This window comes from Rhyacophila brunnea, unplaced genomic scaffold (assembly GCF_057557595.1).
Source record: "Rhyacophila brunnea isolate RB1 unplaced genomic scaffold, BYU_Rbru_1.0 scaffold_13, whole genome shotgun sequence".
NCBI lineage: Eukaryota > Metazoa > Arthropoda > Insecta > Trichoptera > Rhyacophilidae > Rhyacophila > Rhyacophila brunnea.
This window is the reverse complement of record NW_028232785.1, coordinates 4,272,094-4,384,280: the sequence shown is the minus strand read 5'-3', so window position 1 is coordinate 4,384,280 and position 112,187 is coordinate 4,272,094. Positions and strand designations below refer to the sequence as shown.

Here is a 112,187-nt window from a genome sequence, read left to right as displayed (position 1 = left end):
AGCCGTCGGCAATGCAACCTTCCTCATGGAGGTAGGATGTGAGGTTGAGTCGCCCCAGAAGGGATTGGATATGTGCCTGTCTGGGGGACCAACTGCCTTTTTGTACCTGCATTAGCAGCTGATGGTGACGGAGTGCTACACACTTCTCCGGCGACAGAAACCCCCGCTTGTTGTGTGTGTCCTACGTGATGTCCAGGGACCCTCATCGTTGGCTTGGGTTCAGACAGGATCTTTTAATATTTATAAACCATCCTAAAGACTGTAGGAAGGTTATCCTGTATTCCACCTGAATCGAGACTGTTTCTCGGATTGGTTGGCTACTAAGAAGTCGTCTAGGTAAGTGAATATTCTCAGCCATTCTTTCGTAGGCGTTCGGCGACCCAATCGGTCAGGGATGCCAACATAATTGGAGCGGTTGGCAGCACGAACGGGAGTCACGTGAATCGTAGGAGCTCCCCTTAGTAGGGTAGTCGAACGAATCGACGATGTTGAGAAGCCATTGGTACCTGGAGGGACGCCTGGCTTAGATCTATTATTACTAGCCAGTCTTCTGTTTGTAAGACGGCTGGAACCTCGTAATGGTGAATTAGTTTGAATGGCCTTGGCTGTAGGAACGCATTCAAACGCTTTCGGTTGAAAACAGGGCATAGGGCCCCGTCTTCTTTCTTGATCAGAAACAGGGTAAAGAGAAAAACCAGGGGTTTGACCCGCTTCTTCTAGAACCCCTGAGTTCTTTAAGTCCTCGATCTGGAGAGTGACCGCTGCTGATTGTTGCGTTTGAAAATCTTTCCGTAAAAGTAAAGAAGGACTTACCAATGGTGGTATCCGCACAAAAGGTATGCGGGCTACGGCTATTATTTTTACCAATTGTTTTGAGGATTAGTTGCCCAATCCACTAACCCTTGCATACCCTTTCAGAAGCTGTCCCGTTGGGAAAAAATCGCATTCTGGAGGGCCGCGATGGTCCTTTTCGTCAGATGGTTAGCTGATCACGAGTGGTCGCACCGACGCAACTTGTCATTTAGACCTAACTCTACGACCGTAGGGGCCGCCAAGAATTGTTTTTTGGGCGTTGTGCCACTCCTTGCCGGTCCCCCTGCTGAAATAAGGTACGTAACGAGGATACCTCAAACATCAGCATCTTAATCGACGCTGGTACGTTGAACTTTTCCTCCTGTAGCAGTTCTGCTGCGCCGTCTGGTGTCCATTGCTTTAAGAATACCCTCCTCACGGTCATTCAGATGTTGCGCCATAATCACTGATCACTTAACGTTCACTTAACTATCACTTAACGTTCGTCCAAGATAATTATTTTGATAGTTAGAATGAACTGTCAGAAGCAACACGTAAACAAAGTAAGAAGTCAAATCCATAATGAACAAAGTGATGCCAAACTTTATACATAAAAAACAGACGCGCGGGTATGACCAGTAAATGAAAACGGAGAAATGACCAACGACAAGAAAAAGAAAAATAAATTAGTAGAATATATCCTCACGCGAAGAAGAAAGAGCAAACCCTATCTCAAGGACTTAAGGACTTCAAAGTCAAATTCGAATAATAATAATTTACTGGAAGTATTTAGTGAAAGTGTTACCCTATTAAAAATAATTTGTACAATTCCGATGACTTCAGTGGAAAGTGAGCGTTGTTTCTCAACTTTAAAGAGGGTTAAGTCATTTTTGAGAAATACCATGTCTCAAGGCAGGCTAAATGCTCTTGCGATGCTTAGTATAGAAAAACAATTGATATCGTCAATACCAGACTTTAATATTCGTGTTATTGACGTGTTTTCAAAATCCAAGGATCGGAGGATGGACTTCTTGCATAAATAGGTGAGTCTTTTTTGCACTCCCTCATATTCTTGTCACCGGCCGCCACTGTTTGCCACTGATAAATACTACCAATATGACGTTTGACAGACATTATGGTTGGTACATCTACGAAAAATATATTAGGCTATGAATATTCGCGAACGTCAATCTGTCAAATAAAAGTCGAAATACATCAGTTGCGTATCAGTTTGCTCTCTGGGTTGCAGATAGTGAGATTTGAAACTACCTACCTAAGTAGGTATACTTATTAACTATTTTGTTATTGTCTACATCGTATTATAATGCTGGCGAATGTGAGGAAACCCATGGATGCTACCATAATTTAATAAGAAAACAAAAAGCTATCATGTAGGTACCTATGCTTGTCGTGTGAAGATTTCGACGGGTGATTATTAAAGGTTGAGCCCATGATCCTCTTGTAAAAAAAACCGTATGCGAAAAATAACAGCCGGTGAGCGATAGGTAATGACATTGCGTTCCAAATCCTGAACTATTTTGACCCAAGCAGCATTTATTTTAACTCATTGTTTTCATAGGTACCTAGTCGGATTGTGCGCAATCCCACAATAGTTGAATAGTTTCCAAGAATCTAATTAAATTATTAACAGTCACCCATCGATTCCACCACGATTTTGCGAACTCAATTATCAGTTATATCCATTTTATTACTGTTTATATACCTACCAATTATTACCGTGTACCTGTGTCTACTTAACTGTCAAGATGACGTTCGAAATAAAAGTCAGAAAAAACACTCCCCGCACGATCAATGACCCATAAACAATAATATCGTCCCCTTATTGCAGAACTAGCCTAACTGATTTTTTTATGATTTTTTTTTATTTGATAGAAAAATTCCTTTTTTGATTCTCTATTTGGAGTCAGAACAGGCGTATCTGAATTATTAATATAAAAAAAAGTTATCAGCTTAGATCATTCCAAGCCTAAATTCAATCTTAAAAATATTTTGGAACTAAATTAGCCTAACTGACGTTAAGCTAGTTCTGCACGCAAAAGTACACCTACACGTTGGCAATATCGCCTCTTTCTATTGCAGTTAGGATTTATTTGTACTAGTTCGCTGTCAATGTCAACTGCCAACGTAATTACGCTGATGCTGTAATTACCGACAAGTATTGCAATTATTCTATGGACCATCTAGTGGCTCCTTCCACATCTAATTCGGTTGATGATGATGAGATAGTTAACACATTTTCTACCGAAATCAGTGGCATGACTGGAGTTCTCAATCAACACCAAATCGATTGATCCCGCTGACTCCAAATAACGAAGGAGAAATCAGTGCCACAGTGGCCCACTTACATTAGAACAACGAGGTAATTATGAGTTTTATTGTTCACTTTTACAACAAAAAATAAACACTTTCTTGACTGAAATAAGAAATGCAATTTGCTTCTATCCCGCACATTAGCTCAATGATGTATATATTTTCAGACTCTGTAATCATCGACAAGGTTTGCAATAATTTTATGGATGATCAAGAGGTTCTTTCGACATCGGATTCCTTTGATAATGATGGGAAGGTGGACCCATTTTCTACCGACAGTGGATCAGACTACGAACCACCACAGCATTCACTATCATTACACAGTGATGAAAACTCATCAAATGGTATTGGTAATATTGTAAATCGACTTCCAGCACATGTCCTAGAGGTGTATAACTCAAGTCAAGCAGGGAAAAAAAGACTAGGAAAAGGCATCGTAATGAAGCTCTGTGGCGCAGAAATGTAATAAAAAAGCAGCAAAATTCTGGAAACGAATTTATAAACTGGAAAAACAATGTAATATGTAAGCGTCAAATAAAGGAACCCTCTCCTCAAACATGCAAATTTGGTTGTTCTATAAAAATTACCCAAGAACAGAGGGTTGCGATATTACATCAGTTTTGGAATTTATGTGATATAAATCATCAACGTGAACCGCTTCGTTGAATTTAATAAAAAAAAAGAACTACAATTGATATAAGTGAAGGTCGAGAAAGAAGTCATCGTAAAATGACTGATAACTCAAATTTTCTTTCAGAAGATCTTAACAAGATTAAAATATGCCAATTGTTTTTAAACTCATTGAGCATACGTTATCAAATGGTTAAGACTGCTGCAAAGAATTCATACCACCTTAATTCAAGCACAGTTGCTGATGACAGCAGAGGGTCGCAGAGGATATTTGCGGTAAGCGACCACATGAAGCAAAACGTGAGGGATCACATTAACAGCTTTTCTACAGTAAGCAGCCATTATTGCCGAAAAAAGACCACGAAGCAGTACTTGGATGCAGCATTAAATATAACAAAGATGTTTGACCTATATAAAAAGGACTACGAAGAAAAAAGTTTGACAGTAGCCATTGCTTCAATGTGCCTACATATAGAGGCATATTTTGTAATGAATTTAATTATTCTTTACTCCGAAGAAGGACCAGTGTGACTTTTTATTGAAATATGAGCAGAGCAGTAATGAAGAAAAAGATAAATTATGAAAGCAGAATATGATACTCATCTAAAAAATAAAGAAATTACCCGAAAGTTAAAATGTCAAGGAGCAGGCAAACTTAAATAAAACGTTCCTATTGCACAACAACAAGTCTTACAAATCCCAGAGCAGAAGCCGCACAACTATAATATAAGCATAAACGAAAGTATGCCACATACAATTTTAGTATTTATGATCTAGGATCACAACAAGGTCATTGTTTTATGTGGCATGAATCAATTGGAATGAAAGGAGTGTGTGAAATTTGGAAGCTGTGTCTTTGATTTCATCAAACAACAGGTATCGGAAGGGATAAAAGAATTCATATTTTTTTCAGATAATCGTGCTGGAAAAAATTGTATCCATTTCATGTACTGTATGTACATGTTCTGTGCGGCCAATTTCTCTTGTAAAATAACACATATCTTTTCAGAAAAAGGTCACACGCAGAATGAAGTTGATTCGATTCATAGTGTTATTGAAAGGGCTGCCAAGAAAATACCAGTATATACACCGAGCTAGTGGTATTCAATAGCACGATCAGCATGTAGGAAGAGACCCTACGCCTACATTGCTTGAAATCAACAACCAAAAATTGGGATAAGGATGAACGTGGAATCAAATTTTCTTGGCAAAAGATAAAACGAATCTCAGTAATGCCAGAAAATCCACACACACTCCAAATCGAGTACAAATTTGAAGATTCGCCTGCACCAGTTAATACAGCTGAGCGTAGCCGTGGACCACTAATTCAAAAGATAACTGACTTCAAATTGATGACAGTAAGAAGTTCGGTCATACCAATAGCTAAGCTAAAACATTGTGACCTAATGTATCTTTGCCCGGAGAAAATAATCCCTGTTGACTACCATTCTTTCTATACAGGACTGATCACCTCACCACAAGAAGTGAATAGGGATGAAACAGACAGTGATTAAATTAAAAATAGTGCTTATGAGTAATAGGTTTTATTGCCTTTACATTTAGGTATATAACTTCTTGAACTTTAACTTTCATTAATAACTACAGTATATTATAAGTACCCATGTTCATTGAAGTGTTTGGTAGATTTTGTGAATAAAAAAACTATGTCGTGAGATTTAATTTTTATTTTGTAGTGCTATACAAATTTAGCCTAACTTCCTAATGCGCTTAAGGTACCATTTTTTATTGCCTTATGTTCGCGTTCAAATAACTTAACTCAATTAAGATAGTTCTGATCTGAATTATTGTAGTACAACTATATCCTAATAGTTATGCAGAACAAGCTTAACTCAAATAAGATAGTGCTGATTTCAAATACTGTAGTGCAAAAGTAGCCTATCTGCATAAAATATGTGACGGAATATACTTTTTGGTATTTTTTTTTCACATAAACAAAGCATTTAACCAATGCATTATCATATATTTAAATCAATTTTTTTATATTTACAGTTTTCAAATTAATGACGAAATAAAGTTTAAAAGTGCTCTCCTGTAAAATGTCTATTATTATCAGTTAGGCTAGTTCTGCAATAAGGGGAAGATATGTGACATCACGTTTCACGTAGACGTCACAGACAAGGAACGTTGTCACACAAAATTACCGAGGTGTTTACACTGAGCCAAAAAACTATGACATTGAAGGCTGTTATAGATCGTTTGACATATTTAATACGAAGTCATATATTTACTCTCTGTGACACAGGACGCCAACATAAGAAACGGGTTTTTCGTCATATATATGTGACCGATCGTCATAGTCTATTTGAGCCAGAAGCAATTTGTAGATTGCCTTTGGTTTCGTTATATATTATATTTACCTCACATTTGACCAGAAATCAGACGTTTTATTATTTTTTTTACTTAATAATGATTTAATTGATAGGATGCATAATACGTATTATAATATTTAGTTTACTATAAATGCATCATATCAAAATAATACATAATATAATGTGGCAATACTATTAAGTGTTATCCTTTGTCTATGGCACAAAAAATCATTGGCTAATATCACAAAAGTCAAGTAACGGGGTCAATATCGCTTATACTTCATTAGTGACTCGATAATCTTTGAAAACGAACGCTTTCAAATCGTAAAATGGACGTTAAACGTGAAGCAGGTGACTTCGAACCTGATGCAGATGAACAACATTGGTTCGATGTCTCCTTACAGGGAAATAATCTAGAGTCAAATACTTACATCAAACAAGAGTATGCTGACGATCCCTGCCACGCTGCCGAGGTTAGTTTTTCAAAGGTTATTTTATTCTCTCTGGTGGTAAACATTCTCCAGTGAATCAACAACTGATAACGCCAACTATATATTTATGTAAACAGGATTACAGTATATTTCCGAAAGAATTACTTATGTAGACATTTTGGAAATCGAATTAGGAATTTATTAATAGCCGTAGATAGAATGAAACTATTTAACACTTTCAACGATTAGGTATAATTACTGTAAATGAGACGCCAGCGATAGTTAAACCGATTTATTTAGATAAGGTAACGTTGGTACGTTCGCTTTGAATTAACATTAAGTATTCTTATTATAGGGCTAATACAATATGGTGCTTGAATTGGTCGACATGATTGAGTATGGACCAGTCTCCTCAACTTAGAGGTGTCCTTATGACATCTCCATAATTACCTATATTCATAATATTATTTTGTTTTATTTTAAATTTATTTATAATAGGTTTGAATTGGCATTGACAATTATTCAAACATTATCGTAGATTAGTATTGTTTGAAATATGCTTGTTGTCATTATATTTTAAAATACTCGTTTTTATTGTAGTTTGGCGTTAGATAACGATATACACCCCATTGGGTCTATTCTATATTTATCGACCGATAAAGTGATACATATTATCAAACTGAGGGTCACTTTGTATCAAAGTATAGCACTTATTGTAATAATTACAATACGTTGGTTGTTATTGTTGCAAACCTACCTACCCTAAGTTTGATAATATTTTTCACTTTATCTCTCTAGCGGTCGATAAGTATTGAATATACCTACATGTCCTCATTGCAGAGTGTAAGAGCTGAGACCCCTCAAGTGTGTGGTCGAGCTTCACGTGATTGTCGGTCTTCTTAAAAATATTCTTGATTTTATAACATAAAAAAAATTGTTTTTCAGAATATTGTTTCAGACCCAACAATAATATCATTGACGACAGATACTCAGCTAATTGACATCAAGACTGAGCTTATTGAAGACATTTGTGAAGATCCGCAAAGAGGTTGTTCGTATTCGGAACAAGTGAATAGGGTAAGAACCTACTTTTATTTTAATTAATACTGATCGTGTGAAGGGGTGGAATAATTATAGTGACGAAATGAACTGTAAAACATTCGAATATTTTGATATTGTTAGCTGTCACCATTAGGTACAATTTAAGTAATAAAACAATTTGCATAGGTACCTACTTAATATTTTTTAGATTTTTCTTGTCTTTTCTGCAATTAAGAGCAATACAATATCAATACCTATTAAGTATAGGTACTATTCGTAAAACATAAGTATGCTGAAATAGGTACTTTAAAAATATGTACCTACTGGGTAAAGTATTCGAATAGCATTGGAGGACTGATAAAATAAGTTGTGAGAGAGTGCTACCTACTTTAAATGCAACCATTGTCAAAAAATGCACTTTAAACAATTCAACGCCATTTGGTAAAGCGCTGAGATAACATAAAACAGCTCAAATCCAGCCGTTGTATATCCCATTGAACAACAATTCGTTCCGATTCTTCAAAGTGAATAAATGAAAGCCGATGTTTTATTAATATAAACAAAACGAACAACTTGACAATATTGAATGTTTTAGTAGGTACCTACGTAAACATTGTGTTTGCTATGGTTTTATACGGCCATGTTTCGGGCCATTCTGAATCCCATGTACACTGGATGTACCTACCCCTAAGTTGTTATCCATGCGACATTCTGTAGGGGTGAGGGGGGCGCCTTCAGCCACTTTTCACAAGACTATTTTTCACAGCCTGGGAAAATAATATTTCCACATAAAAATGAGTTTCTCTAGTAGTTTATACATTTAACTAACTAAGAAAATAGTTTAAATTTTTTAAGCTAAGTTCAACATAAAAATATATGCTGTGGAAAAAAAGAGAAACTTTCTGAAAGTGCCCCGGCTATGGGCCATTTCATTTTTCAGCTATTTCATGTTTCAGGGGGGTAGATTCGGCCACTGTAAAATTGTAAGATTAATTGAAAAAATAGATAAAATAATGTCAATCTTTATTTTAAATGATTTGTGGAATATAGAAAAATATAAAACAGGACATAATATGTATGATATTATTTTATATTAAAATTAGAAAAATCATACATAAATGTTCATGATTGCATTGTTCGTGCTGTTCCATTTGTCTGTACAGGTTGCAGCGATTTCGCAACAACGTCATTGCGATTTATAGATGCGATATCGTCTATTAATGGATATAAGAATTTGTACGAAGTTGGTCCCTTACACTCTTACAGCGTAAACATTTGATCACATAATCAGGATCCATTTTCTCAATCACATTTCCCCCAAAGTAAACACTCGTACTTCGTCAAAAATTTCATTATGAAATTATCCTCTTTTTCGATCACTTCATCGTCCAATATTCCCCTATCACATAAGAGTATATCGTCCTATTCTTCACTCGCTAGACATAATGAATCATCTGACTCAAGCATCATGTCAGAACCATAATCACTAGAGGAGGATGAATATTTAGGTCTTTTATTCTTTGAAGAAGTATTTGAAAACATGTTTCTCATGATATATTTCTTTTTCTTCCCATTCTAACCATCTGAAACAACATTAAAGTAATGTTAACACCTTTTAGGGGCAGATTCACCCATGCTGATTGTACCCCGGGTGTTATTGCTGAATGTGCCCCGGGTACTGTATTTTTTTAAGAAAAGTTGTGTATATACCAACAGCAAAAGGGTGAAGTTAAATTTATGATATAAAAGAGTTCGTTTTTAACACTTTGTTTAATGGAATAAGTAAAAAAAAATACGAAACTCAAGTACAAAACATAAATCACAATATTAGCTACAGTGAATATCTTACTTTTGAGTATGAAAAACACACTTTATTTTATTATATTTTTTCCAATGTAGAAAAAACTCCAGCGACAACCTCAGATGACAAACGGAAGTATTGTCAGTAATAATATTTTTTTTTTCCCAATTAATATACTACAGGGTTAGGAAATAACATGCATGGCTGAATGCGAGCATATGATGAAACCGCTCCCCTTTCCTTACTTTCACTTCTAGCATGTTTCATCATGCAGTGACTGCAGGCGAAACAAAGGCCCGCACATGAAACGCGATTTCCGACAATTAATCATTTTTGCCAGTATCTAAAATTAATTCAATACCTACCACACTTGACGCTTGTCTCTAAAACAGAAACACATTGACTGAAATGTCAACTTGAGATGAGTATCATGAAATTCTAACCTGCTATATCTCGTTGTCTACGAGAACACAAATTTAATTGTCGGATGCATTTTTATTTTAAATGTATAAAATATAAATACTGCTTCATGGCACCCAACGATGGCCGACTTATATTATAGGTAGCGCAATAATATATCGATAAAATGACTAATAAATCGTCAAAACCTAATAAAAGATCGTTTTTTTTTAACCATGTCCGATCCTAATAGTATCATATGGGCCTCCACAAAGTAGAGGTTTGTATTAACAGATATTTTTTTTTTTACGAGAAATGGATGTCAGCCACTTGCTCAACCTAATAGGTCCATACCCTGACTCACACACATATTGAAAAACAATATGTGTACTTGCCAGACCCAGGATTCGAACCTGGGACCCACGGCATGATATTCCAACGCTTATGCCGCGCGGCCACCGTGGGCATGATTAGATTGAATAGATCATTAGTAATTATAAACAATAAAAATACTGCACTCAAGAGGTGTAAAATCGTCCTTTTTGGGAACAATGGTAACGAATTGGGAATTAATGGAGTTGACTATCGAGTTAATATATCTATCATATCAGTATCCATACCTATATCCACACACCTACATACATAATGATTGTATATTGTAAATAAACCATCATATTATAGGATATAGCAATGTGCTATTAGGAAAGCTAAGTTGATCATTCAAGATAGGTAGGCTCGTCGGTAGGGTGTGTTATTATTAAAATGTACAATATTTATGACAATATTCGTAATAAAATAATTCAAGGAACATTCTCTTCATTTTTTTCAGCCCGGAGCACACGAAATTCCTAAGATATAAGCCGCAATGCCGTACGATGCAATTGCAATACACGAACATGACATTAAGCAGGAAATAGTGAATGCTCCCGATAAAGAAATATGTTTAAAATTGACAAGAGATACCTTTTATCTGAACAATTTTGTATGCAACGTGTGTTGTGCATTTTTCTCTTCAAAAAAAATTCTGACCTACCACAAGTGTATGCATGACGTATCTCTGACTTATAATGAAGTGGCTCTCCTTCGAGCACAAGCCTTCCAAGAGTTTGGTGAACGCTTGGATTCGTCAATGTTCAATAACGATTCACAGGTATGTTCCATTGCCATTGTGTTATTGCTACCTTTACTTACTTTATATTTGTTAATCTAAACACTTCGGAATTATATGAAATATATATGGTTGCGTTTTTCATAGAGGACTGTAATTAATTAGTGGAATGATTGTGATGGTGAGTGTGGATGCTGGGGGGGAGGGGTTACACGTAGGACGCCAAGCACTAACATGTAATGATGTTCTGCGATCTGGCTAAAGCTGGTCCTTGGTGCATGCCCTCATGTCATAGTAGGCACTCGCATGGTACACTTTTGATAAATTATAATAAATGATAAATAAGGAGACAACATGGCAAGATATGGTTTGATTAACAATGTTTGCACGGAGACTCGGATAGAATTATGGCTTCGTACGGACACACTCGTGGTAAGCATTTAACTTTTTGAATCAGTCTGTATTCGTTCAACGATGGTATAACTGAAATGAAGCTACACGCGCTCGAAGTCTTGAAGTAACTGAATGTTATTCCATCACGGTCGACACTGACTCGTAACTGCTAGTCGCCTGTATCTGTGACAATAACAGAGGATTTGAGTTCTGAAGGAAGTATAGGGAAAGATAGAGTCACTATAATTGGCCCAACCAATATTGTAATCTTGTAATCACCTGTTACTTCATTTTCCTAAGTCACCAGTTTCACTGTCATACTCTCCATCATAATCAACTTAATGCTGAATAAAATGATTATCCATCTCTTGCCACTCACGTGGTTTGGTTTGATATTTTTTTTGACAGTGGTCACAAGGGCCTTGTGGACAATTAATTATAGCCTCTTCACTGAATTCGTATGTCACCGTATCACATTTAAACAGCATTGAGTGACACTTTTACAGCCTATTGACCAGGGAACATAGAATTAATGGGAACTGAAATACCTAACGGGTGTGGAATAACAGGCAACCTATCTTGGATGTAGAAGAATATGGTATAAAGTTAACCACGTGTCAAGAATACGTCATTCTAAGCTTATCCTTCTTTCTGACAACTGCTCTCGGCTTATGCACTGACGCTCATTCAAGTTGCAACACACACTATTTTTCGTATATAATGTGTATTTCATTTTTAAGATTAAATGTGGTTCCACATTCCACATTTACTCCAATATGGAGTAGTATCGAGTAGTTAATATTTTATTTAATCATGTAAAATTCTGAACTATTTTATATTATATTGTAATATTGTTTATACTATTGATCGAGGTTGCTTGATAAAATTTGAATATAAATTCTAATCAATTTAAGTTTTTTAGGACATTGGTTTGGTGTTTTAGCATGGCAGGCACTATGTACACTCTCCAACGCACATTGAGACAGATTATAGTTAGTTACTACATGAAAGTCACAATGTAATTGTTTTGAAAATACTGCTTCACTGAACCTACATAATTCTTTTGACCATAAATTAATTTATCAAGAAATATTAGAAATAAACATCGCACAGTTACAAACCTATCTTATTCACGTCAGTCAATTACTTTACCCAATTAGGAGTTTTCCATTCGGAACTTTAATAGTTTAACACATAATTATATATTATGTACCAAGAATTTTCCTACAATTCTATCATAGTAGGCATTTGCTTTTGAATTTTATATGTAGGTGCATTTTTTACCTACTAATAGATCATTCCGTAACATAATATATTTTGTATGTATTTAATACCTAGATAGGTACTATTATCATTTTTTATGTCATCTTTTCACTTCGTTATTTAATAACGTCTCAAGATGCTGAAATGGTTTTTCTAGGTTTCTACCGAAGGATTTTTCACGAGGCACCACGTTACAGATAAGTGTCAACAACCTTCACCTGTTGGAATCCAAGAGAGAACAATACAATATTCAGAAGTGCCGATAGATGAACAGAACCTTAAACAAGAAATGTCAGAACTAAATACTCCGAAGGAACTTCGACTTATTCTGAGAAGAGTAAGACATTTCTCAAGTAATTTGATTTGCAGTATTTGCAACGCAGTTTTTAGTGGCAGAAGTTCTCTAAAAAGTCATATGATGGTTCACGCAGAAATAATAGTTGATCAAAGTCAAGACAGTGTATTTTCGCAATTTAGTCATCTCAAAGCACATATAATGACAAAGACTGGTGAAAAACCTTATAAATGCAATGTGTGTTTATATAGATGCTTGAATCTAAGCCGTCTCAAAGCACATATAATGACACATACTGCTGAAAAACCTTATAAATGCACTATGTGTTCATTTAAATCTTTGCATTTTAGTAGTGTTAAAAAACATGAAATGACTCATACTGGTGAAAAACCTTATAGATGCAATGTATGTTCACGTAGATTCTCCCAACGTTATAGTCTTAAGACACACAAAAGGACACATACTGGTGAAAAACCCTATAAATGCAATGTGTGTTCATATATATGCGCGCAGTCAAGTACTCTTAAAACACATAAAATGACACACACTGGTGAAAAACCTTATAAATGCAAAGAATGTCCATATAGAAGCTCGCGACCTAGTTCTTTTAAATTACATAAAATGAAACACACTGGTGAAAAACCTTATAAATGCAATGTGTGTTCATATAGATGCACGCAACTTAGTAGTTTTAAAAAACATGAAATGAGACATGTTGGTGAATAACCTTTTAATTGCAATAATGTACTGCTTATACTTTTCGCATTCTTGGATACTATTTGTAAAAGTGACCTATTGTGTCCTAAGCGTGAAATGTTCAACTCATATGTGCCACTAACGCCCATGAATGTACCTGAAACATAAAGTTTGTGTAAAAAAAATACATAATTTATAATTGCGCAACTTGGTATTGGAAGGGGAAAAAACCGATTGATAAGTAACCAAAAAGGAGTACGTGATAACATATTAATCGCTAAGCAGATGAAATGGCAATGGTCTGAACATGTCTCTTATCGAGTGGACAACCGCTAAACAAATGCTGTTCTACTGTGGTGCCCAAGGAGCATGAAAAATGCCCGCAACAACCCGCTGGATAAAAGAATTTTAAGATTTAAGAAGAAAGAGACGATTGAATTTTAACTTGTGTATAATATGGAAATTGCATCTACATACAATTTAGAAACAAGTAATAAGTAATCTTAGAAATAAGTTAATATAATAGATGCCTAATTTATCGAACTGTTATGTCCTTTTTATGAGTGCTTTGAGGAAACAGGTGATTTGTCTGAAAGATAAAAATGCAGTTTGATGATGTTAACTTTCCTCAAGTTTCTTACCAGAATTGGGACACTCTGTGAAACTCCTTGATGTTATTCTTCACAGTTTTACTTTTATAGACCGTATGTTTTGAAGGTAAGTTTGTCAGGAGAATTACCTTCTAGGATGCTTGAGCGGTGGGCGTTGATAATTGATTGTGAACACAGGAAATTAATAGTGTTTAACGTAAAGTAAAATATTACTATTTATTTCAGTCGTAATTTCAGTAAAAAATGTTTAACAGACAGAGCTACTGCGTACTGTACTGAGCTACTGCGTAGCGTACTGTACAATGGTTTAGAGTCAAAAGACAACGGGAATTACATTTCCTGGGATTATATACGATTTACTTTAATGGGTTCTTTGACTTGAAACAAAGTCCATTTCTGCAGTGTTCAATTATGACGTTTGCTAACATCAACGAGAAATAACATTGATAAAATGTAATGGTTCTTTGGCTTAAGCCAAAGTCCGATTTGACTGCAGTTATAGATTCTATATTGCTAAGCACAAGCTTGTGATAAAAATAACATTGATAACAAATAGTTAAATGTATTTCTTGGCTCAGGTCAAAGTTTAAAAGAGGGAGAGTGTAATACAAGAATGCGCACGTGTTCAACTCAACAGTGATAAGAGATTGTTATACTTTGACTATAAGATGTTGTTCACAAAACAAAACACATATTTCATATGTTATTACTGGACACGTGTGCATTTTTTTCAAACGTTATCTCGATTAATTTATCGTTTTTAGATAAAGAACTAAATGTTGTGAGACTTTTTGAACGTTTATAATTTGATACAGTCAAATAGGTATGTGAGTATTTTATATTATATTGTTTATTTAAAAGCTTAAAGTTTGTATGATTCAATAAGCAGATGGTATTGTAAATTTGATAGGTGTGATGCCTTATTAGTGTACACAACAGAACGAACGATGACTGATAGTTAAATAATTTTTCTACAAACTTTATGGAACTAATATTACAATAAAAGAAATACAAAACCAGACGTATACAAGTGTGCTAGATGGCTCTTGTCATCAGCGCCAGAGATTCGTAAAGAAACGTCCATCTTAGAGACCACTTATCACAAGACGTCTGGTATGGCCAGAGGTAGAAGAATAAAGAGGTCGAGGGTGCTGTCCGAACCGTTTAAGTCAGTTTTTTGCTCCGAAATTCAAACAGCGCCAAATATGTCAACATAGCTCGTCCAAAGACAAGTCGGTGTGACCAGTCGACGTGGCATGGAAAGGTCCATGTTAGGCACAACGTTTAATGTTCACAAAAAACCAATTGATAAATAAACAGACAAGACTACGCGATATCATAGAGGTCGCTAAGCAGATGAAATAGCAATAGGCTGAACACGTCTCTTAGCGTGTGGTACCCTAAGAGCGGAGCACTAAACGCTCAAAAGGACGTCCAACAACCCGCTGGATAGACGAACCCATAAAGTTCGGTAGATGCACGTGGCAGCAAACAACTAGGGGCCGAGAAGGGTGGAGGAAGCTTTACTGGAATGTTTGCGACGGATATTAGGTTTGCGGTGGTAGGAGTAACGAAGAGATAAGAGAACGAACCGAGCCTGAAAAGGCGCCGTTAGACTCTACTCAGCCACGTGTTGCGGATACCATGAGAGAACTTCAACCTGGCTTGCCTGTTCTTCAAGCTAAATGGATTCCGGCTTCGTAGAAGGCCGCTAAATACTACTTATCTAAAGAGTGTTCAGGAAGACCTACGGGATGTGGGTATAACTTGAAATGATGCAAGAAGACTCGCAAGTGACATGTATTCTTGAAGCGCAGAGTGGTGTCTTGCTAACATGGGCAATACAAAAAATAATATGATGATTATGATAATATTTACATAAGTACTTATATAAAACTAAAGAGGTGGTACCTGGTGATTTTTTGTTTTTGATGGAGAACTTCTGAGTGGGGAACAAGTCTGGTCTGTCGATCGTCAGTAAAATAAGCGGCCTTTTGAAGCCTGATTATAATTCTATGTACTTTGTCTTTTGAACTTTTAAACCTTAAAGTGGGGCAAAGGGTGGGCGATCTGGAATGGCTGGTCGCCTTCCGAATGCCTTCGTATTTGGTGTCATCAGGATATATAATATATTTGCCATATACATGACATACATTGATCACATTCTATTTTTTATGTAGGCACTAATTAACTAGGGTTACTTTTCTCACTTTTCGCCAATGTTTCCTATTTCATTGTTATACAAAATAACTGAAGGCTTTTTTAATGTTTCATTAACTATTATTTAATTCGATTAAAGCATAATATGTAAACTAATTGTCTAAAGCATAAAACATTTAATGACATCACACTTTATTTAAAAAACAAAATAGGAATATATTGGGGTGAAGTAGTGCCTTGAAGGGGGTTACTTCCCTCTACCAACTTTATCGTATAAATATATACATACAAAATAAAAATATAAATAATACTGGGATAAAGTATTCAGATTTATATCAATATTTACACTTCTAAGACAATATTATATTTACTGCACTGGTTTATAATATTATAATATAACCGTATCAATCGAAGACATTGGCATAAAAACAACAAATGTCATATAAGTAATTTTTTCAGGATGAGAAAAACATAATAACTTGGTTGTAAAATACATTTTTATTTATTTGACAATGAGGAATTACGAATACCTAAGCCTTATTCGCACTATGGGTGTAACAAACATATTTCATTTAATTTGGGTAAATTCATTATATGTATTTAAAAAATATAAGTGTGACATTTGTTGTTTTTACACAATTTGTAAACCTTTGTTGTTTTTATTGCAAAATCGAAAAAAATGGAAAAGCAATTGAGCGTAGTTATACACAAAGCAGCCAAGCCACAATTTTGAAAAAAATGAGTTATTGTGATATTTGTTTAACGACGTTTAATGACGTTTGTTTAACGTTCTGCACAAATCAGCCAAGCATCTGTCATACAAAAATGTTATTTAAATGCGTTTTAAAAATATGCCATTTTCGATCTGCATAAAGCAACCATATGATAATAATATGTACCTAATTATTAAAATCGTAATTGTTTAAGGTTTGTTTTTCTACATTCAATTAATAAACATTATTTTCTCAATTACATTATATGTTTTTAATTTTATTATATATAAAATATATAATATAATATAGTAAGGATATAGTAAGTATGTAGATTTTTCATGTAAAAATTAATGCCAGGCATTTAAATATTAATTTTTAATTTACAAGTGTTTTTAATTATTTTCAGAACTTACTATACTTAACCATAATACTTGAGTAGGTAACTTAGAAGGTTTTTTCAAAGAAAATACTTTGTTGCAAAAATAAAGATTTTTTTTTACAAAAATAGAAATTGGCTGCCTTCCAGAATATACATTCTAAAAAAACGGTTTTGCACAAAATAGCCTGGACTGCTAAAACACCATAATTTCATAGATTATTTTGCTTTTATCTTTTGAAAAGTTACACAAAATCATATATATATTATAAATCATATCTATCATTCAAAATGCATAAACAGTATACACAGGCTTTGTGGATTTAAAGTGCTTTTATCTCTGATTGAGGTTCGTGTGAAATGGCTGCTTTGCGTATAACTACGCTCAATTATTATTAGAATCGGATTTAAATGATTATCTCTGCGTTGCTTCAGTTTTGTGAGTGCAATTTGACAATCGCATGTCATCGTCGTATAAATGGGGGTCGTCGCAACAGCCTCTGGGAATATATTCGCAATTACTAACATCATGATGTACAACACATAGTGATACCGATACATAAACATTATTTAACTTATAATTATTCATCTTAATATACCCTAATTAACAGTCACCTGTAACGCCCGTCCACATCCCTCACTTTAATAGTTATCAAATCCATTTTATTACATTTTACATTATAATTTAAATCCTGTTTATTATTACTAATATATACCTGCTAAACATTTACATATTAAAGTAGAACTTTAAATTAAGTATTTATTTATTATTATTGTAGTTTTTACCTAGATTATTTTGTCACCTATATGTGCATGGTCTGTGACTGACTTTTTCCTTCTACAGCTCACCTTGAGGGGTTGTTAGATCTGTCAAGCTGAGCTTTAGGACTTTTGTACATATTTAATTACATTTAGCTTTGTCAAGGGTCATCATTTTTTACCTAGTGGCAGATTTGACTATTACGGTCAGATCAAAATGGTTGCGTCGCCAACTACTCCACTTGGGGGCACCCACCGAGGGCTGACAATTTGTGTTCGTATCATTAGGTACCTATAGTGGGAAGGGCTTACTCGGTATAACGCCACTTGCTCGTATCGTAAGTCCCAACCCTGGCGCGTATCAGGTTCACTCTTTCATTTCGTTACAATAAACCGTGCAGTTTGTAACAATAATTACCTGTTCATTTTTCGACAAACATAGCATCAAAACGAGAAAAGAGCGACTTTAATCAAGAAATAAAATCTAAATACCTACTCATTCATCATCGAAAATACGAATAATTGCAATGGTGATTTGGTATTTGTGAAATACACACGACGTGTTCTATTGCAACTGTGGATAAACCGATATTGACAACTGCATATAAATGGGCTTTGTCTGCAGCAAATGCAAGTACAAGTCAACATTAGAATCGAAGGAAAATCAACGGGTAATTATTTTAAAATATGAAAAGAAAATTAGCTACAGCTGATGTTTATAAGAGTTTCATACAGTTAGTAGGTGTCAATCATCTCAAGAAACATAATTAGGAAAGTTGACTTAAATCAGTCGTATGTACATGCACAACGTGCTGTCTACTTCAACCATTACTTCAGGCAAATATAATAAGTTGGATATTTTCGAAAGACAGTCTTGGTGAAAGGACAATGAGGACCGGCTTCTTATGCTTAGATGGCCATTCATCGGCTGAGAATATCTTTTTGAGTAGATGAAACCATTCCCGTAATATTTTATATACAAAGCTAGCGGAGTAGTAGGTAAGCAAAATAAAAACGACAAGATTGTTGATAAAATAAAATTCTGTAAGTATAACAACATACATAAAATGTAATCAAAGAAAATTACTTATAAGATAATAATATGACATATCAAATAAAATGTATACTGTAATCTGATTGTTTTGCTTGTTTTCAATAGCATCACCTCAAGGATTCCACACTTCTCAATGCGAAAGCTAATCGCGTGACTGGTATGAGTATCATGAGTAAACACACAGCATACAAGAAAAAATAACGAAGGGTGTGAAATATTTAGACGATGAAACCTTAGTCGAGATGTCTCGGTGTGAGGTCAAAGTAATATTTACATAATCCAGTACCTTTAAGAATTCTTCGAGAATTGGAGTTCTGTCGCTGTAGTGTTAAATAAACGACATTTTTTTTTTAAATCCTTCCTATTTTTATTTCGAAAACTATGTGATTGACTGAAGGGGCTTAAATTCTACATACCATAAGAAAATTAATTGTATCGTCATCGAGTATTGCCACTATATGGTAGCACAAGATAAATAATGTAGGTCATACAAAAGTAATTTAAATTAAACAAAGCAAAGTAATAAGTTAACGGCCAATACGATAATTTTCACACAATATTCATGGCTGCCAAATATGGGGAAAATTATAAAAATCGGCCTTAGTTACCATAGCAACCCGTTAAACTATATTAACCATTACAATATAAGTACGTTTTTTTACTATTTTAAAGTTTGTACTTAGCGTATTTAGATAGGTTACAACATTTTAGGGTTAGAAATCAATATTTTAACGTGTTGGTAGCAATTGAAAACAAGATTATTAAATTTATCGGGTTGTATTAGGTATATTTAACTGAGTCGTATTTGTACAAAAATATCTACCTATATAATTAAATACTAGTTATTATCTATTATGCCATGTTAAAAAGTATTGCCATAAGTACTATAATATTAATAATACTTATTCGAAGGTTCTTACAAAGTTGGAAACTATTTTTCAAAAACAAAAAATTACAAAATAACCAATATATTATAGACTAATTATACTTTAATTATGCACATAATTTTATAATCCATTAAGGTAGTACTTCGAGTTGAGGTTTTTTTGTATCTTGTAAATATGTCAATTACTGTGTATTTTTTAATTTTTAATGAGGAAGGTATAAATGTAATATAGTCTTTTGTGCTCACTATAATTTAACAATTTATTATTTCCTTAGCTCATTCTATCTAACCACATAATTATTGTAATTTATAATTCTATTTAGCATTCAAACCTCATCTTATCTCTTTTGTTGATACCTACCCTTAATATTACAATATTGTTTTATGTACGTAATATTACTTCGTTTTTTCAATCAATTACATTGAATGCGGTGTTATTTGATGCGGTGAACGTACGTACGCAAAACCACATATGCGTTTTTAGGCGACCACCACTCCATCGACATTCCACTTTGTCTTGAAGACGATCAATGATGACATATTGTAGCGGCCGTTTCTGTTAATGCAGAACTAGAAAAGCCTTAATCGGATTATAATGTACGGTTCTTGATGGACGATTACGTGTTAATAGCATGTTATGTACACAAAACAATGTGTAAATCGATGACCAAAAAGTATTAATAATCATGGTTAACCATTTAAAACGATCATTTATCTTTAAAAACGATGTAAAATGCCAAATTTCTTAAATGTAGATAGACTCTGACGCATGGAATCGTACCATATTTTTAGGATTGCATAGAAAAGGTTAACTTGACAATGTTCATTTGTTGTGTTATTTCAAATAACCTGATGTTATCGATGAGACAACAAAATTAAGAAGTTTTTCACCAGAATGTGTCATTTTTAATTTCAGTGATTTCAAGCCACCGTATTGTATACAGAAGTATCAGAATTATTAAAAATTAGAATATTGAACACATTAGTATTTATATTCGACAACCTAAAAATGCTTTTCGCCTGAATGTGATATATCAGAAGTTTTCAGGTTAAGATTGATTACACGACTAATATCATTGATTACATTTCAGAATGAGTCATTTTATACGATCTAAGTGTATCAGGTCGTGCACATGGGTAACTGCATTGATCACATTAAAATGGCTTTTCACCAGAATGCGACATCCTGTGTCTTTTAAGGCTGCTAGAATATATACAAGAGAAATTACACTGATCACATTTCATTGGCTTTTCACCGGAATGAGTCATTTTGTGTTTTTTCATAACATTGGATCGGATACATGAGTAACTACACTGGTCACATTTAAATGGCTTTTCACCAGAATGAGTCATCCTATGTTTTTTCATGTTATCAAATGTTATAGATGAATAATTACATTGGTCACATTTAAATGGCTTTTCACCAGAATGAGTCATTTTGTGTATTTCCATGTTACCAAATAGTATACACGAGTAGTTACATTGGTCGCATTTAAATGGCTTTTCACCAGAATGAGTAATTTTGTGCGTTTTCATCTGCCCAGATGTAATAGATGAGTAATTGCATTGGTCACATTTAAAAGGCTTTTCACCAGAATGAGTCATTTTGTGCGTTTTCATATTTTGAGATTGGATACAAGAGTATTTACATTGCACACATTTAAGTGGCTTTTCACCAGAATGAGTCATTTTGTGTTTTTTCATGTTACCAATAAGTATACACGAGTAGTCACATTGGTCGCATTTAAATGGCTTTTCACCAGAATGAGTAATTTTGTGCGTGTTCATCTGACCAGATGTAATAGAAGAGTAATTGCAATGGTCACATTTAAAAGGCTTTTCACCAGAATGAGACATTTTATGCGTTTTCATATTTTGAGATCGGAAAGAAGAGTAATTACATTGCGAACATTTAAGTGGCTTTTCATCAGAATGAGTCATTTTGTGTAATTTCATGCTACTAGATCTTAAAGATGAATAATTACATTGGTCACATTTATTTGGCTTTTCACCAGAATGAGTCATTTTATGCATTTTCATATTTTGAGATTGGATACAAGAGTATATACATTGGTCACATTTAAAAGGCTTTTCACCACAATGAGTCATTCTGTGTTTTTTCAGGTTACCAAATGTTATAAATGAATAATTACATTGGTCACATTTATTTGGCTTTTCACCTGAATGAGTCATTTTGTGTAATTTCATGTAGCCAGATAATATGCATGCGTAATTACATTGGTCACATTTAAATGGCTTTTCACCAGAATGAGTAATTTTGTGCATTTTCATATTTTGAGATTGGATACAAGAGTAATTACATTGGTCACATTTTAAAGGCTTTTCACCAGAATGAGTCATTTTGTGTTTTTTCATGTAATTAGATTGCATACAAGAGTAATTGCATTGGTCGCAATTAAATGGCTTTTTTATCAGAATGATTTATTATATTTAGATTCTTGACATTATATCGAATGCTTTTGAAATTTTTCATTTTATCCGCTATTGATTTTTTATGACACGCTTTGTGAAGCTTCAATAGAGATAACAATGGAAAAAAATCAAAACAAAAACTGCACGCAAAATTTTCGTTATTAAACGATTTTTTTTCTAACTTTATTACGGCTACTAATAATTTGGGATCTGTGACGTAAGGTTGTTTATGCTTGCGTTCAGAAGTGCGACAGCCTATATTAGTAATCGCATCATATAGCCCCAATTCTTTTTTAATGTCTTGATAGTCAACCTGTATTTCATCGTATGGATGCTGTTCTTCTAAGATCCTCTCTGGCAATCCGAGACTAGCGGAACATATCATGGCAGTAGTTGCAGGAATCAACTAAAAGAACATGGATAATTTTGAATTAAACAAAATATGTAAGTATATCAGAGAATAATATTTAAAAAATGGAGATTTTATCATATTTTCTAAGCATGATCCTGGATATTCCTTAAACGTTGTACATAAACTATTTAAATAATTTTGAAGCCTTATTATCCTATATGTTTATTTTAAATATTAGATGACTGCATAAAGTATTATTATTACATGAAATAGTATTCTTTTAAACCTCTCGCTCTAATTTTTTAGAATATAGTCATATTTCGGAACATTTATGTGCAAAAAGGTGTTAACATTTTTAGATTTATTAATTTTTAAACGCATACCTATTATAACCAATGTCTTTGAACATTCAAATATGATACACAAACTGCGCATGTGGGCCGTTAAAGATATTATGTAAGATTTTCAAAATACAGAGAGGATAGAATTTAGAGGAAGAATGGATGGTTGAAAAGTTATATCAGTATGTTTATTTGAAGTAAATACCCATGGATCCTAAATATATGATTTCAGACGATCAATTATGTTCCCAACACTACATATATTACTGATGCAGATTTCTAAGGTATGCGTAAGAATTCAAGATAGCACTTATACGGAACCTGGCTACATGTATTCACTTGACCTAATGGGGATTCCTAATAAAACACCAGTCTCCCTTATATTTTTTATCAAACAATAGTAATCGGGGCCCAGTGGCGAAGAGATTCCGGAAGTTACCATAATATACCTCGTGCGAAAAGGATAAAAAATGTCTTGTATTCATATGCCCCGAATCCGTAGTTCAGCCAATTAATAAAACAGTAGACACCTAATAATAACTTATTGACAATTATCACATCAAATTTCACTTTATGGAAGAACCCATATCATCTACATCATATGTCCAAATATCTCTTATGAAAAGAAAATGTCTTTTATTCCATTGCCCCGATGTGTGCTTTCAAAGTCGAAACAAACCCTCTGAAATAAATTTCTCCATATCAGTACGTACATACACTGTTCAAGTTTCTAAGAATATTGTGAACCTACCTGACTTACTGGTGTGCATTCCGAATAAAAGCAACAGGGTTTCGGAACCTCATGAATGCTTTGGCTTATAGTGTCTTCAACATACCCCTCTTTGAAATCAACTACCTAAAAATTAATATCAGATTGTTTAGTGACCTTCTGAAACTATAATAATTTATTTATATATACATTTTAAAATAAAACAAATCGGTTATGTGATAAGGTTGCAGCCTATTATCGGTATTGGAATATCTGGTAGGAGATTGTTCTATACGGACATCATGTGCGGGATTTTATTTCGCCTGCAGCCACCGCATGAAGAAGCATGCGTAACGTGGAAGTACTTCATGTTGTTAGGAAAGGGTGACAACTGAGGGGTTAGTACGTCGTGTACATGGTATTCGGAATGGCCAAAAGGATGGCAGATAAAAACCTTAGCAAACAAAATGTTCGTAGGACTGAGACATTGAACGGTGATCAAGAAGTTCGTTATGTTATTATTAATACAACATCCCTGTTCATTTATTCACGTTGTAAAATCAAGACAGATGGTAAACCAATGGGATATACGACGATTAGACTTGAGCAGTAATAGTTTGTTATCTGATCACTTTAGCAAGTGGTGATGCATTGTCTTCCCCTACCTTATTTTAATACCCCTCCACTGCTATCCGACTACTTTACACAGTGTGCTTTTCGAGAAGTATACCTAATAAATATTGATCTAGTAGTTTTTAAATTGTTGCAGAACAGACAAGAAAACTATAGTGTTGTCAGTTCATTATTTCTGTCAGTATTTAAAGTTAAACTACCTACCCGATTCACTCTCTCCGAATAAGAACAACCCTGTTGCGGGTCTTCATAATTGAATGGGGATTTTACGTCTTCAATAGACTCAGTCTTGATGTCAATTAACTGAGTATTTTTTTTCAATGTTATTGATGTCGGGTCTGAAACAATATTCTGAAAAACAAAATATCACCTATGTTATAAAATCAAGAATATTTTTAGGACGACTGGCAATACGCGTGAAGCTCGACCACACACTCGAGGATTCTCAGCTCTTACACTCTGCAATATGGACATAGTATCTGTCGTTATCTAATAAGAATAAGTATTTTAAAATATATTGACAAGTATAATTATTGCAAACAATATGATATTTGAATTGTCAATGTCAATAGTATAAATTAGATTGAAATAAAACTAAATAATAGTACCTATGAGTAAAATATTGGCCTTTTTAATACCTACTCACCAGCGTTCTTCTAAATCAAGCTACTATGGCAATCGGTTTTTGTTTTTATTAAATCAAAGTAGACACCTGTTACTTCAATTACTAATCGACGTCGTGGATTTCTCCAATATTTTTTATGATGTAACTTGAATTTCCTAATAATTTATAATTAACTATTTCTTTTATTCAACCAATAATTCACAAGATTTAAGAATGTACTATTCTGATTATTGATTAAAAGATATTTTCTATTGGTTATAAAATATTTTCTCAAAAAGTGTTTTTCAAAATTATGTATGCTCAATAGTTATGTCGGCCAATCAAATTGCTATAAACCTCTAGAAGAATATTAAATGTTAATTAAAAAAAAAATGAACCGGCGATTTATTTCGTCGTTTGTGTTATTGTTATTAGTGTTTGTGACAACGTACCTACCCTAGGAAATCAAATGAATCCAGTTTCAAAATCGACGCCGCCAATAACAAAGCTTTTATTATCATTTGTTGCCCTGTTGAGAACAGGAATGTATATTGTTTTAGTTTCGTTTATCCGGACCCCCATGTTTACAGCAGCTTACTTTATTTTATGGAAATAAATGCCTTGTTTGTGGGCAATAACAATGACAATGTTAGGTGTTTATCAATTGTTAAGAAAACTCATAGTTATAAGTACCTACAGGAACAGTGCTAGCAGCAAAGTTAACTGGGATTATACGGGTGATGTAGGCCGTTTGGAACTGTGTCGAAATTTGCACGCGGTTTTCATTACACAAAATACATACCCTCCTAATTACGCCTGAAGAGGCACATGTTTGAACAAACATTGCTACGACGTACAACAATCCCGTTATGAAAAACTAACCTCAAAAGTGTATCCGGCTTCGTCGGTGTCCCCTTGCTTTATGTAGGTAAGCAGCTGACTGTTTAGATCATGATTCACAGCCACTTCAAACAATTGCTTGCCTTCTACAACAGGTTCGGAGTCTATTCGTTCGCGTTTAATATCAATTTTATGCATGCAATTGGTCATCAAGTTGATCGTGCCACACAGAACGTAACAGCCGTGACGTGACGAAGGCATTTCGCCATAGACAAAAATAGTAAACTATGTATCTAGTTTAAAAGAAAATAATAAGAATAGGTACGTAATGTTAATTCGAAACGAACGAACCAACTTTCCATATCTAAATTAATCGGTTTAACTATCGCTGGCGTCTCATTTACTTACAGTACCTACTTATAATCGTTGAAACGGTTAAATGGTTTCATTCCACGGCCTTTGAAACATTTCCAATTCGATTTCCAAAACAACCTACATAATTCTTTCGTTTAATATACTATTATTCCCGTTTACTTAATTATATATTGTTGGCATCATTATTTGTTGATTCTTCGGAGATTTTTTATCCTATGAAAATAATAAATAACCTATGAAAAACTAACCTCGACAGCATTGCTGGGATAAACATCACACTCTTGTTTGATGTAAGTATTTAATTCCTGGTTACTTCCCTGTGAGGACACATCGAACCGATTTTGTTCATCTGCATCAGATTCGAAATGACCCGCTTTACGTTTTACGTTCATTTTACGTTTTTAAATCGCTCACTTCTAAAAGATTATAGTGTCACAATTATTAATAATAAACTGTATGTGAGCAATTCTGACAAAGCGGTATCTGGCAGCCGTGATAGTAGACAATGATTGCTTGTGCCATAGACAAAAGATAGAAAACAATAAATTAAAGCCAACTTACATGACGTTTTATTTCGAAAGATGCATTTTTTAATCTAAGCTAAAATTTAGATTTAATGTAATAGTATATATAGTATATAGTAATAGTATATAGTAGTAATAGAATTATGTATTACATAATATTTTTGTTAAAGTGGATGATTTTTAGACGTATAGATAAACATTTTTGCACTTTTTTTGATACGCGAAAGGAAAGGTAGGTAGTTACCTAATGAATTTTATCCATTCATAGTGGAATAAGTAAATTTACTTGCAATTTTATATTCACAAAATCACATAGGTACTAGGTACCTAATGAAAACGTTTTTCTTGCCTACTAGTTTGTTTTCGTACCCGGCAGGCATGTTTTTGTCAACGACCGTTGGCAGCACTGATCCTGACTGCCATAGACTAATAAATACCATTTAACATTATACTACTCACGGCTATACCGGCACGTGGCTTAAATACTTTGTCGCATTATTTTTGCTTTAATTAAAGACGTAAAATGGATATAAATTCTGAACCATCTGAACTAGAAACTTATCCAAATTGGCAACGTTCGTGTGGTGACAGTCCGGACGCCAACATTTATATAAAACAAGAAAATGACGACGATGTCAGATGCAATTTTGAGGTTTGTTTTTAAAACATAATAAATTATTATTAGATTCATACTTTTAGTTAACTTACTGATTCAGGATTGTTTTCTGAACAGTTTTGTAGACCCAATCGTAGGTAACAAATTAGTCGTGACGATAAAGGTGTCACTGATGATAGACAATACAATTTCAAATTCATTGCGAAGATAATGCCCTTATCAATGTGCTCGGCAGTGTGCGGGGATCTCAAACCAGTATGAGCTTGCGGCGCGCGTTTTGTGCATTATTATTGTGGTTTTATCTTCGAAAAGTATAGATAGTGCGGAGCTTATTACAAGTGATGTACATATACGACTACCATTTCACCAGTACCCCATCCACACCATATGAACTGAAAACTCGTTTCAATACAAGTTACTATTTTATGATAGATGATGATTATCCAATATATTATAATCAAATTCGTGGGTCGGGATGTGAAGTCAGGTAAGTCACAAAATGTCATTTTGAGATATAGCAAAAACAAAGTTCAAAAAATTCCCCACATTCCCCTAATTATAGTTATGTTTTTTTATGGGTAACAAATCAAAGTACATGTAATTAGCTTTCAATTATTTGTCCTAGAAGTATTCTAACTATTTCGTTTCATTAAAACTTAATTGGTTTAAAAAAAAGGGAATTGACTTAACTGGATTTGCACAAAAAATGATTGACTTACCTTACTACGCATAAAGTAATATTGTTATTTTTTCATGTAAATCCGACTAATATTAGCAATAAAACACACGTTTTATACATAAATCTTATTAGTTTATTGAACAAAATATTATATAAATTTAAAATTAGCATTTTTACAACTTTTTTTTACTTTAATGTTATTTAAGTAATGAAAAGGCACACAAACCTGAATATTATAAAGTTTAATCGTTATCATTAAACTTCAGTATGAATGTCTTCAATAGTATCAGGTTAAATATCGCTGACTATCTCAGATGTCTCAAGTGACTCATAAAATTCTCTATAATACGGTGAAATGTATGGAAGTAAGTCTATCAAATCTTTCGTCTTGTCTCGTTTTATATATGAAATTTTTTAAAATGCAGTCGTTTCGTCGAGAGTTCTTTAAAATTTCTCTATTCCCGGTTCGTGTTTGTTGAATTGAAGCCACTTAACATCTCTCCAAACAAACTTATTCCCATCTGTGTCTATTTTTCTGAGTGGCAATGGTCCTTTTAATCGATCCGAGTAGTTAAACATTTGTAATTGCACGAGTCATTTCAGTGACTTTAAAAGGATTTTTCTTTGCAGCCTCACACATTGATTTGGCCCAATCATGAGGATTTTCGATCGTTCCACCAAATGTTTTTTTTTCTTCTCAATTATGCGATGGTCACTATCGCACTCCATATGTGTGTGGCCAGGGACTAAAAAGTGTGATCAATTTTGTTTAAAGTCTCAGAATGTTTTACTGCTATCATGCACATTACAGCTACGTGGTTATTTTTGTTTTGACCCGCACATCTATCAGAATACATGATCATATGCTTAATATTATCATGTACCCCTTGGTTAAGTATTTGAACAGGCATGAAGCGATATCGTTAGCTTTTCTATTAGCAAGAGTTTCATGGCATACATAGCAATATCCCTGGTTATTATCACAATCATGCACTGTCAAATGCCGTTTGTAAAAGGCTAGGGAACTTTGCTGCATGTCAAATGTTATAATTTGGCAAGAAGAATCTTGCAAGTACTTTTATCACAATTTTTTAGCTGAATATGCAAAGTCAGCTTCGTTATGATGCTCTTTCAATTCCTCATGATTTTTATTTCTTTCTTCATCGTTGGTGGAAATCTTAATTAAGTTAAGTTTATCGTATGTTTGGCAAGTAGGTATCCTTATTTGGCCGATTGAATGTTTAGTTCATGCCAGGGAATATTTCTGCGTATAAACGAATATTGATGGGATTAGAGCTAATACTCTTCAAATATTGAGAATACATCACAGTTATTGTCATATCGTCGCTGTAGGATTGGTTTCCCGAATAGACCAAATGTTCAGGAGACGAAAAACAAATTTCATAATCCTATATTTAAATACATGGAGATATTTAAATTGTTATTTTTACAGCATATGAATGATGTATTCATTACCATTACAAAGTAATTTAAAGAAAGGGATGGTTCTAGTCCAATTAGATACAAAAAAACATTCTGCATTAAAAGGTCGATTTCGACAAAAACGGATATTCGGGAAACCAATCCTATATCGACGATATGTGGCGGTAAGTATTTTCTAGAGTAATGACTCTCATAATGATGGAATTGAGAGTATAATATGTGTCTTAGATATATTTGCCTATCTTCTTCGCTATCTTTTAGAGATATTTTTCCTCTTGCATATTCTTGAATAAGTATACCGGAAGTAGTCGCACTTTTTTTTCCAAAACAAAAAAATTGTGACTTTCACTTAATGTTTTTAGTGTACAACCTTTACAAATTGGTTTCCGTAACAGTTCAACAGTCAAGTAATATTAAACTGTTGGCGAAAATGTTGTTTTCATGGTTCGCTTTGTCTGATACGACTTTTTTTCGTATTCATAACATCCATTATAGGTACTTATTGTGTAACTTTTTTATCATTTCTGAAGGTTTTGTATCATCCCTTAAGTTACATTTTTGGTGATTATTACTTCTCAATCGAGAACGAGGGTAACAGGTTAAAACATCATTATGATGTGTAATCGTGGAAGCACTATTTGAGCATGAAGGGCGTGGTTCTTCAATGTTGGTAAATTAGACTGTAATAATTCTTGAATATTAAAATCAAGATCTTTTATGCTATCAATGAATCGTTAACATACAAGTTATTGGAGTATGTGGTTGAACCTAGAAGCAAGATTGTTTATTTGGATATTATGTACGTGTTTTTAGATTTAAATAAATCAAATTCGATAAATTTGGTATATTTTTTATTATTTACAAATAATACACATACTTATTTATATAAGTCATAATTTATTATAATACCTATGACTATTTTACTTAGGTTCTGTTGTTATTTCTTTTTAAAATATTTCTCAAAATATCTTTAAAAATACGTTAAAATCACCAAAATCAACACTGAGTAGGTATGACGTTTGAAGGTAAGCCAACTATGAGTAGTAAGGTAAGTCACACAAAATGTTAACTTATCTGACTACTCATGTGACTTAACTGTGTACACACCCCGTAAAATAAAAAATATGTTTTGACTGAAACTGCATCTCACCAATGGTGAGACGTACGGCTTACCTGACTACACACAACGAAAGATTATTTTTTTTTTAGTATAGTGGCATTCATATCTCATTTTTGCTGTTTTGTGACTTACCTGACTACACATCCCGACCCACGAATTATTTATTGACCGAAGGGATTTGATGTTATTTGAATTAAAATTCTAATTGATTTATGTTTTGTACTGTTCCATTTGAATATTTTTTGCGACCCGGGTTTCTCCTTCAGGCGCTATACACACTCACTAATGGCAAATACATACTTGACCCTTTACTGTAGGTATTAAGGCCTTCTTTTCTGGTATAAATTTTTCTAAATAAACAGGAATTAACTGTATTAGTAAGTTGACAGTGTGTATTTTACTATCGGTGGTGTCTGAAGATGCTGAAAGGCGAATCTCAGGTCAAAAAACATGACTAAAAAAGAATACCTAGTGAAAAACTTAAATCAATTACTTAGAATATAATCAAATATTTGCACAGGCATGCTACTTTATTCGAAACACTAATTAATAATATTGCCCCGCTTGTTGTTCTCGCAGTTTCTTGTATAAGTTATAAAATTCTCATTTGAAAGTTTCCATATTGATTTCATTGGCCCCATCTTCTGCTGCAAACTTTTGCCATTTTAAATAGGAATTTTCCAGCAAAAACTTTTCTTTGTCTATGGTATCATATCCCTAATTTAACGACTGAACACGACCGGCGCGCAGGCAACTGAGGGCATGTAGCCCGCGCCTGCCTACGATTCTATCCGCGCCCGCACCCGCACCCGCGCGTTTTTAGCGAGCGAGTTTAGCGAGCGTTTCGAGCACTTTAGTTATAACAGATAGTTCTGCATTAGTATTATGTATATAGGTACGACATATCAAGTTTCTCATTAAACTTTTTTCAATGTAGGTAAAATTTGTCTAATGTACCTACCTACCAATAGTAACGGAATTCATCTCCTCGGCGCATGCACTAAACTTCTAGGTGTAAAACCAGAATGTAATGTTGAAGTGGAGTGGGTGTTGAATTGACTAAATGTGGGCTTAGCTATATATTACACTCACTGAGCTCATTAAAATTATACGGCGCGCATAAAATATGATTTATTTTGTAGCGTAATAATAATATAATAAATAGGTATATCTATGATGTACCTATTTTTTTTTTAAATCCATCAACAGACATAATTCCTATTAAATTTTTTGTGTTGATTGTTATCACGTTGGCAATGCAGACGCTTTGTCTATGGCCGAGATATTAATTTATAGTCTATTGTCACGACTGTCAAGCTGCTTACTTACACGTGTGATATTTTGCGACAATTAAAATAGTAAAATGGATGTAAAACGCGAACTAGATGATTTTGAATCTGACGAAGTACTGCAGCAATCGTTTGATGTTACAACAATGCATCCAAACAATCCGGTTACAAACATTTGTATAAAGCAAGAGAATTCTTACGATTCCAACGGCACAATAATTGAGGTTAGGTTTTCCAAACATTGTAATTTTAATCATTGTAAAAAAATGTTTATTTTAAATTGAAGTCATTTCTTACTGATGCAAATAATACAGTTGTTTGACATATTGGACTTTACTAACTGAAATATCTAATAATATCTATAAGTACACCGTTGTGTTGACACTATTGTTTGACTAGGTACGAGGGTGGGTCAATAATTCCTTAGAAAAAAGCATTAAAACAGTTTTTATTTTTGTATTTTTTTTTTATTTCTCAACATAATCTCCTTGGAGCTCAATACACTTGGTTAGACGTTTCTCAATTTTTTTTAAACCGTCACAAAAATAAGTTTTCGGAAGGTCCTCAAAATAAGCATTTGTCCGATCGATGACTTCTTCATTTGAAAAAAAACGTTGTCCACTTAGCCATTTTTTTAAGTTTGGGAAAAGGAAAAAGTCACTGGGGGCTAAATCTGGCGAATACGGTGGGTGGTCGACCAATTCGAACTTCAATTCTTCAATTTTAGCCATTGATCGTAAACATGTGTGAACACGGGCATTGTCCTGATGAAAGAGGATTTTTTTCCTGTTTAAATGAGGCCATTTTTCTTCAATTTCGTTTTTTAGCTGGTCCAATAAAGATGCATAATAATCCCCTGTTATTGTTTTTCCTTTTTCCAAATAGTCAACGAAAATAATTTCACGTGCATCCCAAAATACAGTAGCCATAACATTACCAGCTGATTTTACGGTTTTTGCCTTCTTTGGACATGGTATGTCTTCGCAATCCACTGCTTTGACTGTTCTTTCGTCTCGGGAGTATAGTGGTGTATCCATGTTTCATCTACAGTCACAAAGCGACGAAAAAATTCATCCGGATTGCGTTGCATGAGCGGCAACAGGGCTTTAGAGGCCACCACCCTATTGCGTTTATTGTCGACTGTGAGCAAACGCGGCACCCATCTTGCAGAAATATTTTTCATGCCCAATTTGTCATGTAAAATAGAAATGACGCTACCTTTTGAGATCCCTGTAACCTCAATTATCTCACTCAACTTTAATCTTCGGTCACTTAACACCATATCGTGGATTTTATTGATAATTTCTGGTGTAGTCACCTCTACAGGACGTCCTGAGCGTGGTTCATCCTTTGTTGATGTACGACTACGTTTAAATTCATTTAACCAGTTATAAATAGTTGCAAGTGAAGGAGCAGATATGCCGTGAACTAAATCCAACTCATTTTTTATTTCCTTTGCTGTTAACCCTTTTATATTAAAATGTTTAATAACAGCTCTAAACTCAATTTTCTCCATTTTCCATTTTTCCATTTTCCACAAGCAATTTTTTTTTTTAAATGTACGAAAAACACACAACAACCCGACCAATCTGATTGAAACTTCGCAGCATACTGAATCGGTAGTGCCGCTGCATGAAAACAAACCGCTTACAGTACTAGTCGCGCCACTTGTCGGCTTTTCTAAGGACTTATTGACCCACCCTCGTACCTACCTATAGGTTCTGCGTCTCTATGGCTGCAGGCCAACTACTCTCATTCATCTGAAGACAGCTATTGAACGTTTATTAATTATAGCGAGACAGTGTCGAACCATGATAATAGGTCACCGACAGAATTTTCCGTATGTTTGCGCAATATATAACGAATGATACTAATATAGGTGTAAACACGTATCATAAAATACCTTCTTTCCTGTTTTTCAGAGCCCTGTAATCAGCCTTGCCAATATTAAAACTGAGATTGATCCTCTCCGAGTTGATTTTAAAGAAGAATTTGTCGAAGGCAGTGATCCGCTACTGGGGTGCTCATATTCGAAATGCGAGCCAATAAATCAGGTGCTTACATACTTATACAATATTATCTAATATAAATACATCGTACTTGTAAGTGATTATGTCTTTTTGGCTCCGTTATTATTGGACCATTGAATTCAAAGTGTATTTTGTAAGAATATGTTTATATAAATTTATCGTATCGAACAAATCGGTAGGTACATAATTTATCAAATATTTAGATTTTAGCTGCTTCGGAGCCTTGCTGTAGGATACTAGATTTGTGAACAGGACTCCCTGCTTCTTAGTATATTTGATATTTTATTAATGACATTCATTAAGTGTGTCTGTGGAGCTGTGCGTATCTACAGCGATGTTTTGTTCTGCACGTTTATTATTTTGAATCAGTGTTTCATGCCAGTTATTTGGTAGGCTTATTCGATGTGTGAGGAGTAGCGAATTACGAAATAAAGTCAGGTCTTATGTTCAATACGAAGGTACCGAAACATTTGATATGATCGTGCAAGTAAAATTATTGTAAAATTCCCAGGATTTTCACATCACTACTTAGGTAAGTACTTACTTACGTTTGAAACAGGATTCAAGCCAAGTGTTTTTCTAGATAAGTATTATAATAACTAGTTTCTATACACCGGGTAGCTGTGTCACCAATCAAAATTCTTGTAGTTGGGCTCGATGCTTTCAATATGTAATGCGCAAACAGGAAAAATGGTCTGTGCTCTTTTGCTGTTGCCGTGCGTTACAGACAGATAAATCAAGGGAAATACAATATAATGTATTTGAAAATGTCTGTCAGTATTATCCATGCTCTTAGAGCAGTAATACTCAACCTGCGGCCCGCCAAGCTTTTTTGTTCGGCCCTCAACACATTTATTATCAGGAACATGATTTACAAAATCTGGCATTCTATATTTCGTATATCTTGAGATTAATTTCGACTTTGACGTACAGACATGGAAACCCGAAGAGGATGGTCGTTGTCGTGTCAACATCAGATCTGGTATAAGAGTGTTGCTACTGCACACGCTAGATTTATTCCCAAAAAACAAACATTTGACAGACAAATATGCGCGCAAATAATTTTGCTTGTTGCAACACATAAATTTTTGACAGCTCCAAAGTTGAATGCGTCACAGTCACAGTGTTGCGGCTTTATTTCAAGTAAACATTACTCGGAACACGGATACGATAGCTTTTTTTGCTGTCTGTTAAAATATTGTTTTGTTATAATTCAATTACCCATAATGGTGGGAGTGTCTTCGAAATGCAATCGAAAAATGTCCGACGAAAAAAGAGTGTTTCAAGACAAATGGGAAGAAGAATATTTCGTTGTGTCAAATAAACATGGTTCGACCACATGTTAGATATGTCGTGAGAGTGTTATATTGAAAAAATATAACATTCTTCGTCATTATACCACGAAGCACAAAACATTTAGTGATACCTTTCCTCGTGGCTCTTTAATAAGACGTAAAAAGTTAAAATTCTTCAAGAAGTCCTTACAACATCAACAAAATATTATATCAATGGCGGTATCACATGACGCAGCAGTGACAAGAGCGTCGTATGAAATTTGTTACATACTTGGTAAATATATGAAACCATTTACCGACGCAGAGGTTGTGAAAGAATGTTTCCTCAGTGCTTCCAACGTATTATATGATAAATTTAGCAATAAAAATCAAATAATATCTCAGATCAAAAGTATGCAGCTCTCTGATTCTACCTTTGCTAGACGCATGGAAGATATTGCAAAACACATATTTAATCGCATCATAGAAGATCTGAAAAAATGCAAATATTTTAGTTTGGCTTTTGATTCTAGCACCGATATTTCAGCAACATCACAATGTTCCGTTTTTGATAGATATTGTACAGGACACAATTCAGTTCATGAAGATTTTTTGAAATTTCTTTCTATGAAAAATCAAACCAGAGGCACGGACTATCTCAATACTATCAATACATTTCTGGAAAACAATGATATCGATATTAAAAAACTGGCTTGTGTATGCACGGATGGATGCCCTTTAATGATCGGATCCAAAAAAGGATTTGTTGCTTTATTGAAGGAAAAATATAATTTAACAAATCTCTTATCTTTCCACTGTATCATACACCAAGAAAACCTATCAGGACGTATCTCCATTGCCGAAATAGATGCCGTGATTCATCCAATAAGTATAGTTAATTATATTAGAGCCCAAGAACTGAACCACAGGAAGTTTAAAACTCTTTTGGAAGAATTGAACAGTAACTATAGTGACATTCTTTTACATACCTCGGTGAGATGGCTAAGCCGAGGTAAAGTTCTGGAACGGTTTTATTCTTTGAGGCATGAAATTATTTTATTTTTACAACAAAATAATAAATTTTACAGCGAAATTAATAATGACAGATGGTGGTGTCTTTTAGCTTTTCTGTGTGATATCACAGAAAAACTTAATGAACTCAATCGTGGCCTACAGGGCGAAAACAAAATCGTTTCGCAGATGGCGAATAAAGTGTTTGCTTTTGAAGAGAAATTGAACATCTACCACGAAGAAATAGAGAACCAAGTATTGCATAACTTTCCAACTGTTATACAAGCTAAACAAGATGGTATACATGTTTCTGAAGAAAACTATAAGATATTTTTAAATTATTTAGCTACCTTAGCTAAGAAATTTAAGAGCAGATTTCAGGACTTACGTAGTATCAAGAATTGTTTGTTACTTATAAAAAATCCCTGGCATCTAGAAACAGCAACTTTAACACATTTAGCTGCATTGGGATATGACTATGCAGTGCTTTTTGATGAATTTATCGAATTTAAGAACGATACTAATCTGAAAGCTATTTTTGAAGAAAAAAGAGTGGGGAAGGAGTACATCCATTTTTGAGAATTAGTTCCTGAAAAATACAAGACTGTAAAAAATTGTGCCTGCCTGCTCCTCACATTGTTTGCATCAACATATCTTAGTGAGTCATCATATTCCAAAATGAAATATGCAAAAAAACGTATACAGGAATCGACTTACTGATTCTCACCTTGATGACGCATTGAGGGTAGCATGCAGCAATTATAAACCCGATTTGTCTAAAATTGTTGAAAATTTATCCCAATGTCAAAAATCACACTAATTTCAAAATAAACGCTTGGATACATGTTACTTTTGAGTTTTATTTTTTTCACTATTGTAATATTTAACGAACCGTATGCTGATAAGTGATATGTACTATTATTTTTCTGTTTTGGTTATATTTTTATAAATCTCAAATGGTTTTCCAAAAAAACGGGGGTGGTGGGTTTCATGATTTTTTTTTCATACCTATATAGTGTTGCGGCCCGCGTAGCTTTACAAATATATGTATGTGGCCCGAAGAAAAAAAAGGTTGAGTATCATTGTCTTAGAGTGTTATGAGTTATAATGTGGAGTATATTTACAAACTAAACATAGCACATGGAATGATACGTGGGGTGGCGAAAATTCGTTTTACCTACATATTTTAACTAAGGATTATAATAATATATTTTGTACTAACGAAATGACTATCCTATCAAAGATTTTTGTCGGTTGGTTCATTTCTTTATTGACTAACTTTATGTTAGGTAGGCTTAGTTTTTGCAACAAAAGTATTTATTGGTCGAAAACAAACGATTTTTTTGACATATGTATTGAGGTGTAACTTTTTAATAGAAGGCAAAAATCTGTTGATCCACTATCACACTTTATTACACACACAATTTTTCGGTACACCATATTATATCTTCATAAAAAGACACTTATATTATGCTTTTATATTTATGAAATCAATGTATTTTTTTAGATCGCTTCAAAATACCCTACCAATTTTAAATCGGAGATTGATTTCGAGCGGGTTGACTCAGAGAATAAGATTGTTCAAGAGGATGTAGAGCAAAGCAATTATGATAACCGTCAACCGAGTTGCTCTTATTCCGAATGCAGCCCAAAAAATCAGGTACTTACCTACATACGATTATTATGGTGTTGCAACTGCAAAAAATAATACTTTAATGTGCGTGATAAGGCAACGAATTCGACTCACCGGTGGCCTAAAATTCTTACGGTTTCACTAGGTTTTAAGTAGAACATGCTCACCTATTTGAACGCATTGTGGGTCCCAATTTAGTAGTTTATTTTTTCTATGATGCTCCAAATATTCCTCCTGATAATCAACCTGATTTCCTTTGGTTAGTTCCCAAATAGGATGCAAAAATATGTCAATAATTTGGCGTAAGTGATAGTATTAATAAAAATATTATGTAGCACGACTGTAGTGTATATCTAACCATTCACACATAAGACTATTACTTATGTATAATATAGTATCAACTTACATTTTTACGGGTAAGTTCTCAATCTAGATGCGTATAACTGTATAACTACTATCTATTTTTATATTACAGATAATGTAAATTACACTTTTGTAGAAAATTGTAAGTAAAGGATACGGATACTTTTTGATTTAGCGTCGGTGTATCAGGCGGTCAGAACATCAAATAGGTATTTGTAACTCTAACATGAAAGCAATATTATCATTATTTGCAAATGCATCTAACATTAGACCGTTAGAGCTCCGTCAATCAAATTGAACATCTCTTCGCATACTACTGTCTTTTATACTTTTTTCTTTGGTTTTATTGTACCAGGCGCTTTGAATTATAAAAAAGATACATGTACCAACTAATAAAAGAGGTGATGCCATTACCTATATTATCTCAAATATCATCATCAGCCGGGGTCAATCCACTGCTGGATGAAGGCCTCCCCAAGCTTTCTCCAATTCTCTCAGTCCCGTGTCGTTCGCTGCCACGTATTTCCGCCGATTTTTACCAGTTCGTCAATCCAGCGGCTTTTAGGGCGACCCTGTGGCCGTTTCGTGCCCCTTGGGTACTACTGGATGTCGGCATTTGTCCAGCGGCCGTCCTTTGGGTGAGCAATGTGCCCCGCCCATCTCCATTTCAGCTGTTTGGTAACGTCTATTACATCGCGTACTCCTGTCTGCTTCCTAACCCATTCGTTTCTCTTACGGTCCTTTCGCGTGATGCCCAACATACACCTCTCCATGCCTCCCTGTGTGACTCTTAGCCTTTTGACTTCTCTCGTGCTGAGGGTCCACGTCTCGCAGCCATACGTGAGCACGAGTAGCACACATCGGCTGAACACCCTACGCTTAAGACATAGTGGTAGGTAACTCTTGAAGATACTATTCAGACGTCCGAAAGCACTCCATCCCAGCTTTGTTCTTCGAGCAATTTCATCGTGCATGCTTCTGTCTATGGACACCTGCTGTCCGAGATAGACGTAGCCGTAAATACAGATAATCGCAGGGTCCGAAAAACAGTTCCTCATCACTTTTGGCTTTCAGACATTTATCTTTAGACCGATCGTTTGACTGACATCCGCGAGTTTTTGCATTCTATCTTGGAGATCTTTCGGGTCTTGTGAGAGTATAACAATAGCATCTGCAAAGCGCAGGTGACTGAGGTGCTTTCCATTAATTAAAACACCTTTTTCCTCCCAATCAAGCTTAATAAATAAGTCCTCAAGAGTAGCGGTGAATAGTTTAGGTGAAATGGTATCACCTTGCCGGACACCTTTGTTAATGGGGAATTTTCAAATATAGAACATTATAAATAAATGCATTAGAGCGCCACAGAATTGTAGACGTCTTAGAATAGTATGTTCGCCTGATACCTATAGTTTGATTCATAGCGTACATATGTAGGTGACCAGCCAGCCCACAATATATCAAGAACTTAATTAATTATATGTGAAAAAAATATAGGTAGCTACTATTATTTTAAATAATTGATTGAGAGATTGTAAAATTCATTTTTCGATCTTTCCAATTAAACTGATTATACTTACAAAATTACAATGTTGCCATACATTTTGGTATATTAGTATATTATGGCTGATTGTCGTTTACGCGAATTAAAAAACAAATTGTAATAATTTATTTTTAAAAAGTAAAAAAAAATACGAAGGTATAATTTTATTGGTATCATTCGTTGAAAATATTCATTTAGATGTCGGAAAGTGAGGTTGCATTTTTTTAAAACTCGGAATAACATATACATGCCATAGTTTTGTTGATACTTTGCTAGTAATAATACACGCACTTTCATAATACACGCGTTTATAAACATAATTATATGAATACAATTCCAATGCGTTTAACTTACTTTTTGACAAAAAAATGACATTCCAGACGAGCACATTTCCGACGTCTGTTTGAAGCGGATAGAGCTCTAAGTATGATAAGGAAGTCCACCGAAAGTTATGGCGTATTTAAAAAAAATACTACCTCTTCTACGGTCGATAGGTAATAAAAATTAATCAGAATTCGTAATTCTTGTTAGACTGTCAGTTTTGCTTTCACACTTATTATAATGTATATAAGTATATAGTACTAACAACAATTTTACTTATAGCTTTATAAGTGCATAAAAAAATAATAATTTAAAAAAGTGAAAACTCCATGGCACATTAGTGTACCGAAAGCATTATTTTCTAAACCACTAGATCGAGAGGCTTAAAATATACTGGTAAATCTAATAAAAATACTTTATGCAGTCATAAAATATTAAGGTTTCAAAATTATATAAATAAACTAGCTGATCCGGCAACCGTTGTTCTGCCATATAAATTATTTCTAGTGAATATTTTGGTTGTTAAATAAAAAATAACGAATGTATCGTAAGTGTGTGGGGATGGGATATATGACAGAAAGAGGAATAGAGCGCTGTAGACGATGACCGCTGATAAAAACAAAAAAACATCAACCATTCATTTTCTCAATTCAAAATGAGTAATGATGTTCATAATGAATGAATTACCTGTGACAGGATCTCATTGTTTAATGTTTATGCAATATCCGTCTTGTCCCTTCCAGAAAATTAGCGGATATTGGAGAGCGTCGTATGAACGGTGTGTGTCAGCGATGAACTCCAGATTATTTTTTCTTCTTCGAATCACGATTTCTCGCGTCGATGTGCGGTCGCCAACCATGATTCCAGCAATGTCGTCAACAACAGGCGCATTGAATCGAAGCACGTGCTCTCCAGCTGGTTTTTTATCAGGATTGATGACAATAGCGTGATTGTCACTTTGCAATTCGTGCATGTGTGCTTTGAAGAATTTCAATAATTCATTGTGCTCATTCAACAGGGCGTCCAGTTCGCCGACGATGCACCTGGCATTAGGCGAATTGAGGCTATTGTAGCCGCAACGTGCATCCACATGATTGATGTCCTCACCGCCCATGAAGTAGATTTGTAAAAATGTATGTGGTTCGTTTGGCATTGGCAGCAATGAGCCTATTTTGTGGTATACTTGGCCTTTGATTTTGAACGTAGAATGGAATTGTTGACCATTTGCCGCAGTATTGTGAACTATTTCTGTTGCTCCGAACGAAGTCTTTTGGAAGCATGAATTGAATGTGCGAATGGACTTCGTGAACAGGTTTGAATCTGGAACCGTGCCGATGAGCAAGCCGTTCAATGGTTCTGGTGGTATCTCAATTTCTGGTAGTTGCACTTTTCCTGATGCGCAACACATCCCGGCTGACTCATGTTTAATTAGAGCACATGGCAATGGGGACATTCTTTGTCCATAGCACCAATCAGTACTTTCGGATGAGCGGAATATTCAATATCTGGCTCGTACTCGAATGCGAGACGAAGGAACGAAGCGGATGTAAATGTTCGATGTACTTGTTGGCGTTGTCGGTCATTTGCTCTGCGTGTGTTAACTACGAACCGGCGCGCTTGGCTCCGTTCCAATTGTCGTTGTTGATTTCGTTCAGCTCGTGCCTCTTGTGATTGGGATGCACGCAATTGCGACATGCTTACACGCACGTTTTTGTTATCTTGTTGGATTTGTTCGTCTGTTCTTTCTGCTCTACTATTTCGCATGTTTGTTGCTTTATTCGTTCGACGGCCCAAATGGCCCCCTTTGCGTCTTGATGGCATTGTGCACTGTAATACACGCACATAAAAATAGATAAATTAAAATAAATCGTACAAAATTTTGCACGCACTGCGTTGTGATATGCCGAATGAAATGTCAAAATAACGCGACGCTTCTCTTGAATTCTTCTCGGACGTAGCGCCATCTGTCATTCAACAACATAAATAATTTCGTTCTGTTTGAAATATGAACGACGGTTAAATTTTGTTCATACAAAAATAATAAAAACACGATTAAAAAATGGGAGGGTGGGGGTAGGAGGGTGAAAATTTGGGATTATATGTATTTTTTGATGCAAAATAATAAAAAAAATACAAAAAGAAATTTTCAAAAAAATAAAAGAAAAAATTTTCTGGATAGAGATACACTAATCACTTAGCGGTATGAAATATACTTGTTGACCTATTCTCATACCTAAAAAATATACATAAAAAAAATCATAAAAATCGGTCGAGCCATTTCGGAGGAGTTCGACCACAAACATCGTGACACGAGATTTTTATATATATAGAGATTTTCTACAACATTTAAGAAATGTCTAGTCTTATACTTTGAAAAATCATATTATCATCTCTATTTTGACCTAGCACTAGTGGACCTTTAAGAGTGTTTGATTTTTTAATTTTTATTCTCTGATATATGTACCTCTGTCGTTTACCTACATGTTAAAATGCAGTACTTTACGTTCTTTTAGTTGATTCCTGCAACCACTGACATGCCCTATTTCACCACTATTGGATTGTCAGAGAGAATCTTAGAAGTACAAGAGCCATACGATGAAATACAGATTGACTATCAAGACATTAAAAAAGAATTGGGGGCATATGAAACGATTACTAATATAGTCAGTAGCACTTATAAACGTAAGCATATACAATCTAACGTCTCAGATCCCAAATTATTAGTAGCTGTCATAAAATTTGAGAATAAATCGTTTAATAACGAAAATTTTGTGTGCAGTTTTTGTTATAATTTTTTTGCATCGGTATCTCTATTGAACATTCATAAAACGTGTCATAAAACAGTGGAAAAGACGGTTAATTACTTAAGCAGTCGATCTGATTTCAAGAATCTAAAGAAAAAGGAAAAAAATTCTGTTAAAAAACCATTAAAATGTAAGCATTGTGACTACTTCAGCATTCTACCTAGTTCTTTAAAACATCACAAAAAGAATCACGCAGGAGAAAGAAAATTTAAATGTAACCAATGTGACTTCTCATGCCAACGGTCTAGTGGGATGAAATTACACAAAATGGCCCATTCTGGTGAAAAGCCATTTAAATGTGACCGATGTAATTACTCTTGTATCCAATCTCGTCATATAAAAATACACAAAATGATTCATTCTGGTGAAAAGCCATTGAAATGTGGTCAATGTGATTACTCGTGTATTCATACCAATACGATGAAAAAACACAAAATGACTCATTCCGGTGAAAAGCCATTTAAATGTGACCAATGTAAGTACTCTTGTATCCAATCTTGTCATATGAAAATCCACAAAATGAGTCATTCTGGTGAAAAGCCATTTAAATGTGATCAGTGCGATTACTCTTCTATAACATCTGGTAAAATGAAATATCACAAAATGAATCATTCTGGTGAAAAACCGTTTAAATGTGACCAATGTGATTACTCTTGTATCCAATCTCGTCATATGAAAATACACAAAATGATTCATTCTGGTGAAAAGCCATTGAAATGTGGTCAATGTGATTACTCGTGTATTCACACCAATACGATGAAAAATCACAAAATGACTCATTCTGGTGAAAAACCATTTAAATGTGACCAATGTAATTACTCTTGTATAACATCCTGTTCTATGAAAATCCACAAAATGAGTCATTCTGGTGAAAAGCCATTTAAATGTGATCAGTGCAATTACTCTTCTATAACATCTGGTAAAATGAAATATCACAAAATGAATCATTCTGGTGAAAAGCCGTTTAAATGTGAACAATGTAATTACTCTTGTATCCAATCTCGTCATATGAAAATACAAAAAATGACTCATTCTGATGAAAAACCATATAAATGTGACCAATGTTATTATTCTTGTAAAACATCTGGTAATCTAAAATTACATAAAATGACTCATTCTGGTGAAAAGCCATTTAAATGTGACCAATGTAATTACTCTTGTATAACATTCTGTTCTATGAAAATCCACAAAATGAGTCATTCTGGTGAAAAGCCATTTAAATGTGATCAGTGCAATTACTCTTCTATAACATCTGGTAAAATGAAATATCACAAAATGAGTCATTCTGGTGAAAAGCCATTTAAATGTGATCAGTGCGACTACTCTTCTATAACATCTAGTAAAATAATAAATCACAAAATGATTCATTCTGGTGAAAACCCATTTAAATGTGACCAATGTAATTACTCTTGTATAACATCTAGTGATATGAAAAAACACAAAATGAATCATTCTGGTGAAAAGCCTTTTAAATGTAACCAGTGTAATTACTCTTGTATAACATCAAATGCTATGAAAAAACACAAAATGACTCATTCTGGTGACAAACCATTGAAATGTGGTCAATGTGATTACGCGTGTATTCATACAAATTCGATGAAAAACCACAAAATGAATCATTCTGGTGAAAAGCCATTTAAATGTAACCAGTGCAATTATTCTTGTATAACATCTAATGGTATGAAAAAACACAAAATGACTCATTCTGGTGAAAAACCATTGAAATGTGGTCAATGTGATTATACGTGTATTTATACCTATACGATGAAAAATCACAAAATGAATCATTCTGGTGTAAAGCCATTTAAATGTGACCAATGTAATTACTCTTGTATAACATCTAGTGATATGAAAAAACCAAAATGACTCATTCTGGTGAAAAACCATTTAAATGTGATCAATAAAACTTATCTTCAATAACATCTGGTAAGATGAAAAATCGCAAAATGAATCATTCTGGTGAAAAGCTATTTAAATGTGACCAGTGCAATTACTCTTGTATAACATCTAATGCTATGAAAAAACATAAAATGACTCATTCTAGTGAAAAACCATTGAAATGTGGTCAATGTGATTACTCTTGTATTTATACCTTTACGATGAAAAATCACAAAATGAATCATTCTGGTGAAAAGCTATTTAAATGTGTCCAATGTAATTACTCTTGTTAACATATAGTGCTATAAAAAACACAAAATGACTCATTCTGGTAAAAAAATCCATTCAAATGTGCCAGTATAACTACCCTTGTAAACAATCTAATAGCATGAGATTACAGAAAATAACTCATTTTAGTAAAAAAAAGTTATATAATATGACTGTTTTTAAGAACAGTGAGTTTATTCCGATATTAAAGAATCAAATACCAGATCAAAATACAGATACTGATGTATAATTGGATGTAGTTAAGCAGAAAACGTCCAAGCCACTATTTTACAAACTGAGAAAAACGCATTTGAAATTTTGAAGTAACAAATTAACATTTAGTATGACTTTTATCTTTTTTAGGTTGAATTTGTAATTTAAATACTTACGTGGAATTATAGTGCATATTAATTAATTATTAGATTTTTGAAAAACATACTAATTTAAAAGTTATTGAGTGTTTTGAGGGTTGGATGTTTTCTGAAAATTAAAAACTGATTGTTTTATGTTTGTATTTTCCTAAATATTGTACTGATCTTAGCACATAAAACCTTGGGACAATCATCTTTATTTGAATATTTCTTTATAAATAAAACACTATATTAGTACATTAATTTTACACATTTTTATTGGAAATTTGTTTAATAAAAAGGATCATGCGATAATCATTAGAACTTAAAATAGGTAAGGGCACTGTGGTCAAAATAAATTTATATGTAAGTACTTAATGTTATATTGGAATTTCAGGTTCAAAATCTAATATTTGAGAATTGTAGCCATACACATCCTCGGTAATATTTGATGAACCCGTAAGATTTTCATAGTGTATTCTTTGCATCACTTGGAATTAAATGCATGTTGCTTTTCAAATCATTTAATTTTGGAAGAGCAATTGCTTTTCCTTCTGGCCATAGTGCAGTAAATAGACTTAATAAATTGTCAGTCGACACACCTCTACGCTGTATATTTACTGCCACGAAATCCTTTTCAAAACTATTGCTCTTGATATAAATTAAATATGGGTTTTCCTTCATCAACTTTATCGCTCTTATTTTGAGCCAATTTATTTTTTGGCGATTGGTATCGACTTTTCTATTCACAATATGTTTTTCAAGATCTTTACTTCCCTTGAAATCAACGCTTTTCATTTACGTAACAATCAAAGGATTTTTACATAATTGCGGCAATTTTTCATTATGTTTATATATTCGAATGGAGTGTATATTCGTTGCTGGTGTTTGAGACTGCATTCAATATCACCAAAATCTTTGTCGTTGGGCAGATAGCTATGTCCACTACACAAAAATTTTAATGTTACTGTATTGTGGGACGGATTTGATCCAAGTAATGCTTTAAGCATGAGAGTAATCTTGGTTCTGCCCCCCACATGAGTCTGGAAGATTTGTGACTTGAATGCTTTAATATGCATGACCCAACCTCTTGAGAACCTCTTCCTGCAATGCCTTCTAACCACACATAGCAGAAACTTTCCTGTTGTTTTCCACTATGGATGCCTAAATTATAAAGCCATAGTTGGCGTTTATAAAATATGATATTAGTGGAAATTCTCGGTAAGAGAAGGGTCTTTTGCATATCAAATGTGAGACATTCTGTGTCGTCTCTGTTTTTTGCAGTAAGCAGATTTCATTTTAGCAAATCTTGCGCATTTTTTGCCAAAGCCTGGTGTTTCTCTTTTTCTGTGATAAGTTGTGCTTTTTCCGAACCATCTCTTACGTTATCGATTTTCACCTTAAATGTTTCGCAAACGTAACACGTATCGTTTTTTAGCGGTTTTGTTTTTAGGTTGAATTAAGCATAAAATATCTGTTTATAGATAGCAAAGGTTACAGGATTATTAACTTCCGTTTTGAACATAGCATACATTTTTGCCAATGTCATGTCAGGTGGTAGAAAATTGCTTTCCGTGTCTCCACAGCAGTAATGTGAGGTATATTTTGGAAGCAAATTAATTTGTTTAATGACAGCATTCACCTTTTCTTTAGGTACTTTGTTCAACCCACCTTGTTTTAACCCTCTTTGATCCAATAGTTCCTTACGGCCTGAAATGTTCTTAGGAGCAGTGTTAATTTATTCTGGTAGGAGTTATATTGATTGTTTTGCAAAACATCATTCGGTATATTTACTCTTTTTTTGTTGAAAGTATAAACCCTGGAGAATTGTCTTTTTGTAGAATTTCTACCATAACACCGTTTTTTGGATGTTTCAGTCACAAGGGTAGTGATGAATGTTGTTTGTGAATTATAAGAACCTAATTCCCAAAAACGTTTGAATTCGAATTTACATTCTTCTTCGGTAATTTGTTCATTGCATTTCATTATACAATTACAATAGGTAATAATAAATAATTTCTTTGCCTGATTTGAGTACACCTTTATAGTCACAATACGGCTTATTAGCATTTTTGTTCAACTTCGATGTCGTCTTTGTATGCCTATATTTTGGCTTCGGACCTTTTTTAGGACGACTGGTAAATATTTGTGACGAATTTTTAAGAGATGAGGAATTGACATCATTTGTATCCATGGAAACAGTCGACTCGATATCTGCATTATCTAGGCTTCGAGAAATAACTCTCTATTATAAAATCGTATCGTATCATATCTCTAACGAAAAATAATCTATTAATTTTAAAACTCCTAACACGTCCAAGTAACATGGATTACATACATGCGAAGATTTTTAGAACTCCTAACAAGTCCAACCCACATGGACGTATTCTGACAATATTAAATATATAGTTTTGTCTATTGCAATAAAAAAGCAGGATACGTCCAAACCACATGAACGTTTTCTCGATATTATTTTTCGTAAATTGTTAATATGTTTGTTAGAAAAAACGTCGATAACTTTTTCTGTGTGTATATTTCTGGTTGGACGTTTTCGCCATATTAAAATATTGATGTTTTTGACGTATTATACGTAATAAAATGAAAATTCTCAATTTGTGGATTGGACGTTTTCTGCTTAACTACATCTAATTATGTATCGCAAATACTTTCATACACCGTATTGTAAACTATCTTAAGGGCGGACGTGCTCAGCGTGCGTCAAAATGGAGTTTTTTTCTATATTCAAAGCATGATCCTCGACATACCTTAAACGTTGTAGATAACCTATTTGTATAATTTTGAAGCCTTATTATCCTTTATATTTATTTTAAACATTTGATGACTGCATTAAGTATTTTTATTACATAAAATACTATTCTTTTAAACCTCTCGCTCTAATGTTTTAGAATATAGTCACATTTCGGTACATAATTTTGCAGTGGTATTAAGATTTTTTTACATTTATTAATTTTTAATGGTCAAAGACATAGCTCATAATTAGTATCTTTAGAATTATCTTCAAATATGTTAATCTTGACGATTTTTTGAATAATAAAATGCCTAATTCTTGTCAAATTTGGGAACACAGAGATTATCAATATAATTTTTTATCGTAAATATTTTACAAAAATTATCTCATAATAAATTATACTCATGGTTTCATAAATGCGTTTAAAAATTAATAAACGTAAAAAATCTTAACACCACTGCACAGTTATGTACCGAAATAGGACTATATTCTAAAACATTAGAGCGAGAGGTTTAAAAGAATACTATTTTATGTAACAAAAATACTTTATGCAGTCATCAAATGTTCAAAATAACCATAAAGAATAATAAGGCTTCAAAATTTTATAAATAGATTATCTACAATGTTTAAGGAGTGTCCAGGATCATGGTTTGAAAATACAATAAAAACTCAATTTTACCTACGACGAGCACGTGGGCCGTTAAACTTGCAGCTACTGGATTTTATACTCCAAAGCTATTGAATACTCTATTTCCACAAATTAGTTTTAAAAAATCTTTGTTTCCCGTCTCAAGCAAATATTTTAAAAACATTTAGTTAACCATTAATAAAAAACGCCTTACGTTTTTGTTGAAAGACAATTCTTATTATTTGGGTTGTACTTATTGTAAATATTATAAGTTTAAAAATTGTAATTATTATAAAAATGACTAGTAATTTTCAAACTATAGTCGTAAGAGAAATTACCGAATGAAGCAGCAAAGACTGCATAGGGCTGCGACCCGACTGATTTCAAATTTATTTTTAGTTAGTATCTGCGTATACTTAATTACTTGTTTATTCTTAAGTTTATTTTTTTGATGCGAGAATGAACTAATATTTTTATAGTAGCTAGATTTTTCATGATGGTAATCTTAGTGGACCTTCGTGACGAGTTGCGATGTCTTCAAAGACTTCAAGATCTCAACTGATTGGATCGCTGTCTCTCTTCAAAAATAATTACTCCTATGTCGTCAACTATCAGAGATGAGTCCATATTTTAACACTTCAGCCGCCTTGCGAAATTGCCGCACTACTAGAATTATAGGTCCATTTACCTGGATCACCCAATGTTAAAACTCCAACTTTTTTTGGGTGCATTTGTTTGTGCATCGTTAGTGCACGTTTGTGCACGATTTTTTTTCGTTTGTGCACATATAATAACAGAAAAATTCCAATTTCAAATTGGGTGTTCCAGCTAAACTTTGGGTCACTAATGACTTGATACTTGAACCATTAAATTAGCTTTAATTTTTTTTGTTAAATGCATCCGATTAGGTATATTTATGTCAACTTTTAACACGATTTTTCACATTTTTATCTCGTTTTTAAGCTAGTAATTTGATTTTGAGTGGCCGTCAAGCTTTAACACCGAACATTTTTTTCCTCATTTTTTAAATGCACACCTTTGAGTAATTTAATAACATGATTTTTCATGAAGTTTTTAAATTTTTTCCATTTAAATTACGCGAAAAATTCGCATTTTTCCATTTTCAATAAGTAACCCGTCAAAATGTCCCGATAGAAAACAACCGCATCCGTTTGGAACATCCAGTCAAAAGAGTCTACACAAAATAGCCAAAACGGTGTAATTCTCACTAAATATGTCAGTTTATAATAGACTACCTTAAAATTGACATATTGATTACACAAAAGTGTCAAAATTACAAAAACATTCAACATTCTTAACATTTATCTTTTTATTTATGGTTTGGAATGTATCAATGTCAGTTTCATAAGGAAAAAAAATAATTATACTTAGGTACCTACTGTTTTTTAAAATGATCCGTAATAAAAATAAATAAGTTATTAGAATACAATTAAGTATGCATACTTTTAGAAAATGCAACATGTTTTTATGCAACGATATTTCCTTCAAAAGATAATTTTAGAATGACATTTATATTTTTTTTATATAAAGGGGTTAACTTGCAAGCACTTAACTCTTCTTAATAATATTTGCATATTATGAATTTCTTCTTTTTCTGTTTCTCCAGATGGTGCAACGTAAGCTTGTACTTCTTGTAGGTATTATGTAAGGAGAGAAGTGTTGGTAAAAAACTTCATGTCATGCTCTTCAGAATCGATATCAAATGAAGTTTTGTAGGTACTTCAAACAGTTATTGCCTCTGACGGGTTCGACAATTGTTTCACGGAAATGGTTTTCTTCTGAATGTGTGTTTATGAGTTCTTAAACAACGTACCTACCTACATACATAACCGTTTACATTTATATTTAAATTCATCACAAGTATGAGTTTTTATGACATGATATTTTTTTATATATTATGAAATGAAATTCATCACACGCATAGGGTTTTTCTCCTGTTTCGTTTTATGAGCTTAAAGATAATGTTGTGCCGAGCCTCCGTATAAGTAGTCAATTTATTTAAAAGGTTATTCACCATTTTGTATCTTTACATGTGTTTGAAGATTACTCCGTCGCGAGCATCCAAATGAGCATACATTGCATTTATAAGATTTTTGACAAGTATGTTCTATATATGTATATATTCATTTCTTCGCTTTTAAGACAACTAAGTCACACGCATTTATGTAAACATATTTTTTATTTATAAGGATTTTCTCCAGAATTTGTCATTTTATGGCTTTTAAGATGACCAAGTTGCGAGCATCTATATGAGCATATATTGCATCTATAAGGTTTTTCACCAGTCACCAAAAATGCCAGAGCGGCTTAAGCGTTGGCCTATTGCGTCGAGGATCCCAGGTTCGAATCCTGGGTCTGGCAAGTACGCATATTATTCACGAGAATCTGTATGAACATACATTGCATTTATCAGATTTTTCATCGGAATGTGTCATTGTGTGTCTTTTAAAACTTTAATTTGCGAGCATCTATATGAACACAAATCGCATGTGTGAGGGTGTGCACCAGTATTACCATTCCACATGTTTTAAGACTACAAGGTATTTTTAAATGACTTATTTGTTTACATTTCGAATCACAATCATCACACGCAACTGGTTTTTTTCCTGAATGTGTAAGGTTATGAGTTTTTATACAACGTTTTCAATACGCTGCTGCCAAAAGTTAGTACGTCGATAGTTTAGGTATTTTGAGTTTTCAACGGATAAAATGTCTAAACTTATATACGTTTGCTTGAAAAAAAATCCATATGTTACGATTTTTAGAACATAGTTTTTTAGCTAGGTATTCATTATGTTAAAAATACGTAACTCTTGATCATTCAATTTCCCAACATCAAAAGACTGTAAAGATGTTTACAGTATTAATCTAGATAAAAATCTAACCAAATGTCAATAAAACTTGGAAGTCAAATCTTTGTAATAATATTAACAATTTTATTATTTTTAATAGTTGAACTAAAAGTTAGGCCTTCTTCCGAAATAGGTTTGTAAATATTATGTTAAAAAGGCTTAGAAATTACGTTATTTTCAACAGAAGGAATATGGAGGAAATTTTGGAAATATAATATTAAAATTACATTAACTTATTCAATGAAAGAACTTATAAACTTACACATTCAGAAAAACCATTTGCGTGTGATGAAATGTGATTTCCTGTTTAATCAAATATGTCATTTAAAAATACCTAGTAAGCTTAAAACGTATGGAATGGCAATACTGGTGAAAAAACTTATAAATGCGATGAATGTTCATATAGATGCGCGCAAATTAGTTGTCTTCTCTTCTTGTTTGTATACTCATGGCTGAGGATCCTGGCCACTGTTAAATGTTGTTATCCTTTGAGCGACTAAGACTTTTAAGCCTTCTTGATCTTCAATTTCTCGCAAAGCAGAATAAATGGTGGTCGCAGTAATCGTAAAAGACATGATATGACAAATTGTTTCGAAGAACCTAAATTTAATCAGTGCACATATAGCTGCTCGCAGCATAGTAGTTTAAAAAAACAAAAATGATGATAAATAGTGTTGTAAAACCTTGTTAATGCAATTATTGTTTATAAAGATGCTCGCAACCTGGAACCCTTAAAATCTATAAAATGAAACATAACGGGGGACACCCTCAATAATTCGATTTGTGTTTGTCTTTTGATGTTGGGAAATTAAAAAATCAAGAATTACGTATTTTTATCAACATAATGAATAGCTAAAAATACAATGTTCTAAAAATCGGATGATCTTGATTTTTTTTCTAGCAAACGTATATGAGTATAAACATCTTATCCGTGGTAAGCTCAAAATACCTAAACTCTCGACTTACCAACTGTTGGCAGCAACGTATTGAATACGTTGTTTAACAACTCATAAACTTACACATTCAGGAGAAAGACCAGTTGCGTGTGATGATTGTGATTTGAAATGTAATCAAAAATGTCATTTAAAAACACCTTGTAGTCTTAAAATATGTTGAATGACAATTAATACTGGTGCACACCCTCACAAATGCGATTTGTGTTCATATAGATGCTCGCGAATTAAATTTTAAAAAGACACAATGACGCATTCTGAAGAAAATCTAATAAATGCAATGTATGTTCATATAGATTCTCGCGAATAATATGCGTACTTGCCAGACCAAGGATTAGAACCTGAGACCCTCGACGCAATAGGCCAACTCTTAAGCTGCGCCAGCATTTTTGGTGACTGGTGAAAAACCTTATTAATGCAATGTATGCTCATATAGATGCTCGCAACTTAGTCATCTTAAAAACAAACAAATGACCAATTCTGGTAAAAATCTTTTGAAATGCGATGTATATTCATATAAATGCGTGCGACATAGTTGTCTTAATACTTTGGACGCGGAAGACGCACACGGTGCGTAATGACCAGGCGGCCGATCGATGTAATTAACGTGCATTTTAAAGGGGGCAATTAAAATCTCATTACCTATTCAGCAGCGAAAGCGTTAAAACAAATGAAATGAATATATACATATATAGAACATACTCGTGAAAAATCTTATAAATGCAATGTATGTTCATTTGGATGCTCGCGACGGAGTAATCTTCAAACACATGTAAAGATACTTAATGGTGAATAAACTTTTAAATAAATTGACTACCTATACGGAGCTTCGGCACAACATTATCTTAAAGTTCATAAAACGAAACAGGAGAAAAACCATTTGCGTGTGATCTATTTCATTTTAAATGTAAACAAATAGGTATGTCATTTAAAAACTCATAAACGTGATGAATGTAAATATAAATGTAAACAGATATGTAGGTCGGTACGTTGCTTAAGAACTCATAAAATCACACATTCAGAAGAAAACCATTTGCGTGAAACAATTGTAGAAGCCGTCAGAGGCAATAACTTTTTAAATTACCTACAAAACTTCATGCATACGTTGCACCATCTGGAGAAACAGAGAAAAAGAAAAAAATCATAATACCTATGCAAATATTATTAGGAAGAGTTAAGTGCCTGCAAGGTACCTCCTATATACAAAATAAATATACCTAAATGTCATTCCAATATTATCTTTTGAAGAAAATATATTTGCATAAAAACATACCTATTGCATTTTTCAAAAGTATACATACCTAATTGTATTCTAATAACTTAACGGTATTTATTTTTATTACAGATCATTTTAAAAAACAGTAGGTAAGTATAATTATATAATTTACTGCATTTTTCCCGTATGCAACTGACATTGATCTATTCAAAATCATAAATAAAAAGATAAATGTTAAGAATGTTGAATGTTTTTTGTAATTTTGACACTTTTGTGTAATCAGAATATCAATTTTAAGGTAGTCTATTATAAACCGACATATTATTTAGTGAGCATTACACCGTTTTGGCTATTTTGTGTAGACTCTTTTGACTGGATGTTCCAAACGAATGCGGTCGTTTTTGTTTGGGATATTTTTACGGGGTACTTAGTGAAAATGGAAAAATGCGAATTTTTCGCGTAATTTAAATGGAAAAACAATAAAAACTTCATGAAAAATCATGTAATTAAATTACTCAAAGGTGTGTAATTAAAAAATGTGGAAAAAAAATGTTTTGTTTTAAAACTTGACGGCCGCTCAAAATTAAATTACTAGCTTAATATAAGAGATAAAAATTAAAAAATCGTGTTTAAAGTTGACATAAATATACCTAATCAGATGCATTTAACAAAAAAATTTTAGGGCTAATTTATTGGTTCAAGTATCAAGTCACTAGAGACCTAACGTTTAGCTGGAACACCCAATTTGAAATTGGAATTTTTCTGTTATTATATGTGCACAAACGAAAAAAAATCGTGCACAAACGTGCACTAACGATGCACAAACAAATGCACCCAAAAAAAGTTGGAGTTTTAACATTGGGTGATCCAGGTAAATGGACCTTAGAATTATCTCCTCTGTCCGCCAAAATACAGAGTTTGAGTTTTCACCTTTTGGATTTCATCGTTACACCACATTAAACCCATGAGATGTACCTGCGACGTTGACCGCACCCTGGAAGTGGAAGTTGCAAGAAAAAGCTCAACCTCTGGCTTGATCTTCTATTACTAACGACAGAGGTATTGTAACGATATTTTAATAATATATACCATAAAAGATTTATCGTTCTTAACTACTGGCAATAATTATTCACGTCTCGCGGCCGAATATAGAACTAATTTCTCCGCCTTGTATGTTTCTGGCATGCCTCGAAACAAAGATATCGAACTCGCATGAAGATCGTTTTCCCTCTCTCTCGCCCAGACCTTCACAGTGAATAGACGTACCCGATGGGGCTTCGGCCCTCGGCCGCTACGGGACAATTCTAAGATGTCCGGATAATTTATATCAACCTTATCTGACGATGTTTTGATTATTTATTATTTTGATTCTTGCCATCCACTTGTTATTCACGAGGAAGTTAATAGCTACGTTCATTCTCCGTCCCAAAATGTTTGTAGATTGCTTATTCTTTGTATATCATTCCTGTTCTAATATACGACATTTTGGACTTATTCTTTAAAACATTCTTTCATTTCTTATTTTATGCCTTGAACTGTTTATGATAAAATATAAATAGGGTGGTGCCCGCAGAAGCATATTTATATGTAATTTCCTATACTTTTAGAAACACGCTGGATTCCAAAATCGAGTCAGAAATAACGCCATCGTACGCATAACCTACCTTATCGATATCGCCTTTTAGAGTCTCATTGTTCTTTTCGTTCCACAATAAGTTGGATCGAATCCTGTCTCGTTGGTTATTTGTAACACGTATTTTGTGCCTAACCGTTATAAATCACTGATCAAACCATTTCAACTTTTCCTCCACGTTCGAGCAGTTCTCTCGATGCAAATTGTTTAGTGTAAACTGAGGATGACACTACCGTAAAACCCCCTTACTTCGCCAAGTGTCCCTAACTTACCTAAATCAATTAAACACTAGAAACTCATGTTTTTTCTATCGCACCACTTTAAGCCACTAAGGCGATTTTAAAGATAATATTAGTCCTGTCACCACAAAATTTTCAAACCGCCATTATTTTTGCCGTGTTTGTGTTAGTACCGTTTTTTCGAGTCCGGTTTGAAGAGATTTTTTCGGAATACCTCTGAACTTTTGCTTATTTCTACGAATCTTGTAGAGGTAGGTTCTTCAAATTTTGTATATAATATAGTGATATAGTCTGATAGTCTGCTTGCCAAATGTAATGATAGATTTCCGATTTTTATAATAAAACATCAATTTTTTGAGTATGCAATGTCAGGCTATGTTTTGTGAACTACATGTTCCTACACTTATCATGGCTTTAGGGTTGTCACAAAGAAATGCTTTTTTTTGAAATAGATGTGTTTTTTTATTTTTATGGTTTTTAGACTAAAAACTATTCATCACTTTGATTCACCAGTTAACAATTTTTCTCATACTTCCTTTATTAAAAATTTACTATCTAAATCAATAAGTACATAAAAATGATACTATAATGATTTGGGCTTTGGCAACCCTAGCGTAAATTGGTAGGTTGTATGAAACTGTCATTGAAGTGATTCCTATCTTCGCCAACGTAGATATTTCTTTAAAATATGTCAAATTGTCTCTAGCATAAGACCTAAATTTGCTTAACGTCATTTTTTAACAGATTTCGTGAGTATCCATAGACAATAATTTCGTACTGGACCTACTAAAACACATTGGGCGAAGTTAAGGAATCGTGCCGTAACTTCGTCTATATAAGAAATAGTGATGTATTTCATATTTAGTATGAAAAGGGTGTTACTTCAATATAAATAAAAATAAACACTATCATTGTGCATTACATAAGGTCTATAAAACTTCATATTGGTGGATATTTTGGTGTTAAAAAACGTTAAAGGAATGAAGGTAATTGGAAGACGAATGTACTGAAGAAGGCGAGAAATATCGGCAAGGAGTACAAATCGCATACAAGTAGCAAGAAAATTTGGAATAAGGAGATAAAACCGGCTTTTCCGGCAAAATGGAAGCGAAAATTTTCGACGAAGATCAATAAGGAAGAGAAAATGAATCTAGTTTCTGCACTTTGGGAGTTTATAGGTATTGAAATGCAAAGGCAATATATTTCCATTAGGTAGGTAGCATGTAAATCATTCAGCCAAATATCGATACATTCGTACAGGTGGTACGAGAAGCCAAAGGCAGAATAATAACACTTTTTATTTTCATGGACATAATCAGCAAGATAGAGTGCGTAAATAATTTTTTTAAAACATTTACGATCGCCCAATTTTGTACTGTCCTAGAAAACAAAAAAAAAGTTTTACTTGAAAATGATCAACAAGGAAAACACGGAAAGCAGAGGATGGTAGACGAAAGTATTAGGCAAGGCATTAATCAATTCATAGAGTATAATTCGAAAAATTGAAAGCCATTATGCACGTGCTTATACATTAAAACATTTTATTGATGGAAGTAAGACAATTATAATATATCTGATCGTATAACGAAAAATGTGCGATTTTGAAATTACGTACCTACCTACTATTTTATAGAATATTTACAGAAGAATTATCATATTTTGTACCTAAAAAAGATGTCTGTGAGACATGTAATACTTACGAAAACACAGAAGGCGATGGAAATGATCAATTGAAAGAAAGTTAGGAAAGATATTTGGTAGAAAAGAATTTATCAAAAGTGGAGGAAAAAGCATATAAAAAATGGTCCGATGTAACAGTGGCTGTTCACGATTTCCAGGCCGTAATGCAATTGCCAAAAGGTGAAGTGTCTGCCTTCTATTACAATTAGTTAAAATTGAATATACACACAATATAAGATTTGCAAAATACAACAGGTGAACTGTAAGGTACGAACGTGTGGGACGAATCACATGCACACATAAGATTCAATGAGTTGGGAACTTGTGTACTTTGGGATCTAAGAGACAAATCTGCTATTAATAATAGAGAACTGATTTTACATTCTGATTATTGTGCTGGCCAACAGAAAAACAAATTTATGATTGCCTTATATTTAGGTATATGCAGTACGCCAGTTGAATATAAACACAATCACTCATAGATATTTGATAAAGGGTCACACACAAAGTGAAGGGGATTGACACACTCTTTAATCAACAGGCACGAAAAACGACAGTTAAAAGGTGGCCCAATGTATTCGCCAGAAGCATTTGTTTCAGCAATTCGTGGAGCCAAAAATAAACGGAAAACCATTCCATGTTCATGATTTATTAAGCTAATATAACTACAAACATATTGCAAGTCATGTAAATTCAGTCACATCACGTAGGAGTGCATGTCGACCTGAGTCTCGTATAACTGCTCCTGATATGTGACGCCAAAAAAGAAACGGTGCGAAGACTTTTATGATCTTAAAAAACTGAATACTGACATCGATCCCATTAATATGGCATCAATGACGCTTACAGATGTAAAGATCCTGAAAGTTACAAAAGATTTTCCAAATTCGGTTTCCTATAAAACTTCGTATAAGGAGGAGTCCTTCAATCAGGTTGTTGTTATAAAGAGGAATAAATATGTAGACGTTGAGTTAATACCAGCTTTTCATTCAAGACGAAGAATTTCTGACAAAAAGAAAAGTGATCTTATGGACCTTTTTCATAAAAAGCACATTCCTGCATTTTACAAACATTAAGAGTTTAATTTCAATAATAATGTAAAAAAAACACTCAAAAATTATTTTCAATTTTTACTTGGATATTTGGAATTGTAAAATTACTTTGGAATTATTTATACAATAAACGAAATAACTTTTAATAAATACTTCTTGAAATGCTGCATTTTATTGACAAAATTCTACAATATTGACACAATTCACAACACAATCAATTTTTTTAAAGCATTACTGTCACATTTCTTTGTAAATCTTCCTCCAAAACGACATTTACAGCAAGAGTGTAATAAATAACAAATGGGGATTATTTTTCAGGTAAGGGAGGCTCTATATTACTGTTTAAAACAATTATTGTAATGATGCCATTGAATCACTTTTTAAATGTGCCAGAATAGTTTTCATACATCACATTGTTACAAAATTATTTGGATTCAACACATTTAGACTCGTTTTCTGAACTATTGGCAATTTTGGGTTATTTCATTGTTGCAGCAATAAAAAAAAATAAGTTATAAGTGTTTTTATTATCTGATATCAATAAATACTGATGAAAAACATGTTTTTTTATGTTATAATTAGAGTGTATACAAGGGAAAATACAGTGGTCACATTTAAATGGGTTATTCTGTGCTTTTGAGTCATTTTGTGTTTTTTCATAACAATAGATCATATACATGATAAATTAAATTAGTCACATTTAAATGCCTTTTCATCTGAATGTGTCATTTTGTGTTATTTCATTTTACAAGATGTAATGCATGAGTAATTACATTAGGATTTGAAAGGCTTTTTATCAGAATGAGTCTTTTTGTGTAACTTTATGCTATTAGATCGATTAGATGAGTAGTCACATTGGTCACATTTAAATGGCCTATCACCAGAATGAGTCATTTTGTGTAATTTCAAAGAACCAGATTGTATAAACGAGTAATTACATTGGTCACATTTAAATGGATTTTCACCAGAATGGGTCATTCTGTGCCTTTTCATATCACAAGATCTTATACACGAGTATTTACATTGGTCACATTTAAATGACTTTTCACCAGAATGAGTCATTTTGTGTAATTTCATCGTATCAGATGTAATAGACGAGTAATTACAATGGTCACATTTAAATGGTTTTTCACCAGTATGGGTCATTCTGTGCCTTTTCATATCACAAGATCTTATACAAGAGTAATTACATTGGTCACATATAAATGGCTTTTCACCAGAATGAGTCATTTTGTGTATTTTCATATCACCAGATCTTATACATGAGTAATTACATTGGGCACATTTGAAAGGCTTTTTACCAGAATGAATCATTTTGTGTATTTTTATATCACCGGATTGTTTACAAGAGAAACTACATTGATCACATTTAAATGGCTTTTCACCAGAATGGGTCATTATGTGCCTTTTCATCGTACTGCATTTGATAGAGGAGTAATCACATTGATGACATTTATAGTTCTTTTCACCAGAATGAGTCATTCTGTGATTTTTCATATCACTTGCTCTTATACATGAGTAATTACATTGGTCACATTTAAATGGCTTTTCACCAGAATTATTTACGTTTTCATATTTGAAATCAGATCGAACGCTTTTGTAATTTTCTATATTATGCGCTGTTGATTTTTTATGCCACGCTTTGTGAAGCTTTAATAGAGATAGTGTTGCAAAAAAATCAAAACAAAAACTGCACACAAAATTTTCGATATTAAATGATTTTTTCTCCAACTTTATAACAGCTAATAGTAATTCTGGATCTGTGGCATTAGATTGTATATGCTGACGTTTTGCAGTGCGATTGACTATATCAGTATTGGTTCCATATATGCCAAATTCTTTTTTAACGTCTATATAGTCAATCTGTATTTCATCGTATGGCTCCTGTACTTCTATGAACCTCTCCGACAATCCGAGAGTAGAAAAATAGGGCATGGCAGTGGTTGCAGGAATCAACTAAAATAACGTAGATTATTGCATATTAACATGAAGACAAACGACATGGGTAGGTATATCAGAGTATAACAATCGTTTAAAAATAAAATCTGGGTGAATCTATCAAAAGTCAAAATAAGCTATTATTGTTTTACTTCCGTTTACTACGACAAATTTATGCAAAGCAGGATTATCTTATGCTACAACGAACTCAAGGTTCAGGAATAGGCTCCGTGCTACACCAAATATAAGAATTTAACTTTCTAATATTGTGATAGATATCAAGATTTGCAAACCAATACCCAAAATCACCCAAGTCATTAATAACTTCATTTACTTTTATTTTTATGTTATGCTTAAAAAATAATTACTAAAAGTATATAATTCTTTTTTATGATAATGTACTATTTATCTAAGAGGCAAGGTAGTAAGACATTAAAAAATTAGGATTTGCAGTGTTCTTCGCATGAAAAGTTTATGAAACCCTGAATATTATATCAAAAAAATTGTTGTCCTACATTAAAAATAATAATCTCCATAGAGGTTTCGAAATGTAAAAATTGACAAAGACTATGTACCCACCTAACATAAAATTAGTCAAGAAAAAAATGTACCTAACGAGCAAAACCGTAATAGCATAGTCATTTCGTGGTACAAATATATTATTATAATCATTACACAGTTAAATTAGATACTTTTTCGCTATACCACGTATCTACCATTCCGAGTGCTTTAGTTTGTAAATGTACTCCACAATACAACTCATAAACCTTTGAGCGTATGGATAATTACAGAGATGTTCAAATACATTATAATATATTTGTCTTGATTTATCTGTCTGTAACGCATGGCAACAGCATAGTACACACACATACTAGTTATTATAACATTTATCTAAAAGAGCACTTACATGATTGAATCATGTTTCACATCAAACATTATTACGTAATTCGTTGCTTTCTCCACTTTAAACAAGAATACCAAATAACTGACACGAAACATTGCTCCAAACTAATAAGTGTACATAGCAAAACATCATTGTAGATACTCACAGCACCGGGATTCAATATGCAACGAATTTACTCGACCCACTTAATGAATGTGAATAATAATATACCAATATAGGTAGGTACTAATAAATAACAGGCAGTCCTTTTCACAAATCTAGTAGGTATACTAAAACAAGGTACAAAAGGAGTTTAAAATCCAATCATTAAACATACCTTATTGTCCGTTACGTTAAATTCAAAAATATATTCTTGCAAAGTACACTTTGAAATGAAATATTAATAACGGTGACTAATAGACATGTTCACATACAAGCACGATGTATATTATACAATATGAACCGATTAAAAATAATAATAAAATATTGTATAAGTGGGTAAGCACCTGATTTATTGGCTCGTATTTTGAATATGAGCAACTAGGTTGCGGATCACTGTCTTCGACAAATTCTTCTTTGAAATCAACTCGGAGAGGATCAATTTCAGTTTTAATATCAGCAAGGCTGGTTACAGGGCTCTGAAAAACAAGACAAAAAGTATTTTATAACACGTGTTTACACCTATATTATTATTATGCGTTGAGCACAAACACATGGACGTTACTGTATGTGACCTATTCCACAGTTCAATACTGTCGAGCTATTATTAATAAACGTTCAACAGCTATCTTCAGATGAATAAAGTACCTAGTTAACCAGCAGCCATGCAGACGCAGAACCTATAGGTAGGAAGGTAACTAGTCAAATCATCGATATGAAGTGTCAATACAACGATGTATAATTTATTATACATCGTTGTTATTATACATTGTTTATATTTGCATCAGTAAGAAACCACTTTAACGAAGAATGAACACAATCTTACAATGATAAATAAGTTTGGAACACCTAACCTCAATAATGCTGTTGGCATCGAAAGCATTCTCCTGCTTTATGCAAACGTTTGTAACCGGATTGTTTGGATGCATTGTTGTGACATGAAGGCGTTGCTGCACTTCCGCATCGTCTAGTTCGCGTTTTACATCCATTATACGAAGTTTTATTAACGCAATAATATTACAAGAGTCGGTAAGTAGGTTGTCAGACGTGACAATAGACAATTATTGGCTAAAATAATTAATCTCTCGGCCATAGACAAAGCGTCTGCATTGCGACTGCAATAACTAAACAGTCGAGGTTAATAATTATTATGTACCTACGTCTGTTGACTAAATTCTTAAAAAAAACATTGCATCATAGATAAGTTATATTATTAATTGTAGGTACCATATATTATTATTTGAATGTCACTCAGTGTTTGAATAGTATAGGTGTCTATATGACATGTCAATATGCATCACGACAAAAAATTGTCGGCAATAAGCTTAACCGAAAAAGATATTAGGTAGGTACCTATTCACCATATTATAATTGCAAATTAATAAAATGCACATTATAAAAAGTCTGGTCAAATATGAGATCATTTTACTACTTATCTTATTTTAATATAACAATAATAATTATATAGGTACCTAGTATAATTATTAACTACCTACTTCCTACATAAAATCTATCTTAAAAGAAAAAAAAGTATTCAAAAGTGGTAACTAAAGCAATTATTGGCTGTTATTTAACATGGATTTTTTTTAAATTCACCGGTAGGTAAAAATTTTTGGTCGGGAGAGTTATCTAAATAAAAAGGGTCTCGGTAAATTATCAATTAATATAATAATATTATAGCACGTCATAGCTAATAAATGACAACGCGCTCTTTTTCTTGGACCGCGTACTTTATAAATTATTCAGTGACAAAAGGATGGCAACACTGCGGCATATTGTCATTTCACGGCTGCCAAAATAATAGTGTTCTCTCCCGATAATCGTTAGCTTATTCTCAATTATTCAAACACGCAAAATGGACGTAAAACGCGATATATTTGATCTCGAATCGTATATAAAAGATCATAATTATTGCTCTAATGTGATACATACAAGCAAACCAGACGCCAATACTAATATAAAGCAGGATACTGATGACCATCCCACGTGCATTTTTGAGGTTAGTTTTCCATATAAATTATTAATAACAATTACCTATTGTAGAACGTATTATGTATATGTTTTATAGTATTTCAAACCTAACAAATGAAGTCGGACGGTTGGATTTGAACGATTTGATAGATTTTTTACGATGTTGCGTGTCCGACGACTAATCAGTTTTTCCAGTAGGAACCTACTTAAAATTAATTAAACAATACAGTTGTCTATATACAGCAACACATTCATTGAATGGTAAACTTTCCAAGCAATTCAAAATCGCTAGGTTCGTACCATTACTGAATCGAACGAATCAAACCGGGTGGTTTGATTTTTTTTTGATTTTGGACCATTTGGCAGAATGTCTTTGGGAACGCTTTTCTGACGACTAATTAATTAGTGTTGCCAGTACTTAAATTAATTCAAAAACTTATTTTACTCTAAAACAGCAACACGTTTATTGAAATGTTAACTTGTTATGAAATTCTAACCTCATATAGCTCGTCGTCTACAATAACACAAATTTAACAGCTGTTCTATTAATTTATTTTAAATGTACAAAATATAAATAATGCTTCACGACTATATAGCCATTTAGTTGATTCGTAAGGTTTATATGACAAATGTTTAATTATTTAGGCACCAATAGCGAGGGCTGTGCGGCTGGTCAATGCACTCCCTAGAGATGTAGACACTTTTAGCGATGCATTATGTACTTATTCTGTTTTTTAATATCTATTTTATTGTTTAATTTGTATTTTTTTTATTACTTTTTTTATCAATTATTTTTTTTCTCTAGTTTATTTACTTGTCATTTTTATTCTAAATGTCATGTTGTGAACTTCATGAATTAATAATTTGTTATGTGCTCAACGTGTCTTTTTTAAATAAATAAAAATTACGTTTGCCCAAAGCTTTTCATAATCGCCCACATGTTTGATTATTTTCATGTCGAAATGATATTGTGACTTAACGACAATCGAACATAATCAATAATAATTATTGATAAAATTCGTTAGGTAATATAAAACCTGATCATTCCGGGTTTATTTAACACAGTTTTTAGTTTAAAATCTCCGTTATAAAATATAAATAAAATGAAAATAAATCATTGGTCTCACATAATAATTAAGGTAGGTAGATTCTGTCTTCTATAAGCTGGCTTGCCGGTTTCCACCCCTCTTCAGAATCCATCTCGCTCCCTTCCATTGAATACATGCAACAGTTGAACGCGACGGGACAATGCTTTCCGTATGACGTGTACGTCAGTTTATAGAATACAGACTCTAGGTACCTAATGATAATAAAACGAACTCTGCATAGAAAATATGGCTGGAATTTTGGGATAATAAGGACAAACGCAGTTTCTTGTTTGCATGAATAATAATAATATGTAAGTATTGATTATTAAGATACAATATACCTAATTCAAGTTATGGTGTAAATGTCTAAACTATTAATATGAACATCTCATGATATATAAATGCCGAAGAATGCTTATCATCTATTTTTTTTGTAATCCATAAAATATTATAATGTTCATAAGTAACGCAACATGCCGAGAAAATGACAGATACGGAATATAATAAAAAAAATACTAAGTATAATTTTAAGTTAGGTTCCTGTCTGGGCTTTTTACATATCGTCATATAAGTCTATGGATCGTCAGAAGTGGTTTAACGTTTCATACCAAACCATTTCTGACGGTCCGAGAATGCTTTAATTGAAAGGAACGGTGGACCAAACGTCAAATCTCAAACTGTTGTCGGTCTACTTTCTACATACAATTTGTACGTATATCGTATAGGTTCGTTTCTTTCAACATGAACGAAACAAATCAAATTAAACCATAGACAATATACATACAAATTGTAGTTGACCGGAAATGGTTTGAGATTTGACGTTTGGTTCAGTGTATCATTGAAAATCAAACCGTTCTCGGACCATCAGAAATGGTTTGACATGAAACGTCAAACCAATTCGGACGATCCATAGACTAATGGCAATCTGTCAAAGTGTTGATAAGCATTATTCGGCATTTATATATCGTGAGGTGTTCATATTAATATGTTAGATATTTACACCATAGGAGTTCACTTGAATTATATGTATTATAGATTAATAATCAATACCTATTATTCATAAGTAACCATACGCGAACAAGACGCCGCTTTTGGTGTTATTATCTCAAAATCCAGCACTATTTTCTATGCAAGTTCGATTTAAAGTTCGTATCATTGAACCTGAACTGAATGAATCAAATGGCACCGTTGGATTTATTTGATTTGGAACCGTTTGGTAGAATGTCCACGGAAACGCTTTTCTGACAACTAATTAGTGTTGCCAGTACTTAAAATCAATTCGTAATATATTAGTCTCTAAAACAGAAACATATTTGAAACGTCAACTTGTTATGAAATTCTAACCTCCTATTGTGGTCTACAATAATACAAATTTAACAAACTGTCGTATTCATTCATTTTAAATATACAAAATATAAAGAATGCTTCATAAATAGGTAGCCATTTAGTTAATTTATAAGATTTATAGGTATGACGAGTTTTTAAAAATTACTTTTGATTAGAGCTTTTCATAATTGACCACTTGTTCATGTCGACAGTATGATATTGTGACTTAGACGACAATCGAACATATTAAATTCGTTAGGTAATATAAAGATCATTCCGGGTTGATTTAACACAGTTTGTAGTTTAGAATCTCCGTTACAAAATATAAATAAAATGAAAATAAATTCTTTGTCTGACATAATAATTATAGTAATGATATTAAATCGAACTCTTTGCATAGAAAATATGGCTGGATTTTGAGATAATAAGACCAAAAGCGGCGTCTTGTTCGCGTATGGTTACTTATGAATAATAGGTATTGATTATTAATCTATAATATATATAATTCAAGTGAACTCCTATGGTGTAAATATCTAACATATTAATATGAACACATCACGATATATAAATGCCGAATAATGCTTATCAACACTTTGACAGATTGCCATTAGTCTATGGATCGTCCGAATTGGTTTGACGTTTCATGTCAAACCATTTCTGATGATCCGAGAACGGTTTGATTTTCAATGATACACTGAACCAAACGTCAAATCTCAAACCATTTCCGGTCTCATACAATTTGTATGTATATTGTCTATGGTTTAATTGGATTTGTTTCGTACAGGTTGAAAGAAACGAACCTTTATATCATTACTATAATTATTATGTCAGACAAAGAATTTATTTTCATTTTATTTATATTTTGTAACGGAGATTCTAAACTACAAACTGTGTTAAATCAACCCGGAATGATCTTTATATTACCTAACGAATTTAATATGTTCGATTGTCGTCTAAGTCACAATATCATACTGTCGACATGAACAAGTGGTCAATAATTATGAAAAGCTCTAATCAAAAGTAATTTTTAAAAACTCGTCATACCTATAAATCTTATAAATTAACTAAATGGCTACCTATTTATGAAGCATTCTTTATATTTTGTATATTTAAAATGAATGAATACGACAGTTTGTTAAATTTGTATTATTGTAGACCATGATAGGAGGTTAGAATTTCATAACAAGTTGACGTTTCAAATATGTTTCTGTTTTAGAGACTAATATATTATGAATTAATTTTAAGTACTGGCAACACTAATTAGTTGTCAGAAAAGCGTTTCCGTGGACATTCTACCAAACGGTTCCAAATCAAATAAATCCAACGGTGCCATTTGATTCGTTCAGTTCAGATTCAATGATACGAACTTATGGCCAAACCGTTGGAAACATCACTGGAACGCACTTTTATTTAGGTAATAAAAAGATAGCAACACTGACCACAATGCCTTGCTTACCTATATTATCTTTGGGTGCTCTTCGTCGCACGTCATACATAGTAATTATTATTGTCCTTTTTTGAATATTTCCGCAAGATGGACGATAAACGTGAACTAGAAGGCAGCGAATCTGATGTGGACACAGGGCAATGGTTTGATCCACCTATGGATAATTTAAACGGCCCTGGCTTCGATACTTCTCTGAAACAAGAGGACGCCGACGCTTTTAAAAGCATTTTTGAGGTGAGTTTTTTTTGTTCACGAAAGTATCGATTAACTGATATTCAAATCAATAAATTGTTTTATAAATTCAGTTGACATTTGTGTATATTTCCGTAAGAATCATTCGCACAACCGGTGCAATAACGTCATAAGTGCAATCACACTTTTGTTCAGGAGAAGCATTTAAAGGTTGTGAACTTGATAGTCACTTGGTTTTATGATTTTAGGATCTTTACGTGAGTCTATCATTGTCTATACCTTCTATTTTGAAATATTTAAAGGTTTTTGTCTAAAAAAATATTGTATTCAATTATCTTTTTTGGTCAAATACACCCTCAATTATATCATTGTTGCACTAGGATTTAATTACAGCTTCATTTATGACATACTAAATGGAATATAATTATTAATAACAATAATGGTTAGTGTAGTTAAAATTGTTTTATTCATTCGCTATATTATATTTCAACTGCACCTCTCTCGCTGCTTTTAAATTATAGCACTTATTGCAATAATTACAACCAACTTATTGTAATTGTTACAATAAGTGCTTATACCTTCATAAAATCCTACCATAAGTTTGATAATATATATCACTTTATCACTTTAGCGGTCGATAAGTATAGAATATATTAGACCCAAAGGTGCGGAGACCTATTAGGCATGTTTTCTGACAATAATCTCATTTTTGATTTTTTTAGCACTTGTCACGTTGTTGCATCGGATGTGCGAAGGTATTCGTTTTGGAAATGTAATTAGAATGTTTCAATAGCCGTGAAAGGAAATTATTCAACTCTTTCAACGATTAGGTATAATTACTATGAGTCGCCAGTGATGATTAGACTGATTTATTGAGATGTTAGGTTAATTTGGAACGTTGGTTTTGAATAAATTAGTAGAATTAGTAGAATTAATTAGTAGATGAAATAAATCGTACAAAAATGAAAACTATGCTATCATTTATGTCACAAGACTCGTCAACTGCTATTGATAAATCTGAAATCCATTTAAAATTTGACTTGCTAACCTTGGTTGGTTATATTCGAAAAGATTTTGACTGTTCTATCTTTCACTGTTTTAACCCGTACGTAGTCATTTGTGTCAGAGCCACACACAAGGGGCCAAAGAGCCGCGGTTTGTCGACAACTGCTCTAGACAATTAACATATTGTAATGACGCCAACGATATCACTAAACAGGAACAAAGTTTATTATCGGTCTTCTTCTCGTTCGAAGCGATCGTTGACGGCTTTTAATCTTTTATAGTAATCTACGTCCTCACTCCTCTTGATCATGGCTGCGGCTGCATCTGTTTTGGCTGCAGCTGCGTATGTTTTTGGTATGTCTTTACTGGTGCTGGGAATTGATGGCACCGCTGGAGTGGTGTCCATCTTTTCGGAGCTGGTCGTGGTTTTGGCGGTGGATGTTGAAGGGCCGCTTGAGGCCGGGGCTTTGGCGGTAGCCTCAGCAGGGGCCTGAGCGGGTTTGTCAGCTTCCGTAGTCTGTGATTCGTCGTTAAAGTAGTCGGAGTCATCTATGTCTAGGTCCTCATAGTAAGCGTCGTCCTCCGTGTCGGCGTGATCAGAGGCAACTAGTTTGATGGCTTCGATTTCCTCCAAGACTCTCTGCATGTTTGATTTCGGTTTCTTTTTTCTCTCTGGCTTATCTTTCTGTTTTTGGAGATCTGGCAGTGACTCGTGTGGCGGGATCCCATAAGCGATGCAGAGAAAGCCGTAGATGTAGGCAAAATCTGCCGCTCTCAGCTTCCTCCTCAGCCCATGGATCTGCGTCAGGTCGGCTTTAAAGTTGTCATCGATCGGCGCATGTGAGTCCGGGTTCAGTAAACCGGTAAGCGAGGGGATCTTGCTCATCTTGACACGCTTATCGAACTACAGCGTACTATCGGTAACAATATCTGAATGTGTCTGCTCTATTCGCCGTTATGAAGGCTTCAGAGAAGTTCTAATTCACTCGGCCGTCGATAATTATCTTAAGAAAGACCATCAGTGGCGGCAGATTTTCACTAGATGTCCTCCAGATGGGCGATGATAACGGCGATACAGCATCCAAAGGTGGCGGAGGTGGTGGAATTATTTCAACAAAGGTGGCAGCTTTGTATTGAAATCAATCTGTAGTGGTGGCGGAGCAAGATGGCGGAGTTATGGCGTTCGAGAAAGGTGGCGGAACTCGGATCAATTTCCTCTGGATGGGCGATGGTAATGGCGGTGGCATCCAAAGGTGGCGGGCTGGGTCGGCGGAGGTGGTGAAATTATTTCAACGAAGGTGGCAGCTTCGTATTAAAATCAATCGGCGGAAGTGGCGGAGCAAGATGGCGACGTTGTGACGTTCAAGATAGGTGGCGGAATTCGTATCGAATTTGTTCGAATTATTGTATCGTAATTCGTATCGAATTATTTGTATCCAGTTGATTATTACTATCAGAGTTCGCGTATCTCGTTCGCCCCGAACGACATATTCAGTTCGCCTGGCAGCGTGTCCTTCGCACCCACGTTTCTTCCTATACTGCGCGCGCACTCTCGCGTATCTCGTTCGCCCTGAACGACATATTCAGTTCGCCTGGCAGCGTGTCCTTCGCACCCACGTTTCTTCCTATACTGCGCGCGCACTCTAGTTCAACGGAACGAAATATTCAGTTCGCCTGGCAGCGTGTCCTTCGTACCCACGTTTCTTCCTATATACTGCGCGCGCACTCTCGCGAATCTCGTTCGCCTCGAACGACATAAGCGCCAGGTGACACGGGACCGATTTGTTTGCCGGTTATAGATTATTTTTAAAAGATACGTTCGTTCGAGAACGACGCATGTCTAATTGTCTATTGTCACGTCAGCTGTCAATCTACTTACCGTGTATCTTGTGACATATTTACGTCAATTAAACTTCGTAAAATGGATATAAAACGTGAACTAGATGCATTTGAAGATGATGCGGAAGTGCAGCAATGGGTTGGTGTAACAATGCATCCAAATAATCCGGTTACAAACATTTGTATAAAGCAAGAGAATGCTTTCGATGCCAACAGCACTATTGAGGTTAGTTTTTCCAAACTTATTAAACACTGTAAAAAAATGTTTATTCTAAGTTGAAGTGGTTTCTTATTGATGCAAATAAAACAGTTGCGTGACATTTTGGACTTCAATAAAGCCTCAATTACATTGAGCTTCTTTACGAGCTGTTTATTGGCGAATTTACAATCTGCCTGTAAAGACGCCCAGTGTAATCATCGAATAAGCTAATAAGCACGTTGTAAACACTCTACCGAGAAAAGTTGAAAACCGGTCAACTTTACACGCTACACGCCGGCGTGTGGGCTTACTGGGTCTGCGCAGTAGTACCAACCTCCCGGTAAAAAAACGAACTAATTTCCGTCAAAATAGTCGCTGGCTTGTGGCTTCTCAGCGAATGGAAAGTTTTGTGTGTAATCATCAAATCGCAGTAGCTGAATCGCCCGCTTTTAAATTCGCAAATAAACAGCTCGTAAAGAAGCTCAATGTAATTGAGGCTTAACTGAAACATGCAATAACACTTATACACCGTTGTGTTGACACTTAAGTACCTACCTATAGGTTCTGCCTCTCTGTGGCTGCAGGCTAACTACTCTCATTCATCTGAAGACAGCTGTTGGACGTTTATTAATTATAGCGAGACTGTCGAACAGTGATAATAGGTCACACGCAGAAACGCCCATGTTTTTGCGTTCAACGCATAATAACAATATAGGCGTAAACACATATCATAAAATACCTTCTGTCCTGTTTTTCAGAGCTCTGTAACCAACCTTGCCAATGTTAAACCAGAGATTGATCCTCTCCGAGTTGATTTGAAAGAAGAATTTGTTGAAGACAGTGATCCGCAACCTGGCTGCTCATATTCAAAATGCGAGCCAATAAATCAGGTGCTTACATTCTTATACAATATTGTGTAATATACATATATCATGCTTGTAAGTGATCATGTCTTTTTGGTTCCGTTATTATTATACCATTGAATTCAAAGTGTATTTTTAAGAATATGTTTTATATAAATTTATCGTAACGAACAAAACGCTACATAATATATCAATGCTTAGATTTTAGCTTGGTTTTTGGATAGGTACTAGATTTGCGAAAAGGACTCCCTGTTATTTAGTATATTTGGTATTTTATTATTGACATTCATTAACTGTGTCTCATAGATGTGTTACATATTATTAATCCCGGTACTGTGCGCATCTACAGCGATGTTTTGTTCTGCACGTTTATTAATTTGGAGCAGTGTTTCATGTCAGTTAAAAGTTAGGAAGGCATGTTCGATGTGTGAGGAGTAGCGAATTACGAAATAAAATCTGGTCTTATGTTCAATACGAAGGTACCGAAACATTTGATATGATCGTGCAAGTAAAATTATTGTAAAATTCCCGGGATTTTCACATCACTACTTAGGTAGGTACTTACTTACGTGTGAAACAGGATTCAAGCCAAGTGTTTTTCTAGATAAGTATTATAATAACTAGTTTCTATACACCGGGTAGCAGTGTCACCAATCAAAATTCTTGTAGTTGGGCTCGATGCTTTCAATATGTAATGCGCAAACAGGAAAAAGAGTCTGTGCGCTTTTGCTGTTGCCGTGCGTTACAGACAGATAAATCAAATGATATACAATATAATGTATTTGAAAATGTCTGTCAGTATTATCCATGCTCTTAGAGCAGTGATACTCAACCTGCGGCCCGCCAACCTTTTTTGTTCGGCCCTCAACACATTTATTATCAGGAACATGATTTACAAAATCTGGCATTCTATATTTCGTATATCTTGAGATTAATTTCGACTTTGACGTACAGAAATGGAAACCCGAAGAGGATGGTCGTTGTCGCGTCAACGTCAGATCTGGTATAAGAGTGTTGCTACTGTTGCCGTGCGTTACAGACAGATAAATCAAGGCAAATCTAATATAATGTATTTGAAAATGTCTGTAATTAGTTATCAATGCTCTCAAAGTGTTATGAGTTATATTGTGGAGTGTATTTACAAACTAAATTAAGCACATGTAATGGTACGTGGGGTGGCGAAAATTCGATTTACCTACATATTTTAACTAAGGATTGTAATAATATATTTCGTACTAACGAAATGACTATGCTATCACAGATTTTTTGTCATTAGGTGCATTTCTTTATTGACTAACTTTATGGTAGGTAGGCTTAGTTTTTGCAACAAAAGTATTTTTTGGTCGAAAACAATCGATTTTTTTGGACATATCTATTGAGGTGTAACTTTTTAATAGACGGCAAAGATCTGTTGATCCACTAACACACTTTATTACACACACAATTCTTCGGTACACCATATTATTATATCTTCATAAGAAGACACTTATATTATGCTTTTATTTTCTTTTGATGTTCACATTCACATTGATGTTATTAGGAGTTCACTGTTTTATTAATTGGCTGAACTGTGGATTCGGGGAATGTGAATACAAGATATATTTTCTATCCTTTTCGCACGAGGTATAATAGGGTAACTTCCGCAAACGTTAAAATGTATGTAATAATTTCACCTTCCGTAAACTGTAGTCTTATTTCAATGAAAATAATTACGTATGACTGACAATGGTTAATGTCAGATGTCAATAGCCTACCTCTACCCTTCGCCACTGGGCCCCGATTACTATTGTTTGATAAAAATAGATGGGAGACTGGTGTTGTATTATGAATCCCCATACGGTCAAGTGAATACATTTAGCCAGATTCCGTACTATCTTTATGTCTTACGCATCCCTTAGAAATCTGCATCAATAATATATGTACTGTTGGAAACATAAGCAATCGTCTGAAATTATATATTTTGGATTCATGCGTATTCACTTCAAATAAACAAACTGATATAACTTTTCAGTACACCCATTCTGTCTCTAAATTCCAGCCTCTGTATTTAAATATGCTTACATATCTTTAAGGTATGAGATTTTATTAATATTATTCTCTGATATACCTATATATGTTGTTTAATGCAATATGCTCCACGTTCTTTTAGTTGATTCCTGCAACTACTGCCATGACTTGTTCCGCTAGTCTCGGATTGCCAGAGAGGATCTTAGAAGTACAGGAGCCATACGATGAAATACAGATTGACTATCAAGATATTAAAAAAGAATTGGAAGTATATGAAACGATCACGAATAAAGGCAGTCGAACTGCTGAACGTAAGCACACACAATCTGACGTCACAGACCCCAAATTATTAGTGGCCGTAATGAAGTTAGAAAAAAAATCGTTTAATAACAAAAATTTTGCGTGCAGTTTTTGTTTTGAAATTTTTGCATCGTTATCTCTATTGAAGCTTCACAAAGCGTGTCATAAAAAATCAATAGCGGATAAAACGGAAATTTACAAAATCATTCAATCTAATTTCAAAAATCTAAACATAAATAATCATTTACGTAAAAAGCCATTTAAATGTGACCAATGTGTTTACTCTTGTCTACACTCTTATGATATAAAAAAACACAAAATGACTCATTCTGATGAAAAACCATTTAAATGTGACCAATGTGGTTACTCTTGTATTCGATCTAGGTATATGAAAATACACAAAATGACACATTCTGGTGAAAAACCATTTACATGTGCCCAATGTAATTACTCTTGTATAACATCTAGTAAGATGAAGGTACACAAAATGACACATTCTGGTGAAAAGCCATTTACCTGTGACCAATGTAATTACTCTTGTATGCAAGGTAGTACGATGAAAATACACAAAATGACTCATTCTGGTGAAAAACCATTTAAATGTAACCAATGTAATTACTCTTGTATACAATCTGGTAATATGAAATTACACAAAATGAAACATTCTGTTGAAAAGCCATTTAACTGTGACCAATGTGAATACTCTTGTTTTCGATCTGGTAAAATGAAATTACACAAAATGAAACATTCTGGTGAAAAGCCATTTAACTGTGACCAATGTGAATACTCTTGTTTTCGATCTGGTGATATGAAATTACACAAAATGTCTCATTCTGGTGAAAAACCATTAAAATGTGACCAGTGTAATTACTCTTGTATAAGATCTGGTGATATGAAAAAACACAAAATGACCCATTCTGGTGAAAAGCCATTTAATTGTGACCATTGTGTCTACTGTTGTACAACATCCGGTGCGATGAAAATACACAAAATGACTCATTCTGGTGATAAGCCATTTAAATGTGATAAATGTAATTACTTATGTGTACGATCTCGTGATATGAAAATACACAAAATGACTCATTCTGGTGAAAAACCATTAAAATGTGACCAGTGTAATTACTCTTGTATAAGATCTGGTGATATGAAAAAACACAAAATGACCCATTCTGGTGAAAAGCCATTTAATTGTGACCATTGTGTCTACTGTTGTACAACATCCGGTGCGATGAAAATACACAAAATGACGCATTCTGGTGATAAGCCATATAAATGTGATAAATGTAATTACTTATGTGTACAATCTCGTGATATGAAAATACACAAAATGACTCATTCTGGTAAAAAACCATTAAAATGTGACCAGTGTAATTACTCTTGTATAAGATCTGGTGATATGAAAAAACACAAAATGACCCATTCTGGTGAAAAGCCATTTAATTGTGACCATTGTGTCTACTGTTGTACAACATCCGGTGCGATGAAAATACACAAAATGACGCATTCTGGTGAAAGGCAATTTCAATGTGACCAGTGTAATTACTCTTGTATACAATCTAGTAATATGAAATTACACAAAATGAAACATTCTGGTGAAATGCCATTTAACTGTGACCAATGTGAATACTCTTGTTTTCGATCTGGTGATATGAAATTACACAAAATGTCTCATTCTGGTGAAAAACCATAAAAATGTGACCAGTGTAATTACTCTTGTATAAGATCTGGTGATATGAAAAAACACAAAATGACCCATTCTGGTGAAAAGACATTTAATTGTGACCATTGTGTCTACTGTTGTACAACATCCGGTGCGATGAAAATACACAAAATGACTCATTCTGGTGATAAGCCATTTAAATGTGATAAATGTAATTACTTATGTGTACGATCTCGTGATATTAAAATACACAAAATGACTCATTCTGGTGAAAAACCATTAAAATGTGACCAGTGTAATTACTCTTGTATAAGATCTGGTGATATGAAAAAACACAAAATGACCCATTCTGGTGAAAAGCCATTTAATTGTGACCATTGTGTCTACTGTTGTCCAACATCCGGTGCGATGAAAATACACAAAATGACGCATTCTGGTGTTAAGTCATTTAAATGTGATAAATGTAATTACTTATGTGTACGATCTCGTGATATGAAAATACACAAAATGACTCATTCAGGAGAAAAACCATTTGAATAGAATCAATGTGATTACTTCTCTATTATATCCAGCAAGATGAAAACGCAAAAAATGACCTATTCTGGTAAAAAGCCATTTAATTGTGACCATTGTGAATACTCTTGTAGAATATCTAGTAACTTGAAATTACACAAAATGACCCATTCTGGTTAAAATCCATTTAATTTGTGATTACTCTTATATATATTCTAGCAGTTTAAAAAGACACAAGATGTCCCATTTTGGTGAAAAGCCATTTTAATTTGAACAATGAAATACTCATGTGCACAATCTGATACACTTAGATCGCTTAAAATGACTCATTCTGTTGAAAAACAAAAATAACAATTTAATCTATGGGATGACTAGTGTGTACAATTCCTGAAATTTTGCATTCTTGCGAAATTACTTTTTAGGTTGTCCAATGTAATTACTAATGTATACAACATATTAATACGAAACAATATTTTTATTTTTAATAATAGCTTATCCTTCTGTACACAATACGGTGGCTTGAAATTACGTAATTAAAAATTGACACATTCTGGTGGAAAAGCATTTTATTTTAATTCCTCATCCATATCATCATGATACTTGAAACAACAAAACAAAAGAACATTGTTGAACATAACGCCATCCTAAAAATATCGTACGATGCCATGCTTTAGATTTTGTCTATATTTTAGAAATTTGGCATTTTGCAGCCTCTTTAAAGGTAATTGATCATTTCAGATGGTTAGCCATGCTTCTTAATGCTATTTGGTCATCATTTTACAGTACCTATGTTTGCTTACATAATATGCAATTAGCACGTAAACGTATAAAATATAAAATAATTGGCCATCAAGAAACGTAGTTCAAATTCGATTACGGCTTGTCGCATTCTGCAGTAGTAGAAACGGCCGCACAATATGTCATCATTGATCATAGGCAGGACAAAGTCGAATGTCACCTAAAAACACATATGTGGTTTTTCGTACTTACGTTCACTGCATCAAATAATACCACATTCTGTGTTATTGAATAAACAAACAAAGTAGGTATTATTACTATCGTAATACAATATTGTTATAACATGAAGGCGATTAAAAGGTATGTCCAAAAGTGATAAGATAAGGTTTGAATGCTAAATAGAATTAGAAATAACAATTATGTATATACATGGAATGAGCTAAGGAAATAATAAATTGTAAAATTACAGTGACTACAAAAGACTATAATTTCTTCCATTCCCTATATTATACATTTATAATTAATACTTAATTTATTTATTTATTTGAGAATACAAAACATTGTGGACATAACAAATCTAAATTCAAGACGTACACAACATCAGATTTACACTATAAGTGAAATACTACTCCCATAAGAGAGAAGATAATATAGAAAAAAAATATTAGGTATAACAAAAAAATTAAATCAAAACATACTTAATTAAGTATAATTTCAAAATAAAGTTTCAAAAACAAAATGCAAAGTACATAATTGAAAATGTCTATGTCTTTAGGGAGCGCCTTTACTAATCTTGCACACGTCGCTCATGGTGCCTGATGGGCTTGACACGAGGAAACGGTTCCGATCCAGAATAAATCATGGCTGCGACCTCGTAATAATGACAGGTAGTGACAGGCGCAAGTAAATTCAAATTCATTATGGCACCAGGATTGGAAAACCATCACTCGCAATAAAAGCAAAAGTGTTTCAAGAGCAGAACAGACCGACGAGATTCAAGAGAGTGAAAAGTAAGCATGCGTTCTAGAAAAATTATCATTTGACGAATTATCGAAAGGAAAATATTTAAATGTCTTAAAATAAAGACATCAAAGAAATTTCTTCTGGACGCGTTCTAAAATAAGCTTATAGGAAACCTCATAGATAATCAACCCATACTAAAGAATGCTATGCAATAATGAGACGTAGAGTGTACGTAAGACATTTGGATTCTTGAATGGTTTAGATTGTCGCACGATGAATCCTAGAAGCTTGCTCGCACGTAGAGCCGTAGAAGTTATATGCGAGTGAAAAGATAATGAAGAATCAAAAAATATCCCAAGGTCTTTCGCCTCAGATTGACGATTTAATGAACTTTTTGACATAACATAATTATATTTATTCGGGGTTCTTGACCTAGAAAAAGTAATACAAAAACATTTGTCAGTATTAAATTCCAATTTATTCTTTATTGTCAATCTTTGAAGTGATCAGAGATTTCGCTGTAGAATATAATATGACACAGTCCAACTCATTGCAAATTAGTGCATATAACTTCAAATTATCTGCAAAAATTAAAAATTCTACTCCATCCATGCCTATAAATATATCATTGACAAATATAAGCAACACGATTGGTCTAAGATTTGATCCTTGGTTTGATCCTTGATTTAATTTTGAAAGAGTATGAAAACTTCAGATGCACAACCAGCGTAGGTACTCGACATAGGTATTGACATTGATGCAAAAAATAAGGTTTTAAAAAATTTACAAGATTAATAGATCCGCCCACTGCACTCAGTATAGTTAAAAGAATATCATGATCAACTAGATCGAAAGCGTTTGACATATCTGTATAGAAGTCCGGCATCTGACTTTACAGTCTAGACTTTACAGCGAAACTTGGCTCAACGACTCACTGCTTGATTCCGAGCTGTTCGAACGAAAGATACTGACAGCACCCCGGTCCGGGTAAAGTGCAAAGGGCGTTAAATTCTCAAACGGCCCGTCCCTAAACAAGGTTGAGAACCCCTGCTTTGGGCTAGCTCAGCAAAGAGGCGTAGAGGGTGGTCAAAGTAAGAGTTCTTAACGATATCTATGAATACACCATATCTACACTGCGTTATAATGGTTTAGAAATGCCACCTGATATTAGGATGCCGTCAGAATCTAATAGGTGTATTATTTATGTAATTTAAAATTGTTTCACGGCCACCGCGCGAAACGTCGAAAACAGCTGGTGATCTAAATTCAATGTCACCGAGCTTACGTGCCGTATTATGACACTCGCAATATAGATCGAGGATCAACGTTAAATTAAAAGTTCTTGTAATTATAGTTTAGTTATTTATTTAATTATTCTTCAATAAAATAATTTTTATAATTAATGTTATTAGATATCTCAACATTAATATTTTTATTTACAAATAATCTAAAGATCTATTATTTATATAAACTTATTTTGATCACTTAATTTTATTTTATATATCTATTTATAATTATTTTTTTAATTTATAGGTATGGCTTCGCGTTTATTACACTAATGAGGCACCGACTACGAAAGATTAGGAACCGCTGTTCCTTTTCTAAATGTTTTTCTAGGTACTTAATAACTACGTACTTCGTGACGTATTCATCTACGAGATAAATAATTTTCCGGGGGCGTCTTACATTGATGACGTAGGAGACGACTACTTATGTCGCTGTCGTATTGCACGTAGCTACGAGCAGAGAAAATCTCCCGATTGAGTTCTCAAAAACACAATCGTCTGTAAATCTTTGCGCAAACCGGCGCAGATTAGAAGACTTATCTCTAAACGCAGGAGCCGAACACTGAATTTGTATGGAAAAATGTGGGTTAATATAGGCGACTGGCGGTAATTTCCCTGAAAAATTGACGTCAGATGGACAAGGCCCCCTTCTCGATTTTTAGGATTTTACTAAATATCTAGAGAATCGTTATTAATTCTGATCAAAAAATTATACATGTCGATGAGCTTGGGGAAGTCTTCGTCTGGTAGTGGATTGATTAGGGATGATGTTCATAATAATTATAGCGGTAGGTCTCTTTATAATCTTACAAATTATGATGAACGTAGCAATTCATATGCCCCGGAAGAATAATGCAATTAGCTTGGAGGCCTCCGTCTAGAAATGGATTGTCTCAGGCTGATGGTAATGATATAAATAGCTGCATAATATAGATATACCTCAATTTTTATGAATATAACGATGCACAGATCTGAAAAGAAGACATCAGGTTCAAGATGCTTTCATCCAGCAGTAAATTGATCTCCATTGCATCCAAGGAATAATTATTACTCCCTTGCTGTTCTAGAGGTAAAAGGTTACGTGTTGATTCCTCATTTCGCTAACTTCTATTTTAGATTTCACCTGTTTTGATATTCTCTCTATCAAATATACCTTCAGGAGCATACATATCAGCAGAAGATTTCTCTGAAAGTAAGAAGTTGTGTAACGAACATGTGACTAATATTATTTTATCAACACCTTCTGGAGCAAGAAGAATTGGTTTCCTTAGTAGGTACCCTAAAAATACTAGACATTACACCAAAAGCATTTTCGACATTTCTTGCTCTAGAAAGCCTGTTAGTTGAAAATTCTTATTGAACCTTGACTTTTATGTGCATATGGTTTCATTATATGTGGTTGAAGAGGAAACGCATCATCAGCAACAAAAACATAAGGAACTTTAATATTTCTACCATGAAGAGGTGTTTGTTGTAAACTATTTGCTTGCTCTTGAATGTAACTTGAAATTCCACTAGAAAAAAACTCTAAAAACTCTACCATCAAAAATTCAGCTATTTCCACCAACGGAAGCTATTAATTGAGTAAGCATTTACTTGGTAGAATTCCATTTTACTAGAAATGAAAATACTGTTGAAAATTATTTTCATTTCTTGTAAAACGGAAGCTATGATAAATGTATAGTGTGCATCAACAATCGCCATTAAAACAACACTGCGCTGTCCTTTATAATTGAAATAATAACTTCCACTTTTCTTGGGGGCTCGAATAACAACATGATTGCCATCTATAGCACCCAAGCACTGGGGAAAGTTCCATTTTAATTGAAAATTTTCGCTGACAGACTTTCATGCTTCTGGTGTTGATGGTGCCTACAATAACGTCAAAATAATTATAAGTAACGGTTTTCAACCTACAACCTATTTAGGTAATAAATTTATTATAATTTTTCAAGATATTTCATTATATATTAGGTACTCCCATCCATACACCTAAAACACACTATAATTAATTATTATTTATTAAATATTGTAATTTGCTAAAATGCAATACCAACATGTAAGGCAGTACCTACCTACAGGCAGACACGTTCAAGTTGATAAATTAAAACGTAAATGCCTAAAAAGTTAAAGAGACTGAGGTCTACCTGGAAGTTATTAGAGCACATACATTACTGTCAGCTTGAATTTAATTCCTGTAATCCAAGTTTATCGACCAAGCACAGCAAGAAGGCAATCACAAAAAAAACTTAGCTGTCAGTCTTGTTAAACGCAGTAATATAAATTGTCACCTTGAATCTTGAAAAAGGTAAGTACAGGAGAGTCTCGATTATTCAAAGTAATTGGGCATCAATATAGTTTGGAACAATAGGAAAAATATAAAAAAGTAGGTAACCTCTTTACTTCCATAATCCCTTATAATTTCACCGAGCCCATCGGATAGTGCACTATCGAATGAGGTTGATATTCAGATTGAATATCAACCTCAATCAATGGTGCAATACCTACCTATATTGAAAATGAAACTGACAGCTGCGATACTAACTGAACTAAACTGAACCTACCTACTGACATGTAATCCTTTTCCAAAACATCGACTAGTATTTGGCAGATCTCTGGAACGATCAAACTGATTGTGCATTTGGGTATTCTTAATAAAGAGCCGCGTACGAATCACCTAGAACTGTAAAAATGAGCGTAGTTATGCACAAAGCAGCCGAGCCACACAAACCTCAAACAGAGATAGAAGCACTTTTATGTAAATTGCGTTTCTTTAAATCAGCAAAGCCTTTGTATACTGTGTATGCTTTTTGAATGATAGATATATTATATATATATGATTTTGTATAACTTTTGAAGATATAAAAGCATATAATCTATTAAATTTTGGTGTTTTAGCAGTCCAGATGTTTTGAGTAAAATGATTTTTTTAGAATGTGCATTCTGCAGAATGCAGCCATCTCTTAATTTTGTAAGAAAAGTCTTTATTTTTGATTTTTTTCTTTAAAAATAGCCTTCTAAGTTACTAAATTATTATGGGAATTTCAAAATTCTGAAAATAATTCGAAAAATTTGTAAATTATACATCAATATTTAGCTGTCTGGCACTATTTTTTATATGAAAAATCTGTATATTATATTATTTATAATAATATGAAAAACATTTAATGTAATTGAGAAAATAATGTTTATTAATTTAATGTAGAAAAACACACCTTACAGTCACGATTTAAAAAAATTACGTAAGTACATAATATTATCATTTGGCTGCTTTTTGCAGAACGAATATTGCATATTTTTAGAACGCATTTATATGACATTTTTGTATGACAGCAGCTTGGTTGCTTTATGCAAATCGAAAATGTCATATTCTGCGATTTGAAAAATCTTTAAAACGCATTTATATGAAATGTTTGTATGACAGCAGCTTGGCTGATTTGTGCAGAACGTAAAACAAACGTATGAGATTATGAAAATCACAATAACTCATTTTTTTCAAAATTGTGGCTTGGCTGCTTTGTGCATAACTACGCTCAAATATTTGTGTGAATAAACATGTCAAAGTACCTATACAATATGTTTTTATTATTTTTAATATTCCGCCACTGCATATTCAATATATATTCTTATGTGACATTTGGCACATTTTCATATTCGCATTGGACCAAACACACATTGAAGTATTTCATCAATAAATATTAACACATTTGGGTGTTTTTAGTTCAAAACAACAACACTAACCCCAACGCACGTAAATAAATGCACTGTAGCGATCTGTCAAATGAGGCGTATATTATCAAAACCTGCTTAACTCCACGAACACAATTGTTGACAAAAGCGAAAAAACTGCTGTTGGCTTAATTATTGCAAAATATAAGAAAAGTTAAAATTACTGAATAAAGAAGTAGATAATAACACATCACCTGCCGGGTTACTAATGTAAAAGCAACATTAAAAAAGTTATTTAGTGTTTTAAAATCCACTTAGGTAGGTTTTGATACTTAACATCGGATTTGAGTAGGTTTTGAAAGTCAATCATATGGATATAGGCTTTTTTGAAGGGAAATAAAGTGGATTGAAATAAAAATTTATGCCAGGGGTGTGAGATCCCCGGGGTTCCAGCGGCTAGCTCAGGCGTCCATCGAACCCCGGATTCACAAAAGAAAAGTACGATATATTTGAGGGTGGAATTAAATAAAACCACGTCTGTCTCGTGTAACTTGGTAATCCTTATATTTTACACTTTCTTTACATGTTTAGGTTTTGCAATTAGTTACGCAGGTCCGTATATGTCGAAAAGGGGACGCTTACTAATTTATTTCTTTTTTTAAACTTCGCGTACCCACGCCATTCAGCAAAAAGGACTCTCGTGATTGGTCAAAATTTATCGCGTGATCCTTACGATTTGACGAATCACGAGGACCACCTCGGCGCAGGCGCGCGAAGACTTCAACGTTGCCGGCAAAATTTATTATATTTGAATACTTATATTTAGTCTTAAAATTATCGCTTTCATCCATCATCATTTATACTTTTTAAATTAAATTAAATTTATCTTAATTACACCTCCGCCCAATATGCGATTTTCACACACCGGACGAAGGCCTTTACTTATGATTAAAAAATACTTACGTGGTTGAGCAAGGAATCAGATTAGATGTTTTATGAAGCCGTTTCTAGAAGTCAGGGTTACGTTTCGACTTATAGCCACTAAATGATTATTTTACACCGGGAGAAGCCCGCCTGTAACAGGGGTGTATCAGGTGTATGACGGAGAAAGCAATAATGAAAGATGTGTTATATTATTTATTTTGGAAAATTATTATTTTATCAAAGAAAAAAGAATATTAGGCGTAAAATAATTTCGAAATTACAACTTTACATTAAACGTTTTCATTACATACTTTCAATATAAAACGATAATACAATATAACAATAGTGATTATAGTCTATGTAATGATATAATGATTAAAACTAACAAATAAATGAAAACATGTAAAATTTAGAGATATATACCTAACCTAACTAAAATTGTTGAAATACAATAATTAATATTAGTAATAATAGTAATAATTAATGTTAGTAAAAATAATTTCGACATTAAAACTTTACAGTATACGTTTTCGTTACATACCGGCAATATAAAACGATAATACAATATACCGGGTGCTGGACGAAATCCTGAAGGCCGAAATCCCGAAAGCCTAAATCCCGAAAGCCGAAATCCCGAATGCTAAAATCTCAAATGGCCAAAATCCCGAATGGCCGAAATCCCGAAAGCCTAAATTCCTACAGCCGAAATCCCGAAGGCCGAAATCCCGAATGCCGAAATCCCGAATGCTGAAATCCCGTACGGTCGAAATCCCGAATGCTGAAATCCCGAATGCTGAAATCCCGTACGGTCGAAATTCTGAATGGCCGGAATCCCGAATGCTGAAATCCCGAAAGCCTAAATCCCGAAAGCCGAAATCCGAAATCCCGAATGCTGAAATCCCAAATGGCTGAAATCCCGATGGCCGAAATCCCGAAGGCCGAAATCCCGAATGCTAAAATCTCGAATGGCCAAAATCCCGAATGGCCGAAATCCCGAAATGTCGGAATCCGAATCCCGAAGGCCGAAATCCCGAAAAATAAAAAAATACAAACAGTAATAATTGCGCGATCTTCACTTATCTTGAATTGCGCAAATTTTACACGAGACAAAAACCATTTTTTTGTAGAACAAATGGGTATACGTAATTTAAAAAAATAATTATTTTTTTCTTCACATGTCTAATTCAAATGTTGTCACTTATCAGTTATCACATTAAATTTTACACATTACATTCTATTATTTATACTTTATTATACCTATATTATATTATTATGTATTGTAGGTATAATGTGTATAAAATTTCGATGTATTTCGATTATTTTAGGCAGGTATATTAAATCAAAACAATTATTTTGCGAAATATTATTGTTTGCACGTGTTCACCAATGGTATTTAAACTAATATGGCTAAATATCTATACGATGTAGAAGCTAGTGATAGCTGGCGTGACACTCAAAAATAAAAATTAATACTAGGTTTAAATACCCACAGTACCTATTCATGAATACAGTGCGGTAGGTAATGAGTATGTTTGTTTTTATCAATGACTATCATAAAATATCATAAGAAGTATGATAGTATCATCATACGTCATAAGATTCATAATTATTCACGAATAAAGTGAGGTAATGGATATTATGTTTGTTTTTATCAATGTCAATCATAAAATATCGTATCACGTCATTATTGTTAGTTTATGTTTGACTGTCAAACATCATTCAATTTTTAGTTATTTCATTTTTAGTAAAGAGAATTTAGTAATACATACTTTCAATAATTAGTAGGTAGAATGTTTTCTGATTTTCTCATTTGTAAAAAAAGTAGGTAGGTACTTATTCCTATACAAATATTATAGTCATATAATGTACATTTACATACGTATAAGGTACATTTTATTATCTATCTATACAAATATTATATTCATATACTTAATGAAAGCATTTAAAGAAACATTTTATTACGTAAAATAAAATCAAATAAATTGATAAAAATAAGAATACACCCATGTTGGTAAAAACTTCAAGATAACTTGCCTGTCATTTTTTTGTAATCGACTTTTCCATTTATCCGGATTCCTCTGGCGTTTTCTAGCTTTACCAACAGGTGCTGGTAGAATTGTTGAACACACTGAAATACTCATAATCTTAAAAAAGTCAAAAATGTAATGAGAATTCAATGAAAACACGGAGAAAACTAGTGTCACAACAATCCTGAAGGTTAGACTAAAGGCAGTGACCTTTCCTTCTACGGTCTTAATTGGACAAAAAATCAAAATGGTGGTTTTTATCTCTGATGTCATTGGTTGTATGGATATGAGTCTATTTTGAAACTAAACCATTTTGGATTTGAGCACGATTTAATACTGAACATGATTTTCAACATGAATTATCTCTGTATTTAAAGCAGTTACGCAAGTGAATGAATATTTATTCTGTAGGTATTGCCATAGAGAACAGTTTGGCATCAAAATTTTAAAAAAGTCGAAAATGGTCGTTAGATATCTTTTGATAATAAGGTGCTTTTGATAGTAAGAAATAAATGAGATGTGCCGTGTTCTATGGATTTTGATGATAAAGTTCTCGGCACATACGATTAATTCTGATGCAGTCTATGAAGAAAAATGCGCTTCAAATGGTATTAATTCATTTTGGCCCACGAATGCACTCGTATTACGATAATATAATATTATTATTGAATATGCAAGGACGATTCACTTCATACCAGTTGCTAGATATCGCAATGTTACTGTTAATCGTTCTTCTACACTTATGGCATTTCTAAATTTTGTGTCTTGTTTTTTGGCAAAAAGTCCAATCTTGCAAACTAGTTTTTTCGAAATCCACTGGCCTCATTCTCACAAGTTCACAAATTGAGTTGGATCTTCGATTTTAAACTCTGACATTAAACGGAAGGCACCTAGTTATTCTCCCGCTGAATCCATTCCCGCACCCATTTAGAGCGTTTTTTCCTCCTTTTTGTTGCCAAGACTTTAAATAATAACACTCTATGTTTTTTTTTTGACATTCCCATATTGACAACTGGCAATTGACATAACGTTTTTGAGAAGTATACGAAATAATAGTCCGAATAAGTTACAATGCAATATGTAAATACCGCATATATTTATTCCAAATCTTGCCATTGAATAAAGTGTATAGACTTGAAATCAACGAGAAGTTTACGAGAATTTTATGTCAGATCCATGCAGGTGTAAGCAGTAAGTATCAGACACATAAAATAAGTATAACGGTAAACGTGATGTAAACGTACCATTAGACTAAAAGCATTGACTGTCTAAGAGGTTTACAACTCAATGATGTGTCTTTTTATGCAATTTCATGATATAATATGTTCTACAAGAGTAATCACAATGAACACATTTGAATGGCTTTTCACCAGAATGAGAGATTTTATGTACTTTCATGTTGCCAGATGCTCTACAAGAGTAATTGCACTGGTCACATTTAAATGGCTTTTCACCAGAATGAGACCTTTTGTGTATTTTTAACTTACTAAATGTTATACAAGAATAATCACATTGGTCACATTTAAATGGCTTTTCACCAGAATGAGTCATTTTGTGGTTTTGCATAGCATTACATTGATTACAAGAGTAACCACATTGGTCACATTTAAATCGCTTTTCACCAGAATGAGTTATTTTGTGTAATTTCAACGAATAATGTGTTATACAAGGGTAATTGCACTGGTCACATTTAAATGGCCTTTCACCAGAATGATTCATTGTATGTACTTTCATCTTATAAGAAGTTATACAAGAGTATTCACATTGGTCACATTTAAATGGTTTTTCACCAGAATGAGTCATTTTGTGGTTTTTCATATCATTAAATTGATTACAAGAGTAACCACATTGGTCACATTTAAATGATTTTTCACCAGAATGAGTCATTTTATGTACTTTCATCTTATTAGATGTTATACAAGAGTATTCACATTGGACACATTTGAATGGCTTTTCACCAGAATGTACCATTTTGTGCAATTTCAAATCACCAGATCTAATACATGAGTAATGACATTGGTCACATTTAAATGGCTTTTCACTTGAATGAGTCATTTTGTGTAATTTCATAGCAGTAGACGTTTTCGAAGAGCAGTCACATTGGTCACACTTAAATGGCCTTACACCAGAGTGATTCATTTTGTGTAGTTTCAAAGAAGTAGAATGAATGTAGTACTTGTCACATCGATTACATTTAAATGTTTTTTTACCAGATTGAGCCGTTTTGTTTTGTTTTTTGAAATCCGATCGCATGCTTACATAATTAACCTTCTCCGCGATTGATTTTTTATGACACGCTTTGTGAAGCTTCAATAGAAACGGCGATGCAAAAAAATCAAAACAAAAACTGCATACAAAATTTTCCTTATTGAATGATTTTTTCTCCAACTTTATAACAGCTACTAATAATTCTGGATCTGTGAGCGTAGATTGTATACGCTTGCGTTCAGCAGTGCGACTGACTATATGAGTAATCGTTTCAAATACGCCCAATTCTTTTTTAATTTCTTGATTGTTAATCTCTATTTCATCGTATGGCTCTGTTACTTGTAAGTAAAACAATATGCGTATTTGCCAGATTCATGATTCAAACCTAGCTGTGGCAAGTTTAACGTGAAGCGTGGCCGTTTCCAGAACTACAATACTGACAATCCTTTCATCATATTATATCGCAGCCCCACGACGGCGGCCATGACTCTCAAATTATAATTTTTGCACTCTAGGATCCACATCATAAGCCGATGCTTAAATCGCTCGGCCATCGTGGGTATTAAATAGGCGAAATTACTGCACATGATCTGTTTGGCTTGTAGACTCATTGATTTGCCGAGGAAATATCGAGTCAAGTCCCAAATTTAAATACGATATATTTTTTCCTGCCAAAGTGCGTGTACTTATTAACCAAGTTTTAATAATAAATATTCAGTCTATATACAAATAAAACACTCTTTCATCTCTAATAATGATGAAGCATAACAAATTATTGACAATTGTTACATAAACTTTCTCATATATTCTTGTTATCCATTTCGTGTGAAAGGAAAACTATACCTTGTATCATTCAATTATACCGAATCAGTGGCATTGATTAATATATAAACAAACCCTCCATATCAGTACGTAAATGCATTCATTGTTTTAGATTCATAGAATATTGTGTAGGTATCTACCCGATTTATTGGTTTCCATTCCGAATGAGAGCACCCGGGTTGAGGACCCTCATGAATACTTTGGTTTATGGCGTCTTCAACATACTCCGCCTTGAAATCAACTCGCTGGAAATTAATATCAGATTTTTTAGTGGGATTGTGCGTTGAAAGGTTCTGAATAATATTGATTACTGTCGGACAATAAGATCTCGTCGATAACCAGAAGTCGCTGTAGTTTCATTAATAGAAGTCTTCACAGAAGCGTACCTACCTGTCATGGCGGCAACGCGTGTTTAAATAATGTAGCGGCTCTCTTTTTAAAGGCCGGCCATACGCTCATGCTTCACAATGGTGTTGCCTTCGCAAACCCATGTGTGTGGACAGCAAAACTGTACACCGCGCAAACCAAAAAGTGCGGCCTGCGTGTCATTGGTTGGAAGCGATAAATTATCGGTTCATGTTTTCCGATTTGATCTGCCTTCAGAAGAATCGGAATGTAGTCAGCACATTTCAATATATCAACAAATTTTGTTTCCATTGGTAACAAACCTATCCACGCGTTGCTCTATGGTCACACACTGGTAGTTAGCTTACGATATTGAACATGTAAATATATAAGATTTTTTGAGTTAATCGGCCAAATCGGTTAACGAAAAGTCAGGTAGGTAGGTAAAAAATAAGTTTTAATAATCTAACCTCAAAATTGTCGCTGGCACTATCAGGAATCTCTCGCTTAATATACGCCATACCGTTCGCTTCTCGACTACTCTCCTCTTCAGCATCAGCTTCGAATTCATTTACTTCGCGTTTTATATCCATTTTACGTATTTAAATCAAGAATGTGTCACGGACATGTGAGAATATGCGTCTTCTTTTCTTCTCAAAGACAACATTAAATTCAATGGCAGTGTTGCCACTTTTACAGTTTTTCAACTATTCCTCACATCGCAAATTTTATGTTTTCCAAGAACTGGGTTGTTTTTTTAATATTATGCCACCTTTTTTTTATTTCCTTGTTATCTTTCCACTGGGGAATTTTGCAAACTAAAGCTAGGTTAATTATCCGATGTGATCATATTTATTTGCACCGAGAATCGGAATGTACCCGTTAGTGCACGTACCTATAAGATCAATTTAATTTAATTTATTATCATTGGAACATCGATCAAGCTTTAAATTTTTTGCTTTAGGTGTCTACCTAAACTGGTCAGGAACAAACAAATAAAATGTATTCAATACACCTGATTTGACAACACCTCAGATTAATAATATACCTACCTACCTACCTACCTTCTATAAATATATCATTATTTTGTGTTTTTTTTTTTTAAATACGATGCCCGACGATTCTTGAACCTACAGCAACTTGATACCTTCCAATGTAGGGCATCCAATCATTTACAACGAATTTGTTCTAAAGAGGTAAAAAAAAAATATTAATTTAAAATTAATTTTTTTAAATCTACCGGTAAGCATTTTTGATTGGAAGAGTAACCATTATAAAAAAGGCATTTTATGATATCTCAAATTATCAAATAATATATTATATCAAACAGCTAAAATGACAACGCATACTATAATTTCTTGGGGTGTGTTCTTATAATTCGGTTGCAAAAAGATGGCAACACTGTGGCATATTGTCAATCATTTCACCGCTGCCAGATTGTGTTCTGTCCCGGTAATCCTTGGCTTATTCTCAATTATTCAAACACTCAAAATGGACGTAAAACGCGAAATATGTGAGCTTGAATCTTATGTAAGAGATTATAATAATTATTCCTCTCATGTGAAACATACAAGCAAACCAGACGCCAACACCAATATGAACCGGGAGAATGCTGATGATGCCACGTGCATTTTTGAGGTTAGTTTGTTATTACAAATTCTTAATTGTTGTAGAATGTATGTACCGAGACGTTAGTTCGTTTTTTGCAGATATGTTTCACAGCATTTCAAACCAAATAAAGTCGAATTGTTATTTAAACCATTTGACAGATATTTTACGAGGAAGCGTTTCGACAACTAATCGTCAGTTTTGCCAGTATATAAAATTATTTCAATAATACATTATTATATTTACTACAAACTACCATGGGTCGCCATATTGAAAAACGTCATTCAAATGTAAGATTTTGCCAGTTACGAGTCGTGATTTGGTAGTTTCAGCGCCAACTTTAGATTAATAAAGCCCGAGCATATCTTTTTGCACGTGCAACGAATGGTCCACTGTTCAGCTGTCAAAATCAGATCCCAGATTGCTTGACATAACATTTTTCGCCCTTTCTCGTTTCAAATTGAGTTATAAAAATATCTCAAATCAACTATATGAACTATCAGTGTTATTTATAAATAATATAAGTTCCTGTTATTCTTCAGCTATCAAAGTCAGCCTAGTCCTTCACACAAAACCGGTGGTAATATCATTTTCCAAAAAATATGTAGCATTGATCTATGCATTATATTTGTAGAAGGTGTGTTAATGCTAGTGTATTAAACTATTCCCTGTGTGAACTTGACAGACGCGTCAGTGTGAGCATTCTATAGAACAATGACAGGCATTGACAGGTCATCCATAGACAACAACGGGAGGGGCAGAAAAAGTACGACCAGTCGTTGTGAATGTATCGGTTTTGTACTTGAGTCGGCAATGATTGTTTTCGACTGTGGCTCCCCCATCTCATTCTCCAGATAAGTTTTTAGGTCTGTACATTAATAATTGTCAACTTGAAAAGAGTATCATGAAATTCTACTCTACTATACCTCGTCGTCTACAAGGACACACATTTAATTGTCGAATTAATTTATTTTAAATGTAGAAAAATATATAAACATTGCTTCGTGGCACCCAACGATGGCCGAGAGGCTTACGCGTCGGTTTATAATGTTGTGGGTACCGATTTACGAAAATAATAACTGAATATCGATTTTTGGTTAGGTCGTGTCTTTGACATTTATCATTTTGACTTTGTTGGTCATGGGTGGTCAGATGCTTGCTAGAACATAATATAACTAAACGGCAACTCGTCAGAAATGATTTGTTAAATAGACAGAAACGTTTGCTGGAACATTCTATTCATATTACCTAATCCAAATCGTTGTTGTATTTAAGTGTCACTGTAATCCAAAAATAACGGGTTCCGGGAAATTATTAATCCCCGTTTACACGTGCATGGATTTACTGCTGGATGTACGTATTATCGCGGCCATACCAAAAAAATGTGAAAAAACGTTGACAAAGACTACTGACATAGTATAGGTAGGCATATTGATGATAAGCTTTTCTGATACTAGGTTAAAAATATCAGCTCATTCATTATAGAAATTTATATCTACAATATTTATGACAATATTCATAAGAAAATAATTCAAGTAGCATTCTTTTCATTTTTTTCAGCACGGAGCAGGCGACATTCCTGAGATGCAAGCCGCAATGCGGTACGATGCAATTATAATACACGAACATGACATTAAGCAGGAAATAGTGAATGCTTCCGAAAAAGAAATCTGTTTAAAATTAACAAGGGCTTCCTTTTATCGCAATAATTTTGTATGCGATGTATGTTATGCATTTTTCTCTTCAAAAAAGATTCTGATCAATCACAAGTGTATGCATGACGTATCTCTGAGTGATAATGAAGTGGACCTCCTTCGAGCACAAGCCTTCCAAGACCTCGGTGAATGCTCGGATTTGTCAATGTTCAATAACGATTCACAGGTACGTTCCATTCTTATTGTGTTATTGCTATTCTTATTCAAACACTTGTATGAAATATATAAGGTTTCGTTTTTCATAGTGGACTGTAATTGATTAGTGGAATGATTGGGATGGTAAATGTGGATGCTGAGAGGGCACGGTTACACGTAGGATCCTAAACACTGACTTTTTATGTTGATCTTTGGTCTGGTTAAAGCTGATCCTTGGTGCATGCTCTCTCGTTCTTGCACAGTACACTTTTGATGAATGATATGCTAAATGAGGACACACCCTGTGCTGGTAACACGTATACAAGTGGTTTGATTAACGGAGATTGCACGGAGACTAAGTTGAAATTATGGCTTCCACAACGGTTGCACTGCACACGCTCGTGGTATGCATTTTATTTTTTGAATCAGTCTGTATGTTTAAATTACTCATTAAACGACGGTATAGCTGTAATAAGCCTACACGCGCCCGTTGTCATGAGGTAACTGAATGTTATTCAATATCTGACAATAGCTGGGATTTGAGGTGGAGGGAAGTATAGGGAAACATAGAGCCACCATAATTGGCCCAACTAATTAATTTACATGGTAATTACCATATCAGTCATAAACAGCATTGAGCAGTGACATCCCTAGACAAAATGCCGCCCCTAGGCAGCGTCAAAATGCCGCCCCATTTTTTTAACATCCTTTCATTACTCCAATATCTAAGAAATGTGTTGTATGAAGCATGGCCCCCTCATCCTGAAGCGGGCCCCATATTAGGATCTTTGTCCCCCTCCCTACCTATTGTTAAGGATAAAAGCAGTGTGATGCTCTACAGTAATGTTTTCCAAATGGTGTACGCGTTAAAATTGATGTGTATATTTAGTGTTTTTTTGTATATTTTAATACATACACTTGAATTATGGAGTTTTTGAGTATCGCTACACAATTATAAATTGTATTGTGTAACCACATAATTTTAAATAATATCATTATTGAAGGAAAATAGCCCGCAGGCGAATTTTTTATTTTTAGAGCAAATTTGTGATAAGTGTTTATCTCACTTATCGAGCCCGAGCCCCAGGTTAGAGCCCTGTCAGCCCCCCTCTTATGGGGGCCATGGTTTGGATACATTACTAATAAAATATATACCTACCACTAAGCTGAAACATACAAAATTAAATTTAGTTATCAATAAATAAATAAGCGAATAAAAATAATATTAGTTAGACACTTACCCAAATCACCAGAGTCTGAGATGCCATTTGGTTGATATGTCTGACACATTTGGCTTATATCATTTAGTAATACCTACGCAGATGTATTATTTTCACACCATTTTTTCTATACTATTATTGTACCCTACAACATGTAAACAAAATAATTTTCCTCATTATTTTTTAATATAAACCTAAATATAATCATAAATACACTAGTATCAACATTCAACCGTTGATGATTGAAATAAACTACAAATCCACACTATTATCAGCAAAAAATATGTTTACAAAAAAAACGACTTAAAAGAAGGTATTGCACAGTATTGTATTCACAGCACGATAAATATGATATAATCTAGGTAGCTACATATTAGTGTACATTTTTATTACAATTAGCTGGTACTTAACGTAAACACCTATTATATGCACGAATACTAATTGATTATGTCAAATGTCAATAAGGATTAATAATCATTATGAATAGGTATATATTTGCAATAGGTACATCCGGCAACTTTTAAATCTCGCTAGTGACTGGCAAAAATATTTGGATAAATTAAAAAATACGGTATGTACCTACCTATAAATCTCTACCATAGATTCTCCTTGTTTCGTTACCAACGTTGATATTATATAAAATATTATTTTCTTTTAATAACCATGGCGCGACATAAATTGGCTTTTGCGCAGTATACCTACCACTGTTATGAAAGGAACTCTTTAATCCGAGTAAATGACATTATATTATTATGACTGATTTATTATTCGTTTGTGATGTTTTACATTTATAAAAATATTCACAATGTGTATAGGCGCCAAGTTTATTAGCATTTGTATACGAAACCGAGCAGTCAAAATTAAATTAAACAAATCACTAGCTGAGCGTGGTGACATCATACTAAAATCGCTGCGAGTACCGACTGGGTAATAATAAAAAAAAGCATCCGGAACAAAACATCTCCAAAGCTCTGGTTATAATATAACTTAGTTTAGGTAGCTATTTCTATATAATACCAAATGATTCTCCTCGATTTGCCGCCCTTCGAGTATCTGCCGCCCCCAAGCGACGCTCAATCTGCCTAACCCCACGGGACGTCACTGGCATTGAGTGACCAAGGAACATATAATTAATGGGAACTGAAATGCCTAACGGGTGTGGAATAATAGGCAACCTATCTTGGATGTAGAAGAATATGAGATAAAGTTAAACACGTGTCAAGAATACGTAATTTTAAGCTTTTCCGTCGTTCTGACAACTGCTCTCGGTTTATGCACTGACGCTCATTCAAATTGCAACACACACTAAGTTTTCTCCACTTAGAGGTGTCCTGTCCTTATGGCGTCATCTGCATAATTATATTCATAATAATATTTTGTTCTATTTTAAATTAATTTATAATACGTATGAATTGAATTGACATTGAGAGTTCAAACATTAGCAGATTAGTATTGTTTGTAATATGCTTGTTACCATTATATTTTAATGAAGTTTGCCGTCAGATAACGACAGAAACCATGCCCACATGTCGATAAATATTGAATAGACCTACATGTCCTCATTGCAGAGTGTAAGTGCCGAGCACCCTCAAGTGTGTGGTCGAGCTTCACACGATTGTCGATCTTCTTAAAAATATTCTTGATTTTATAACATAATGTTTTGTTTTCAGAATATTGTTTCAGACCCGACAATAATAACTTCGATGACAGATACTCAGCTAATTGACATCAAGACTGAGCTTATTGAAGTCAATTATGAAGATCCGCAACAGGGTTGTTCTTATTCGGAACAAGTGAATCGGGTAAGTTCCTACTTTTATTTTAATTAATACTGATCGTGTGATGGGACGGAATGATTACCTATAGTGACGGAATGAACTGTAAAACATTCGAATATTTTGATATTGTTAGCTGTCACCAGTAGGTACCATAGAAATAATAAAACAATTTGCATTGGTACCTACTTAATAATTTTTAGATTTTTCGTGTCTTTTCTGCAATTAAGAGCAATACAATATCAACACCTATTTAGTATAGGTACTATTCGTAAAACATACCTGTTGTTGAAGTAGGCACCTACTTTACCAATAGGTATGTACTGGGTAAACTACCAGTGTACCGTTTTTAAAAAAAATATTTCTTTTTTAGTTAGGAACATGTTCAAAGACGCGCGTTATCATGATCTTATTCCCTAGTTCAATTATCGTTTGTCAAGTTATGGCTACGGCCTTGTTGTAGCTAACTCACTGGGTAATGCCAATAGAAATGGCGTATTTCAAAAAAATACTACCTTATTCTTAGGTAAATAATTATTGTAATGCAAACATTATTCGTAGGATGTTTATCACATTTGAATGGTCAAAGACATAGCTTATAATCAGTATCTTTAGAATTATCTTCAAATGTGTTAATCGTGCTCATTTTTTGTATAATAAAATGCCTAATTCTTAACAAATTTGGGATCACAAAGAATATAAAATATAATTTTTTATCGTAAATATTTCACTAAGTATATACTGTTAACATTAATTTTACTAATGGTTTTGTAAATGCGTTTAAAAATTAATAAATATAACAAATCTTAGCATCACTTCACATGGACTTAATGAAATATGACTATATTCTAAAACGTTAGAGTGAGAGATTTAAAAGAATACTATTTTATGAAAAATACTTTATACAGTCATCAAATGCCTCAAATAAATATAAAGGATAATAAGGCTTCAGAATTATATAAATAGATTATCTACAACGTTTAAGATATGTCCAGGGTTTTGCTCTGAACATAACATAAAAGCTCCATTTTGACCTACGCTGAACATGTGGGCTATTAAGTGATATTATTAATTATTATTTAATAGGCAGGTGATGTAGTATATATCAAACGTGGTACATAAGACTATTAAATTTTACTAATTTTCAATTGAGATGCTTTTAACTGAAAGCGGAATTATAACACACTTCAAACAACTCATCATTACGAAGTCAAATAACAGGTTGAAAAGGTGCGGGTAAAAGGTTGCGTACTAATTCGTATACTTAATTTAAAGAAGTTGATTTAACGAAAAGTATGTAGCTGATACAAAACCTCTAAGCAAACATAGGAATTTAAATCCCGGTTTCTCTTTTTTTATGATGTATACCTGTAATTCAATAACTAACAAAATATTCCATAAATTTAAACGAGATAGTGTGACATACACTCAAGCAAAGTACCTACTAGTCTGCTGCTTAAATAATCTATAGGTCGGCAGCGAATATATTTAGCTAGGAATAGGATGCTCTGATAAACATATGGACGACTAATGTTTTTTTTTATAAATCCTCACAAGCTGAAATCAATATATTATCTTGTCAGATTCCCTATTATTATATTTATATTTTAAGTCTTAATAATATATTTAAATCCCATGCGAATTGACTTGAAATAAAAATACTGATCAACATAAGTACCCATTTTCCTATAAATTTTATTCACCATGCTTGTCAAGATTCCTATGTGTATTATTAGGATGTTTGATTTTTTATATATTATTCTCTCATACAGCTAAGTCATTTGCTTACATGTTAATGCGATATTTCATCTTCTTTTAGTTGATTTCTGCAACCACTGCCGTGACCTATTCCGGTAGTCTCGGATTGTCAGAGAGAGACGCACAAGAGCCATACGACGAAATACAGATTGACTATCAAAACATTAAAAAAGAATTGGGCATAAATGAAACGATTACTAATATAGTCAGTCACACTGCTAAACGTAAGCATATCCAATCTTACGTCACAGATCCCAAATTATTAGTAGCTGTTATAAAGTTGGAGAAAAAATTATTTAATAAGGAAAATTTTGTGTGCAGTTTTTGTTTTGATATTTTTGCTTCGCTATCTCAATTGAAGCTTCACAAAACGTGTCGTAAAAAATCAAAGGCGGAGACCGTTAATTATGTAAGCATGCGATCCGAATTCAAAAATCAAAACAAAATGGCTCAATCTGGTAAAAAAGCATTTAAATGTAATCAATGTGATTACTACAGCATTCATTCTCGCAATTTTCAACTACACAAAATGAATCACTCCCGTGTAAGGCCATTTAAGTGTGACCAATGTAACCACTCGTCTAAAACATCTAGTGGAATGAAAATGCACAAAATGACTCATTCTGGTGAAAAGCCATTAAAATGTGACCAATGTAATTACTCATGTATAAGATCTAGTAGCATGAAATTACACAAAATGACTCACACTCGTGTAAGGCCATTTAAGTGTGACAAATGTAACCACTCTTCTAAAACATCTGCTGGAATGAAAATACACAAAATGACTCATTCTTGTGAAAAACCATTTAAATGTGACCAATGCAATTATTCTTGTGTCAGATCTAGTGTTTTGAAAAAACACAAAATGACTCATTCTTGTGAAAGGCCATTGAAATGTGATCAATGTAATTACTCTTGTATAACATCTAGTAATATGAAAATACACAAAATGACCCATTCCGATGAAAAGCCATTACAATGTGACCAATGTTATTACTCTTGTAGAACATCTAATAAAATGAAAAGACACAAAATGACTCATTCTGGTATAAAGCCCTTGAAATGTGACCAATGTAATTACTCGTGTTTAAGATCTGATAGTATGAAAATACATAAAATGACTCATTCTGGTGAAAAGCCATTTAAATGTGACCAATGCAATTTTTCTTGTGTCACATCTAGTGTTTTGAAAAGACACAAAATGGCTCATTCTGTTGAAAAGCCATTTAAATGTGACCAATGCAATTATTCTTGTGTCACATCTAGTGTTTTGAAAAGACACAAAATGGCTCATTCTGTTGAAAAGCCATTTAAATGTGACCAATGCAATTATTCTTGTGTCACATCTAGTGTTTTGAAAAACCACAAAATGATTCATTCTTGTGAAAGGCTATTTAAATGTGATCAATGTAAGTACTCTTGTATAAGATCTAGTAATATGAAATTTCACAAAATGACTCATTCTGGTGAAAAACCATTTAAATGTGTCTTCTGTGAATACTCTTGTATACAATCTGGTGATATGAAAAAACACAAAATGACTCATTCTGGTGAAAAGCCACTGAAATGTGACCAATGCAATTACTCATGTATAAGGTCTAGTAGTATGAAAATACACAAAATGACTCATACTGGTGAAAAGCCGTTTAAATGTAACCAATGTGAATACTCTTGTAAAGAATCTGGTAATATGAAAAAACACAAAATGACTCATTCTGGTGAAAAGCTATTTAAATGTGACAAATGTAACCACTCTTCTAAAACATCTGCTGGAATGAAAATACACAAAATGACTCATTCTGGTGAAAAGCCATTTAAATGTGACCAATGCAATTACTCATGTATAAGGTCTGGTAGTATGAAAATACACAAAATGACTCATTTTGGTGAAAAACCATTTAAATGTGACCAATGTAATTACTGTTCTATCAATTCTAGTAGTATGAATAGACACAAAATGACGCATTTCGATAAAAGGATTTGATTAAGGGGTACATGGGCAAAACAGAAATTTTCACACTTATCTGAAAAATGAATTAAGTCAGCGCCATCTTTAGATTAATAAAGCCTGAGCATAACATTTTGCAGAAGCAACGAGTTATCCACTGTTTAGATGTCAACATGAGATCCCAAATTGCTTGACATATTAATTCGCCCTTTCTCGTTTCAAGTTGAATTATAAAATATCTTGAATCTAATATATTAATTAGGTATCAGTGTTATTAATAAATAAAAAAACATTCCTGTATTCATCAGCTGTCAATGTCAGACTAGTATTTCACACAAAAACTGGTGGTTATATCGATTTTCAAAAAATATGTAGCATTGATATATGCATTACATTTGTAGAAGATGTATTAATTCCAATGTATTATTTATCATTTAACTCATCTATCCAACCCAAACCATTCCCTGTGGAAAGACAGCTGGTACTATCGATTTGTAATAGCATACAAATGTGTTCATAGTTAAAGAAGTTGGTAATTGTGACATCCCTAGAGTTCATTGGGATTTTTACTAAAATCTTGAGGCTGAATAAAAGAAAGTTTGATGGTTTTATAAATGTTTGATTACCTATTATGTATTTTTCATATACACACATTATTGTGTTATTAATCTTACAGTTCCAAGGTTTTATTGTTCATTTTATTTTCTGTTGTGATAATCACAGGCTTAAGCGTGCCTAAGCTTTTGTAAATATTTGTTTTCTCATTGTAGTAAATTCTAGTCAAGTTGTCGTCTGATTGACATGTTTCTAATTTATTAAAAGTACCATGAAAAAAGGTGCTGAACTCCGTCCCACCGCGTTAATTGACAAATAAGCCATGCCACTACCTACCTATAATTTATAATTACATGCCAATAAAATTGAGCTCACGCTCCCTACCTATAACAACATGTACCGTGGAACGCTCATTTAGCAAGCTAAGGACATGGACAATGTTAACTATGCGCGAAGTTCGACTAGCTGGCTTGTGTATGATGAGTTTACATAGAAAAAGAAATATTATGGACAACGAAGACGCAGCTATATGTTAGTTCGCACAGCAGCCCCATATATTGCAATTATTATTTAATAATGAATAAATAAATGAATTATAAATACATAAGTACTTATAATATTCTGAAAAATGTTTTAATTAAAATTGTTTTTCTACTCGTAAAATGTTTTTTTATGTGTAGAACTTGCTCCGATAAGTACAATTGTAATATTTACATATCATTCAATAATTATTTAAAAAAAAAAACAAATCTGAACCAAAGGTGGTGCATTTGCTCCACGCTGCCGGCGCCCATGGCTGTGTTACCCTGTTGTTTAAGAAGGCCCGATCTTTGTGTGATTGAACTGACTTTTATCACATAGCTTTTTGTACGAGGTTTAATAGTCAGTTAAAAGCTAAGAATTAAGTATAGGTGCCGGCTATCAGGTATTAGAAGGACTCAAACCCCCAGGCCGTAGGTGCTTTGAGTGTCATACGGCCGTCTTAAAGCCCCGCTCCTCCGAAACCTCCTCCCACAAGTCGAAACATAATTTAATAAATGATGTACTGGGCGCCAGCTCCTAGGTCTAATAAGGAAGGAATTTGGATACTAGGAGCGAAATAAAAGTAAAGGTTAAATTCAATTAAAGAAGTTATATTATCGCCAGAGTTGGACATTGGATTTTACAGGTTAGAAAAAGAACTTTACGTAACGGATCAAACTGACTGGCAAGAAACAAAGAAAACCTGGCAATCTTGCGATAGGTCTAATAAATATTAGGACAAAACATGGAACGATACAGCTTACTATTGTCCGATGGCTAATGTCGATGGAATCTCTCCTATTTAGTTACGCGAACGCCATTTCTTCTTGCGGCGGACCGTCATTGTCAACGGCCCCCCAAGACGTCCGTCCTCCACCGTGGTCACTAACGTAAGCCCCCCCACACCAGCCTCTCTTCGTCTTAATTGATTATTGATTGTCCATTTCCGCACAAATTCGCTTGTCATCCACAAAACAATCACAAACATCCGTCGCCAGCCGCCATCTTGCTCACCCCTCCTTCTCGGTGTTGCCAGCGTAAAAACTTCGCTTGGCTTAGTGTGTCGTGTTAAAATAACATGACATTGTCCCCTTGGTTGGGAAAAAGAAATCCAGACCAAGGTTTGGATTTCGCCTCGCGGCCTGCGATGGACTATGGGCAGCCAGGAGCGGTATGTCGAGGGTCGAAAAAGACGGAGAAATGGGGCTCGCACTCTGATTTTATAGCGGCAGAGTCGGCGTTGAGTAGACGTAGTGGTGCATAGGTAAGGCGGTCCGGTACTAGTCGTGAAGGTCTAGTAGTCATCACTGGTCTTCCCTACCTACTTCGTTCCACTAGCTACCGCGAAAAGGCGATATGAAGATACAATAAATTTTGATTTTGATCCGTGCAAAAAAAAATTAATAGAATATCCACATTCAACATTACAAAATCATTACATAATCATATACAAATAAATAAACATAAAACTGAAACGAGACTAATAACAACAATAAAAGACAAATACAACCCCTATTATTTAAATTATAATCCAAGCTGAGGGCTTAGGCGTGCAGCAAAAAAACAGATTTAGCAAATTTTGAAAGAAAAAGGAATGAATTTAAATTGATTAATTAATTTTGAATGAATTTTCATTTGATCGATTTTTAAGAAAGGATAAATTTTAAATCATTTATTAGCATTGACCATAAAAAGTTGGTAGATTAATAATGCACATGGGATAATAATAATATACACTGGGGTGAGCTATATATCACCACAACATTTTATGTATAAAAGAGACAGTATGTAAAAATAGAGCATTCTACCAACCTGGTTCAATCACAGAATAATAATGTATAAACAATAATTGCCAATTTGGTTTTGCGTGAGGGCTGGTCTGTCGGAAAGTAATAAATACTGTGCGTCAAGCGCCGTCCGAATATTTAAAGGAAAACTACTAAAACATGACTACAAAATACTAGGCAGATGACCAATCCGACCGAACTGACAACGTGGTTAATAACCAATCGCTGTGACGTGGTTTCTCTGTTGAGCCTGTAAAAAAACAAATGACGTAAGATGGAATTCCAAGCCACGATCCGGGTCCCAAGCAGCGCTCCAAAAAATAAAATGACGCGAACAAGGAGAAAACTAAGCTAGAAAGAAATTCCTAGTACAAAATGTAAAATTAAAAATTAATCGACGACTTTAGTATACTAATTTAAAATCTACAATGGTGTAGCAAAACATCGTCCGTTCCAGAATATACGGCTCCGCTTCAAACTACTCTACTATATTACATTATGTACAATATATCACACTTATAACTACTTAGAAATACTCCGCCGCAGATTCTGGACTAACTCAATCCCGCCAAACCCGAGACCTCCGGTGATATACGTTTCTTCCGGTGGCGTGTTCCAGCCCCAGGTACGCGAGTTCTGAGTCCGGAACCCATCAGAAACGGACCTCCCAGATACAGAAAAAAAAACAATTCTACGGAGCACCACAAGAAAGCAAACAAAGGCAAGGAACCCATGATCACATCGGAAGCTAAATGTAATTAAAATGAACCACACATAATTGCAAAAAAATAAAAAATTGATTAAAAGGCTAACGAGTACGTATTACAACGACCACTTTCCTGTAATAGGAAATAAAAAAAACAAAAGGAATGGCTTCTCTCACTTCGGTTCAGGCACCTTCTCCAACAAAACTGCATAAAAAAAATCCAACCCAGTAAGACCGGGTTTCGAGGTAGGAAACAACGTCCGCATTCGGTAGAGCATCGCGTTGAATCCATACCTCCCACCATACAACCAGAAAGAAGCAACGGAATCTCAGGCAGCTGGATTCCGTTACCAGTGGAGGCTTAGCCGGAAACGCCTACAGTTCCGACCAGCGCTACCAAATAATTAATAATCAAGATACTGCTAGAGAGAAAAATAAGGGGTACCCTACCAGATCACCTTCAGTTCTGGTAGCGGTACAGATCCCTAGCAGATGGACAAAACAAAACATCGAACACCATTCATCTAGCCTGAACCGAATTAAGTTAAGATAAAAAAGAATAAGAAAACAATGCCAAACTCTAATGTATATGATAAAATAAAAAAACCAAATAGCAAACAAAACCGTCACGCAAAAACAAGTACAAAGGCAGCTGGTAAAAATAATAAGTAATTGTTATTATAAATATATCACTATGTAGCTAAACTGGCAGGCCTTCCAAACGCCAAGGCAGCGGTTGCGCCTTCCGGGGTCACTGTAACACTCATCCTGGCTTTATGGTAGTATTTAGAACTATGCTTGTTTACCAAAAAATGGTCCAGGTGCTGTTTGTGTGGTATGAATTTGAGTAGGCCTCCTTCCCGAAAGGTCTGCAACCACCACCTTTGCGATGGACGTTCACCGGAACAAGGGTGTATTGCCATGTGCAGGAAAGAAGTCAGTAGCTGAAATGAAATTAATACGATGAATAATGGTTCTACCTTTACAAAATAAGAGCGTTAAAAACGACTGATATTAATATGATTGTATATATATGTAAAAATTATGTTGTAAATATTAGGTAATTCATTCTTGTAAAATTCGAGCTTGTAAAAGGAGCAAAAAATCAAAATCAAAAAATAATATTAGGGGTGTATATATAACAAACAATACAAAATAAAACAGCATTCTAATTCCTTTAAAACAAAAACAAATAATAATAATAAATGATAATTATATAATTTATAAACCAGTTATGATATTGAATAATGAGATCAGAGTGGAAAAACTTTATAGAGCAAAATAAGGTAAGATGAAACAATTCATTAGTTTGTGATATAATAGATCTCATAATTGTAATTATATTATATGTATCAAATCATGTATCAAATAGGTATTTATATAATAGTTGATTGGCTAGCAGAGCCAAGAGATACCCTCCAACCAACAATGAAAAAGAAAAGAAATTTGTACTCTTCTACTAGTATACCACCATGCCAAAAGATTTCAAAGAACATTAGATTAAAATAAAGTAAAACTCCAATAATAAAAAAAATTTATAGCAGGGTAAAAAATGAATGAAAATTAATTAATAGGATTCTAAATTTACAGTGACTCCTGCGTTTGAAATTAGAAGTTAATTAATATGAAAAAAAATAAAAGAAACCACTAGGTTAATTTACAAAACAAGAAAAGGTGTGACCAATGATTAAATGTATCTAAACGAAAGTTACTTTAAAATGAATGAATTAAAATCCAAGAATAATCAAAATAATAATGGAATAATAATAATTGGCAAATTTATAGTTATAATATGCTGGAAGTATCAGAAAACACCATAGTGGTTAGCAGAAGTGCATAAGGCCTATCCTACAGAATGAGATTACTCATAAGGAAGCTATTGTTTTAAAATGTCTTTAACGTGAAATCTACCGAGAGGTTTTCCCTGCATATCAGCTAACAAGTACACGGTAGGAGAGATTTTCTCGACAACGCGGTTCTCTAAGAATCGCGGTGCGAGTTTATGTGAGAAATAAGTCGCTGCGTTCGACTGAACGAAATTTCTCCTCCACACCGTATCTCCTGGTGAGAATTGTACATGTTTACGTCTGAGATTATAACGCTGCGCATTGGTTTTAAAGTTTTCCAGTAATTGTTCCTGGACTATATCAAAAATTTCCGGTAAGTTTGAAATCATATCCGGAAATTGAGAATGATCAGCGCTAGGCGGAAGAGTTAAATTAACATTGGGTGGGCTGTCTCTTGGAAAGTGATATCGGCCGTCTAATATCATTTCCCTGCCATGCATGAGATAAAAGGGAGTAAATTTAGTGGAAAGATTAACAGTTGAATTCAGAGCCGCTTGCACATGGGGTAGGCAATTTGCCCATAAGCGATGTTCTCTGCCGACTAAAATAGCTAAAGAAGTATTAACTGATTGATTGTATCTCTCCACAGTATTAGCTTGCGGAGCATAGAACGCTGTATAGCATATATGTCATTTGAAATAAAATATTTACTATGTCTTTTTAATTTTATTTATTTATTTACTCGTTGACTGAGGAGTCGTAGCTTTGGGAGTAGAATTACAATGCGACAGAGCTTGGGGTGTACTATTTGCATAATATGGTCTAAGTGATGGCCTGGGTCCAAAACTTGCATTCCAAGCTGAGGCTTGCAATATCATTTCCCCTAATGATTTAGAAGGAGTAATTCCTCTTTTTAATAACGCTATTTCTAATTTTGATTTGTTCCATGTCTCTTCGAAATCGAAAGGCGTGTTAATTAATTCCGACGCGTCGAGATCCATGTTGTTTTTCAACATTACCAGGTTATATAAGAAGGTTAAATAAGAAAAAAAACTGAAACGAGAACAGCTATAATTCTAGAGGACGTACCTTAACTTTTGATTGCAATACCCTCTACCTATTCATTGAATTACTAAATGAAATAATAAATAAGTTTACCGTTCAAAAGGAAGTGAAAACCACTAAAAAAAAGAAAAGACTGAACTATTTGTTCACTACACGCAAACAATGGGTCCAGCAGAATTTGCGTGAGTGATGTGGTAACGTGTCCGCTCTTCACTCTGGCCCAGAGAGTGCTGTGAAAGGGGGTGTGTGGTATAATAAGTAGTAAGATGTCGACCTAACGCGGATGTAAACGAAGAACGGAAGATATCAACAACCGTTGGAGACTAAGAACTAAACAGAGAATCCGACGTTCGCTGCCGTCCAGCGTTATTGGCGAAAGGTCGTGTGTTTAATGACGTGTATGTAGTGTACCTGACGCTAACTGGCTTAAATGAAACAATTAAAAACCGTTGTTCCGGGCAATTTCTCATTCCCTTCGGCTAGCGTCACCCCCCAAATCGAAATTTGGTTGTCAATAACAAGCAGGCGAATAATTACAAACCCCTTGTTATCAATTGTAATCACAATAGAAAAAGGAGTGGCAATCACTCGAGTAGTAATGATTACATCATCCGGAATGAAGCTGCCAAAAGCAACAAGTACCAATACCAGAACAACACTAGTGAAATTTAGATAAAAATTTGCTATTGATAATATATTGAATAATGCTTACTAAAACGTGTGTTAATAAAAATAGGCGTAAAAAAAAATCTAGCAAGGGCCAAGAAAGAAATATAATTTGGAAGTACCTAAGTGAACCGACAAAATTTGCTACTGATTAACTCGTCTACTAGTAAGAAGAACAGAGAAAAAAAAATTACCTCTCAGTGGCAATCACAACCGCCTAACGATATAAAAATCCCTAAACAACACCAATACCCAGCAATAAATAACGATAAAACAAATAGGAATTAGAATGCATTACAAATAAAACGGCTATCACGTTGTTAATGAATAGTTTTTGTCGACTAGTACAAAACCGGAATATATAAAAATGTTACAGAAAAATTCACTAAAAAAAAACCACATTGAATCAAAAAATAATTATTCGTGGACGCATTCTCGCATATAAATGTGTAAAATTGGTTCAAAAATTGATTATATAAATAATTGTCGATTAAAAATTAACGTGAGTTACGTACAACATTCGTGATAGATAAAAACATAAAACAGAAGCCAATAAAAAAAAATTTAACTCGCCAGAGTAATAAATTAAATATAAATGTATAGACGTTTCTAAAATAGTCAATAAATATTTCTATTAAATAAATTATAAGTCTTCAATAATTTTCCAATAAATTATTTCTTCAAATTTAAATCAATAGTAAATACATTGGCAACAAAGTTTCACTTTGATTAATATGTTAATTGGAAATAATCCTTTTTTACAATCCCCGCCACATGTGACTCCTAGTGTATTGTCACCCTGGGTAAAAAAATTCTAACCAAAGATATTGAATTAACTAAGCTTGATTTGCAATAATTAACGTCCGAAAGAAAAGGAATGAATTTAAATTGATTAATTAATTTTGAATGAATTGAGTATGATTTGATAAACTAGAAAAATATATGTTACTCTCGTTACTAAATGACGACAATAATTTCCGTGGCAAATTAAATTTTTACAAAAAAAATATCACATGTTTAGTAAAAAGTAGATATCTTTAGTATTCTCCAGGGAATCTGCGTCTCCATGTGGTTATCCCAAGGGATTGCAGAGCTGGTTTTCCTTATGTTTCAGAAGTGTGTTGTAATTCCGTGTTTTTGTCAATTTTATCCTGCCGAACTTCCTTTTGTGATTCCTGGCTTATTTGTTCACAGCAGCATGACGAATTTTGTCACAGCAGCTTTGTCACAGCAGTATAACGATTATTTCACAGATTGTTTCACATATTATTCCACAGCAGCATGACGATTCCCGATTGTATTCTGAAACATGGGCGGAAAACCAGATTAGCGATATCTCAACAAGTTAAGGGTACAGGAAGCCAAGCGATGGTAAAAATTTATAAAATAGCAGCAATAAGATGGTGGTTATTCAGTTGGAAATACCTTTAGTTTGTAGAATATGAGCTCCCTCCCATCCACGTTCTTGCTGCTAGGAACCTGACAAGGTCCAATGAAGTATGAAGGATTTCCAAACCGTTTCCAATTTAGATTGAGATAAATAAACTTTGTTGCGAAAAAAATAATGACCAAAATAACGAATAACTGTTAATTTTAAATGAAATATTTTAATTCAAGCGAAGAGAAAAAATTAAAGCGTCTATACTTGTGGACGTCTGGCGAGTTATTGATGTTTTTTTCTAGCCGATATTGCAACAATTTTTAATCTATACGTAATTAAGTAGCGCCTGCGCTTATGCAACCCGCATTGCACACAGGACAAGGTGGTGGTATTCAAAATGGCCGCGAGGTCGAGATACGAAAAAAAATCAAATAGGTTGGCTTCACTGCACAACACAAAACACGAAAATAAAAAAAAATCGCCTATCGACCGAGATTGCCAGAGTGATATATGGGATGATAGATAATCCAAACAATGTATGAAAATGATCCGGAGAAATGAAATAACGCACGCATGGCACTTGTTTAGAGTGAGCAGTGATAAAAACGAAAAAAAGAAACATAAAAGAAACTGTCACTAAAACACTGTTGGCGCCAATTGTCACGTAGGTTTAGTGTCACGGTTTATAAAGGAGATATATATATATATAGGCCAGCTAGCCAATATAAGAGACTACTACCTTCCGGTCGTGGGTTTTTTGAGTACCAACGGCCGTTCTCAAATTTCATTCCTCCGGAACAATCCATTCTAAAGGCAAACTAAATGTATATTACCCAGAACAAATGCTGGTATGTGGGCGCCAGCCCCTAGATCTGAAAAGGCTATGAAGTTGGGAGTCTAGGAGCGAAATAAAAGCTTATGTTAATTTCATGATAATCAGGTATATTGTCGAGAAAGGTTTGACAGATAAATTACAGGTTAGGAAAATGAACAATTGAAGCTAGCGGATCAAACCCTGTCTAGCGGAAATCAAGACACTCTGACAATCCCGCGAGAGGGATTAATAAATAAATGGACGAATGGAACGATACAGCTTACGGTATTCCAGGTCTGCGAGGTAGAACCAAGTTCCGACGCCGACAAGCCTTTGTCTGGGCGTTATGATGACGTCGGAAAGCCATCACTCATTCGGGCGGACCGAAATGGCCACCGGCCCACTTCTCCACGTCCGTCCTGCCTGGTGCCCGACACGTAAGTCCTTGTCACCAGCCTCTGGTCTTCTTAATCGTTTCTTAATCTCTCTCCGAGATTTATTTTGTGTAATGTCAAGTAACTGGAATGCGTACTGGAGTATTCACAAATATCACATTTATATGGCTTTTTACCAGAATGAAACGTTTTGTGTATTTTCATCAAATTAGATGTGATACATGAGTAATTACATTGGGAACATTTAAATGGCTTTTCAGCAGAATGAGTCATTTTGTGTCTTTTCATATTACTAGATTTTTTACAAGAGTAATTACAATGGTCACAGTTAAATGGCTTTTCACCAAAATGTGTCATATGTGTGTAATTACAATGGACACTGTAACGATCTTTATCCAACATAAATTAAAAATACGTTACTTAACGCTGGCCACACCTGGCAGTTAAGAATATATGCAACCGATATGTTGCAAGCCTGAGAAATATGAAACGCTTACGTTGGTACGTATGCGTCGTGAACGTCATAACGCCGATCAACAGGGAGTTCTACAACCGACATCGCCGTAGAAGGACGTTTCGAAGGAAGGATCTTCACATTCGTCGTTTGGACCGATCGAAAACGGTCATGGCGGTATTTTAACAGTATCATTATTATACGATATGGTTTAATTCTTCTGTCTCTACTATTAAATACCCCACACGATATCTATCTCGTAGAGAATAGGCCTAGTTATATGTTCGTTATTCCTGGTTCGCATCTATGTTTATATTTCACCGACGATGTTTTTTTTAACTTTTGTTCTAATAAACCTTTTGATTTGGACATGGTTCCTAGCATAAACATTCTTTTATTTTTTTTAAAGTTGCCTGACTATTCCCATTGTGTTTTTCCCAGTAGAATAGATCAGGCATTGCGCCCTAATTATCACTAGTTACATTCCATTGTGCACAAGTTGAACTGAAGGTAGGCAGCGTAGAAAATCCGCTCTCACGACCCGTTATCATATTTTTGATTTCTATAAAGTCTCATGTGCTCTATTTTCCATACTCAGGAACTGAGTTAATCCGTCGAAATGGGGAATTTGTGGTAATATTCTTTCTATCGCTTTATAATCTTATATCACAAGGCTGTGATTTTATACGCTACATTCTTTTCATTAGACACTAAGGCCTTTAGCCGTTACAGTGGCATTATCACCATTTTGATTTACCAAAATGAGTCATTTTGTGTAATTTCAACGAATTATGTGTTATACAAGAGTAATCACATTGGTCACATTTAAATGGCTTTTCACCAGAATGAGTCATTTTGTGTATTTTAATATTACCAGATGTTATACACGAGTAATCACATTGGTCACATTTAAATGGCTTTTCACCAGAATGAGTCATTTTGTGTATTTTCTTATTACCAGCTGTTATACACGAGAAATCACAACGGTCACGTTGAAATGGCTTTTCACCAGAATGAGTCATTTTGTGTATTTTCATATTACCAGCTGTTGTACACGAGTAATCACAACAGTCACATTTAAATGGCTTTTCACCAGAATGAATCATTTTGTTTTTTTTCATATTACTAGATGTTATACACGAGTAATCACAACGGTCACATTTATATGGCTTTTCACCAGAATGAGTCATTTTGTGTATTTTCATCGCACTAGATGTTAAACAAGAGTATTTACATTGGTCACATTTAAATGGCTTTTCACCGGAATGAGTCATTTTGTGTATTTTCATATTACTAGATCTTATACATGAGTAATTACATTGGTCACATTTCAATGGCTTTTCGCCAGAATGAGTCATTTTGTGTGTTTTCATCCGGTTAGATCTTATACATGAGTAATTACATTGGTCACATTTAAATGGCTTTACATCAGAATGATTTACTATGTTTTCATTCTTGAAATCAGATCGACTGCTTTTGTACTTTTCCATTTTATGCGCTATTGATTTTTTATGACAAGCTTTGTGAAGCTTCAATAGAGATAACGATGCGAAAAAATCAAAACAAAAACTGCACGCAAAATTTATGTCATTGAATTTTTTTTTTCCAACTTTATGACAGCTACTAATAGTTTTTGATCTGTGACGTAAGATTGGATATGCTTATGTTTAGCAGTGCGACTGACTTTATTTGTATTGGTTTCATATAACCCCAATTCTTTTTTAACGTCTTGATGGTCAATCTGTATTTCATCGTATGGCCCATGCACCTCTAAGATCCTCTCTGACACTTCGAGACTACCGAAATAGGTCACTGCAGTGGTTACAGGAATCAACTAAAAGAAGGTGAAGTATCACATTATTATAGGCAGACGACATAGGTATATGAGAGAATAATATTTAAAAATCAAACATCTTTCAAATCAACTCTTTGTACTCTCTTGGCCAGACATTCTGGCCCGAACAATTTTAGTAGGGAGCCCAGCTGCACAGCAGGTATACATTTACTCCCCGATTTATCAAAAGTGAAAACAAATTCTATAAAATGTTATTGCCGACAAATTTAACTACATTATAACACGCAGGATAAATCATCAAATTTACGTTAGTATCAACCGTTGGGTTGAATAAATTCTTGGAAAAATTGATGTACCTATCTATCCAACTGATTAAATATTTGCAATTTTCAAATAATTTTGAGATAGTCCATCGTATAAGGGGCGGATTTGTAATGCCTTTCCTACTTACAGTGACCATATTTGTTTGTATTAAAGAACTAATATTTTTCTCATATATATGATATTCTTAATACATACAATAATTTGAACATGACGTGTCATATTATCAGTATCATTAAATTAGCTTATATCGAATGGGTAATCAAACACCCAATATATAACGGGGTATAAGAACGCTTTTGATTGCTTATCTTAATCGTTCCATTATTATTTACATTGTCATCTGAACACCCCATTATTTTTGTATGAAGTAAGTATATTTTACACTTTTCTTATCAATCTAAATATCTAAGAATGCACTGCATCATATGATTATTTAATATAATCTCATTACCCTTTCAACTTCAGCATTGTCTCGACCGTAAATAACTGCATCTAGTAACGGTTAAAATAACATAACATAATCAACACAAAATAAGCTATTATACTTATATTACATTCTAATAAAACCAGTTTATTTATTATAAATTCGTATTTAATGAAGTTCATCTCGCCGTTCCAAAACAGTAGGTACCTATTAATAATTATAAATATCTACAGTAAATAACGTGATTAAGAAAATAATTAAATAACAATCATCATGGAAAACGTCAATTAAAATTTCGATAGTGATCATTTCGATACAAGTGACGACGAAGATTTGTATACATTTTATAGTATCAATTTTGATGATGTCGAACGCGTACTTATTCAAAATTTAGGAAATATCGGAAATAGTCGTAGAGACGCGGATAGTGGAAATGTCATTATCGGAACCAGCAATGATA

General features: G+C 33.8%; 3 protein-coding genes and 2 long non-coding RNA genes across 5 annotated transcripts in view; 2 read left to right on the top strand and 3 right to left on the bottom strand.

Moving 5' to 3' along the window:
• Positions 1-27,315: 27,315 nt before the first annotated feature.
• Positions 27,316-45,915, top strand: LOC147076203 (uncharacterized). The gene is made up of 5 exons (XM_085940314.1): positions 27,316-27,532; positions 33,950-34,081; positions 37,850-38,002; positions 42,713-43,133; positions 45,896-45,915. Exons 1-5 carry the CDS (start codon positions 27,404-27,406, stop codon positions 45,913-45,915), a joined length of 855 nt encoding a protein of 284 aa, XP_085796440.1. The 5' UTR covers positions 27,316-27,403.
• A 12,764-nt stretch (positions 45,916-58,679) lies between these two features.
• On the bottom strand, positions 58,680-62,571 carry LOC147076202 (uncharacterized). The gene is made up of 3 exons (XR_015069881.1): positions 62,356-62,571; positions 61,849-61,980; positions 58,680-60,477 (listed from the first exon to the last, which is right to left on the bottom strand). It is a non-coding gene; the product is annotated as an uncharacterized LOC147076202 (long non-coding RNA).
• Positions 62,572-63,278: 707 nt separating this feature from the next.
• LOC147076201 (uncharacterized) lies at positions 63,279-77,123 on the top strand. Its single transcript, XR_015069879.1, has 5 exons — positions 63,279-63,500; positions 67,421-67,567; positions 71,327-71,458; positions 73,581-74,433; positions 75,105-77,123. It is a non-coding gene; the product is annotated as an uncharacterized LOC147076201 (long non-coding RNA).
• An 8,159-nt stretch (positions 77,124-85,282) lies between these two features.
• Positions 85,283-89,492, bottom strand: LOC147076200 (uncharacterized). The gene is made up of 3 exons (XM_085941210.1): positions 89,364-89,492; positions 88,689-88,793; positions 85,283-85,619 (listed from the first exon to the last, which is right to left on the bottom strand). The coding sequence occupies exons 1-3, from the start codon at positions 89,484-89,486 to the stop codon at positions 85,512-85,514; spliced, it is 336 nt and encodes a 111-aa protein (XP_085797336.1). The 5' UTR covers positions 89,487-89,492; the 3' UTR covers positions 85,283-85,511.
• A 20,039-nt stretch (positions 89,493-109,531) lies between these two features.
• LOC147076199 (uncharacterized) overlaps positions 109,532-112,187 on the bottom strand; it is a 5,756-nt gene continuing 3,100 nt past the window's right edge. Inside the window, exon 4 of the mRNA XM_085941209.1 lies at positions 109,532-111,018. Coding sequence (XP_085797335.1) covers positions 110,767-111,018 — 252 coding nt within the window. The 3' untranslated portion in view covers positions 109,532-110,766. The remainder of the gene's footprint in view (positions 111,019-112,187) is intronic.

What these genes read in the sequence shown, in the direction of transcription:
- LOC147076200 (XM_085941210.1), bottom strand. Translation starts at nt 89,486, where the DNA reads ATGGATATAAAACGCGAAGTAAATGAATTCGAAGCTGATGCTGAAGAG. An exon ending in GTGCCAGCGACAATTTTGAG is followed by an intron (nt 88,794 to 89,363) that starts GTTAGATTATTA and finishes ATTAATTTCCAG; the next exon opens with CGAGTTGATTTCAAGGCGGA. An exon ending in AATGGAAACCAATAAATCGG is followed by an intron (nt 85,620 to 88,688) that starts GTAGATACCTAC and finishes TGAGTATTTCAG; the next exon opens with TGTGTTCAACAATTCTACCA.
- LOC147076203 (XM_085940314.1), top strand. Translation starts at nt 27,404, where the DNA reads ATGGATATAAATTCTGAACCATCTGAACTAGAAACTTATCCAAATTGG. An exon ending in ATGTCAGATGCAATTTTGAG is followed by an intron (nt 27,533 to 33,949) that starts GTTTGTTTTTAA and finishes CCTGTTTTTCAG; the next exon opens with AGCCCTGTAATCAGCCTTGC. An exon ending in AATGCAGCCCAAAAAATCAG is followed by an intron (nt 38,003 to 42,712) that starts GTACTTACCTAC and finishes ACGTTCTTTTAG; the next exon opens with TTGATTCCTGCAACCACTGA.